The 144179-nt window shown below is 40.5% G+C and overlaps 2 pseudogenes; both read right to left on the reverse strand.

Annotated features, from left to right (window-relative positions):
- Positions 1-31093: 31093 nt before the first annotated feature.
- On the reverse strand, positions 31094-85819 carry LOC110257875 (small ribosomal subunit protein uS5 pseudogene; annotated as a pseudogene).
- Positions 85820-88546: 2727 nt separating this feature from the next.
- On the reverse strand, positions 88547-90178 carry LOC110257926 (heat shock transcription factor, Y-linked pseudogene; annotated as a pseudogene).
- Between the last annotated feature and the right edge of the window lie 54001 nt (positions 90179-144179).

Here is a 144179-nt window from a genome sequence, read left to right on the forward strand (position 1 = left end):
AGCCCAGGATATGATCAATCTTAGAGAATGTTCCATGTGCACTTGAGAAGAACGTGTATTCCGTTGCTTTTGGATGGAATGTCCTACAAATAACTATGAAGTCCCTCTGGTCTAATGCTTCATTCAGGGCCTGTGTTTCCTTATTGGCTTTCCACCTGGTTGATCTGTCCATTGCTGTGAGTGGGGTGTTAAAAATCCCCCACTATTATTGTGTTATCATTGATCCATCATTTTAAGGTTGTTAGCAGTTTCCTTATATAACGTGGTGAACCTATGTTGGGTGCGTAGGTATTTAAAATTGTTATAGCTTCTTCTTGGATTGATCCTTTGATCATTATGTAATGACCTTCTTTGTCCCTTAAAATATTCTTCATTTTAAAGTCTGTTTTGTCTGATATGAGTATTGCTACTCCAGCCTTCTTTTGATCCCCATTTGCATGAAAAATTTTCTTCCATCCTCTCACTTTCCATTTGTGTGTGTCCCTAGAAGTGAAGTGGGTCTCTTGAAGACAGCATATATATGGGACTTGTTTTTGTATCCATCCAGCCAGTCTATGCCTTTTGGCTGGGGTGTTTAGTCCATTGACATTGAAGGTAATTATTGACATGTATGCTCGTGTTTCCATTTTATTAATTGCTTTGGATTTGTTTTTATTGCTCTTTTTTATTTCACTCACTCTCCTCTTGTTCTCTCCTCTTGTGGTTTGATGACTCTCTTTAGTGTTGTACTTATGTTGATGTTTCTTTGTGTGTCAATTGTAGATTTTTGGTTTGCAGTTATTCTGAGGTTTTGATATGAGTCTATATGTATATAAGGTTGTTTTAAGTTGTTGTTCTCTTCATTGCAAGTTCATCTCCAGAGTCCCTCGTTTGTACCCTGCTCATCTCATGATTTCTGATTTTGGTGGTATCATTGTGCATGGACGATTTTGTATGTATCTTTCCTGTATACATACCTTCCCTAGTGAGCCTTGTCATTTGTGGGATTTCTGTTTCCTGTTGCCATCCATTCTTTTCTGCCTAGAGAAGTTCCTTTAGTATTGGTTGTAAGGCTGGTTTAGTGGTGCTGAATTGCCTTAGCTTTTGCTTATCTACAAAACTTTTGATTTCTCCTTCAAATGTGAATGAGAGCCCTGCTGGTTAGATGAATCTTGGTTGGAGGTTTTCTCCTTTCATCACATTAGGGAAATCATGCCACTCCCTTCTGGCCTGAAGAGTTTCTGCTGAAAAATCTGCCGATAACCTTATTGGGATTCCCTTGAATGTTATATGTTTCTTTTCCCTAGCTGCTTTCAAGATTATCTCTTTGTCTTTAATTTTGGTCAGTTTGATTAATATGCACCTCGGGGTATTCCTCCCTGGGTTTATTTTATAAGGTGTACTCGTTGTGCTTCCTGGATTTGAGTGAGTGGTTCATTTCCCATGTTAGGGAAGTTTTCAGCTATTATCTCTTGGAATATTTTTTCTGTCCCCTTCTCTCTCTCTTCTCCTTCTGGCACCCCTCTAATACGGATGTTGGTGTGTTGAACATTGTCCCAGGGTTCTCTGAGACCCTCTTCATTTCTTTTCAACCTTTGGCTCTCTTTTCTGTTCTGCAATCTTACTTTCTACTAATCTGTCCTCCACCTCCCTTATTTGACCTTCTGCCTCCTGTATTCTGCTGTTAGCTGCTTCTAGTGAATTTCTTATTTCAGTTATGCATTTTGCATCTCCTCTGGTTTATGTTGATGTCTTGTATCTCTTTTCTCCGTGTGTCCTGTAAGTTATCCATCTTGGCCTCCAGTTTATTTCCAATGTCTTGCATCATCTTCCACATCAACACTCTATAAAGACTTTCTCCTGGAGGCTGAGAATCTCCTCATCACTGAGGTGATTTTCTGAGGTTGCCCTGTCTCCCTCATCAGAGATATTGTTCTCTGTCTTTTCATTTTTATAGGTTTTTGGTGTGGTGACTTTTTACAGACAATAGAGTTGCAGCTGCTCTAGCTTCTGGTGTCTGCCCCCCTTTTGGCTGAAGTCAGTATGAGAGCTTGCTGTAGGCTTCCTGATGGGAGGGGCTGATGCCTTCCCACTGGTAGGTGGAGCCAATTCTAATCCCTCTGATTTAGTCTCTGGGTGGGATTAGAGGCAGCTGTGTGCCTGAGGGGTCTTTAGGTAGGCTGTTTACTGAGGGGCAGGGCTATGATCCCACCTGGATTGGTGTTTGCCCTGGGGCTTCTCAGCACTGACTGATGGGTGGGGCCAGGTTTTCCCAAATGGCCACCTCCAGAGAAAGGCATGGCTGATGAATATTCCCCAGAGATTTGCTTTCAATGTCCTTCCCTCACACAATCCATATTCACAACTATTTTCCCAGGATATCCTCCAAGAACTGCAGTCAGGAGACTTTGCTTTGCCCTGAGACCCAGTGCACATGGAAGACTGTGTGCACCTTTGAAGAATGGGGTCTCCATTTCCCCCAGTCCTGTGGAGCTCCTGTGCACAATCTCCACTGGCCGTCAATGCCAGATGCTCCAGGGGCTCTTTCTCCCTGTGCCAGATCCCCACGTGGAAGAGTTTGAAGTGGGGCCCAGAACTCTCACCCCTGGAGGTGAGTCTCTGTGGACCAGTTAGTTTCCAGTCTGTGGGGCTTCCCACCCAGGAGGTGTGGGGTTTTTTTATATCACAAAATCACCACTCCTACCTCAATGTGTCCTCCTCTTTTTCCTCCGGAGTAGGTTATCTTCTTTAAGGTTTCTGGTCCATTCGGGTGAAGAATGCTCAGCCTTTACTTATGAATTTTGGTGCTTTAGGATGGAGGTTGAGCTCCAGTCCTTCCCTTCCACCATCTTAATCCCATCTCCTCTACTGGTTCTTAGTCCTCACTCTCATCATTTTTATTCCACATAGATTTGGAAGTTCGAGCCACAGAAATCCATCCAACAAAAGAAATAACTATAATAATTTGGAAGGAAAAATGTAAAAATATGTCACTTCATGCAGAATATGACAATATTTAGAAAAGAGGTGAAATTGTCTCCATGCAGGTATATGGTACACTATACAGCAAACCCTAAGGAGGCCACACAAATACTCTTCAAATTAATCAATGAATTCAGCAAAATATCAGGATATACGATTAACATTCCAAAAGAGGTTGCCTTTCTGTACACTCTTTCTTCTTTATTCCATCTTGGTGTGTTCTAATTCTCCAGAAAGTTGTCCATTTCTTCTAGGTTGTCAGATTTATTGGCATGCAACTGGTCATGGTATACTCTTTTTTTTTTTTTCCTATTTTATTTCTGCAATTTTCCATTGGTATTTCTTCTTTTTCATTTATTTTGTTTCTTTGGGTTTTACCTCTCCTGTCCTTTGTGGGTCTGGACAGAGGTTGGTCAGTTCATTTTGTTTTTAAATGTATTGAGAGAACCAGCTTTCTTTTTAATGAGTTTTTCTTGTTTTTGGAATCTCTATTTAATTGATTTCCTCTCTGTTTGTGATTTACCTCCTTGTGCTGACTTCAGATTTTCTTTTTTCTGCTTCATTTAGGTGAGGGGCCAAGCTGATTAGTTGAGATTTTTCTTCTTCTTGGGGAAGCCCTCTATCGCTATGACTTTCGCTCTAAGCACTCCTTTTGAAGCATCCTGTAGATTTGAAATGTTGTGCCTTCACTAGCATTTGTGTTGAGGTATTTTTTCATTTGCTTTGTGATTTCCTCACTGATCATTGTTTTTGTTTGTTTGTTTGTTTGTTCTTTGTACCGTGTTGATTACTTTTCATGCAGTCAGGGGTTTTTTTTTGCCATTTTTTTTTCCTGGGTTGATTTCCTGTTCCATGCCACTGTGGTCAGAGAAGATAGTTGAAATAGTTTCTATACTCTTCATCTTGCTGAGTTAGTTTTGTGCCCCAGCATTGGGTCAATCCTTGCCACTGTTATATTTGCACATGTAAAGAATATCTATTCTGATATTCAGTGGGATGTAATGTGCTGAAAATGTCAGTGAAGTCTAAGATTTCTATTGCATCCTTTAGGATCTCTATTGCCTTGTTGATTTTCTGTTAGGGAATCTGTCCTTTGATTTGGGTCAGGTGTGAAAGTCCCCTACTATTATTGTGGTCCTGTCAACTTCTCCTTTTATGTCTGTTGTAATTTTGTATGTATCTGTGTGTTCCTACATTAGGGGTACATAGGTTGACAACTGAAATATCCTCTTCTTGGAAGGATTCCTTTGTCATTGAATACTGTCCTTCTTTGTCCTTGTTTATAGCTTTCATTTAAAGTGCATATGGTCTTATGGGAGGACCTGTCATGGCTCAGTGGTTAATGAATCTGACCAGGAACAATGAGGTTGCATATTTGATCCCTGGCCTTGCTCAGGGGCTTAAGGATCTGGCTTTGTTGTGAGCCGTGGTGTATGTCACAGACAGGGCTAGGATACTGTGTTGCTGATGGTCTGTGATAGCTTGGCACCTGCATCTCTGATTAGACCCCTAGACTGGGAACCTCCATATGCTGAAGGAATGGCCCTAGAAATGCAAAAAGACAAAAAAAAGTGGATTTGGTCTGGTTTGAGTATTGCAACTCCTGCTTTTCTGTCTTTTCCATTGGCATGAAATGTCATTTCCCATTCGCACTCTTTCTTCATTTACTAATTGTTATTTCCCCAATGTAATTTTGTTTTCTACTGTACATCATGGTGAGCCAGTTACATCTACATGTACACATTGTATTTTCTCACATTGTCATGCCACATCATAAGTGACTAGACATAGTCCCAGTGCTATACAGCAGGATCTCATTTCTAATCCATTCCAAAACCAAGAACTTGCATCGATTAACCCCAAGCTCCAAATCTATCCCACTCTCTCCACTCCCCCTTGGCAACCACAACTCTATTCTCCAGTCCATGATTTTCTTTTGTTTAGAAAGGTTCATTTGCACCGTATATTAGATTCCAGATATAAGTAATGTCATATAGAATGTGTCTTTCTCTTTTTGACTTTACTTCACTCAGAAGGAGAGTCTCTCGTTCCATCTCTGTTGCTGCAAATGGCATTCTTTTGTTCTTTTTTGTGGCTGAGTAGTATTCCATTGTCTGTATATACCAAATAATCCTAATCCAGTCATCCATTAGTGGTCATTTGTGATGTTTCCATGTCTTGCCTATTGTGAACGGAGCTGCAGTGTACATGCATATGTATATTTTAAGGAACGTTTTGTCTTGATATATGCCCAAGAGTGGGATTGCTGGGTCATATGGTAGTTCTACGTACAGAGCTCTAAAGTCCCTCCATACTGTTTTCCATGATGGTTGTACCATCCTACATTCCCACCAAGAGAGCAGGAAGGTTGCCTTTTTCTCCACATCCTCGCCAGCATTTGCTGTATTTCGGCTTACTCATGATGGCCATTCTTATTGGCATGAGGTGGTATCTTGTGGTAGTTTTGATTTGCATTTCTCTACTAATCATGGATGTTGAGCATTGTTTCAAGTGCTTGTAGGTCATCTGAACATCTTTCTTGGAGAAATGGATATCCATTTCTTCTGCCAAGTTTTCCCTTGGGTTCTTGGTTTTTGACACTTGAGTTGTATATGTTGCTTGTATATTCCGGAGATTAAGCCCTTGTCAGTTGCATCCTTTGAAACTACTTTCTTCCATTCTGTAAGTTATCTTTTTGGTTTCTTTTTGGTTTCCTTTGCTGTCAGTATGATTATTTATCCCATGGTCTAATCCCTGGACACTCTGACTATGGTATTTTACACAGCAACATAGACTTTTCAGGTAGGATTAAGGTAAAGCTCTTGAAATGGGGAAGACTGTCTTAGATAACCCAGAGGGCTCAGGGGAGTCACAAAGTGTCCTTATACAGGGACATGGTAAGGGAGTTAGAGTTGATGAGGAAATGTGATGACAGAAACAGAGCCCACTTAGGCCTTTGCAGGCACCTGGATGCCTTCAAAGTTGGAGGAAATGGCCATGACCCAAGGAACATGAATGGCTTCTAACCACTGCAAAGAGAGAATCTATTCTCTCCTGAAGTCTTGAAAAGTGTTCACTTGTACCCACAGCTTGATGTTAGCACAGTGAGATCCATTTCAGGCCCCGGATGGTCATTAATATATGATAATATTATATGATAATAAACTGGTATTTTGCCTTATTAATTTTTATAAATCTAAATATGTGTATTTTTTTTTTTTGCATAATGACCTAATTTTTGAATCATAGTTTTAGGTTCACCGTAAAAGTAAGAAGCACATAGATGTTTCCCTTTTGTGTCTCCCTTGACCTGTTGCTTAGCCCCTCGGATTGTAATGTCTCCCACCAGAGAGCTACCTTTCCTACAGTTGACTCACCTACACTGACACATCCTTATCACCTATAGTCCAGTTGGCTCTGGGTATTGTACATTCTTTTGGGGTTGGCCATATGTTTCGTGACAGGTGTAATCACTATGGTAAAGTATGGTATTGTAAACATTCCCTACCATGAAAACCTTCTGGGCTTCATTCATTTCCATGCCCTCTCTCCTTAGGCCTCCTCCCTCTACCCTCCCACCCTTAGCTCATCCTGTCACTGTCTCCTTAGGTTTCCTCTTACCAGAATATGCTTAGTAGGAATCACAGAGTTTATGCAATCTTCTCTGAGGGGCTTTTTTTTCACTTAGTAGCATGATTTGTTTCCTCCATATCCTTTCTTGCATTGGTAACCCATCTCTTTTTAGCACCAACCATTATGCCATTGTCTGGATGTGACAAAATTGAGTTACCCATTAACCTGCTGAAAGACTCTTGCTTGCTTTCAGGGTTTGTCCATTAGAGGCAAAGCTGCTCTAAATATCATGTGCCATGTTTGGGTGTGTGTCTGTGTATGTATCTTCTACTCTTGGGTAAATTCCAAGAGCATGGATGTTGGACCATATGGTCAGAATGGGTTTATCTTTGCAGCAAAGTAGCAAACTGCAAACTTACAATGTGACTGGGCTGTTTTGCCTCCCCACCTGCCATGCAGGAGTGTTTCTTTTGCTTCAAATCGTCAGCACCCCTTGGTGTTAGTTTCCAATATTTTGGTCATTCTGACAGCCCCTAGTTGCTTAAGGTTGCATTTCTCTGACTACATATGATGTGGAGAATCTCTTCATACGCTTTCTATCATCTGTTTATCTTCTTTGCTGAGGTGTCTGTTATTTAGTTTTGTTTGTCTTTAATAGGTTATTTTTTTCATATTGTTGAGATTTAAGGGTATTTTTGGGGTATATTATTGATAAGTTTCTTTTTAGATATGTCTTTTGCAAGTATTTTCTCCAAGTATAAGAAGCTTGCCTTCTTAGTCTGTTGATGTTGTGTGTCATGGAGGAGAATTTTTTTCCATTGTTTTTTTTCATAAATGAAATCAAACCTGCCCATGAATTTTTCATAGATCATGCCTGTGGTGCTTAATGTAAAAAAAAATCGCTACAAAAAATCACTTAGCATTTTTTACTGTTACCTTATATTATATGGTTTTACCTCTTAAAATTGACGTCTGTGGTCCACTTTATTTTTTTTGTAGAAAATGTAAAATTTTGCCTAAAATTTTTATTGTTCCATCACCACATCTTGAAGTGACTGCATTTTCACCTCTGGGTAACTTCTGTTCCTGTGTCAAAGAGCAGTTGACTGGGTTTGAGGAGGGCTTTTTCTGGGCTCCGTGGTGTTTTATCAACAAATGTATCTTTTCTTTCATAAGTGCCACAATGTCGTGCGACGTCCAATACATCAACCTCCAGCTTTGCCCCTTTTCAACACTGCGTTAGCGACTCTGGGTCTTTTACCACACTGTCTAACATTTTGAGTAATAAGGATGTTAATGTTCATAAACTAACTTGCTGCCACCTTGATTTGAATTGTATGGAATCTGGAGGTCGCTTTGGGAAGAAGTGACTTCTTGGTCAGATTTGGTCTTTCTAATAAAGCCTACTCATGCACTTATTTTAATTTCCTTTAATTTCTTTTACTTTCCACTCATTTCTTTCATCAGATGTTCATCGTTTCCTCATATAGATTTGAGGCTATTTTGTTACACTTATACATATTTTCAGTATTTAGAGGGTTGAGCATGTAAATATACTTTGACTGCACGTTCAACTTCCTCTTCTCCATGGCTGGAAACTAATTAACCTATAAGAACCTTGAATCCTGCCAGTTTATTATAATTACAGATTACTTCCAGAAGTATTTACTGATCAATCTTTGGCATTTCCTACCAAGACAGTTAGGACATCTGCAGAAAAAGAATGTTTTGTGTGTTCTGCCTCATATTTTAATTTCATTTTCTTGTACTCTTGCCTTAGCTGGGATTTCTGGTGCAGTGTTCAGTGGAAATAGTGAGGGGGGTGATTTGCTTCATGGGCAAATTTTAAGCTTGTCATTCTTGAATATGGTAGCTATGGGTGTTTTGTGCTAGACATTTATGACATTATGAATTTAAGTTTATTCCTAGTTCAGATAGTCTTTTATAATCACTAGGTGTTGGGTTGGTGACATGTCTTTTCTACACTGATCTGATCATATGAAATTTCCTTTCAATCTGTTGAAGTGGTATTATTTCACCTCAGAAATTTGAAGAGGCGTACCTAGGATGATTGCTAATTTGTCACAGAGGATTTTTCATCTGGGTTTATGAGAGGCATTTTTGTGTTGTTTTCATTTCCAAGGATCTTTTCAGCTTTCTGTAGCAGGACAGTGCTGGACTAATAGGAAAACACAGCAGTTACACTCTGTGATTTATATTCTGATAGATGTAGTGGAAAGTTTATCATTTCTACTTTAAATGTTTGGTGGAATTTTCTGGTAATCTCTTGAAGCCTTGGGGATGTCTTCATTTTGATCATGATTAATTATTAATTTAATTTGTTTAATAGATATAGGCTTAGGCAGCATATCTATTTCTTCTTGTGTGACAGATTTTTTTCTATCAAGGAACTGATCAGTCTCTTATAGGATGTTAAATATGTGAGCATAAAGTTGTTCACGTATTACTTTATTGTTCTTTTCATGTCCATGCAATCTGTAGCTGAGTTTCCTATTACAATTGTGATATTAATATTTAGGGTCTCATCATGTTTTTTCATATCCAAGTTACAGTCTTAAATATTTTATTAATCTTTCAAAGAAATATCATTTGTTTGGCTGATTATTCTCTAGAAACCTCCTAATTTCCCTTTATTGATAACTGCTCGAATGTTCTTTCCTTTTCTCTCTGTATATTTTTCCTCTGTTTTTAGTTTCCTAATAGGGACACTATGAGTGATTTTAGATCATTCTCTGCTTTCCTTTTTACATCTGCACCTCTGGCATATGGAAGTTCAAGTCTTAGGGGTTGTATCAGTGCTTCAGCTACAAGCTCACACCACAGCCGTGGCAGCTCTGGGTCTGAATTTGATTATGCAACCTCTCTCATAACTTATGTCAATGCTGGGTCATTAACCAGCTAAGCAAGGCTGGAAATCAAGCCTGCATCCTCAAAGACACCACGGGGGCCTTAATGAGAACCTAACCACAATAGGAACTCCCAGATTTTTCTTTTCTTATACCTGCATTCAATGCTGTAAAAGTCTCTTGAAGTATTGATTTCACCACATATAGCAAGTAAAAATATAAATGTAGGTTTTTTACAATATTTCTTCAGTTTCTACTGTAGAGCAAAGAGGCCAGCCACACAACACACCCATTTTATTTTTGCCCTTATTGTCATGATTTTAGGTGGTGGGTAAAACAAGACCTTGCTGTGATTGACGTCAATGATCATTTTGCCTATGCTTTCCTCTAGGAGTTTTATGGTATCTGGCCTTATATTTAGGTCTCTAATCAAACCTGAGTTTACATTTATGTGTGGTTTTCGAAGATGTTGTAATCTCGTTCTCTCAAATTGTTGCCCAGATTTCCTAGCACCATTTACTGAAGTGACTGCCTTTCCTCCAATCTATGTTTTGACTCCTTTGTGACAGATTAGTGGATCATAGATTCTTGGGTTTCTTTCTGTGTTTCCAAACCTAGTCCATTGATCTATATTTCTGTTTGTGGGTTGTGCCATACTGGTTTGTTTATTGTGTCTCAGAAGCATGCTCTGATATCAGGAAGCCTGATTCTGCTAGTTCCATTTTTTTTTTTCTTTTCAATGCTACTTTGGCTATTTGATATCTTGTGTGGTTCCATGCAAATTTTGTAATTTTTTTTCTAGATCTCTGAAGAATGTAACTTGCAATTAGATAGGGATTGCATTGAAGCTTACTCTAGGTAGTAGTCTCATTTTGACTGTATTGATTCTTCCCATCTAAGAGCAGGGTATATGTTGGAGACTACTGGACTGCAGAACTCTGTAGAAAGCAATCTTGGGGAAGTTCCCCTCATGGCTCAGCAGAAATGAATCTGACTGGAAAACGAGGGTGGGTTTTGATCCCTGGCCTCACTCAGTGGGTTAAGGCTCTGGCCTTGCTGTGATCTGTGGTGTATGTCACAGATGCAGCTCAGATCTGGTATTGCTGTGGCTCTGGCATAGGCTGGCAGCCATAGCTCTGATTAGACCCCTAGACTGGGAACCTCCATATGGCATGGGTGTGGCCCTAAACAGAAAAAAGACCCAAAAAAAAAAGAAAGAAAGCAAACATGGTATATGAAAAGCATGAGAAGCCAAGGAATGCTTGAGGTTGCACATCCATAGACGCATCCTCGCCAACACAAAGTTCTAAAGTGAAGGGTCTCCTCTCAAAATAAAATAAGGATTTCATGTGTTAACTTTTTTATTAGGCAACTGACCTATATCCTAGATGTATACACCTGTGAGTTTTATCGCTTGTAGTCTCCTTAAATGTCACTAAGGAAAAGCCTTGACACTCTCTGCCTGCTTTTACTCACAAACCTAAACACATCATTTTCCCTAATAAAAGGTCTTGTAGGCTAAAGCATAGGGGCCTTTGGTCAGAGAAACAGAGTGCCTCCTGGTTCCCCACTTTTAGAATGCAAAAGAATCTCCTGTGTTTTAAATGCCTTGCAGTCCCTCTTGAATGATCTCCACTTGACCTGCAGTGCAGGACAAAGCAGAATGGTGCCAAATATGGGTCTGGAAGAAAAGGCCTCTTATGAACTGTAACAAGAGTAAAAAGTTCTTCCATGAGCAGAGGAAAAGCAAAGGTCTCCCAAGGGCAGGAGGAATTAAATTTCAGACAGCAAAGTGGGTAGCCTTGCACTGGATGGAGTTGCGACCATGAGTTGACAAGTAGAAACTATGCACCAGGATAACAATGGGACAGACTCAATCACAAGGACCTCAACATTATATTGAGTTGCTTAAATGCATGTTTAAAAATTCTGGGGCTTCAGTAACAGAGTCAAAGCTAGAGGAATTGTTAGAAAGTGTGATAAATTATAACCCTTGGTCTCCAGGTGAGGGAACTATAGACACAGAATGTCGGGAGTTTTGGGGGGAAATTTAAAGCAAGCCCATCAGTCTTGGCCTTCTCTTTCTATATCTTTTTTTCCCCACATGGGGACTTATAAGGCATGTTTTGGAACCCTTAATGGAACATAAATAGATCCCGTATCTTCTGCTTCATCTTCCCCTCAAACGAATCCCTTTCTTGATGAGAGTTTAAATAAACCCTTAGCTGTCAAAGCAGCACTAACTCCTCTTCAATCAACTCTAACATCTGCCAGTCTAGAAGATCATGCATATTTAGCAGGCCCTATAAATATTATCCCTGATGCTAAAGTCCCTGGGAAGAGATATTGATTCACACTCTTTTGGATTTTAAGGTTCATAAGGCTTTATTTGTTAGTGTAATACAGAATGGACAGCTGCCTTTCGTATGAGCATGGTAGAAAGCATGTGGATTCCCCCATTACTCTGGTTGGGGCATAGGCCGGAATTACAACTCTTATTTCACCCCATGATTGGGAATTTCCATATGTTATGGGTGTGACCCTGAAGACCAACAAACAAATGAACAAATGAACAAACAAAAACAGAGCTGATAATATGCTGTCTGGAAGAGACTCCCCTTAGGACAAAAGACTCATAAAGATTGGAAGTTAGGGGATTTTAAAAGATATTTCATATGAATGGAAAAGACAGAAAAGCGGGACTTGCAACACTCAGATCAGACAAAATAGACTGCAAAACAAAGGCCATAAAGAAAGACAAAGAAGGACATGGTCTAAGGACAAAAGGATGCTTTCAAGAAGAGATATTATATGCATCAGTTCGTATGCCCCTGATATCAGTGCACCCAAGTACAGAAAACAAATACTAAAAAACATACAAGGAGAAATTGATTGGAATGCAATAAGAGTATGAGGCTCACCTCAATGGACAGATACTGTAGAGAGGAAATCAATAAAGAGAATACTCAATGACACAATAGAAAAAATAGACTTGGAGTTCCAGTTGTAGGTCAGTGGAAAGGAATCAAACTAGTATCCATGAGGATGCAGGGTCCATCCTGGCTTTGCTCAGTGGGTTCCGAATCTGGCATTACCATTAGCTGTGATTGCACTGTAGGGCAGCAGTACCAGGCTGACTGGACCCCTAGCATGGGAACCTCCATACACAGCAAGTGTGGCCCTAAAAATACAAGAAGAAAAAAACAAGAAGAAACATAAGTTTTGTTGACCTTTACAGGGCATTACATACACAAAAAATCAGAATAAATATTCTTTCCATGTGGTGATGGAACATTCTCAAGGATTGATCACATACTGGGGCACAAAACTAACCTCAACAAATGCAAGAGTCTAGAAATGATTCCAAGTATCTGCTCTGAGCAAAATGGCATGGAACTAAAAATCAACCAGAGGAAAACAAATGAGAAAAAAACGGACTACATGAAGGCTTAACAACATGCTACTAAGAAACCAATGGGTCAATGAGGAAGTCAAAATGGAAATTCAGCAATACCTTGAGAAAAATGATAATGAAAACACGGCCATTTCCCATCTAATGAATGCCACAAAAGAAGACCTCAGAGAGAAGTAAATAATAATAGACGCCCTGCTGAAACAAAGAAGAATATGAAATCATCATGTAACTGACCATCTAAAAGATTTAGAAAAAGAGGAATGTAGAGTTCCCATCATGGCTTACTGGAAAGGAAGCTGACTGGCAACAATGAGGTCACCCGTTTGAAACCTGGCCTCGCTCAGTGGGATAATGTATTGTGTTTTTGCCAAGAGCTGTGGTGAAGGTTGCAGATGTGGCTCAGAGCTGGCTTTGCTGTGGCATAGGCTGGGGGGCACAGCTCTGGTTTGACCCCCAGCTGGGAACCTCCATATGAAGAGAGGGTGGCCCTCAAACAACACATACAGGCAAAAGAGGAATAAACCAAATCTAAAGTCAGCAGGAAGTAGGAAATCACACTGATCAGACTGGAAATCAATAAAACTGAGATGCAAAAAATAAATAAATAAATAAATAAATAAATAAATAAAAGGAAAAATCAATGAATCCAAGTCCTGGCTTTTTGAAAGACTAAAGAAAATTAACAAACCTCTGGGAAGACTCACAAAGAAGAGGAGAAAAACAACTGAAGTAAACAAAATGAAAAAATGAAATAGGCAGAATCCCAGTGGATACTGCAGAAATACAAAAAAAGAGAGGGAGAGAATACTAGGAATGTTTCTGTGCCAAAAAATTTGAAAAACAAGAAGAAATAGACAACTTTCTGGAGACATGCAACCCACCAAAACTGAATCAAGAGAAATTAATTGAACAGACAGATCAATAGAAACGGAATTGAATGTGGTAAAAAATAAAACAAACAAAACCAGAAAATGAACAGTCCCTACAAACAGAAGCCCAGGACCAGATGGCTTCACAGGTAAATTCTACCGACATGCAAAGAAAAACTTGGACGCATCCACCTTAATTTTTTTCCAAAAGATTGAAGAAGGAACACTCCCAAAGACATTGTGTGAAGCCACCATCCCCCTCACACAAAATCCTAGAAAAAGATACCACCAAAGAAGAAAATTATAGGCCAATGCATTTGATGAATATAGACACAAAAATTCTCAACAAAATTTTAGCCAACCAAATCCAGCAACATACAAACAAAGACCATACAGCATGACCAAATGGAATTCTCATCCCAAGTCCACAAGTATGGTGCAGAATACACAAATCAAAAAGCATCATACACCACATTAAGGAAAGAAAAACCAAAAACCATATGATCACCTCTGTAGATGCAGAAAAACCATTTGACAAAGTCCAACATCCATTCACGATAAAAAACTTTTACCAAAGCAGGTATAGAGAGAACATATCTTCACATAATAAAACCAAGTTATGACAAAACCACAGCCAATGTAATGCCAAACACAGAAAAGCTGAAGGCCTTCACACTAAAATCTGGAACCCGATGAGCCTGCCCACTCACCACTTTCAGTCAGTATGATAGGGGAAGTCCTAGCCACAGCAATGAGACAAACAAAAGAAAGAAAATGTATTCAACCTGGAAGAGAAGAATTCCAATTGTCACTGTTTGCAGATGACATGATACAATATGTCGAATATCCTAAGGACTCCACTCAAACACTCACTCAGACTGATCAATGAATTCGGCAAAGTAGCACAATACCAGGTTAACATTCAGAAATTGGTTACATTCTGTATACGAAAAGTGAAATACTAGCACAGGAATATAAAAACAAAATATCATTTAAAATCACCTAGTAATATTTAAATTTAAACCCCTAACAATAAACATGACCGAGGTGGGGAAAGCCTTGTATGCTGAGAACCATAAAACATTCACCCAGGAATTTACAGAGATTTCAGAGAAAGGTAAAGATACTTTCTACTACTTGACTGGGAAAATTAACATCATTAATACTACCCCATGTAGTCTACAGAATCGTTGCAATCCCTATCCCATTTCCCATGACATTTGTCCCAGAACTAGACAAACAATCCAAAAATAGATATGGAGCCATTGAAGGCCCAGAATTACCAAAGAAATTCTGAGGAACCATAACCAAGCCAGAGGCAGAGCTCTCCCAGACTTCAGGCACTATTACACAGCCACAGTCCTCAAGACAGAGTGGTACTTGTACCAAAACAGACAGACAGACAATTGGCATGGAAGGGACCCATGGAAATAAAGCCAGACACGTATGGTCAGTTCGTCTTTAACAAAGAAAGCAAGAATCTGGCAAAAAGACAGGGTCTTCAGCAAGTGGTGCTGGGGAAACAGGACAGCTGCATGTAAACCAATGAAACTAGAACACACCCTCACACCAAGCACAAAAATAAACTCAACATGGCTTAAAGACTTAAACATAGCTGAAGTCACCATAAAACTCCTAAGCGACAACAGAGGCAAAACATCAACCATGCAAATGTTTCCTTAAGTCAGTCTCCCAAAGCAATGGAAGTCAAAACAAAAATAAATCTGTGGCATTTAAAAATAAAAATAAAAAAAATTTATAAGCTTTTTGCCCAGAAAAGGAAATCATTAAAAAAAAAGAAAGGAAAAAAAAAGACAAGCTACACAGTGGGAGCAGATGATGTAACCAAGCAGGGCTTAATCTCCAAAATACACAAACATGGAAAACTCAATAGAAAAAAAATTACAGTGGCAGAAGTGTTGAATAGATATTTCTCCAAAGATAGACAGATGGTCAACAGGAACATAAAAATATTTTTGACATCATTTATTATTTGGGAAATGCAAATCAAACTATGAGGTCCCATTTCACCCTGGTCAGAATGACATCAGTAACACGTCAACAAATAACAAAGGCTGGAGAGGGTGTGGAGAAAAGGGTACACTCCTTCACTGTTTGTAGGAATGTTAATTGGTACAACCCCTATGGAAACCAGAATGGAGGTACCTCAGAAAACTTAATAGAGAACTACCTACCACATGATCCATCTATCCCACTCTGGGGCAAATATTCAGACAACCAAACATGCCTTCAAAACCATGCATACACCCCCATGTTCACTGAAGCACTATTGACAATAGCCAAGACTAGGACACCAAATAAAAGTCCATCAACAGATGAATGGATAGAGAGGATGTGGTACATGGAGTTCCCAACATGGCTCAGTGGTTAACAACCCTGCCTAGGATCCATGGGAATGTGGGTTCAATCACTGGCCTTGCTCAGTGGGTTAAGGATCCAGCATTGCCATGAGCTGTGGTGTATGTCACAGACAAGGCTCGGGTGCTGAGTAGCTGTGGCTGGGGCATAGGCTGGCAGCTACAACTCTGATTTGACCCCCTAGCCTGAAACCTCCCTATGTCTCAGGTGCTGGCCTAAAAAAGACAAAAGACATCAATAACTGCTGCAGGTCAACAAGAGATCCTGAAAGAGGGGCTGTGCAGCATATCAAACACAAGAGACTCTTTCACACATCAAACACAGGGGACCAGGAGGCACTCTGTTCCACTGAAGAAAGGTCCCTAGGCTTTAGCCCACAAGACTTTTATTAGGGAAAGTGACCTGATTAGCTTCGTGAGCAAAAGCAGTCATGGGGAGGGTCAAAGCTATCTCTTAGTGAGATTTAGGGAGATGACTAGTAATAAAAGTCACAGGTGTATACCTCTAGGATACAGTGCAGCTGCCTAAAGGAGAGCATAGTTAATGTATAAGCCCCTTATTTTATTTTGACAGGAGACCCTGCACTTTAGATCTCTGGCTTGGCAGACATGCTTATTGGGCTTTTACCATCACAGGCCTTCCTGGGCTTATCCTGCTTTTGTAAGTAGCAAGTTTGCTTCCTGCAGAGTTCAGCAGTTCAGTGGTCTCCAACATCTTCCCCCTTTTTATTTAGTCTTTGCCTAAGAATAGGCATAGCTACCTTTTGATTGCAGAGTGTCCATTTGGTTTCTATGGATCAATCTGATTCTGCAAACTGCACAAACAAGAAAAAAATATAAAGATGGTGACAGACCAATAATAAAGGAAATATTTGGATTTTCCAAACAGTTGCAAGGATCTAAAGCCTGGAACTGTGATATGATAATTTTAATAACCTGATCCTTAGCAGTTTCCAATTGCATAGAACTGAATCATTGCAGGTGTTTTTGTAAAGCCAAAAAATCTAGGGCAGCATGATGTTCACCACAGGCTCCCAGAACATGATCCTTAATTTTTCCCAATTGGAAAATTTGTTATTACATTAAAGAGCTATGGTAAAGGAAGTAGTTATAGTATAATGACAGGGAAATATATTCGTATGTGTGTACATTCCAATTACTTACCATCCAAAAAAATTGCATCTTCTAAATGATCCAATTCATCTCAGAAGGCCAGACCTACGGGATGTTGCTCGTGCCATGATTGTGATGAGTTTTGAACAAGATTATTTACAAAAGTATGGGTTTTGAACCTCCTGAGACAGGGCTGTAGCGGCCTTAGCTACTGAAGCATTATTCCAATAATAGTATATACAGCCCCCAAAATCAAACGAAGCACTCTTTTTCCTCTATAGAGGATCTTTTGAAATATATTATGTAAAATAGGTAATGCGGTGTTTTGTTCTCAGGATTCAGGGAAATTTACAGGTAGCCAGATTGCAATAGGTTGATACATAGTCATAATAGATGGATGCCTTTTATATTGTTAACACAATGATGTAAATAGCAATTTGTGCATTGAATATGACATATTGGAGGACTGGAATTAAAAGAGACCTGTATCTCGTTTCCTCCCATAAGCACAACAAGCAGCAAAAGCCCATGTCTGAACCAAGCTAGAAAGAATAAGGGAGGTATCCAATGATATCCAAATGATCACCTTTGTTTATCACAAGTGTAATTTGCAGTGCACAGGGAAACCCTTTGTAAGGCTGTGGCTAATTTCCATTGAGAATTTTGCAGGGGCCCTTTCCAAATTTTAGCTCTGGGCCAGCCAATCCCAAAGCATGCCGATGTGTTTGCAAGCTAGAATTTGTCTGAAAGCCTCCTTTCCATTTTCTCTGCCGAAGAATTTTACTATCAGTGGATCCAAATTCTCTGTTAGGTCTCCAATTTATAAGCCTGATGTTTTGAAGAGAAAAAACTTGAGGTATATGAGTTATGCAATCATCCCATTCTTTTTCTCCATGTATCCTGGAAAGGGCTTGTTTTCAAAGCTTTTGGGGGGCCTTAGTATATTTGTGGTCAGGACACATGCTTCTACAATATTTTCTTGGACTCTTTGCTTCTATTTTCTATGCTGTAAACTCCATCTAGTCCTGCTTTACTTTACCCCATGTTCCTGCTTGAAAATCAGTTGCCATGCTGCCAAATAACTTAGGTGTAAGGACAAAGACCAAAAGGCATAAATTTGTCATGTGGCCAGCTGAAAGGGGACACAATGCATTGGCCTAGGCATGCCAGACTTGTGCAGGTTGGCATGCCATTTGCACAGCATGATAAGTCCCGTCAACATAAGAGAAAGAGGAAGCTCATGGCCCCGGGGGTTACTAGCTGTCAGTCATTAGCAGAAAATTCATCAGCAAGGCGAAGGAAGTGAAAACCCAGGCAAGCTGGGGTGCCCCAGAGAGGCATGCCCTCTGCAGAACCACCATGATGATTCTCTAGAAGCTATGTATAGACAGCTAATGCCAAGATTCCTCAAATGCTAATGATTGCTAATTGCCTAAAGCTCAAGGTAATAGCTTAACCAGCTACCAGCTGTGTGATTTTTAAATAATAAAAAACTTCAAAATAATAAAAAAAGAACATATCCTGAACCTACAACCCCCACCTCACTTGATGTACTCCCAAAGAGCACAGTAAAAGCAGTGCGGTTTCTTGAGGTGGTGCTCTTGGTCTCTGAGACCTCGAGTCATCCAGGGTTTCCTCCGTTAACTAAGGTAAATGTCTCTGTGCCTTGCTTTATATTAATTTTTTCTTAAGTTTCACAGTGCCCATTCTTCAGCCCTCACCTGCTGAGCTGGTCTCATCAAGCGCTGCCCAACTTGCGGCTTGAAGAATGAAGGGCCATGACAGCAGTGGAGTTTCATTCCATGGAAGTGCTCTGGAGCCCTGAGAGGAAGGGAAGAATTTTGCATGGAAAAGCTAAAGAAATCCTGAGGGTAAGTCCCCTTGCTCAGGTATTATTGGGGTAACATGGGAACTAATGTAATTGCAGGGAAGTGTTGTCCTTACATTTGTCTGTTAGGACAACTCCTTAAAGGAGGGGGTGCAAAAACAAGTGAAAGTAGGCTTTTGGGACTTTTTCAGACTAGTAAGAAACATTGTGTTTGATTTCCTGTTAGGAATATTAGATTTAAAAATATGGGCAAAGGTAGGAATGGAACTTAAGATATGGCTTGATAAGAGTGCTCTGATCCCAGGGTCCATTTGGAGTACTTGGAGCTTAATGAAATCAGGGTTAGAACCTCTACAGACTACAGAGAACTTAGAGGAGGAAGAAGAAAGGGAGGTTACGCCTGTGTTGAGGAACCTAAATATGCCATCCCTGAGCAAATTTGTGATAGAGAATCTTTGGATCCTGAGCCTTTGGCTCCAATTTTTTTATGTTGATATTCTCCAGGTGCCTCCTATAAGGAGTGAGGTGAGGAGGACTCATCAAGCCTCTCCTTCTTGTCAGGTTGTAAGGAAAATGAGCATTATCCCTGAGCACCATCTATCAGCCATTCAACAGGGAATTTTACAAGATTGAAGGGAAGGCGATTTGGAGGCTACACATCTAGCCCTTCCAGTAACTGTCAGGGAGGCAATGGTTCCAGAGGCTGATCCCACCAATGCTGATGGCGTTTATGAGTTCATTCATGAGCCCTTCCTTTTAAAACACGTAAAGTATTAAAACAGGCCATGCAAAACTATGGTGTTAATTCTCTCTTTACAAAAGGAATCATGTAGGGAGTAGCTGAAGGAAATCATGTGATTCCTTCTGATTGGCATCATTTAACCCATGCTATGCTGCCACATAGTGAATATTTGAAGTTTGAGTCTGGGTGACAAGATCATGCCCAGATTCCTGCTAGTCATAATCAGGCTTGAAATGTTCCAATTACAACGGAACAATTGTTAGGGGTTGGTCCTTGGAGTAATCTTCAGGCTCAAGTGAGAATGAAGGATTTGGCTATTGAACAGATTAGACAATGTTGCTTAACAGCATGGGGTAGAATTGAATCTAAGGGTCAAAGAAATTCTTCTTTTCAAAACATCCTACATGGCCCTAAGGAACCTTATACTGAATTTCTAGCTCATGTTCAAGAAGCATGAAAATGACAAATTACTCACTCTGAGGTGTATGATACTATTTCGCAAATGTGAGCATATGAAAATGCAAACACTGACCTCAAAATGGCCATAGGATTTTTAAAAGGAAAAGCTAACCTTGCCCAATATATTAAAGCCTGTCAGGGAGTGCGGATGCAGTCCTTTAAGGCCCCAATGCTAGCCCAAGCAGTGGCTAATTTAAAAGTTGATAAACATTTTTTCAGAAAAATGTTTTAATTGTGGCAAGACAGGACATACTGAAAAAACAATGTCAGGAGCCCGACCTTCCTTTCACAGAGTTTTGTCAGCTTCTAGTAACAATAATAAGCAGCCCGGACTATGTCCAAGATGTAAGGAAGGAAATTATTGGGTGAATCAATGCCAGTGCATCTTTCATATGGATGGAACACCCTTGTCAAGAAACTCCTCTTGGGCAAGCTTCCAGCCCCATCAATCAAGGAAGCTTCCCCTAATCAGAACCAGAGCCAAACTCTCAACCAAGGAGGCAGGATTCCCTGGGACTATGCTCAGCAGGAATGTTCAACATCACAATAGGTCTCCATAGTTTCTCCTTTCTAGGGAAAGTCCTACTTCTATTACAACTGAATTGGAAAAACTATTATCAGCAGATACTGTAGGCTTTATAGCAGGAAGGCCAGGGCTAACAGAACAAGGGGGTTGTGTTCCCACTAGGCTATTGGGTAATATAGGGGATGATAGAGAACAGGTGATGGTTTCCACGATGGTTCCATGGAAAATTCAAAAAGGGGATTGGATTGCTCCCATTCTAATTCTAACTAAAGTACAAAAGGGGAAAGAGAGGAATAGTTTTAGACAAAAGGGTTTCAATACCACAGGAGGGCCAGGAGTGTTTTTTATCAGAACAGGTCTTAGTGGAAGGACACACTTGTCAAATTATCATAAAGTAGAAGTCTCTTAAAGGGATTTTTGACACGATGCTATATATAGACAAGCCCAAAAGGCTCAAAGCAAGGTTACCAACAAATTCAGGAAAGTAGCAGGATATAAGCTTCACATTCAGAAATCAATCGCATTTCTGTATACTCAAAATGAACGTTTTGAAAAGGAATACAAAAGCACACTTCGTTTTAAAACTGCACCTCCAAAAATCAAAAATCAAATAGGAATACACCTGCCCGAGGAGGCTAAGGACCTATGTCCTGAGTGGTATAAAACATTAATCAAGGAAACTAAAGACGATGAAAAGAAATGGAAAGGTACTCCATGCTCCTGGGTTGGAAAAATTAGCATTGTAAAAACGGCCATACTACCCAAAGCGATCTACAGATTCAATGCAATCTCTATCAAATTATCAATGCCAATTTTCATAAAACAAGAACAAACAATCCGCGAATTTGTATGCAACCACAAATGACCCAGAATTGCCAAAGCAAAACAGGAGGTGTAACTCTCCCAGAACTCAAGCCATTTTACAAAGCCACAGTCATCAAGACAGTGTGTTCCTGGTACCATTATGGACAGACAGACCAATGGATCAGAATAGGTAACCCAGAAATAAACCCTGACACCTCTGGTCAATTAATTTTTGACAAAGGAGGCAAGAACATAAAATGAGAAAGAGACAGTCTATTCAGCAAGAATTCCTGGGAATCATAGAAGCTACAAGGGAATCAGTGCAACTAGAACACGCCCTCACACCATGGACCAAAATAAACTCAAAATGGCTGAAAGACCTGGATGTAAAACAAGACACCATAAAACTCCTGGAAGAGAATATAGGCAAAAGAGTCTCCGTCCTCAACCTTATGAGTGTTTTCTCAGGTAAGTCTCCCAAAGCAACAGAAATAAAAGAAAAAATAAAGCAGTGGGACCTATTCAAGCTTTTGCACAGTAAAGGACACCACAACAAAAACAAAAATACAACTGGCTGAATTGGAGAATATAGTTTCAGGTGATGCAGCTGACAAGGGCTTAGTCTCTAAAATATACAAACAACTCATCCAATTCAACCGGAAAAAGCCCACAACCCAATGGACAAATGGGCAAGAGACCTGAATAGACATCTCTCCAAGCAAGATATGCACATGGCCAACAAGCACTTGAACGAATGCTCAACATCCCTGACTGGTAGAGAAACGCAAATCAAAAACTACCATGAGATACCACCTCACAACAGTCAGAATGGGCATCATCACTAAGTCCATAAGTAACAAGTGCTGGAAGGGGTGTGGAGAAAAGGGAACCCTCCTGCACTATCGGTGGGAATGCAAGCTGGGTCACCCACTATGGAGAACACTATGGAGGTACCTCAGGAAACTATACATAGAACTACCATATGACCTAGCAATCCCACTCTTGGGCACACATCCAGACACAACTTTCCTTAAAAAAAGACACCTGCACCCGCATGATCAATGCAGCTCTATTCACAATAGCCAAGGCATGGAAACGACCCAAATGTCCATTAACAGATGGTTGGATTAGGAAGATGTGGTATATATATACACAATGAAATACTACTTGGCCATAAAAGAACAAAGCAACTCCATACGCAGCCACTTGGATGGAACTAGAGACTCTCATCCTGGGTGAAGGCAGTCAGAAAAAGACAGACAAATACCATATGATACCACTCATATCTGATCTCTAATATACAGCAAAAAGGAACCTTTCCACAGAAAAGAAAATCATGCACTTGGAGAATAGCCTTGTTGCCCAGGGGGAGGGGGAGCAAGTGGGATGGATTTGGAGCATGGGGTTACCAGGTGCAAACTATCGCTTTGGGAATGGATTAGCAATGAGATCCTGCTCTGTAGCACTGAGAACTATGTCTAGACACTTATGATGGAGCATGATAATGGGAGAAATATTTATGTATCCATGTATATGCAGCTGGGTCCGCAGGCTATACAGTGGGAAAAACATATTGTTTTGGGGACATAACAATAAAAAACTAACAATGCAATTTCATGGTAAAAGTATCCATTCAAGGAGAAGTTATTGCCATCATTCATATACATGCCCCTAATATAGGAGCACCCAGATACATACCACAAATGCTAACAGACATAAAAGGAGAAATTGATGAGAATACAGTCATAATAGGAGACCTTACACATTAATGGGCAGAACATCTAGACAGAAAGATCAATAAAGCAACAGAGATTCTAAAGAGAACAATAGCAATATCAGACTTAATTGACTTTTTCAGAACACTTCATCCAAATTAATCAGACTATACATTAATCAGAAAGTTCTGATAGAACTTTCTCAAAGATTGATCACACACTGGAGCACAAAACTAACCACAACAAATTTAAGAGTATAGAATTTACTTTGGGTATGTTCTATGACCACAAGGGCAGGAAACTAGAAATCAACCATAGGAAAGGAAATGAGAAAAAAACAGACTGTATGAAGACAAAACAACATGGTACTCAAAAACCAATGGGGCAATGAGGAAATTAAGAAGCAAATTAAAAAATACCTTGAGACAAACGACAATGCAAACACAACCATTCCACCTATGGGATGCTGCAAAAGCAGTGTCTAGGGAGAAATTCATAGCTATACAGGCCGTCCTCAAAAAAGAAGACAAATCACAAATCAAAAACTTATCCCGACATCTAAATGAATTAGAAAAAGAACAAACAAAACCTAAAGTCAGCTGAAGGAAGGAAATCAAAGATCATCAGGGGACACAATAAAAACATTCAGAAATAATAGGATAAAGCAATAAAACCAAGAGCTGGTTCTTTGAAAAGGCAAACAAAATTGACAAACCCCTGGCCAGGCTCACAAAGAAGAGGGGAGACAAAAGCCAAAATAAATAACATGAGAAATGAAAGAGGATAAATTACAACACACACTGCAGAAATACACAAAGCCATAAGAGAATACTATGAGCAATTATATGCTAACCAATTGGACAACCTAGAAGAAATGCACAGCTTCCTAGAGCCGCGCAGCCAGCCAAACTGAATCATGGAAAAAAAAGAGATCAAATGAACACACCAATCACTAGAAATTAAATGGAATAAGTCATCAAAATACGTCCTACAAATAAAAGCCCAGGACCAAATGAAGTTATTATCATTCCAATAATAGCAAATATAGCTCCAAGAATCAAAGCAATCATTTTTTTTTCCCCTCTGTAGAAGATCTTCTGAAATACATTGTGTAAATTAGGTAACGTGGGGTTTTGTTCCCAAGGTTCAGCAGGAGGTACATTTAGCCAGATTGCAGTAGGTGGATACATCACCATAATAGATGCTTGCCTGTTTTATTTGTTAACACATGATGTAAATAACAATTCATGCATTGTCTATGGTATATCTGAGAACTAGAAGTAAAAGAGACCTATAACTCTTTTCCTACCATAAGCACATAAGAAGCAAAGACATCAGTCTGAATCCAGATAGAATGAATAAGGGAGGTATCCAAAGGTATTCAGATGATTACGTTTGTTTATCATAGTATAATTTACATCCCATAAGGAAACTCTTTGTGAGGCTGCAGCTAATTTCCATTGAGTATTTTGCAGTGGTCCCTTTTCAATTTTTAGTTTTGAGCCAGCAAATCCCAATGTGGGCCAATGTATTTGCAAGTTAGAATTGTCTGCAAGTTAGAATTGGTTCCCCTTTCTCTTTTCTCAGCCTAAGAATTTTATTATTAGCAGATCCAAATTCTCTGTTAGGTCCCCAATTTATTGCCCTATTGTTTTGAATAGGAAAAACAGACAACAAAAACTCAAGGTGTATTCACCATGCAACCATCCCATTCTGTTTCTCCCTGTATCCAGGAAAGAGCTTGTTTAGCAATTGTTTCAGACAGCTTAGCATATTTATCATCTTGTGACTATGTTCCTTTGCAAATACTTAGTATTGATAGCAACAACCTAGGGACTTTTCGCCTTGTTCCTTTTGGAGTTTCTATCAACCAGACCTGATTATGTGTAGGCAAACTCCAAGGCATGGCTAAGACAAAAAGGCATGGGTACCATGTGTCCTGTGTAATTACACGGGGCACCCTCTAAACGCATATCTGGTAAAGTAGACATTTTTGGACATGAGAGGATCTGTGTATCATTACGTATACTAACGGAGGTTTATCCTCCCCTCTCATAGCTCTCAATAATGGAGGTCTAGGAAAGACTGTATTGTTCCCCATTAGCCCCAGTTACTGCAAGGGTGATGACAGTAACGGTGGCAGTGTGTCGATTTTCAGGATTCATAGGTAGCTTTCCCTGACACAGGGATTCTTCTGCCATGTTAAGTGTCTCCTTCACTTGGACCCAGGTTATTGGCTTGGTATCTTGGGTTCTTGTTGTCATCCTCAGATGGTTGCTGGTATCATCCTTATTTGGTTAGATCCTAGTGTCATAAGTCAGAAGTCATGTGACAGGTGGCCTTCCTTCATGTCACTTTTTATACACCTTACAGGAATCTGGAAAGCTGCAGCCAAAATTTATGGGAAACCACAAGCATAACCTCTACCCCAAGTTATTAAAGCATCAGGACCTTCCCATATGTTTTCTTCAGGTGATTTCCAGTATACTAATGGGGAGGTACCAGGAATATGCTGGCCATAATGCTGTTCTATGGGCATTACTCCTTGATCACTGCACATGAAAAATTTTAAAGTAAGCAAACTTCTCTCAATAATCTTGTGAGGGTGGAGGAGACTTCTTCTTCCCCCCTTTTGCTTTTTTAAGTTGGAGTTTCAATTTATGATGTGCATTTTCTACTATTACTTGTCTTTGGGGATTATAAGGGATGTCAGTGACATGTAAAATTCCCCAGACGTGACAAAATTCAGCAAAAGCCTTACTAGCACAAACAGGTCGTTATAGCAACGAGGGCTGTGATAAAGGGCTTCTTTTTTTAAGTACCCTCATTTAGTTACCCATTATAGCCTTATTAGGACTGTAGAACGTATGTCCCAAATGGAAAACACATTTTTCAACCATTTTTTTCATTGGTTTCATCAGGGAGCTGGCAAGAAGCAAGCAGCCCTCTTGGACTTCCCATAGCCCTGACTGTGGTATTTACAGCTATTGCATAGTTATCTTAACTTCTGTGATTTAGGAGCAGACTCTTACCATGTTACAAGGGCATTAGGGTGGCAGAATTCTGGCAAGGAGGGAATAATTTTTCCATCCCATTTTTTATTTGACATGGTTTCTCCTGTAATTTGTGTTTAGCAAGTTTGTAAACAAACTATTTGTTTCTTTGTTTGTTTACAAACTTGCTAAACACAAATATATACACATATGTATATATATGATGATATATATATTATATATATGGAATACTATAAAAATGCATGGTCAAAATCATAGATTATTCTTTAACATTTGTTATTTGTCTAATGAATGAGACAAAGGATTTTCAAAGCACATACACATTAAAGGCAGGGAAATTCATATAATCTCTTACTAAAAGCAATATTTTAAGAAAACCTTATTTTAAGAGAGACTACATTAAAATTCAGGTTTTACATTAGTTTACTGAAAGTTTAAACTTAGTCATTCCTGACAATGTATAAGTTTTATTTCTCATTGTTCACTTCCCACAAACCTTCCATTATTTTCTGTATCCACTTTACTTTGTCCACTATTTTCCCTTTAGAGTAACAAGCTATAAGAGAGACTTACTTTCTTTTCCCTTAATAAACATGTAATTCCATTATTCCTTCATTTTTTTTTCTACTGAAAACACACATCCTACTTTTTTTTACAGGACACCTCAGGATGTCACCAAACATCACAATTAAGTCTTAAATGAGTTTAGTTTTTATTCAGTAACTGAAGCCTCAATATCTCATTTGAGTTGTATTAAATCTAGGTACAATACTTTATCATGCATACTAAATGTTGATGGCTCTAAAGACATGTATATATTCATTTGATCAACAAACTTTGATAGTAATGAATATCAACTACTGAATATCTTCCAGGTCACATGAACCCAAAATGGATTTACTTTATGTATATTGAGAATTTATGTAGGTGCTTAATTTCCTTTATGCCAGTTAAGTAGAGCTCGTTTATGAATTAATTTTGGCAATGCCATACACATACAAACAAGCAAAATGGAGACCTCCTATTTCTAAGTTTGAAGTTTAGCCATAAAAAAAGATCCTCCTGTGTAAAACCTGTCAGTACAAAAGAGACCTGATTCAAAGTGTGTTCGTATTAATGCTGTAACAAGCACTCTTTGAGTATGACCTGTACTCCCTTCATCTTGACACACCTTCACAAATTCAGAGATGCCCCCTGAATTTGTACAGAGGCCATTGCCCTTTTACAGCCATGATTGGCATTTTTATATGCCAATTGATTCATTGACATCTCAGCTGCTTGAGAGTGTACCACCTGGCACCATCCCATTCAGTTAGGTGGTCCACAAATTGTGGATAAAGTTCTGTAGGGCCTTGAAGATATTGTACAATCGATGCTTGGGTGTTTCTAATCAGGAAGTGTCATCCAGGCCCATTGGACTCCTACACACAGCTGTTCATATGCCCAAGGATTGATTTTCCAGGTCAAGAATGGGCCCTGTCCCTACCAACATTTCAAAAGAATTGTGAACATTATTTCTTTGACTTAAACCAGCTTGTTCCTGACAGAAGGCCAACAGAATAGACCTCCAAATGAAATAATCTCCACCATCTAGGGTGGCTTTGGCTCTCATATGCCAATACCATGGGGGAAGATGGAGTGTCCCCATGCTTTCTACCATGCTCATAGTAAAGGCAGCTGCAACTCCATTCTGAATCATACCATCATGAAGAGGCTTAAGAGCTTCAAAGTCAAAAGGGATGTGTGTATGCATATTTTGCCCTGTGACTTAAGGGTCAGGGAAAATAGTTACAGGGCATGCAGATTTTAGGGCTGATGGAAGGTAAGTCAGTGCTGCTTCCACAGCTAACGGTTTATTTAAATTCACATCAAGAAAGGCATTATCCTGAGGTTGAGGGGAATAGAAGATATGATCTTTTCTTTATGTTCCCACAAGGGATCCAAAATGTCCTTGTTAGTCCCCATGTAGAAAAAACAGAAACAGAAAGAGAGGACCCAAAAGGATGGGTGTGCTTTAAATTTTCTCCCACATGATCCCAACATTCTGGGTCCATACTTCCTTCACCTGGAGACCAAGGGTTATGTTTAGAACAGTGTCAAACAATGCCTCTACCTTAGACTCTATTATCAAATCCCTGGACTCTTTCAACATGTCTTTAAGCAATTGAATATATTAAGTAATTTATTGTGATTGACTCATCTCCATTGTTATCCTGGTTTACAGTTTCTACTTGCCAGCTCACAGTTGAGACTCCATGGAGTGCCAGACTAGCCACTTTGCCTTCTGTACTTTCACTTCCTCCCACTCCTGGCAGAACTTTTTTTTTTCTTTTCCAACTCATAGCTGACCTTCTCTTCCAGCCCCAGGTTGGACACCACTCTTCTCTTGTCCTGTGCTGCAGGTCAATGGGTGTCCTAAAAGAGGTATAACACAGAATATAAAACATCAGACACTTTTTACATTTTAAAAGCACATACCTTATGGACTACTACTCAGCCATAAAACAGAAGAAAAATAATGCCATTTGCAGCAGCATGAATGGAACTAGAGACACATGTACTAAGAGAAGTAACTCAGGAGGAGAAAGAAAAATACCGTGTGATATCACCATATCTGGAATACAGGACATAGATGAACCTGTCAACAGAAGAGAAACAAACTCATGACTTGAAGAGCACAGTTGTGGTTGCCAATGGAGGGGATGAGGGAGTAGAATAGATGAAGAAGTCAGGGTTGGTGAAAGCAAACTCTTAGATTTTAGTGGATAAGCAATGAGATCCTGCCATATAGCACAGGAAGGCATATCTAATCACATGTGATGGAACACAGTGGAGGATAACATGAGAAAATGAATGCATGTGAATAACTGGTAACTATGCTGTACCACAGAAATTGACAGAATACTGTAAATCAACTAGAGGTAAAGTAAAATTGTACAAAGGATAGCCAGTATCCCTGTATGTGTTTTGCTCAGCTCGATGCCAATCACAACAACCACCAGCAACTTTTGGAAAGATTTGGTGATAGCTTGGACAGACCTCAGTGGGCTGCTCCCCTGGAGTAGCATGATGCCAGCCCAGACCCTCAGCAGCTATTGCTTCTGCTGTTCTTCCCTGATTGCTGCACTCCCAGAGGACTCTTGCCTGTGATCATGTTTGTCCAGAAGGTTCTGATGCTCCTTCCTGGTGAAGCTGGGTTCTTTATATGCCACCGCAGCCCTGGGTCATGGGTGTCTGGGAGGGGGACTGGAGACATCTTGGAGTATTTTGATAAATACTTGGGATATTTACATGGGTGGTTTTTCCCTCAGCACTTAAATGTATATAGAAACATATGTAGCTTTAATTTTTCATTAGTATATGTTAATTTTGGTATAATTTAATGCTTTGGCAAAGAGAGTAGTGTAGCATAGTACAAAAGAAAACTATGGTAAGCTATGGTTTCGTTACAACATTTGCAGTTTTTTCTCAGTGTGACCATGATAGTGAAAAGTGATGTTTTTGAAAAGTACTTTGGGGTATGAGAACAAATATCAATCAACATTTTTGTGTATACGCTGATGAAGTGAAGTAGAGGGAAAATACTTTTCTAATAAGTCAAATGTGCCATTAATTATGCTATATCTACTCACCAGGTAGTGTTTCCATGGAGACAATCACAAATAGTAAAGGACTTGATGCATTTAGTAGCATTTGTCTTTTAAAAACCAGTATGTAAAAGGCGTAGACTTGTTCTTATTACATAAACCTATCTACATGTATTTTGATATAAAAGGCAAGTCCTAGAATTCATAGACACAGATTCAGAAAATAGAAAATGAGTTTCAGGTACAAAGTCTTCATGCAAATGTGTTACCTACTAGTCATGGGAGATTTACTGAGAATGGCCACAAAACAAAAAATGATGGTATGGTGCTGGACATGAAGCAGATGCAGAAAACACGTGCTTCTTAACAGATTTACTGCTAAGGCTTATTTCTGTTTCAGTGTGCCTATCATGGAAGTAATGGTTGTTTTCAATGCCAACTGCTTTTATTCTCCTTGCTGCAAAAGGGCAAAATGAGAGAAGTCTTAAAGTTTTATACACAATGTAAAATAGTAAAAATCATTTATTTTAAAGTCAAATGAAAGGAGACCACATTTTATATGCATGTTATTGACTTATGTATAAAGATTAAAAAAAAACCCACATACACTACAGAAAGCAACAACAGCTTTCTTCATAGGTACCTTTATTGTGCATGTATTTGTTCTTTTTGGGTTGCAAGTGCAGCATAGGGAAATTCCCAGGCTTGGTGCACACATGAAGCTGCAACTGTTGTGGCAATGATGTGGCATATGCAGGATCTGAGCTGTATCTGTGGCCTACAATCCTCAGTTTGCCTCAAAAGCCTAATCCTTAACCACTGGGCAGGCAAGGGATGGGACCCATATCCTTGCACACATGTTGGGCTATTAACCTGCTGAGAGAGAGCAGGAACTCTGATATAGGTATCCTTAATATTGTGCTACTTTACTCTCTGTGGCAAAGGATCATATTTAAGTTGCTTTGGGAAGAAAAAACAAGTAATGGAGAATTTTATTAAGTAAAAAAAACCTCACCTGATTATTAATTAAGCCTAGTGATCTGGATTAGTTTGTGTTTGTTGTTTGCTTGTTTTGGGTGATTTTAAAGTTTGGAATTGTTTTTTCTTTTTTCTCCTGGAGAAATGCAACAAACAAGGACATGCAATAAACTCTCAGATAGCCTTCAATATTAATCATTGACTAGGTATTTCATTGAGTTGGATTTTTTCCAGTTTCATTCATTTTATTCCTCTAATATAAAATTATGTGGTGGACACAGTTGAAGCCTAGGCCCTCTGCACAGAGGTTCTCATGTGCGTACTCACAAGGTGCTTAGTGAATTCCTGAGAAGCAGACTTGGAGAACACCATCTCTCCAGAGACTAGGAGTGAGATAGGTGTACTCTTGGAAATGGCATCAAAGGTGGCCTCAGGAGAGTTGCCCAGCTTGGCAGTGCAGCCCCTGGTAGAAGTGTAGCAGTCATCAATTCCACATCAGCAGTAGCTTCTTAGGACAGGGGCTGAGACAATGCCAGTGGCCCTGGGGGCAGGGAAGAGGCACACCAGCATGGAGACACAGTGGAAAGGCACTTTGCAAAGGATGATATGTGGCTTGCCAATCTTGTCCCCCGGGAGCCTTCACACTGCACCTGGATGATGGAGAGCTTGGCCAGAATGATGGCCCCATGGGTGGCAGTGGATACCAGCTTAGAGCATTTGGCACCAAAACCAACGTGTCCTTGGTAATCCCTAGTGGTGACAAATGTCTTGAACATGGTCCTCCGACCAGCAAGTTCTGCTTCTGCACAGGCATCATCTTCATAGACTGGTCCTTGAAGGATGCCCCCAGGAAAAGTCGATGATCTCAGATTCTTTGATGGGCAGAGCAAAGAGAGAGATCTCTTTCTTCCAGGGACTTGATCTTCATGTCTTTGACTCGGTGGGCCACCTTGGTGATTGGGAGCTTTGTCTTCCTTGTCCTCAGCTCTGCCCCCACAAGCTCCCCATCCTTGTCCTCATCTGCCTGGGCCATGACCCTGGCCTCCCTGCAGCTCTGGAAGCCTTTGTGGAAGAGCCTTGGTCTCCAGCTGTAGGTGCCCAGAGCCTCCAGCCTTCCTGGAGCCTCTGGCCCCTCCCACAACACCAGCATCATCTGCCTTTTAGTGTTTTCATGAAGAAGGAAGTTCTAGATTTTTGAGGTTCAACTGGTTTTATAGAAATTGATCTGTATTGGAAAACTGAGTGTGGTTTGTAGGTATTTCCTTCTAGGGTTTAGCTTTTCTTGTCATCCTTTTAACAGAGACTTCCAAGGAACACAATTTAAAAAATATTTAGACTCAGTTTGTACTCACTTGTTAATATTTTCTTTTATGGACAATGCATTTGGTATCAAATCTGGCAGTTTGCCTAATCCTAAATTTGAAAAAATCTTACTTTCATTTTTTCTCCAAAGATTTGTATAGGTTTTACATTTTGTGTGGAATCTTGCTCCAATTTACGTAATTGTTCACTGTGGTGATACCTAAATTTTTGTTGTTGTAGTTTGTGTGTGATGTTCATCTATTTCAATACTTTGATGTTTGTTGTTTTTTGCCTATGATAGTCACCTGCTCAAAAGATTACCATATCTCCATTAAATTGTGTTTGCACTTTTGTGTAGAAACACATAAATGTAAGAGCATGGTTATGTTTTTGAGTTCTTTATTCTGTCTGACAAAACAGGGAAGGTTTTATTTCTTGTTTCTGTCCAATTTATATCTGTCTCTGCCAGTTAAATGCAGTCTTCTAGCCACCATTGCTTTGCTGGGATTTTTATATTAGTTGGATTAAATCTGAAACTCAAGAAGCCATTTGACTAGAATCCATTATTTTCAAAATATCTTGAATCTTCCAATCCATTGATATTCTTCCAATCCAGAGTGTAGCTCCATATTTTCTTCATTTTTTTTAATACCCAGCCCCAGAATTTGGTATATTTATACTTCTTTTTCAACAATTCTTAACAGTACTGCATTTTTAATATCCATGTCCCTTTGTTAGAAGTACATGTTTGTGTATATTGATCTAGTATCCTGTGTCTATGCTGAACTCTCTGATTCTGTGAGTTTCTTAGTATGCTCTGGGATATTTATAGGTGTGCAATCATATCTCAAAACAGGGAAGGTTTTATTTCTTTTTCTTTCTTTCTTTCTTTCTTTCTTTCTTTCTTTCTTTCTTTCTTTCTTTCTTTCTTTCTTTCTTTCTCTATCTCTCTCTCTCTTTCTTTCCTCTCTAACTCTCTCTCTCTTTCTTTCTCTCTCTCTCTCTTTCTCTCTCTCTCTCTTTCTTTCTCTCTCTCTCTTTCTTTCTTTCTTTCTTTCTTTCTTTCTTTCTTTCTTTCTTTCTTTCTTTTTTCTTTCTCTCTCTCTCCCTCTCTCTCTTCCTTTCTCTCTCCCTCTCTCTCTTCCTTTCTCTCTCCCTCTCTCCCTCTCTCTCTTTCTTTCTTTCTTTCTTTCTTTCTTGCTTGCTTGCTTGCTTGCTTTCTTTCTTGCTTTCTTTCTTTCTTGCTTTCTTTCTTCCTGACCTACCTACTTTTTACATCTTGTCGTAGTATGTTACCTAGATCTTCCTGGCCATTACTAAGTGGTGATGGCAGACACTTTACTCCATTTCTGGATTTAGAGGGAAATTGTTCAGTCTTTCATTATAAAATATATCATTATAGAGTTTTCATAGGTGTTTTAAGTGGAGGAAGTTCACTTCCATTCACAGTTCAAACTTTACATGTTCAAATCAAGACTGAGTGTAGAATTTTGTCAATTTTTTCTTCACTGGCTGTTGTATCAAGTGTTTTTTCCTCTTCCATCAATTTAACATGGCAGAGTGTTTGAATCCATCCACAATGATTTTAGAGTTATCAACCAGTCTTGCATGATTGAAACAAATGGCAGTGATCATGATCTCTGTGCGTGTCTCTCTTGTGTATATATATATCTCCAAGTAAATACTTCGCCTGGGATTCTTTGCATCTCTGGCCATGATGGGATTTGGACTTTTTTATATTGCTTTTTTCTAATTTTGGAGTAAGGCTAATACTGCCTTCATTAAATGAATGAACATGTGTCCCCCACCCTTTAATGTTTTCGAGGTGATCATAGAGAACTGATGTTAATTCTTACACTGTTTGGTGAAATTTTACAATTTCTATCTCATTATGTAGAATCGGTGTTAATTCTACAAATGATTGGCAAAATACTCCAGTATTGACCATCTAGGTCTGCAGACTTCTCTTAAACATTTAGTCATAAGATGTAAGTAACTTCTTTGGCAACCCTGTGGTATGCAGAATTTCAAAAGCCAGGGACAAAACCCTCACCATAGCAGTGGCCTGAGCCACTGCAATGACAATGCCAGATCCTTACCCTTCTGAGCCACCAGGGAACTCCTGAGAATTGAGTATCATTTATAGTGGAGAATTATCTCAACTGTGTCAGTGTATGCTTTCTGAAGAATTTGTTCATATCACCTAGGTGTTAATCTTATATGTTCATAGTATTCACATTTATATTTTTGTTACTATTATTATTACTGCAGGGATGTAGTGAAAGCCCACTTCCTTCTTGATTCTATAAAATGTCTTTCACTTCTTTTTGTTGGGTAGTTTAGATTTTATCACTTTTATTGATCTCTTGAAAGAATCAGTTCCTTGATTCATCAAAATTTCTTCTTTTTTTGGACTTTTTCCCAATTCTTTGGCTGTTCCTGTGGCATATGGAGGTTCCCAGGCTAGGGTTCAAATCAGAGCTGTATCTGCTGGCCTATGCCAGAGCTACAGCAACTCAGGTTCCACGCCATATCTGCAACCCCACCACAGCAAAATGCAATGCCGGATCCTTAACCCACTGAGCAAGGCCAGGGACTCAACCCACAAACTCCTCTTTCCTAGCCAGATTCATTAACTACTGAGCCACAATGGGACTCCTCATTAAAATGTCTTGTTTCTCTTTCATTGAACTTAATTTTTTAAACTTTTAAATTGATTTCCTTTTATCCTTTAGGCCCTTTTTTTCTTTATGTAGTTCCTTGAAGAGGATGTTTAGATTAGTAACAGACCCATTTTATCTTTTCTAAAGTTTGCATTTTGTGTCATGAATTTTCCTCTCAGCAATGCTTTGCTGCATTTATATCTCAATTGATAGGCTGTAGTTTCTTTTTTCTTTCATTGAGGGTAGGATTTTGTTTTTCTTGACAGCTCTTTGACTCTGGGCTTGGGAAAAGATTCTTGCTTGAACTGTGGACTAGCTTCCAAGTGTGTGGTGCTTTTCCTATTCTGCTTATCTTACTTTTGTACACTATGGCAGGACAGCCCATTGCATGGTTTTGAATCTTTCAGTTTGTTGAGGTGTAGTTTTTGGCTTAGGTGTAGGATTCATGGGCCCTTGGACATAGTGTGTATTCTGAGTTAGGTAGAATGTACTGTACTATAAAGTTAGACTGTCTTGGTTAGTGATGTTTATTTTTCCTTTTTTTAATAGCTGCACTCATGACATATGGAAGTTCCCAGGCTAGGCATCAAGTTGTAGCTGCAGTTGCCAGCCTATGCCACTGCCATAGCAATGTTGGGACTGAGCTGCGTCTGTGACCTGTGGCAATACTGGTAGCTTTAACCTGCTGAAGGAAGCCAGGGATCAAATCCTCCTGGAGACTCTGTAAGGGTCTTACCCTGCTGAGCGACAATGGGAACTCCTGGTATTGTTGAGTTCTGTATCTTTGTTAGTTTTCTGCCAAGTTCTATGAACTGAGAATAATATTGAAGTGTCCTGTTGTAATTTTATTTATTTATTTATTTTTATTTTTATTTTCCCACTGTACAGCAAGGGGGTCAGGTTATCCTTACATGTATACATTACAATTACAGTTTTTCCCCCACCATTTCTTCTGTTGCAACATGAGTATCTAGACATAGTTCTCAATGCTATTCAGCAGGATCTCCTTGTAAATCTATTCTAAGTTGTGTTTGATAATCCCAAGCTCCTGATCCCTCCCACTCCAGATTTGTCTATTTCTTCCACTCGTTTAGGTTTACTGCACATGTTCAGGTACAAAGACATCCCAGATTGTGGTGTTGTTTTCTTTAGGGTTTTGTTCATTTATCATTATACAGTATCTTTCCATGATATTATCTTTTCTCTGATCTGATTTTTCTAATATTAATAGGTTTAAGTATTCTTGGTTTTCTTTCATTAATTTTTCATTCTATCTTGGTTCCATTTTTCCCTTTCAGTCTGTCTCAATTGTTTCATTGAAATGAATTTCTTCTGAACAGGCTGTAAGTGGATCATGTTTTCCGATTTCTGCTGATCTCTTTATGTTGTTGTATGTAAAGTGTTTAGATTTAATGACAACTATGTCATGGCTTTCTAAAAATCATTGTTATGATTATGGGCTACTTGAAGAGAATTTCAAAATTTGCTTTGATATACCTACATTAAAAAAACAAGGTTGTCCCTGGGCATGTGGAAGTTCCCAGGCCAGGTATTGAATCTGAGCTCCAGGTGCAATCCTATGCCACAGGGAGAATGCTGGTTCCTTGAACACTCTTTGCCAGGCAAGCCATGGAACATGCCCCTCTGCAAGGATGCAAGATGCTGCAGTTGGATTTTTAACAGACTGCATCACAGCCAGAATACCTACTTGTAGTGTTTTTCAATGTATGTCTGTATATCATTTGTGGTGGTTGTTCTAGGTATTATATTGTACATTTACAATTTATTATGGTCTACTGCTGCTCCGTTTTTTTACAAATTTGACTAAAACATAGAAACCTTACCTCCTTTTCAATCCCTTAGCACGCCCCTGTATGTAATTGTCTACTCTCTCTGCATACATTTAGCCTATTTGGTATGACATACTTTCTTTGTCTTTTCGTGGGGGGCACACACATGGCAAATGGAAAATCTAGAAGTAGGGGTCAGATGGAATCCATAGCCACAGGCCTATGCCACAGCAATGCCAGATCCTTAACCCACTGAATGAGGACAGGGATGGAACCCACATCCTCATGGACACTAGCAGGGTTCTAAAGTCACTGAAGCACAGGGAAACTCCATGTAGCATGTATTTTTAATTGTGTTACATTTAGTTCCATATTTACCTTTGATTCTTGCATATGGAGTTTTGATGATATTAAGGAAACATATGCTTCATAAGTTTCTCTTGAGCATCAAGCCTGTTCATGATTGCTTATTTTAAGCACTTTTATGGTAACATTGGCATTTGTCCATCATCTTTTTTCTTTCACATTGAGGGCTTCATTATTGTGTCCTGAACTGCAGGTCAAAAACTGATCCTAAAAGAGAGACTGCATGGCATAAAAAACACACAAGGTAAGTTTATCTTTTAAAAGGGGGGGACAAGGAGGCACTCTGTTCTGCTAACAAAGGCCTCTAGGCTTTATCCCACAAGACTTTTATTAGGGAAGGTGACTTGTTGAGGTAAGTGAGCAAAAGCAGGCATTGGGAGTATCAAAGCTATCACTTAGTGAGATTTAGGGAGACTAATAGCAATGAAAATCACAGGTGTATGCATCTAGGATATAGCGTAGCTGCTTAAAGAACAATGTAGTTAACATATAAGCCCCTTATCTTATTTTGACAGGAGACCCTGCACTTTGGAACTCTGTGTTGGCAGACAGGCTTATCTGGCCTTTGCCATCACCAGCATTCTGTGGCTTCCTGTGCTTTTGCACATACCAATAAGTTTGCTTTCTTCAGAGGTCATCGGTACAGTGGTCTCCAACATCTTCCCCTTTATTATTTACATGTTGCCTAAGAACCACCATAGTAAATTTTGGTTGCAGAGTGTTCATTTGGCTTCTAAGGATCAATCTGATTCTGCAGACTGCACAACAAAGGAAAAAATGTAAATATAGTGACAGAACAGCAATAAAGGAAATCTTTGGATTTTCAAGCCAGGTGTGAGGATCAAAATCCTGGAATTATGATAAAATACTTTGAATAACCTGACCATGGAGCTAAATTCTTGAATGTCTTTGTGTAAGGTAAAACTATCTAGCATAGAATAATATTGACCATAGCATTATGTTGGTAGCATTCAGACACCCAAAACTTAAGCCTTAATTTTTCCAAATTGCAGATGCTGTTAATAGAGTGATCTCAAGTAGTTATATTACAATGACAAGGAAGTTCCATTTGTGTGTGCATATACTCCCCAGTTCTGAACCCATTCAAAAATTACATCTTTTAAACTATCCAATTCATCTCAGAAGGCCAGGTCTAAGGATTGTTGCCCACAACACAATTGTGACAAGATTAGAACAAGATCATTTAAAAATGCATGGGTTTGAACTGTCTGAGACAGGGCTGTAGCAGCCATAGCTACTGAAGTTATGATTCTAATAATAGTAAATACAGCTCCAAGAATCAAACCAATCATTTTTTTCCTCTATAGAGGGCCATTTGAAATATATTATGTAAATTATGTAAAGTGGGGTTTTGTTCCCAAGGTTCCACAAGATTTACAGATAGCCAGAGAGCAGTAGGTTGAGAAGTAATCATAATAGATGGATGCCTGTTGTATTTGTTAATGCATGATGGAAATAACAATTCCTGCATTGACTATGCTATATCTGATGACATGAATTGAAAGAGAGCTGTATCTCCTGTCCTACCATAAGCACATAAGGAGCAAAGACACAAGTCTGAACCCAGCTAGAATGAAGTAGGGAGATGTCCAAAGGCATCTAGATGATTACATTTGGTTACCATAAGTATAATTTGCATCTCATAAGGAAACTCTTTGTAAGGCTTCACCTAATTTCCATTGAGTATTCTGCAGTGGCCTTTCCAAATTTTAGCTATGGGCCAGCCAATCCCAAAGCATGCTAATGTATTTGAAAGCTAGAATTTCTCTGAAGGTCCCTCTCCATTTTCTCAGCCTATGAAAATTATAATTAGCAGATCCAAATGCCCCGTTAGGTCCCCAAATTATTGCCCTATTGTTTTGAATAGAAAAAAACACAGGGTATATTTGTCATGCAATCATGCCATTCTGTATCTCCCTGTAACCAGGAAAGGGCTGGTCTACAAACCTTTTTTGGGGGATTTAGTATATTCATTGTCGGGACACATGATTCTACAGTCTTTTCTTAGCCTCTTTGCTTGCATTGTCTATGCTGAAATATTTCAAAATATGACAAGACACCATCGAAATCCAGGAGGAGAACATAGGCAAAATATTCTCTGACCTTAACCATAACAAATATTTACACAGGTCTGTCTCCCAAAGCAACAGATAAAAAAGCAAAAATAAACCAATGGGACCTAATCAAACTGACAAGATTTGGCACAGCAAAGGAAATCAAAACAAAACCTAAAAGACAACTTACAGAATAGGAGAAAATAGTTTCAGGTGATGCAACTGACAAGGGCTTAATCACTAATATATACTAGTGATTGTAACATCTTTTACAATTCAACCGCAAAAAACGAACCACCCAATGGAAAAATGGGCAAAAGACCTGAACAGACATTTCTCCAAGGCAGATATACAGATGGCAACAAGCACTTGAAACAATGATCAACATCCCTGAATACTAGAGAAATACAAATCAAAACTGCCATTAGATACCACCTCACACCAGTCAGAACGGCCATCATTTATAAGGTCTGCAAGTAACCAGTGCTGGAGGGGTGTGGAGAAAGTGTACTCTCCTGCACTCTTGGTGGGAATGTACGCTGATACCACCATTATGGAGGGACCTTAGAAAACTATACACAGAACTACCATATGACACAGCAATCCCACTACCACATGACAAAGCAATCCCACTACCATATGACACAGCAATCTCACTACTACATGACACAACAATCCCACTCTTGGGCATATATGTGGACAAAACTTTCTGTAAAAAAACACATGCACTGACATGTTCATTGCAGCACTATTCACATTAGCCGAGGCATGGAAACAACCCAAATATCCATGACAGATGATTGGATTAGGAAGAGGTGGTATAAAAGTGCAATGGAATACTATGCAGCCATAAAAAAGTACAAAATAATGCTATTTGCTGCACCATGGATGGAACTAGGGACTCTCATCCTGAGTGAAGTAGGTCAGAAAGAGAAAGACAAATACCACATTATGTCACATATATGGAACCTAAAGTAGAGCACAAAGGAACATTTCCACAGAAATGAAACTCACATTTTGGAGGACAGACTCATGGTGGCCAAGGAAGAGGGGGAGGGAGGGAAGAATGGGAGCTTGGGTTTAGTAGATGTGGTCTCTTGCCCTTGGAATGGACAGGCAATGAGCTCCTGTGTGTAGCACTGGGAACTATGTGTAGGGACTTATGATGGGGCATGATAATAGGAGAAAGTAGAGCATATACATGTATGAGTAACAGGGTCACCATGCTGTCCAGTAAAAAAAGAAAATGTATTTGGGGGAAAAAACACTCTCCATGAAATAACCTCAACTTAATAAATGTCATATATGGTATACCCTCAGCTATCAAAATGCCCAATGTTGAAAAACTGATAGCTACTCTTTTAAGAGAAAACAGTGTCCATTCTCACCATTTTAATTCAGCTTGGCACTGGAAGTTATAGCCAGATCACTAAGACAAGAAAATAAAAATTAAAGAAATCCAGGCATCCCCACTGTGGCACAGTGGAAACCAATCCAACTAGTATCCATGTGGATCCAGGTTCCATCCCAGGCCTCACTCAGTGGGTCTGGGATCTGGGGTTGTGGTGAGCTCTGATGTAGTTTTCAGACGTGGCTCAGATCTGGTGTTGCTGTGGCCGTGGTGAATGCTGGCAGCTGTAGCTGGGATTTGACCCCCAGCCTGGGCTCTTTCACATGCCACAGGTGAAGGCATAAAAAGCAAGACAAAAGGAAGAAAGAAAAAATCAAGAAAGAAATCCAAACAAAACTTGTCAGGTTTGCGGATGACATAATGCTGAACATACACTATCCTAATGATGTCTCCCAAACCTATGAATAAATCAGTGAATTCACTCAAGTTTTGCAACATCGATAGTAATCAAGAGAAATCAGTTGAACCACCATAAATTCATTGAAAATACGTGCTCATAAAGAGAAATAAGAAAATATTCCTTAAAAGGATGGGAATGCTACAAAATTGTATTGTGATGATTGCTGAAAAAATATAAATGGAAAAAAATTCATTGCCTAAATAAAAAATGAAGGCTTTGGACATTTGAGGTCTTTCCGTGTTTCCATACCATAACATTATTTTAATTATTTTTCTTTGATGGTGCTTTTGTTAGGAATTACATTGAATCCATACATGGATTTGGGAAGTATGGCCTTTATAACATTCATTCTTGTAAGCTGTGAGCATGGTGTCACTTTTCATTTATTTATGTCTTCAGTTGCTTTGACAGTACCTTATATTTTGTAAGGCATGGAACTTCATTTCCTTGGTTGAATTTATTGTTAAGTGATTGTGACGAATGCTATTGCAAATAGGACTGAAAAAACTTTTTCAGGTATTTATTTTTTGGGTATACGACACAACAGATTTTTCTGTGTCTGTTTTGTATCCTGCCATGTTTGCCAAAATCATTTATTTATTGTTTGTTGCTGTATTGGTGCTGTTGTTGTGGTGGTATTATTTTCCACACATAAATTATAATGTCTACATACAGAGACAGGTCACTTCTTTTTTCCTGACTAGGATGGCTTTATTTCTGTTTCTTGCCTAATCATTCTGGAAGGACTTTTCAAACTGTGGTGGTGAGAGGAGACACTCTTATTCCTTGTCTTAGAGGAAAAGCTTTCACTTTTCATCACTAAGTATGTTCGGGGTCATGTTATGACTAAGGCCTTGGTCTTAACCCAGTTTATCCACAATTTTGGGGACCCTCCTCACACCCTAGATCATATTTTTTTATCATAAAAGAATGGTAGAATTTTTAAATACTTTCCTGCAGATTGTGATCTTTATCCATTGTCTCTTTAATGCGTGCTCATTGATTTTCTTTTTTTTTTTTTTTTTGCATCATGTGTACGTTACTTACAATGCTATGTAGGCATCACATGAACATTTATATGTAATAATTTTTCATATATTACACTCCATTTAAAGCTATTATAAAATTTTTGGCTCTATCACTGTGCTATACAATATACCCTTGTAGCTCATATATGTCATATGTCATAGGCTCTGCAACTTAATCTACCATATCTGCTTTGCCCCTCCTCACTTTCCTCTCCCTATTGGTTTGTAACTTCTAATTGTGTCTTTGTATCAGTGTGCCTGTTTCTACCTGGTTATATTGTCCTCTTGTTCTGTTTTTGATTTCACCTGTAAATGGTAACATGCAGCCTCTGTCTTCCTCTGTGATGTATTTCCCTGAGCATAATAGCCTTCATATGGATCCTCTTGTTGCAAATGACAGAATTTCATTCCTTTTCATGACTAATATTCCTTTGTGTGTGTATATACATATATATATATACCAGATCTTCTTTATCCATCCATTTGCAGATGGACACTGAGGATAGGCCATATCTTGGCGATGGTAAAAAATGCTGCTGTGAATATTGGGTTACATATATTTATTCTTATAAGCTGGTTTGGGGGGAGGTGTGTTATATACCCAGAGTGATAGATGCCCAGGAGAGGGATTGCTGGATCAAAGGGTAATTCTACTTTCAGTTTGCTGAGGAATCCCCATATGGTTCTCCACAGTGATTGAACCAATTTACATTCACACCAACAGCGTAATAGGGTTCCCTTTCCTCCACACCTTCTCCAGAATTTATGGTTTGTAGACTTTTGGATGATGGCCATTCTGGCTGGTGTCAGGTGGTGCCTCCTAGTGGTTTTGATTTGCATTTCTCTACTAATGAGTGATGTTGAACACCGTTGCATGTGTTTTTGGACCTTCTGTATGTCTTGTTTTGGAGAATTGTTTGTTTAGATCACCTGCCCAATTTTTGCTGGGGTTGTTTTTCTTTTTTTTCTTTTTCCTTTTTTCTATTGAGCGGTAGAAGCTGTTTATAAATTTTGGAGATTAATGCCTTTTCAGTCTCTTCACTGGCAGATAGTATCTCATATTCTGTGGTTTGCCTTTTCTTATTGCTCAGGGCTTCCTTTGCCATGCAGAAACTTTTAAGCTTAATTAAGTCTCATTTTTTTAATTTTTGGTTTTATTGTCATTACTCTAGGAGGTGGATCTGAAAAGACATTACTGTGGTTTATAACAAAGCATGTTAGGCCTATAGTTTCCTCTAAGTGTTCTATAGTGGATCTGGTCTTATAGTTAGTTCCTTCATCCATTTTGAGGGTTTTCATTTGTTTGTTTGTTTACAGTGTTAGGAAGTGTTCTAAATTCATGCCTTTATATGTGACTGTGCTGTTTCTTCAGCACCACTTAGTGAACGGTCTGTCTTTCCTCCACTGTATATTCTTGCCTCCTTTGTCATGGATTAGCTGATTGTAGGTGTGTGGGTTTAATTCTGGGTTTTATATGCTGTTTCACTGATCTAAAATTCTGTATTTGTGCTAGCCCCATAAGGCTTTGATGACCATAGCTGCATGGTATAGTCTGAAGTCAGGGAGCCTCATTCCTCAAGCTCTATTTTTCTTTCTCAGGATGGTTTTGTCTACTCAGGGTCTTTTGCACTTCCAAACAAACGTTCAGATATTGTGTTCCATCTCTGTGAAAGTGCACTTGGTACTTTGATGGGGATTGCATTGAATCTGTAGATTTCCTTGGGTAGTATTGCCATTTTGATAATATTTATTCTTCTAATCCAAGAGCATGGTATATCTTTCCATCTGGTTTTGTCATTGTTGATTTCTTTTATCAGTGCCTTAAGTCTTCATAGTTCAGGATTTTTGTCTCTTTAGGTATGATTCTTCCTAAGTACTGTTTGTTTGTTTGTTGTTTTTGCTTTGCGCCTTTCCTAGGGCCTCTCCAGTGGCATGTGGAGGTTCCCAGTCTGGGGGCTCTAACTGGAGCTGTAGCCACCACCTACACCAGAGCCACAGTAATGCCTGATCCAAGATGTGTCTGTGAACTATGCCAAGGCTCAAAGTAACAACAAAATCCCTAGGCCACTGAGCAAAGCCAGTGATCAAACTTACAACCTCATGGTTCCTAGTCAGATTCATTAACCACTGAGCCACAACCGGAACTCCTCTTCCAAAGTATTTTATTCTTTTTGATGCAATGGTAAATGGGAATGTTTCCCTCATTTCTTTTTCTGATTTTTCATTGTTAGCATACAGAAATGCAGTTGATTTCTGTGTATTAATTTTGTATCCTGCAATGGTGCCAAAGTCCTTGATGAGCTTGAACAGTTTTCTGATAGCATCTTTAGGATGGTCTAGGTATAGCATCATGTCATCTGTATACCGGGACCGTTTTACTTCTTCCTTTCCAGTTTGGATTCCCTTTGTTTCTTTTTTTCTCTGATTGCCCATGCCTTGGACTTCCAAGAGTGTTGAATCATAGTGGTGAGAGTGGACATCCTCATCTTATTCATGATCTCTGTTGAAATTCATTTGGCTTTTCACCATTAAGAATGGAGTTAGGGGAGTTCCCATCGTGGCACAGTGTTTATCGAATCCGACTAGGAACCATAGGGTTGCGGGTTTGATCCCTGCCCTTGCTCAGTGGGTTAATGATCCGGTGTTGCCGTGAGCTGTGGTGTAGGTTGCAGATGCGGCTCGGAACCCACGTTGCTGTGGCTCAGGCATAGGCCAGCGGCTACATCTCCGATTCAACCCCTAGCCTGGGAACCTCCATATGCCTCGGGAGCGGCCCAAAGAAATAGCAAAAGGACAAAAAAGAAAAAAAAAAAAAGAAAAAAGAATGGTGTTAGATCTGGGTTTGCCATCTGTGGCCTTATAATGTTGAGGCAGGTTCCCTTTAAGTCCACTCTGTGAAGTGTTCCTCTCAGTAATAGGTGTTGGATTTTATCAAAGGCTTTTTCTGCTTCTATTGAGAGGATTGCATGGTTTTTCTTTTTCAGTTTGCTAATGCGGTGTATCACACTGCTTGTTTGGTTTGTATGGAAGACTCCTTGCATTCTTGGGATAAGACCCTCTTGGTCATGATGTACAATCCTTGTAATGTATTGTTGGATGCAGTTTGCTAGTATTTTGTGAGGATTTTTTCTTTGACGTTCATCAGTGAAATTAGCCAGTGATGTTCTTATTTTTACGATATCTTCATCTGGTTTTGGTATCAGGGTGATGGTGGCCTCATAGAATGACTTTGGGCATATCCCCTCCTCTGCAAATTTTAGGAAGAATTTCAGAACATGGGTGTTAGCTCTTCTCTCACTGTTTGATAGAATTTGCCCGTGAAGCCATGTGTTCCTGGACTTTTGTTTGCTGGAAGTTTTTAAGTCATGGTTTGGAATTCAGTACTTGTGACCAGTCTGTTCATCTTCTCTCTTTTGTCTTCATTTAGTCTTGGAAGGTTATACTTTTCTAAGAAATTGTCCACTTCTTCTAGGTTTTCCATTTTATTGGCACATAGTTACAGGTAGTAATCTCCTCTGATCCTTTGTACTTCTGTGAGGTCCATTTTATCTTCTCCTTTTTCATTTCTAATATTACTGATTTGAGTCCTTTCTCTCTTTTTTTTCATGATAAGTCTGGCTAAGGGATTTTAAAGTTTGTGGAATGTTTCAAAGAACCAGTTCTTAGTTTCATTGATCTTTTCTATGGTTTCCTTCGTTTCTATTGCCTCAATTTCTCTTCTGCTCTTTATGCTTTCTTTCCTTCTCCTACCTTTAGGTCTTGTCTCTTCTTCTTGCTCTAGCTGCTTCAGATGTAATGTTAGCTGCTTTATTTGAGATTTTCCTTGTTTCCTGAGGTAGGCTTGTATTGTTATACACTTTCCCCTTAGCACGGCTTTTGCTGCATCTCATAGGTTTGGAGTGTCATATCTTTGTTGTCATTTGCTTCTGGGAACTTTGCAATTTCCTCTTTGATGTCTTAAGTGACCCATTAGTTGTTTAGTAGCATGCTGTGTTGTCTCCACATGTTTGAGTTTTTGCATGCTTGTCTTGTTGATTCCCCGTGGTATCGCACTGTGGTCAGAAAAGATGCTTAACGTGATTTCAATTTTCTTAAAATTACCAAGGCTTGAATTGTGGCACAGAGTGTGCCAATCCTGGAAAATGTTCCCTATGTGAACTTGAGAAGAATGTGTATTCTGTTGCTTATGGATGGAATGTCCTATCACTATCTATTACGTCCTGGTGGTCTAAAGCTTCATTTAGGGCCTGTGTTTCCTTGTGGGTTTCCTCCCTGGGTGACCTGTCCATTGCTGTAAGTGGGGTGTTGAAGTCCCCTGCTATTATTGGGTCCTTTTCAATTTCTCCTGTAAAGGTTGTTAGCAGCTGCCTTCCATATTGAGGTGATCCTATATTGGCTGCATATATATTTACAATGGTTATATTTTCTTCTTGGCTTGATCTGTGGTAGTTACCCTTCTTTGTCTTTTACAATATATTTTATTTTAAGGTCTACTTCATCTGATATGGGTATTGCTACTCCAGCTTTTTTTTCTGATTCCTGTTTGCATAGAATACTTCCTTCTAGCTTCTCACTTTCAATTTGTATGTGTTCCCAGATGTGAAGTGGGTCTCCTGCAGAGAGCATGTGTATGGATCTTGCTTTTGTATCCATTCAGCCAGGCTATGTCTTTTGGTTGGGACATTCATTCCACTTACATTTAAGGAGGTCATGGATATGTGTGGTCTCACTGCCATTTTATTAGCTCTTTTGGATTTGGTTTTGTCACTCTTTTTCTCTTCCCTGTTTCTTTGGTTCTCTCCTCTTGTGGCTGGATGACTGTCTTTAGTGTTGTATCTGAGTTGTGTTTTTTTATTTGTGAGTGTTTCCCATTGCTCTGAAGCTTTGATATAGGTTTCTATATACTTTCATGATTGTTTAAGGTGTTGGTCTCTTAACTGCAAGTGCATCTTCATTGTCCTGCATTTGTGCCCTCCTCTTCTCCTGATTTCTGCTTTTGGCAGCAAATTTGTGTGTGAATGCTTTCCCACCTCTACTGTGTATATGCCTTTACTGGTGAGCCTTGCCATTTTTGGTATTTTGTTTCTAGATGTGACCTTTCTTTTCTGCCTAGAGAAGTTCCTTTAGTATTTGTCATAAAGCTGTCTCAGTGTTGTTGAAGCCTCTTAGATTTGCTTGTGTAAACCGTTTTACTTCTGCTTCAAATCTGAATGAAAATGTTGCTGGGCAAAATAATCAGTGTTGACGGTTTTCCTCCTTTCATCACTTTGAGTGTATCATGCCACTCCCTTCTGGCCTGCAGGGTTTTATGCTGCAAATTCCCCTGATTATCATATTGGGGTTCCTTTGTGTGATTATTTGTTTCTTTTCCCTCTGCTTTCAATACTATCTCTGTCTTTAATTTGGGTCAGTTTGCCTAATGGGTGTCTTGGGGTATTCCCCCTTGGGTTTAGTTTATATGGTACTCATGGTGCTTCCAGGATTTGAGTGAGTGGTGCAAATCCCATGTTAGGGAAGTTCTGGGCTATTATCTCTTCGAACACATTTCCTGTCCCTTTCTCTCTCTCGTCCCCTTCAGGCACCCATACACTATGGGTGTTGGTGTGTTTAATGATGTCCCTGAGACCATTCTTTATTTATTTCCACTGGTCTGAACCATTCTTCATCATTCTTCTGTCGTGATGGTGTCGTTGGTTGCCGCTATTGAATTTAATCTTTCAGTTATTGCATTTTGCCTCTCTGCTTGCTTAAGTGTCAAGTGGTGTATTGCTTTGCTCCAAGTGTGCTGTAAATGACCAGTTTTTGCCTCCAGTTTATTCCCAATGTCTCCCATCATCTTCAGCATCACCAGTCTAAAGGCCTTTTTCCTGGAGGCTGAGAATCTCCAGATCAATTTGCTTTTTCTTCTGGGAGGGGTTTCTTGCTCCCGTATCAGATTTCTAGTTCACTGCAATTTTATAGGTTTTTGGTGTGATGTCCTATTTGCTGGCAATAGAGTTGTAGCCTCTCTTGTTTCTGATGTCTTCTCCCCTTGTGGTTGAAGTTGGCATTGGGGCTTGATCTAGGCTTCCTGATGGAAGGCACAGGTGTCTGCCGACTGGTAGATGGGGCTGATTGCTATCCTTCAGGAGGGTGGGGGTGTGTCTCTGCATGAGATTGGAGGTGGCTGTTTGCTGGGGGGGCTTTTAAGGCAGCCTGTTTACTGATGGGTGGGGCTGCAATCCAAGCTGGATTTTCTTTCACCTGGGGCCAGATTTTTCTTTCACCTGGGGCCATCTCAGTGACGATGGGTGGGGCCAGATTTTCCCAAACCAGTCACCTCTAGAGGAACACATACTGATGATGACTATTCCTGAGATATTTGCCTCCAATGTCATTCCCCACAATGAGCCACAACCACTTCTAGTTTTCCCAGAAGGTCCTCCAGGAACTGCTGTCAGGTCCAACTCACATTCCTATGGAGCAACTGCTTTGCCCTGGGACACAGTGTGCCCATGAGAGACTGTGTGGGCCACTCAAGAATGTGGTCTATATTTCCCCTAGACTTATAGAGGTCCAGTGCACTTGCCCCACTTATCTTCAATGTCAGATGCTCCAGGGGCTCTTTCTCCCATTGTCGCATGCCTAGGCATGGGTACCTGATGCTGTACTCACATCTCTAACACTTGTGGGTGAGTCTCTATAATATAGTTACTTTCCAGTCTGTGGGTTAACCTCCAGTGTGTATGGGGTGGCTTATATCATGTACTTGCCCCCCCTACCATCTTGATGCGGCCTCTTATATGTCATCAGGAGTAGGACATATTTTTGAATGTTTCCAGTCCATGGGTTTGAAGGTTGTACAGCATTTGTTTATCATGTTTTTCTTTTCTTCTTTTTTTTGGCACCCAAATCATTCTCTATGCCAAAGCTAGAGCATGACACCTAAGGCTTTTAAACTATAATTCAAAGCTAATCAAAATGATATGGATCATGTAGAGAGGATTACTCATATACCAATCAAATAAAAAAAGCCATAAACATGGCTTAGAAATAAACATATGCTTACATGGTTAAAAAATTTTTGATAAGGGAGCCAAAAATACTCTTGAGGAAATGGCTACTTCAAATGTTTTGTGAACCTATGAATGTTTCAAAGAATGAAAAATCTAGCAATTGTAGCAGATTATGTATGCTTATGAATATGAATTTTGTATAAGCTTTGCATATTCCAACATAAGGGGAATCAACATCCAGAATGGTAGCTGAAATAACCTCAATGTTTGTGGACTTATAATCACAAGTTGTACATGTAACACCTGCCAGAGAAGTAATCTTAAAAAAGAGTAATGCGTTTAAATGAGTGAAAGTGAAAACAAGGACCTTTATTTTAAAAAGTAAAAGGTCATAGGCAATGATGAGGAAGGATTTATTTCAGGGATACAGAGATTTGTCAATATCCACAAATCATTGGTATGGTAATCCACAGCAACAAACAAAAAAAAAAAAAACGATGTGATCATCTCAATAGGAGCAGCAAAACTTTTTGACAAAATTCAACATCAATTCCTGATCTAAAAAAAAAATCAACATGCCAGAGAGTGTGTATAGAGCAGAACTAACTCAATATAATAAATCGTGTTGTGGGAACCCCACAGCTAACATGATTCTCAATGGGGGAAAAGTGAAAGCATTTACACTAAAGTCAAGAACAAGAAAATGATGTCCATTTTCACCAACTCTATGCAACATAGCTCTGGGAGTCATAGCTGTGGCATTCAGAGAGGAAAAGCAATAAAAGAAATCCCAGTTGGAAAATAGGTACAATTATTGCTGTTTGCAGATGCCATGATTCTACACATGAAAAACCCTAAAGACATTACCAGAAAACAGTTAGAACTCAACAATGAACTTGGTACAGTTGCAGGGTAGAAAATCAATACAGAGAAATCTACCACATGTCTATCTAAGGACAATGAAAGATTAGAAAGGGAAATCAGGGAAACTATGCCATTTACTATCACATCAAAAGATCAACCACCTGGGAATTAAGCTACCTAAAGACACAAAGACCTGTACTCTGAAAACTCTAACATAACGTTGAAAGAAACCAAAGATGACACCAATATATGGGAAGATATACCTATACCATTGTCTTAGATTGGAAGCATCAGAAAGGGTCAAAATGAGAACACTACCTAAGGCAAGCTTCAATTCAATCCCTAGCAAATTGCACGTGACATTCTTTACAGAACTGGAACAAAATATCACAAAAGTTGCCTGGAAACACACAAGATCCTGACTAGCCAAAGCGGTATGGAAAAACAAACGAATGAACAAACAAACAAACAAACAAACAAAACACCAGAACTGGCTGAATCAGGCTCCCTCACTTCAGAGTATACTGCAAAGCTACAGTAATCACAACAGTATGGTACCAGCACACAAACAGAAACATAGATCAATGAGCTAGCCTAGAAAACCCAGAAAGAAACCCAAGCAGCTGTGGTCCACTAATCTATCCCAAAGGAGGCAAGAACACACAGTGGAGGGAGGACAGTCTCTTCAATAAATGGTGCAGGGAAGACTGGACAACCACATTTCAGAGAATGAAATTAGAACGTCTTCTAACACCACACACAAAACTAACCTCAGGATTGACTGAAGACCTACTTGTAAGGCCAGAGACTTTAAAACTCCTAGAGGACAGCATAGGCACAATGCCCTTTGACATCAATCACGGCAAGATCTTGTTCCATCCCCCACATCGGATCATTACAACAAAGACCAAAACACACCAATGGGACTGAATTAGGCTCAAAAGCTTTTGGACTGCAAGGGAAATCATTTTTAAAAATGTGATGAGTACCATGTGACACAGCCCTCCCTCTCCTGGGCGTATCTCTGGACACAACTCCAATTCAAACAGGCAAATGCTCCCATATGTTCCCCACAGTATTATTCATGATAGCCAAGACATGGAAAAAAACTAAACGCCCATCGACCCAAGATTGGATGAAGATTTGTGGTAAATACACACAAGGGAATACCACTCAGCCATAAAAAGGACAGAATAATGCCATCTGTGGTGACATGGATGGAACTAGATACTCTCATACTAAGGGATATAAGTCAGAACAAGGAAGACCAACATTGTATATTGTCACTAAAATGTGGGCTCTTAACTATGACAGAAATGATCTCTCTGGAAAGCAGAAACAGATCATGTGTTTGTGGGGCGAGTGTACTGACAGGAATTTGGAGTTGGTGGATGCAGAGTGCTTCATTTAGAATGGAGGGGTGATGGGGTCCTACTGATGGCAAAGGGAATTTCATCTGGTATCTTGGGAGAGAACCTGATGGAAAATGAAAAAAAAATGTGTGTTTGTGTGGCTGTGTCTCCTTGCTGTAGAGTAGGAATTGAAGAAAAGTTGTAAATCTCCTACAATTTATTTTTTTCCAATTTGCCAAATGCAGTGAAAGCAATGTTTAAAGAGACATTTGTAGCAGAGAAGGCAGGTGCAAGAAAAGAAAGATCTGGGAGTTCCTATTGTGGCTAGGTTCCCATTAAGGACCCTCCTCATGTCTTTGAGGATACAGCTGTGATTCCTGGCCTTGCTTGGTTGGCTAAGGACCCAGCATTGCCACAAGTTATGACACAGGTGGCAGATACATCTCAGAACCAGAACTGCCATGGCTGTGGTGTAAGCTTGAACCTGAAGAACTAATATCTACATGCCAGAGGTGCAGATGTAAAAAGGAAAAATGAGAAAGATATAAAATTAATCATTTGAATACCTAATAGGAAAGTAAAGTAGAGCAAAAAAAATACAGAGAGAAAAGGAAAGAACATTAATTCAGTAATCAATAAAGTGAAATCAGGAGCATTACAGAGAATAATCCACAAAACAAATGATATTTCTCTCAAAGATAAATAAAGTCTTTAGGCCCATAGATTGGCCATGAATCAAACAAACAAATAAAAAAACAAATGAGAATCCAAATACTAATATCACCATTGTAATAGGAGACACATCTGCAGATTGCATAGGTATGAAAAAATAGTAAATAAATATATGAACAACTTTATGCTCACAAGCTTAACAGCTGATAAGGGACTGGTCAATTTCTTGACAGCCAAAATCTGTCACACAAGGAGAAATAGACATGATGTGTAAGTCTATTTCAATTAAACAAATTAAATCAATAATTAAAAATAATCCAAAGATGTCCCCAAGGCTGCATGAGATTACCAGTAAATTCCACCAAACATTTGAAGTAGAAATGATACAAGTTTTGTACAATCTCAATCAGAATATAAAGCACAGAGTGTAACTGCTGTGTTTTTCTATCAGTCCAGCACTGTCCTGCCACCAAAAGCCAAAAATTAGATTCTTGGAAAGGAAAATGAGAGAAAAATAACGCTCATAAACCCAGATGAAAAATCCTCTGTGACAAATTAGCAATCATCCTAGGTACGCCTCTTCAAATTTTTGAGGTGAAGTAATATAAGCACTTCAACAGATTGAAAAGGAAACTTCATATGATCAGATCAGTGTAGAAAAGACATGTCACCAACCCAACACCTATTGATTAGACAAGTCGTGCTGAACTAGGAATAAAGGCAAGTTCCTTAAAACACCTCTAGCTAACATATTTAATAAGGAGAAGCTGAAAAGCTTCCCATGAAGCAAATCACCCCCCTCACCATTTCCATTGAACACTGCACCAGAAATCCCAGCTAAGGCAAGAGTACAAGAAAATGAAATTAAAATATGAGGCAGAACACACAAAACACTCTTTTTCTGCAGATGTCCTAACTATCTTGGTAGGAAAAGCCAAAGATTGATCAGTAAATACTTCTGGAATTAATCTGTAATTATAATAAACTGGCAGGATTCAAGGTTCTTATAGGTTAATTAGTTTCCAGCCATGGAGAAGAGGAAGTTGAACGTGCAGCCAAAGTTTATTTACATGCTCAACCCTCTATATACTGAAAGTAAGTATAAGTGTAACAAAATAGCCACAAATCTAAATGAGGAAACGATGAACATCTGATGAAAGAAATGAGTGGAAAGTAAAAGAAATTAAAGGAAATTAAAATAAGTGCATGAGTAGGCTTTATTAGAAAGACCAAAGCTGACCGAGAAGTCACTTTTTCCCAAAGCGACCTCCAGTTCCATACAATTCAAATCAAGGTGGCAGCAAGTTAGTTTATGAACATTAACATCCTTATTACTCAAAATGTTAGACAGTGTGGTAAAAGATCCAGAGTAGCGAACACAGTGCTGTAAAGGGGCAAAGCTGGAGGACTGATGTATTAGACGTCACACAACAGTGTGGCACCTGTGAAAGAAGAGACACATTTGTTGGAAAAACACCACAGAGCCCAGAAGAAGCCCTCCTAAAACCCAGTCAACTGCTATTTGACACAGGAACAGAAATTACCCAGAGGTGAAAAGGCAGTCTCTTCAGGATGTGGTGATAGAACAACAAAAACTTCTAGACAAAAATTTTATATTGTCCACAAAATAAAAACTAAAGTGGACCACAGACCTCAATTTTAAGAGGTGAAACCTTATAACTTCCATGAGAGAACAAATAAGAAATGCTAAATGACTGTGTTTGTACTGATAGTTTTTCACATCAAGCACCACAGGCATGATCCATGAAAGAAATTCATGGGCAAGTATGATTTCATTTATGAAAAAAAGAAACAAAACAAACAAATTTAACACTTCTCCTCTGTGACATATGATGTCAAAAGTCTAAGAAGACTTGCTTCCTATACCTGGAGAAATTATTTACAAAAGATGTATATAAAAAGAACCTTTTCAAAAACATAGGGAAAAAAAACCCCTTAAAAACAACAATAAGAAGAAAAAGAAACTGATTAAAAGTGAAGACAAAGACCTTAACCCACACCAAGGAAATGAAGACACACAATAGTATAAAAGCATATGAAGAGAGGCCCCACATGATATGTTGTCAGAGAAATGCAAACTTTATCAACTAGGAGCTTCAGAGGGACCAAAATGTGGGACACTAACACCAAAGGGTGGTGAGGATGAGTAGCAAAGGAAACATTCCTGCATGGCAGGTGGGGATGCAAAACAGCCCAGCCACATTGTAAGGCAGTTTGCTACTGTGCTGCAAAGATAAACCCATTCTGACCATATGGTCCAACATCCATGCTCTTGGAGTTTACCCAAGAGTAGAAGATACATACACTTACACACACCCAAACATGGCACATGATATTTAGAGCAGCTTTGCTCCTAATGGACAAACCCTGAAAGCAAGCAAGAGTCTTTCAGCAGGTTAATGGGTAACTCAATTTTGTCACATCCAGACAATGGCATAATGGTTGGTGCTAAAAAGAGATGGGTTACCAATGCAAGAAAGGATATGGAGGAAACGTAAATCATGTTACTAAGTGAACAAAGCCCCTCAGAGAAGACTGCATAAACTCTGTGATTCCTACTAAGCACATTCTGGTAAGAGGAAACCCAAGGAGACGGTGACAGGATGAGCTAAGCATGGGAGGGTAGAGGGAGGAGGGCTAAGGAGAGAGGGCATGGAAATGAATGAAGCCCAGAAGGTTTTCATGGTAGTGAATGTTTACAATACCATACTTTACCATAGTGATTACACCTGTCACGAAACATATGGCCAACCCCAAAAGAATGTACAATACCCAGAGCCAACTGGACTATAGGTGATAAGGATGTGTCAGTGTAGGTGAATCAACCATAATAAAGGTAGCTCTCTGGTGGGAGACATTACAATCCGAGGGGCTAAGCAACAGGTCAAGGGAGACACAAAAGGGAAACATCTATGTGCTACTTACTTTTATGCTGAACCTAAAACTATGATTCAAAAATTACGTCATTAAGCAAAAAAAAAAAAATGCAACAAGAAAAAAATACATTATCCCAAAGAAATCCATGGTTTTAGATTTAAAAAACAAATGTAATAAAATACAAAGTTTTTATCTTATAATAATGGGGATTGGGTGCTTGAAATGGATCTCACTATGCTAACATGAACATATGGGTAGGAGTGAACACTTTTCAAGACTTCAGGAGAGAATAAATTCTCTCTTTGCAGTGGTTCGAAGCCATTCATATTCCTTGGGTCATAGCTGTTTCCTTCCTCTTCAAAATCATGCAGGTGTATTCAACAGCCTAAGTGAAGTTATCAACTAGAACTCTGCTTCTGTCATTATATTTCCTTATTGACTCTAACTCTCTTACCACCTCCTTTTGTTGAAGGAAAGGGAACCTTCCTGCACTCTTGCTGGGAAGGTAAGCTGTTACAACTACTATGGAGAGCAATAAGGAGGTACCTTCAAAATCCATACGTAGAACTGCCATGTGACCCAGCAATCCCATGCTTGGCCATATATCCAGACAAAACCTTCCTTGAAAGAGACACACGCACCCACATGGTCATGGCAGCCTTATTCACAGTAGCCGAGACGTGAAGTCCACACTAATGTCCACTGATAGATGATTGGATTAGGAACATGTGGTATAGATACACAATGGCATATGACTTAGCCATTAAAAAAATGAAATAATGCAATTGGCAGCATCATTAGTGGAACTAGAGACTCTCATCCTGAGTGAAGTAAGTCAGAAAGAGAAAGACAAATACCATGTGATATTTCCTATGTCTGGGATATAACATATGGCACAAAGGTACCTTTCGACAGAACAGGAAATCATGGACTTGGAGAATAGGTTGTGGTTGTCAAGGGGGAAGGGGAGGGGCTGGGAGCTTGGAGGTAAAAAGATGCCAAATGTTGCCTTCGGGACAGATTAGCAATGGGATCCTGCTGTGTAGCACTGGGAATTCTGTCTAGTCACTTACAATGTAACCTGTAATGTGAGAAAAAAAGAATGTGTACATGTCTGTGTAACTGGGTCACCAAGAGGTACAGTAGAATAAATAAATAAATAAATAATTAATTAAACAATAGAAAAGGACTTCAAAATCCTAGAATGTGGGGAAGGAAAGTAAGGATATTGGACTCCATTTTCTTTAACGAGTTTGGCTATCAAGCTACCACAAGCAGATATAGGAAGGGCTTAAAATACTTGAAAAACAGGGCACCCACAAATCATCACAAAACATTACCTGCACAAATGTTGGGGGAGGGGAAGGACACAGGCATATACTAAAAGCAAAACATCAAACCAGAAAAAATAATTGAACGAAAGAGAGACATAAAGTCAACTGGAAAACAAGGTTGACAATGGCAATCAGTATATACATATCAATAATCCCCTTAAGTGTCCATACACTGGATGTGCCAATCAAAAGAACTAGAGTGGCAACTTGGCTAAAAAAGCAAGCACCTAAGATATGCTGTCCAAAGGAAACTCACCTTAGGGCAATGGACACACATAAAGTGAAAGTGTGGAATATCTTTCCATTTCTTTACAACGTTTTCTTTTAATTTCCTTGATTAATGCTCTATACTTCCTGGCATTTAAGTCACTTTCCTCCTTGGTCAGGTATATGACAAAGGTATTAGATATTGGGGGGTACAATTATAAAACGTATTGCATTTTGTATTCTTTTTCTAATAGTTCATTTTGAGGATACAGATACGTGACTGATTTCTGAATGTGAATCTCCGCTCCTGCTCCGTTGCTGAATTTGTTGATCAGTTCAAGTAGTTTTGGGGTTGAGTCTTTTGGAATGTCTATATACAGTGACATGTCATCTGCCTACACTGACAGTTTTACCTCTTCCTTTCCTATTTGGAAGGTTTTATTTTTTGTCTGTCTGATTGCTGTGGCTAAGAGCCAGGTAGTCTGTTGAATAACAGGGATCAGTGTGGGCATCCCTGTCTTGCTCCAGATTTTAGGGGGAAGACGTTCAGCTTTTCTCCATGGAGTGTTATATGTGCCAAGGGTTTGTCATACATGGCTTTGAGTATGTTAAGGAATGTTCCCTCTATAGGCGCTTTGGGACGAGTATAGATCATGAATGGATGTGGGACTGTGTCAAATGCTTTCTCTGCATCTACTGACATGATCATGTGTTTTTTGACATTTCTGTTGTTAATGTGGCGTATGACATGGTTTTATTTACTTATGTGGAACCGCCCTAGGGCTCCTGAGATGAATCCCACCTGATCATGTAGTATGAACTTTTTAAATATATTTTTCAATGCAGATGGCTGAAATTTGGGGTGACACAAATTAATATTGCAAAACTGGCCATACTACCCAAAGCAATCTGCAGAGTCAATGCACTCCCTATCAAACTACCCATGACATTTTCCACAAAACTACAAAAAAAAAAAAAAAATCAAAAACTTATGTGGAACCACAGAAGACTGAGAATTGCCAAAGCAATTCTGAGGAACCAAAACCAAGGAATAACGTTCCCAGACATCAGGCAACTTTGCAAAGCCAACATCGTCAAAACAGTGTGGGTGTGGTACCAAAACAGAAACACAGAACAATGGAACACAGTAGAAAACCCAGAAATCAACCCAGACACCTAGGGTCAATTAATCTCTCACAAAGGGGGCAAAAACATAAAATGGGCAAAACACAGTCTTTTCCGCAAGTATTGCTGCCAAGCCTGGACAGCCGCATGGAAATCAATGATCCAAGAACACACCCTCACACCATGCTCCACAATCTAATCAAAATGCCTGAAATACTTAGCTCTAAGACAAGACACCAACAAACTCCTGCAAGAGAACACAGGCAAAACATTCTCCGACATCAACCTTATGAACATTTTCTCAAGTCAGTCTCCCAAAGCCACAGAAATTAAAGCAAACATAAACCAATGGGACCTAAAACAATAACAGGTTTTGCACAGCAAAGAAAAGCAAAAGGAAACCAAGAAGACAACTTCACTGAGAGGGAGAAAATAGACTCAGATGATACAAATGACAAGGGCATAATGTCTAGAATATACAAACAACTTATACCACTCACCAGCAAGAAACACCAACAACCCAATGGGAAAATGGGCAAAAGATCTGGACAGACATTATTCCAAGGAAGATGTAGAGATGGCCAATGAGCACCTGTAACAATGGTTGACATCCCTGTTTAGTAGAGAAAGGCTAATCAAAACTACCATGAGTTACCACCTCACACCCGTCCAAATGGCCGTCACTCATAAGTCCACAAATGACCATTTTTGGAGGGAGTGTAGAGAAAAGGGGACTTTCCTGCACTCTTGGTGGGAATGTAAGCTGCTCCAACCATTATGGAAAACAGCCTGGACATAACTTAAAAATCTACACACAGAACTACCACATGACCCTGCAATCCCACTCATGGGTGTATATCCAGACAAAAGTTTCCTTAAAAAGGACGCATGCACCCACATGTTCACTTCAGCCCTATTCACAATGCATAAGACATGGGAACAACCCAAATGTGCATCAAGAGGTGACTGGATTAGGAAGATGTGGTAAAGATACACAACGGAATTCTCCTCAGCCATAACAAAGACTGACATAAGGCCATTTGCAGCAACATGGATGGAACCAGACACTCTCATCCTGAGTGAAGTAAGTCAGAAAGAGAAAGACAAATACCATGTGATTATCATTTAATGTGGAATCTAATATAAGTCACAAATGAACCTTTCCACAGAAAAGAAAATCATGGACATATAGAATAGACTTATGGTTGCCAAGTGGGAGGAGGAGGAAAACGGTTGTTTGGGGAGCTTAGGATTAATAGATGCAAATTCCTACCTTTGGAATGGAAGAGCAATGAGATCCTTCTCTGTATCACTGGGACAGAGTCTAGTCCCTTATGATGAATTATGATAATGTGAGAAAATATAATATGTACATATATGTGTTACTGGGTCAATATGCTGTGCAGTAGAAAAAAGTGTCTTGGGCAAATAACAATTAAGTAGACTTCAGGAATGGGAAAGACATTCTTGCCAATGGACAAGACATGAAAGCAAGAGTCGCAATACTCAAATCAGACCAAATCAGACTAGATATATAAATATATTTGGTCTTTTTGCCTTTTCTTGGGCTGCTCCCACTGCATTGGAGGTTCCCAGGCTAGAGGTCTATTTGGAGTGGTAGCTGCAGCCTCTGCCAGAGCCACATCATGTGGGATCCGAGCCATGTCTGTGAACTACACCAGAGCTCACTGCAACTCTGGATGCTTAACCCTGTAAGCAAGGCCACAGACCAAACCCACCACCTCATGGCATGCTTCCTCTTCAGATCCATTAGCCTCTGAGCCATGATGGGAACTCCCATAAGACCACATGCACTTTAAATGAAAGCCATAAAGAAAGGCAAAGAAGGACATTACTCAATGATAAAGGAATCCTTCCAAGAAGGGGCTATTTCAGTTGTCAACATATACACCCCTAATGTGGGAGCACAGAGGTACACACAATACTACAACAGACATAAAAGGAGAAATCCATAGGACTGCAATGATAGTGGGAAACGTTCACACCCAACTCAAATCAAAGGACAGGTCCTGTAACAGAAAATCAGCAAGGCAATAGAGATCCTAAAGGATGCAATAGAAAACTTAGACTTCACTGATATTTTCAGCACATTGCATCCTGCCAAATATCAGAATAGACATTCTTTACATGTGCAAATATAATACTGGCAAAGATGGACCCTGTGCTGGGGCATGAAACTAACCTCAGCTAAAAGAAAAGTATAGAAACTATTTCAGCTATCTTCTCTGACCACAGAAATCAACAAAGGAAAAAAAAATGGCAAAAAACAGACTACGTGAAAACTGAACAACATGGCAATAGAAAAAAAAAAAGCCAGTGGGTCAATGAGGAAATCACAAAGCAAATGGAACAATACCTGAAGACAAATGATAGTGAAGACACAACTTTTCAAATTTATGGGATGCTTCAACAGGAGTGCTTAGAGGGAAATTTGCAGTGATAGAGGGCTTCCTCAAAAAGGAAGAAAAATCTCACCTAATCAAATTGGGCCCCACCTAAATGAATTAGAAAAAGAAGAACAAACAATAGGTAAAGTCAGCATGAGGAGGGAAATCACAAATATCGAGTGGAAATCAATAAAATAGAGATTCAAATATAATAAAAAGTCAGTGAATGGGAAAGGTGGTTCTTTCCATAGATATTAAAAACTAAATGAATTGTTCAAGCTCCATACAGGCTCACCAAGAAGTGGAGAGGTAAAACCCATATAACCAAAATAACAATATGAAGAAGAAGAAATACCAATGGAAAAAAGCATAAACAACAAAAATAAGAGAATACCATGAACAATTACATGCCAATAAATCTGACAACCTAGAAGAAATGGACAACTCTCTAGAGATTAGAACCCTTCCAAATGGAAATGAGAAGTAGCACTATGCAGAAACGGAACCAATTTTGGAAATGTTAATCTCATATCCTGGTATTTTGCTGAATTCATTGATCAGTTCGAGGACTTTTGTGTCGCCTCCTTAGGGTTTTCTAGATATTGTACCATGTATTTGCATGCAGTGACAATTTTACCTTTTTCTTCCAATTTAGTGCTATTTATTTCTTTTGTTTGTTGAATGGATGTAGCTAGTAATTCCAAGAGTATGTTGAATAAAAACTATGAGAGTGGGCATCCTTGTCTTACTCCAGATTCTAGAAGGAAGGCTTTCATCTTTAATCCATTGAGTATTTCACTGGCTGGGGGTTTGTTATAAATGCCTTTTTTAATGCTGAGATATGTTCCCTCTATACCCTGGTCGATACGCAATTTTTGTTTGTTTTTTGGTTTTTTGTTTGTTGTTGTCTCTTCACCTTTTCTATTGCTGAACCTGAGGCATATGGAGGTTCCCAGGCCAGGGGTCTAATGGGAGCTGTTGCTGCCAGACTATTGCAGAGCCACAGCAACATGGGATCCCAGCCACATCTGTGTCCTACACCACAGCTCAGCACAATGCCTGATCCCCAACCCACTGAGCAAGGCCAGGGATCAAAGCCACAACCACGTGGATGCTAGTCAGATTTGTCAACCTTTGCACCATGGCAGGAACTTCACGTGTGTTTTTTGTCAAGAATGGATGTTGCATTTTGTCGAAGGGTTTTTCTGAATCTCTTGAGGTAATCATGTGTTTTTTGATGTATCTTGGGTGCACTTTCTCCCCTCTGTTCTCTCCAGAGTTCCTATAGCTGGCATGACCTAGGCTGGGACATCATGTTGGCAGCAGCTGTGGAGGTAGCTGGGTAGAAAAAAGGAGCCAGTGGCTGAGAGGTGGCCTTAGTACCCACAAAGGCTATATTAGGACAAGGTGTGTGAAAGATGATGACCACACAGCACTTGTTGTTGCCAAGTGAAAACTGACCCAGGAAGGTAATAGAGGGAGCAATCCAGGCAGAGAAAATGGTACACCTATCGATTGATTTTCATTCAGGATTGCTGATTTATTGTTTAAACCCGTTAGCTTTTCTGCTTCCAACTCCTGAACATGAATGTGAGTTATCTTTACATTTATTGAGGTGTTCTCTAGTTTGTGCCAGCTATGTTTCATAGGTTTTCTGCTGTGGACCTGCATTTTGCTAATTATGAAACAGGGTTCTACACTTAAATATTATTTTAAATATATTTGAAACTTTCATTTTGCAAATGTTTGACACTAGTGTGTAAACTACAATTTATTTTTGCAAGTGTAATTTATGTGTTGCAATGTTGATAAATCATTTATTAGTTCTACAGATTCTTTGTGATTTCTTGAAGATTTTATGCTAAGTTATACTGTTTTCTGCAAACAGATGTGTTCACTTCTTCTGTTCTGGTGGCTCTAGCTTTTTTGTTGTTGCCTCATTGCATTTTTACAATTGTAGTGCGTGTGAATGTGGGTGTGTGTGTTTAAATTTTTCAATCCTGCTACGTATACTGCATTGTATCTGATGCTTTGTTTAGGAATTATTGCACCTACCTGAATAAGTGAAATATTTCTTTAATAGATATATTAACTGGAATTGAAATCAAGGTAATCACTTGACCAGACTGGAAAGCTATTGTTCTCCTCCACAATAAATTTTCTTGGAAGAATTAAGTATTTCTTAAGTGTTTCCTAGAACTCATTTATGAGAACACTTGGTCCAGCTTATTTTATTTTTAAGTAGTTTTTATTTCAAACTTAATCCAGAAGGCAAATGAGACTTACGATATAGGCTTTTTTTTAATTTTTAAATTTTATTTGTATTGGACTATAATTGATTCACTGTGTTGTGTTAATTTCTTCTCTGCAGCATAGTGACCCACTCATATATCTATATACATCCTTTTTCTCATACCCTCTTCCATCATGTTCCAGGCGAGAGACTGGATATAGTGTCCTGTGCTCCACAGTAGGACCTCATTGCTTGTCCATTCTAAATGTAAGAGTTTGCTTCTACTATGCCCCCAACGCCCCATCCATCCCACTCCCTCCCCATTGGCAACCACAAGTCTGTTCCCTATAGGCATAACCTGTTTCTATTTAGTAGATAAGTTCATTTGGGCCATATTTTATATTCCACATGTAAATGGTATCTAATGGCATTTGTCTGCCTCTTTCAGACTTATTGCACTTACTATGAGGGTCTCTATTTGCATCCATATAGTGCTGGAATGGCATTAGTTTATTCTTTTTCTGTTTTTCTTTTCATTTTTTTTTTGGCGGAATAGTATTCCATTATATATAGGTGCCACATATTCTTAATCCATTTATCTGTTGATGGATATTTGGTTATTCTGTGACGTGGTTATTGTACATAGTGTTGTTTTGAACACAGGTGTGCTTGTATCTTTTTGAATTATAGTTTTGTCCAGATATACGACCAGGAGAGGGAATGCAGGATCCTATGGTAGTTCTATGTTTAGGTTTCTGAGGAGTTTCTATATAGTTTTCCCTTGTGATTGAACCAATCTACATTCCCAGCAAAGGTATAGAAAGGTTCCCCTTTCTCCACACCCTCTCCAGCCTTTGTTATGTGTTGACTTGTCAATGATGGCCATTCTGCCCAGAGAATATACCTCATTCTGGACCTCATCATAGTTTAGATTTCCACTTGTCTAACGATTAATGATGTTGAAAGTCTTTTCATGTGCCTGCTGGCCATCCCTACATCTTCTTTGGAGTAATGTCTATTTAGGTCTTCTGCCTATTTTTGAGTGGTTTGTTCATTTCGTCGTTATCATTGAGTTGTACAGGTTGTTCACATATTTTGGTTATTAGGCCCTTGTTAGTTACATCTTCTGCATAGAAGTTTCTCCCTATTTGTTGGTTGTCTTTTCATTTTTTTTAAGTTTTCCTTTGCTGTGAAAAATTGTTGAATTAATTAGGTCTCATTGGTCTATTTTTGTTTTTATTTTTGTTACCGTAGGAGGTGCCTCGAACAAAATGTTGCTGTGATTTATGTCAAAGAAAGTTCTGCCAATGTTTCCCTCTCAACTAGATTTTTCTAGCATCTGGCTTTACATTAATGTCTTTAACTGATTTTAATTATTCTTGTGGATAGGGTTAGAGAATCTTCTGATTTCAGGTTTTCGTTTGTGTGTTTCTTAGGGTTGCACCTGTGACATATGGAAGTTCCCAGGCTAGGGGTCCGATCAGAACTGCAGCTGCCAGTGTATAGCCCGGACACAGCACCAGGGGATTCGAGCTGAGTCTGAAACCTTCACCACAGTTCATGGCTGTGCTAGATCCTTAAACTTCTGAGTGGGGCCAGTGATGAACTCACATCCTCAGGGATCCAAGTTGGTTCCTTAGCACTGAGGCCCAGCAGGAATGCCTATTTTCACTCTTTTGCATGTACCCATTACCCAGTTTTGCCAGCACCATTTGTGAGGAGACCATCTTTCCTCCACGGTATGATTTTTCCCACCATGTCATGGGTTAGTTGACCAGAGGTGCATGTGTTTATTTCTGGGATATCTATCCCATTGCACCGATCAATGTTACATTCTTTGTGCCATTACAATCCTGTTTTGATTAGTGTAGCTTTGTAGGAGGGTTTGGATTCAAGGAGCCTGATTCTACCATCCCCCCACCCCTTTTTTTCCCCCCAAATTCCTTAGGCTCTTTGGGGTCTTTTGAGTTTCCATACAGATTTTAACATATGTGGTTATAGTTCAGTGAAGGCTGCTGTTGGTAATTTGATAGGGAATTCACTGGATCTGTGGATTGCCATGGGGAGCATAGTCATTTTGACAATACGGAGTCATCCACATTGCTTCAGGAGAGTGGTGTATCTTTCTAATTGTTATTGCCATTACTGATTTCAGCCACTGACATCTTGTAGTTTCCAGATGTCAAGATTTTTTCTCTTTAGGAAGGTGTATTCCCAGGTGATTTTTTCTTGCTATGAAGGTAAAGGAAATGTTTTCCCTATACTACATGTCTGATCTTTTCTTAGGATGTAAAAAAGCAACCAATTTCTTTCTATTAATTTTTAACCTGCAAGATTGCCAAGATGGTTGTTGAAATCTATGAGTTTCCTGAAACTGCCCTTGTGATTTTCTACGTATAGAATCATGTCAGTTTCACACAGTGGTAGGTTTACTTCTTCCTTCTCAATTTGGGTGGTTTTCCTCATTTTTCTTCCCTGATTTCCATGGCTAGGATCCAAAACTATGATTGACTGTAAGTGGCAGAGTGGACACCCTTGTGTTGTTCCTTATTTTACTGGAAGTGCTTTCCGCATTTCACCTTTGAGAATGATACTAGCTGTGGGTTTCTCATATACCTGTTTCACTAGGTTGAGGAATGTTGCCTCTATGACAACTTTCTGGACAGTTTCTGTCAGGAATTGGTATGAAATTCTGTCAAAAGCTTTCTCTGCATCTACTGAGATGATCATATATGTTTTTTTTTATTTTTCTGTTTGTTGATATGGTGTATCATACTGATTGATCTGGAGATATTGAAGAATCCTTGCACCTGTGGGATAAATCCCACTTGATCATGGTGTCTGATCCTTTACATATACGGTTGGATTCGATTGTGAACACTTAGTAAAGGAATCTTATATCTATGTTCATCAGGGATTTGGGGCCTGTGATTATTTTGCTGTTGTTGTTGTTGTTGTGCATTTTCCTGGTTTGGTATGAGTGCTGGTGGCCTCATGGCATGAGTTTGGGTATATCTGTTTCTCTGCAGTTTTTCTGGAAGTGCACCAGAAGAATGGGTGTCAAGTCTTCTCTGAGTTTGACAGAATTTTCCTGTGAAGACCTTAGGCCCTGAACACTTTGGGGGAGGAAGGTTGTCAAACACAATTTAAATGTGAGTACTTATGTTTGATTTATTCACACATTCTCTTCCTTCCTGGTTCAGTGTTTGGAGTCTGTACCTTGGTAGATTATGATAAAAGCATCTGTATGTGTAAGAATAATTGTTGATTGCTGGCCTCATTTTCAAATGCACTTTCAAGTGTCCAAGTTATCCTCTCCTTTCTCAAGATTTCTAGTTTTGATTTCACACTTGTCAACAGGTGCCTTCCTATGTTTATTGTTCTGTTGCCTTTCCTGGTTCACTTCTTTCCTGGTTCACTTCTTTTCTTCTTTCTAATTGTGGCTTTTTATTTTTGGCCTAGAGAAATTCCCTTAGAATTTGCTGTAGATATGGTTTGGAGGGGCTGAATTCCCTTAGCTCAGGTCTAGAAATCTTTTGACCTTTCAAATCTGAGTGAGAGCCTTGCTAGGTGGAGTCTATTGGTTCAGCAATCCCTCTTTTCATCATTTTAAATATGTCATGCTGCTCCCTTCTGGCTTGTAGAGTTTCTGCTGGAAAATGAGCTGTTGTCTTTACGGGGCGGGGGGGTTCCTTTGTATGTTAATTGTTGGTTTGTCCTTGTGGTTCTTTATAATTTTCTTCTTTTTATTTAATTATTGTCCTGCAGTGGTTCATGGTTCAGGAAAAGCTTTTGCTGCAGTGGATCCTACAACACCTTCTGCTACCAGGTAGCTCTCAAGACCACTTCCTGCAGCTGGCAATGTCAGCAGCTACTCCTGCAGTCCCTGTCTTTGTTGCAGATGCTCTTGGGACTGCCCTCCATAGCTCCATGGCAGGCACTCTTCCACTGTTACTCCTTTTGTTGAGCATCATATGGATCATTTGATGCAGCCCCATGGGTGGGCCTTGCTCACAGATGTGGCTAGTCAGAAACTGCGCACAAATGGCTACTGGAGCCTGAAAGAGGACAGTCACAGGAAACCAGAATACAGGGATGTATGCCATTCCTTCCCTCCAGCACCCCAAACAACGGCACCTGGACTTCTAGCCCAGGTGGTTTTCCTCAGCTTACACCCTCAAATGTCATCTCCCTAGACTTTATCTGCTTCAGACTGTTTCCAGGAAGCCCTCCCAGCTTTCCCCCACATAGCTGGCCCCTGCTATTTCATTGAGTGTGGTCTCCAGAGCTGAGTTTTCAGGTCCCTACTCCTGCTTCCACCAGCACTGGGTTGCAACGTGCCAGGAGGTAGAACTGACACTTTCTCAAGGAGTGTTACCATCTTGATTACTGCACCCCAATTCCTGCCATGTTCTCCTTGTCCCGGCTGTCCTTCTCTCTTGGACAGAGAACACTATGCTCCAGGAGATTTGCATCTTTCCAGCTCCATCCTTGCAGTGTGGGTCCCATCCTGAGTCCTTTCCCATGTCCTCTCGTTTTCTGCTTCCTTTTATTCCATCCTCTTGTCGAATGTCTCTTGTGCTCTCAGAGTGCTGGAGCCTTAGGTAAGCATTCAGCCAATTTTCTGTGTTAATAACTCCACCTGTCAGTGGCTTCTCAGTGTATGTGTGGAAGTGGGTGTCCCTCCCCTAAGGCTACCCCTCAATCTTCTCTCCAGTCTTGGTTCATTTTGTTCCTGCTTTATTTGTAATATTGATACTTCCTCTCATTCAAAGTGCATCCTGATTATACCCTCTGAAAATATCTGTGGCTGGAAGTTGTGTAACTGAAGTGCAGCAGAATTTCTGCTGTACAAAGCAGCATGTGGACCAGGGAGATAGAAAGTGTTGGAAAGAAAAGGGTTGGAGTTGACAGAGATGAGAGAGTCAGCATTGTCCACATGTAGGCAAGATTAATGCCTATCTGGTGTGGTGGAATTGAGGGTTCAAGGGGGACAAAGTGGATTGGGGTGTCATTGTTATCTCTTTCACCACCTCTTAGAAAGCACAACCATCGTTAATCTTTGCTCCCCCCACCCCAGTCCTTCTTCTGGCAGATGCAGATATGGTTCTAAAAGGGCAATTGTGGGGAGAATCACAGCTGGTGCACAAGGGTCAGAATAGGGATTATCATTTGTGTCCTCCTGAGAATGGCTTCAAGGAGGGCAAGCAAGGTCATGATCATCTGTCTCAGGGGGTGTTGTTCCAGGTAGCCCTCCCTTCTCATGCTTTCATATTGTGCCAGCCTCACTGTATCGGGAATATCTGTCCTCACTCCTCTCTCTAAGGACTCCTCTTTTGACTTGGGTCCCACTGACTTACATATGTTGGGCCCTATAGTTCTGGGGTCACTGGCCGTGATCGAGTTCCATTCCTTCTTATTCATTTCAGATCCATATTTCACCATAAGCCCTGACTGTCTGATTATTGTGGGTGTTTGAAGAGCCTCTCATGTGGAATGTGCATCTAAGCCTTGCAGGGCAGCGGGGAAGCTGACTTGTACCTGTGGGAGACAACCCTGGGAATTCCCAGTGGGGACAGAGCTCCTAAACAAATGAGAAACTCTCTTTTAGGCCTACCCTGGGGGTAAGGCGGGATTCTCAGGATCAGGGATTTCTTCATCTAAAAGAACTGAACATTCTTACTTTAGCAAAAGCTCTATTTGAGTGGGGACTCAGGCACCTGGTCCAAAAAGTAAATGGTGCTCCACTCCAGCAGGAATGGCCTTGCCAACCCTCACCCTGATGGGCAGAAAGTAATCTGCCTGGTACCCTCTGAATGGTCTCCTGCAAAGACTTCTGTGATTGACCACCAGCTTTACTAATGTGTGAGGAAATGAGGGCTGCCAGTGGAAAGGGTTCAGCTATTCCTGTGTGTCTCTAGGGGGGATGCTGGCCAGGAAAGGGACTGAAGAACTGTGGAGGGACGTATGCCCAGGCCTGACCCCTTTGTTCTGGAATGGGTAAGATGGGCAACCAGAATTTAGGCATTGTGCCGTTATTGAAGGAGAGTTGTGATAGTGGTTTGTGCAGGCTTTGGGATCAGCAAGGGACCGTGTCTGAGACAGTCATTCTCTCACCATTTCCTACTGACTGGCTCTGGTAGGGATCTAAAGATTTATGCATGTCTACAGTTTGGTGTCAGAACTCAGGCTTTATTGAGAAAGAGTTACAAGTGTATATTTTTGAGAGTTTCATGGAACAATTGTGGAAATAGCAGTTGGGCTACTGAGGGGGAAGGGAGGAAAGAACTTATGTTCTTTTTATAAAGTGCAGTCTGATATACAGATCCCATCAGTTTTCATAAAGTTTGAACTTTGTCAGTTGGCCTTTTCATTAATTGCATCATATGTATTTATTTATTTAGTTAGTTATTCATTTTTGTCTTTTTAGGACTGCTCCCACAGCATATGTAGGTTCCCAGGCTAGGGTTAGAACTGTAGTTGTAGCTGCTGGCCCAGTCACAGCAGTGTGAGATACAATCATCTCAGATCTACACAACTCAGGGCAAATGTAGATCCTTTAGCCTTTGATCGAGTCCAGGGACTGAACCTGTATCCTCAGGGTTTCCAGTCAGATTCACTAATGCTGAGCTACAATAGGAACTTGATGTGGCCTGCTTTTCTTGTTCCACAATGGCCCGCCACCTCTTCTACTTCCACCCATTCCACCAATACCACCACCAACCTCTCCCTACCCAGATCCTCAAAACACTTCCCCAGAGTTCCTCTTTGCAGATTTTCCAGCCCCCAACCCTCTAGACACTCCCATAGGGAAAAAAGGGGATTTCATTTCTCTCTTTATCCTCTCTATTTTTTTTGAGAGTTGTATCAGCTCTCTCACCAACCCAGCAATGGAACCCTTTCTTTACTGTGCTCAAGCACTTGCTACCCTATTTTTCCTTCCCATGATTCAATTCTCTCTCGTCCATTTTTCTGCTTTTTTCTCCTGTTTCCTTATCATAAGCCTTCTCATACTCTATATGTGGAAGTTCCCAAAGACAATTGCCATAGCCTCCTTAGCAGCATCCCTGATATGCATCCATCTTACTGTGGAGTCTCTACTTACCCCTCCTCATAAATCTCTTGACTTCCCATTTTGCAATGCAGACAACTCTCTTCTGTATATTTAAGATCCGTTCTAGGCTGGCATGCCTGTTGTGTTCAGACACCAGCAGAAAATGACTGCATATATTTCTTGAGGGTTTACCTCATAGCAGGTCTGGTTTAATCTGTTTTACAGCAGCGCTGCAAGGAAGTAATTCTTTCTGCCCCCATCCTACACGTAAGGAAACACACTCTACAGCTGTCAAGTGACTTTCCCCAGGTCCCACACTCACTGAAGAGCTGCATCTGGTCAGAGTCATAGTCAATATCTGCGCTGCTCTCACAATCTAGGCAGACCCTATGCCCACATACATATTGATTTCTGACATCCAGGGAATCAACATCATCACTCGCTGGCTGAACCAGTCTGGAGTCTTCACGGTTGTGTTCAATATTCAGTCAACTTCTTCCACCTGGTGAAGGTTCCTGTGTCTCCAAACAACTCAAGAAGAGGGCTCAGGATATCCTCTGTAGCCCCTGAGAAGGAACTGGAAATCTTTCCCTTTGCTTTTTTTTTCCTGCTAAACTATTATGTGAAGAGTTAGACTGCTTTCTTGAGTTTCTGCATTGTCTGAGTTTTCTCATGAGATCACATTTGGGAAAACACAGAAGGCCTAGAAGGCTAATGTTTTTTCTCCAAATTATACATGGTGTAGAGAGTGGTTGGGTTGTCTCCCCAGGAAGGTCCTGTAACCTTCTTCTTGGTTTCAATACCTGGCTGTATATTTCCCACCATAATATGACTTTCTCTGCACATAAAACACAACTCTCTGTTGTAGTCATAGGACAGCTGGAGATGGCCTAACTAGAAGTGGATCATCTTCACTGTAACTTATTTAGAGAAGGTCTGTCAGTGTGACAGTTCTTCAAGGGAAACCACATTAAAATGGAGTCCAAAGGCCAGGTGTTCTCAAGCAGTGACAGTCTCCAGAATTACTGGAAGAACATCTATTACATACACCAACAGAAAGACAATCGATGAGGAAGACTCTTCTACTGTACGTGGTAATAAGAAACAACATGCCTTGCACCCTTTTCACTTCTTTATTGATATAACAAGATGAAGTTTGACTTCCTGCTTGCTGCATAGGTGACAATTTGGCTTACTTTTTGTTGCAACTGTTGCCATATGTTCCCCATGTGTTCTGCAGCATGCTCTGTCCTGTAGAGCTGCAGCGTGTCTCCCTGAGATGGTTAGGCTTTGTAGGATGGCTGCTGGAGAGAGGGTATCTAGACTGATAGTTCTGGGTACTTCAGGTAGGTGGTTATGCTTCCTGGCTTGAACAGTGTGTGGGTGGCCATTAGGGATTCTGGTTAGATGTCACAGAGTGTGCAGCAGGTATTGTAGAAGCCATGGTTTGATTATCTGACTGGCTGCAGCAGAGGTGTGGTTTAAGCATCCCTGGCCAGTTAATGCAGCAGTTGTGGTTTCTACGCCTGTTCCCATAATGGAGGTCATGATCAGAACTCTTTCCCAGAAATTTGCATGTTTTGTGCTTTGGCTTCTTCTCTGTGGCTGCTCAGTTATGGCGTTGGGGCCTGGCAGTTACTGCAGAAGTTCTGCTTTTGTTTCCTAGGCTGGTGTTTGCAGATATGGTGAGATAAACTGTCTTGTTAGTTGAAATGAGTACAGTTAATTTTTCATTCCAAATTCTGCAGAGGTTGCTTGGTGAATATCTACGGGGCTGGGACAGAGTTTGTGGTTAGTTTACATGGCTGGTGGCTGTGGAAATTATGCTCAGAAGTCTTCTCTGGTTTCTGCAGAGACTGTGGCTTGGCTGGCTGAATGGTTATAGTAGAAGTTCTGGTTTGACTTCCTGATCAAGCTAGTGGAAGTTATGATCAGGCCAGCTGGCTGGTTACTATAGAGACTGAGGTCCAACCTCCCAGTCCAAATACTACCAAAATATGGTCAGCCTTCATCATGTGATGACTACAGAGGTTTTGGTTTTGGTGCTTACCCTGGTGGCTGCACAGGTGGTGATTAATCTTGCTGGTCCAGTGTCTATAAAGAGATTGTGTTGGGATTTCCTGAAAGAATATGGCAGAAGTAATTGTTACACTGTAATCTTGTGAAGAATTTGCAGTTTGGCTTTATGCATGGTTGCTGCGTTGAGTGTGGTTGTCTCTCTGCATAGTTGCTGAGGAGGTGGTTGTTTCTAAGCTAGCTACCACAAAGGTCTGAGGATTACTGAACTGCTTTCATCAAGGTTTCACTTAGGGACACTCGACTGGGTCTTGAAAATGTGAAATATAGGCTTCATAGCTCTCTGCTGCAGAAGTAGAGTTGGCCTTTCTGGGCTGAGTGTTGAACTTATTTACTTGATGATTCACAGCTCTTGGCCTGGCCTCAAGGGCTGATTTCTTCAAAGGCAGAAATTAGGCTTCCTAGGATGATGGGTGGGGGTGTTTGGATGTGCCAACCTGGATAGTTGCAGAAATTCACAATTAGGTTTTGGGGTGGCTGCCTAGATTTTGATATGTTGTTCTAGCACGGCTATCACTCATTTGGAGAGAGCATCCTGAGGCAAGTGCTCAGTGGTGTTGTCTCGCTTCCTGGCAGGTTCCTTCCAAGACTGCAGTATTCTTTACTTACTGGATGCTATGATGTTTGTGTTCAGGCTTCCTGAGGGGATAATCCAGATACTGTGGTGGTTCAGAATGCTTTTTTTTTTTTTTTTTGGAAATAGAGGTTCTAGTTGGGATCCCAAGACTGTTTCATAGAGGTGTTGAAGGCAGGTTTCCACCACAGGGAAATACCGTAAATTCAGGATCTGTGGTATTTCTGCCTGATCTAATTATGGTAAAGTTTTTGGTTTGCATTCATTGTTTCCAAAGAGTATAGATTGTTTTCTGGATTGGCTACACAGAAATGCAGATTATATTAGACCGAAGAAATTTTCACATACGGACAACTGGGGAAATCATTCTGGCTTGTATGTGATTCAGTTTAACCATGATGGAGACTAGGAGAGCCACTCGTATAGCCCACTAAACATGTACTTCACACCGACCAGGGTTCTTGGCTCCCTGGTAAATAGAAGTTGATGAGAAGTGAGGCAACAGACATTCAGGGAAGGCTTTATTGAGCCCTTCAGGAGAAATAGGAAACTACCAATGTAACAAGTTCTTTTTGCTGCTCCTTGGTGTGGGGCAAGCTTGTTTCTTCTCTGGTGGGATAAGGGTAAATTTGGTGTAAGGTTTGGGTCAGTGGGGTGGTTTAGATTTTCTGTGCACTTCCTCAGTGGTATTGTCCACTATGTATGCCACATAAACTGTTTTTGCACCTGACACCCCGATTTTGCTGGAGGGTTACTTTTTTATTTTATTTTATTTTAATTTAATTTAATTTTATTTTATTTTATTTTATTTTATTTTATTTTATTTTATTTATTTTATTTTATTTTATTATGTTTTTTATTTTAATTTTTATTTCATTTTATTTTATTTGTCTTTATGAATCTTCTCATTCGTCTTTTTCCCAAGTGCCCATGCATGCAGTTATCTGTAGTCCCTTATTGTTTCTTTTTATTTCTTTGTTCAAGGAGACATTGTTCAAGAGGCAAGCAGCACAACAAAGATCCCAGGTCCTAGCCTGCCTCTCCCCCCCGCCAGGTCATTGTATACCCCTTATTCTTATCTTTGTCCTTAAAGTTTGGACCTGTGGAGTAGGTGTGTCTTATGGTCTCTATACACTGATGGGATAAGTCCCCAATTTTGACTGCCGGAAACAGGCTTAGGCCACCAGTAGGGTAAAGTGGGGAGTGTATTTCAATAGGCCCTCATATCTTGTTAAATTTTCTCCAAAGGATCCAGTGATGTCCTTTGACTCTAGCAAAGCCTGTGGCTGATGAGGGGTGACTGCATCTCTGTGTTGTGCAGGTGGAGCTTGCAAGCATCCCACAGGCAGCAGGACATGCCAGGTTCCCTGAGTCTAGTTATGGTGAAAGGTTAGCCCCTGGTCTCTAATCTGGTCCCAGCTTTGGCTCAGGACTCCTGGTGCCTTCCCTGACCTCTGTGATTGCAGGGAGTTAAGAATTTATCCACACTGGGAAGTCCCCATGCTGTCACTCTCTTCAGCTCGGCCTTTAGAGTCTGAACATCCCACTGGAGGTCCCTATTCCTTTGAAGGGGGTCACTTTGCCTTCCCTTTGGAGCCCTATGTATGGCTTGGCTCTCAGGGCATAATTTGGAACCATAAATGGCAGGGCCAGCCACCCTAAGCAAGCCACAGTTTTGCCTCTCTCTGGTTGGAGACAGTAATGCACTAACTGCTGTATTCCATCTATGGCCAGGGCCCATGCGCTTTGGTTAACACAATGCCTATATTGAACCCACTGCTGTGAGACCTGAGACTTGTTTGCAGAGATTTTGCTTTACTTTAATTTTTCATGATTGTTATTATTCCCATTATCATTGGTTTCCAGTGTTCTGCCAGTTTTCTCCTGTAGAGCAAAGCGACCCAGTCTGTCCCTCTTTATTTCTTCTTCTCTCACTCTCTCTCTCACACACACACACACACACACAGACACACACACACACAATAACGCACAATCACACACCCTCAAACTCTTTTTCTCACATTACCTCCACCATGTTCCATCACCCCTGACTAAAATTCCCCGTGCTAAACAGCAGGATCTCATTACTTATCCATTCCAAATGCAAAAGTTTGCATCTCTCAACCCCAGACTTCAAGTCTGTCCCACTCCTCGCCCCTCCCCCTTGACTGTCTTATTCTCCGAGTGCATGCATTTCTTTCCTCTAGAATGTTTCATTGGTGCCATTTATTCATTTCCAGATCTGTGCTGTCTTATGGCATTTGTCTCTTCCTTTCTGATGTACTTCACTTAGTATATGCATCACTAGTTCCATCCATGTAGTTGCAAATGGCATTATTTTCTTCTCATGAACTCTAGATTTCCACTGTGAATATGTACCACATCTTTTTAATGTACCCTTCTGTCAATGGAAATTTAGGTTGTTTCTATGTCTTGCATATTGTGAATAGTGCTAAAATGAATTTTGCAGTCCATGTATATCTTTCAAGGAAAGATTTATCTGGATATATGCCCAAGAGTGGTATTGTTAGGCCATAGGGTTGTTCTATACTTCGTCTTCTAATGTACAACCATACTGATCTGCATAGTGGTTGTAGTGGTTGTCCCAATTTACTTTCCAACTAACAGTGCAGCTGGGTTCACTTTTCTCCACACCCTTTCTAGAACTTTGTATTTCTTGACTTGCTAATGATGGCCATTCTGACAGGTGTGAGGTGGTACTTCATAGTAATTTTGAGTTGCATTTCTCTAAAAATTAGTGAGGTTGAGCATTTTTTCATGTGCCTGTCGGCCATCTGCAGGTATCCTCTGGATAAATATCTTTTCAGGTTTTTTGCTCATTCTTCAACTGGCTGGTAGGTTTTTTGCTGTTGAGTTTTATAAGTCATTTATTTTAGAGATTAAGCCCCTTCAGTGGCATCATTTGAAAATATATTTTCTCTCATTGCAATGGTTGTCTTTTTTCATTGTTCCCTTTGCTGTGCAAACCTGTCAATTTGATTGAGTCCTTTGTTTATTTTTGCTTTTATTTCTGTTGCTTTTGGAGACTGATGTTGAGAAAAAATCATTTTTATTGTTGATGTAAGAGTATGTTTTGCCTCTCTTCTCTTCTAGTCATTTGAGGTGACCTATCTTATGTTTACATTTTTAAGTGATTTTGAGTTTACTTTTGTACATGGTGTGAGGGTGTATTTCAGTTTCATTGATTTACCAGGAGCTGTCCTGTTTTATCAGCACCACTTTTTGAAAAGACTGTCTTATTCCCATTTTATATTCTTGCCTCCTTTGTCAAGGATTAATTGAATGCAGGGTTGTGAGTTTATTCCTGGGTTCTCTACATCTGTATGTCTGTTTTGGTACCAGTACCACATTGTCTTGATTACTGTGGCTCAGAAAAATTGCCTGATGTCTGAGAGAGTTATTCCTCGTACTTTATTTTCTCCCTTAGTGTTCCATTGCATATCTGGGTCTTTTATGGTTCCATATAAATTTTTGGATTGTTTGTCCTCGTTCGGTCAAAATAACAGGGGTCTTCTGTTAGCGATGTCATTGAATCTCTAGATTTTATTGCATACTATTGCTTTTCTAATAATATTAATTCTTCCAAACATGGATCATGGGATATCTGTTCCTTTATTTGAATCCTTTTAAATTTCCTTATGTTTTATGTTTCAGCTTATAATCTTTCAGCTCCTTGGTCAAGCTTATTTCTAGGTCTTTAAATTTGGGGGGTGCAATTTTCAAAATATTCTATTTTTTTAATTTTTTTATTTATTGTGAGTACACTCAAGTGCAACCAAAATCTGAGTGTCAATTTTGTATCCTGCTACTTTGCCAAATTTGTGGGTCAGTTTGAGTAGTTTTGGTGTGGCCTCCTTAGGATTTTCTATACATTGTGTCATGTCATCTGCATGTAGGGAATATTTTACCTCTTCTCTTCCAATTTGGATGCCTTTGACTTTTTTTGTTTGTCGAATTGCTGTGCCTAGTGTTTTCAATACTATGATGCATAAAATTGGCAAGAATGGGCCTTCTTGTCTTGTATCAGAGTTTAGTGGAAAGGCTTTCAGCTCTTTTCCTTTGAGTATTAAGTTTGCTGTGGGTTTGTCCTAAATGGCTTTTGTTGTGTTAAGGTATATTTCTCAGATCCCCACTTTGGTAAGAGGTTTGATCGTGAGTGGATGTTGGACTTTGTGGAATGCTGTTGCTGCATCTATTGAGAGGATCATGAGGTGTTTTAGTTTTCATATGTTCGTGTACTGTGTGATGTTTTCTGCTGTGAGTATTTTCAACCCTCCTTGCAAACCTGAGACAAAATCCACCTGGTCATTGTGTATGAGTCTTTTCTGGTCAATGATTATTTGACCAAAGGTGTCTGGGTTTCTTTCTGTGTTCTCCATTCTGTTCCATTGTTCTGTCTCACTGTTTTGTTACCATTACCACACTTTCTTGATGACTGCATCTTTGTAAGATGGCTTGAGGTCTCGGAGCATTTCTCCGTTTTGCCTCTTGCTTGTTTGTTTGTGTTGTTGTTGTTGTTTTCTTTTTCTCTCAGGATTGCTTTGGGAAAGCTGGATCTATTTTGTTCCATGTACATTTTTGGATTGTTTGCTTTCTTTCTGTGAAAAAATGTCATGGGTAATTTGATTTGGATTGCATTGAATCTATAGATTGCTTTGTGTAGTATGGCCATATTTACAGCATTAATTTTTCCCATTCAGGAGTGTGGAATATCTTTCCATTTCTCTACGTCTTCTTTAATTTCCTTGATTAATGTTTCATAGTTGTCAGTCTATAAGTCCTTTACCTCCTAGGTCAGGTTTATTCCCAGGTATTTGATTTTTTACCATCCCATTTTTAAAGGTGTAGTATTTTTTATGCCATTCCTAAGTTTCTTCTTTAGTATACAGAAATGCAACTGATTTCTGAAGGTGAGTCTTATATCCTCCTACTTTTCTGACTTTGTGGATCCATTCAAACAGTTTTGAGGTTGAATATTTGGAATTTTCAAAATGTAGTATCATGACATCTGCATAGCATGACCGTTTTACACCTCCTCCCTTCTTATTTGTAGGCCCTTAATTACTATTGTTTGTCTGATTGCTGTGGCTGGGACCTTCAATAATATGTTGAAGATCTGTGGCGATATTGGGCATCCCTGTCTTGTTCCAGATTTTAGTGGGAAGGATTTCAGCTTTTCTCCACTGGGTACAATATTTGCTGAGGGTGTCTTATATATGGCTTTGAATGTGTTCAGGAATGGTCCCTCTATCCAGTTTGGTGAGAGTTTTCAATTGTGAATGGGTTTTAGACTCTGTCACATGCATTTTCTGCATCTTTTGAGACCATCATATGGTTTTTGATGTTTCTATTTTTAATGTGGTGTATGATGTTGATTGATGTACGCATGTTGAACCATCTTTGTGAACCTGGGATGACACCTACCTGGTCGTGGTGTATGAACTTTTTGATATGTTGTTGGTTTGGGTTGGCTGAAATTTTGTTGAGAGTTTTTGCAACTATATTCATCAATGATATTGGCCTATAGTTTTCTTCTTTGGTGGTATGTTTGTCTGGTTTTGGAATTAGGGGAATGCTAGCATCCGCGAATGTCTTTGGGATGGTTCCTTCTTACTCCACATTTTGATAAAAACTTAAGGAGGGTGGGCATCCTTTCCCGTGTGTATGTTTGTTAGATTTTGCCTGTGAAGCCGTCTGGTCCTTGACTTTTATTTGTAGGTAGTTTTTTTTTTTTTTTTTGATACAGTTAACTTCATTTCTAGGGATCTGTATACTCAGTTGATCTATTTCTTCTTGATTCTGACTGTTCAGGCTGAAAGACTCCAGAACATTTTCCATTTCTTCTACATTGTCAGATTTGTTGGCATATAATTGTTGCTAGCTTTCTCATATGGTTTTTTGTTTTTCTGTAGTATCCACTGTGATTTCTCTTTATTCATTTCTTATTTTGTTTATTTGGGCTGTTCCTCTCTCCTCTTCCTGGTGAGCCTAACCAGAGGTGTGTCAATGTTGTTTACCTTTTCAAAGAAGCAGCTCTTGGTTTGATTGATTTTGTGTATTGTTTCTTTGATTTATTGATTACTCTTTCATCTTTATGATTTCCTTCCTTCTGCTGACTTGATTTTTTGTTGATTCTTCTTTTTCTGATTCACTTAGGTGGTGGGTTAAGTTGTCGATTTGAGACTTTTCCTTTTTGTAAAAGGAAGTCCTGTGTAACGATGAACTTTCTTCTGAGCACTGCTTTGGTGGCATCAAATAGAATTTGAGTGGTTGTGTCTTCATTTTCATTTGTCTCCAGGTAACTTTTACTTTTCTCCTTGATTTCCTCATTGGCCCAAGGGTTTTTTCATAGCATGTAGTAGGTTTTCACCATGTAGTAGGTTTTTTTTTTTTCTCATTTCCTTCGCTGTGGTTGATTTCTAGTTTCATGCATTGTGGTCAGTGAAGATACTTGCAATAACTTCTATACTCTTCTATTTGTTGGGCTTAGCTTCGTGCCCCAATATGTGATCAATTCTTGAGATTATTACTTACACACTTGAGAAGAACGTGTATTCTGATTTTTTTGGGTGTAATGTCCTGAAAATATCGATTAAGTCTATGTTTTCCATTGTGTCCTTTAGGATCTCTGTTGCCTTATGGATTTTCTGTCTAGAAGCTTGGTCCATTGATGTGAGTGGGGTGTTAAAGTCTCCTACTGAGATTGTAGTCCCATCAGTTTTTCCTTTTACATCTGTTAATGTTTCTTTCAGCTATCTGGGTGCTTCTATATTTGGGGCATACATGTTGCTGTTTATAACACCCTCTTCTCGAACAGAGCCTTTAACTATTAAATAGTGTCCTCCTTTGTCTTTCTTTACGGCCTTTGTTTAAACGTCTCTTTTATCTGTTGTGAGTATTGCAACTCCTGCTTTCCTCTCTGGTCCACTGGCATGAAATATCTTTTGCGCTCCCCTCACTTTCAATCTATATGTGTCCTCTTTCCTAATGTGAGTTTCCTGTATGTGGCATATTGAGGGGTTTTGCTCTTTTATCCCATCAGCCACTCTGTGTCCTTTCATTGGAGTGCTCTGTCCATTGGCATTTTATCTGATGATCGATAGATGTTTAGTTATTGCCACTTTAAAACTCTTAGTCCAGATGATTCTATTATTCTTCATTCTTTCTTTCTCCTTTTTTTTTTTTTTTGTGTTGGATGGTCTCCATTTGTTTTATGCCTGAGTACTTCTCTTTTCATTTTTGTTGAATGTACTTTTCCATTTTTATTTGTGGTTGCCCTGTTTTTTAAGTATGTTTACCCCATCCTATCACTGTGTGCTTTAGCCTGATAGTTTGATTGCTCTCTAATTGCAGTTTCCTTCATCCTCATTTCCCCCCGTGTTTTTTTTTTTTTTTTAATTTACAGACGTGATTTTTGTATTGCTGTAGTCTTTCAGCTTTTGTTCATTGGAGAAATACTTTATTTCCCCTTCTATGTTAAATGGTATTCTTGCTGGATAGAGTATTCCATGTTGCATATTGTTTTTCCTTTCAGTTCTTTAAATATCTCTTGCCATTCTCTCCTGGCCTGTACAGTTTCTGTGAAGAAATCAGCTGATAGCCTTATGGGGGTTTGCTTTTAATTGACATTTTGCTTTTCTCTCGCTGCCTTTAGAATCCTCTCTTTATCTTTAATTTTTGCCTTGTTATTATATGTCTTGGCGTGGTTCTATTTGGGTTCAAGTTGTTGGGACCGTCTGTGCTTCTTGTATCTTGAAGTCAGAATCCTTTAGATTTGGAAAGCTTCCAGTGGTAATTACTTAAACTATGTTTTCAACCCCCTCTTCTTTTTCTTCTCCTTCTGGAATTCCTACTATGCAAAGATTGGCCCACTTTCTATTATACCGTAAGTCTCATATGGCTTTCATCTTTTTCCATTTGGTTTTCCTTCTGCTCTCCTGTTTGGCTGATTGTCATTGTTCTACCTTCCACATCCCTAATTCATTCCTCTGTGTTAGTCATTCTGGTCCTTACTGCCCTTAGCTCTGTTCGTATCTCTGCAAATGAATTTTTTGGATTTGCTTGGCTCCTCATGTTTTCTTGTTCCTTTCTGAGGGTGTCTGCATTCCTGTTCATATCTTGTCTTCATTCCTTCAGTCTCTTCACTGTCTCCCTTTCGAACTCCAGGTCTGTCAGACTGCTTCAGTGTTGAAGGTTTTAGGTGAATCTTCCCATTGTGTAAACTGGGCATGTTTTCTGAGCTTCTTCATCTTGCTTGTGTTTTCCATTTTCTGTGAATTTGGGGAAGCCAAAGTATAGTTTGGCACAGTCCAGGATGCACCGCGGTGGTGCGGCACTTCAGCAGGGCATGCATGGCTTGCTGGGTCACACTGCTGAGCCTAGGTTCTTTCCATGGCCAGGCATGGTTGGGCATTGTGCACCATTGTGGTCATTCACTTCCTGCAGCCAGCATGGGCTTGCTGAGGTGCTCTGCAGTGGTGGGGCCCTTCCTGAGGTCAGGTGGGGCTGGATGGTATGGGAAGTGGTGGAGGCACACCCCTGCAGTTGGGCAGGGCTTTCCCAGGTGCTCTGTGGCAGCAGAGTGCCTCCTGTGGGCATGCGGTGCTTCTCAGTGTGCTCAGCTCATCAGTTGCCAAGGATGGGTGGGGCTGGCCTCCTTGCTCTGTGGCACAAAGTTGCTTCGTGGGGGTGGGCAGGACTAGCCAGTTCACTCCATGGCAGAGGGCCCTTCCTGAGGGTGGATGGGCCTGGCAGGTGTGCACCATGGTGGAGGTGAACTTCCCACATGTGCCTGGGGATTGCTGGGGCATGCCATTCAGCAGAGCACTTCCCAAAGGGGGCAGTCCTGGCCTGGTTGCCCCATGGCAGGTGGGTTCTTCCCAAAGGCTGGTGGGCCTGGCCAGGGCTTGCCACATTGGAGTTGCCCTCCCTGCACATGGGCGGGGCTTGCCCTGGTGCTCCATGGCAGTGGGGTCCTTCCTGAGTGTGGGCAGTGCTGGCCAGCTCTCTCTGTAGTGGAGAGAGCTTCCCAAGTGTGGGTGGGGCTGGCAGCTGCCCACGGAGGTGGAGGTGCATTTCCCATGGCTAGCTGGGGCTTTCTGGGGCAACCTGTAGCAGTGGAGCACTTCCCAAGGGTAGGCAGGGCTGGCCAGTTTCCACTGTGGTCGTGGTGCATTTCCCAATGTGGTGAGGAGTTTCCCAGGGCATGTCAGGGCAGTGGGGCACTTCGCATGGCTGGGCATAATTCCAGACATAAGTTCTTCCAATACGTTTTCAAAAATCTTTTCTTTTACTTCTCCTTCTGGAATTCCTACTATGCACAGATTGGCCCACTTTATGTTATCCCATAGGTCTCTTACATTGCTTTCAGGGTTTTTTTTTCATTTGGTGTTCTGTCTGCTGTCCTATTTGGGTGATTTGCATTTTCTATCTTCCACATCACTAATACATTCCCCTGCATTATTCATTCCAGCCCTTACTGCCCTTAGCTCACATTGTAGGTCTGCAAATGAATTTTCTAGATTTTCTTGGCTCCTCCTTATGTTTTCTATTTCTTTTCTGAGGGAGTCTGTGTTACAGTGCTTATCTTCTCTGAATCTCTTTCGTATGGTCACTCTGTGCCTTTTGAACTCACAGTCCGTCAGACTGTTTGAGTGTTGAAGGTTTTAGGTGAATTCTCCTGTTGCATAAACTGGGAATGTTTGCTGAGCTTCTTCATCTTGCTTGTGTTTTCCTTTTTGTGTGAATTTTGGGAAGCCAAAGTGTAGTTTGGCACAGTCCAGGGCACATGGTGGTGGTTGGGCTCTTCCTGAGGTCAAGCAAGGGTGGCCGGGTCACACCACCATGGCTAGGTGCTTCCTGTGGGCAGTCAGTGTGGCTGGGTTGTGCTGCTCTGGTGGGGAGTTTCCGTAGGCTGGGTGGGGCTGGCCATTGTGTTCTGCCTTGGCAGTGCACTTCTTGAAGCCAGGTAGGGCTTGATGGGTTGTGCCACAAGATTGGAGGGCTTCCTGAGGGCATGCAGGGCTGGCCAGTGCCTGTCATGGTGGAAGTGCACTACTCCTAGCCTGATGGGTCTGGTTGGTGTACGTCCCATTGTTGGTGCCCTTCCTGCAGCCAGGGGCAGCTGCCTGTGGTTCTCTCCAGCAGTGGAGGGCTTCCCAAGGGTGGGGAGGGCTGGCCGGTGCATGCCTTGGAGGACGTTCACTCCCCATGGCCGGGAGCATCTTGCCCTAGTGGTCAATAGCAGTAGGGGCTTCCCGAGGGTGGCGGTGCTGGCTCTCTCACGCTGTGTCAGCAGAGCCCTTCCCAAGGGTGGGCAGGGCTGGCCTGTTCCTGCTGCTGTGGTGGTGAACTTCCTGACTTGGGGAGGAGGTTGCTGGGGTGCACCAGGGCAGTGGGGCACTTCCTGTGGGTGGAACACCAAGGAGGTGGTTGCCTTCCCATGGGTAGTGGGCCCAGTCCACTGCAGAAGGAATGTGGCTTCTCCCCGGGCATGCCCGTGGTGGAAGAGGGGGATGTGCTGGGAATGCCGTCTGTGCTCTACTAGCTGTTGTTCAAGTGAAAATGCTGTGGAGCAAGGAGTATTCTCTGGTGGCCCACACATCCTGCTCTCCCCTCCCAACAATGGTGCAACGTCTCTCCTGCAGGCCCAGACCTTCTCCTGGGTTCCCTCTCTTGTGGCTTTCCAGTCCCCAGCCCTTAGCACTTTGCAACCCTTCACCCCTGGGGCACCACTTCCTCATCTCTTATGCTGTCTCCACACCACCAATCCCAGCCTGCTCCCAGAGACTCACCTCCGAAGCTTAGGGATTGGCACCCAGTCCCCACCAAAGCGTCTCAGTCTTTGGGACCTGTGCCAGCGGTCCTGATGATCTGTGTGGCTCTCACACTGCCTCTCAGTCCTCTGACCTGCTGATGCACTTTTCGTGGCATCTTGGAGATCCCTTGGACTCAGCTGATCTTTCCGCAGGTTCAGTGAGTTTCCAGGGTGTGGGTTCCCTTTCTCCTTCACCGTTCCCTCTCAGGAGTCCAGTCCTGATGCCCCTTCTCTCTCTCTCCTCTTTTCTGTTGTTTTATCCATTGCGTCAAGAGATTCTTCCCATTATTAAAGGTTTCAGTTCTTCTGCCAGCGTTCAGTTGCTGTTCTGAGTCATTTTACATGTAGATGTGTATTTTTTGTTGCATCTGTGGGAGAGGTGAACAAATCCCCCTACTCTTTCACCATCTGGGCTCTCTAAAATTGGGTCCTTCTTTATCTTTCTCTATGGCCTTTGTTTGTTTCAAAGTCTATTTTGTCTACTATGCGTATCACAGCTCTTGCTTTCCTGTCTTGACCATTGAAATATCATGTCCCGTTCTCTCACTTTCAGTCTATATGTATTCTTTGCTCTAAAGGGAGTCTCTTGCAGACAGCAGGTTGTGTTTTTGCTTTTTGATCCAATCTGCCGCTCTGTGTGTATTGATCAGAGTACTCAGTCCCTTGACCCTTAAGGTAACTATTGAGAAACATGTATTTATTCCCATGTTAAACCTTGCTTTTCAGTTGATTCGGTGTATTACCTTGGTTCTTTTTTTTCTTTTTCTTTTTTCTTTTTTTAATGATTTCCATTTATTTTATGCTTGGATACATTTTGTTTTAGTTTTCATGAATGGAATGTTTGCTTTTGATTTGTGGTTTCCCTGTTTTTCAAGTATGTTAACCACTTCCTACCTCTGCTTGCTTTAGCCTGGTAGTCATATAGGCTCAAACACATTATTTAAAATTAGGTGTCTATATTTTCATACTTACTTAGCTACATTCTATGCTTTTGAATTTCTTCAAGAACTTTGTGTTTGTCCTTTTGGTGTTCCTTGTGTTTCTCATCACTTTTAGAGTAGATTTTTGTTTGTTTGTTTGTTTGTTTGGGTGATGTATGCTGGCTTACTTAAGTGACTGCTTTCCAATCTGTATATCTTCTGTTGTATTTCTCCTTCTCCTTCTTCTTCTTCTTCTTCTTCGTCTTCTTCTCCTTCTCTTTCTCCTCCTCTTCCTCCTCTTTCTCCTTCTTCTTCTTCTCCTTCTCCTTCCCCCTCCCCCACCCTCTCTCCCTCCTCCACCCCTCCCTCTCCCACTCCCCATCCTTCTCCTTCTCCTTCTTTTTCTTCTTCTTCTTCTTCTTCTTCTTTTTCTAGCCATTTCAGTATTTGTTTAGAATGGGTTTAGTATTCGTGTACTTTTTTACCTTGTGATTGTTGGAGAAATTCTCTGTTTCCCTTTCCAGTTCAAATGATACTCAATAAATAAATAAAAACATACATAAATGAATAAATAAATAAATGAATAAATAAATAAATAAATGATAGTCTTTCTGGGAGGAGTATTCTAGGCTTCAGTGTTTTTCCTTTTGGAACTTTGATTATAGCTTGCCAATTTCCTCAGGCCTGTAGTGTTTCTATAGGGAAATTAGGTGATTTGGGGGTTCTCTTATAGTTAATGCGTTGTATTTCTCTTGCTGCCTTTAGAATCCTCTCTTTATCTTTATCTTTGGCCATTTCCATTATAGTAGGTCTAGGTGTGGGCATATTTGTGTTCAGCCTGTTTTGTGCCTTCTGTGATTACTGTATTTTGATGCCTGTTTCCTTTAGTTTGGGAAAATTTTGAGACATAATTTCTTCCAATATATTTCCAATCCACTTTTCTTTTTCTTCTGCCTCTTGAATTGCTATTATGCATAGATGGACCCCTGTTATGCTACCCCATAGATCTCTTATGTTGCTTTCATGTGTTTTCATGTGGTTTTCTGCCTGCTGTCCTGATTGGGTGATTTCCATTATGCTATCTTCCATGTCACTAATTAATTCCTCTGCACTCTTCACTCTGCCTTTTAGTGCCTTTAGCCCAGTTTGGCTATCTGCAAAAGACTTTTCTAATTTTTCCCTATTTTCCCCTAAATTTCCTCATTCCTCTCTAAAGTAATTGACATGACTGTTTGTAATGTGCTCGTAAATCCCTGATATTCAGCCTTCATTCCTTCAGTATATATTCACTCTACCCCTTTTGAACTCAGTGTCTTTTGGCCTACAGAGGTCTGTTGCATTGTTTCTGCTTCACATGAAATCTCCTGTACCTTAAATGGGAATTGTTCCTGAGATTCTTCATCGTGTCTATGATTTTCTTTTTCTGTGAGTTTGGGGAAGCCAAACTCTAGTCTTGGAGGGTTACTTCTAGGCAAGAGCAACCCTTTGTATTTTGTGGGGTGTTACCATTTATTTGGGGCATGGAGGATTCCATTCTTGCTGGCTCAATCTTGGGAGTGAGCAGGCCATTATCCCGAGGGTGCAGAGTGTATTTCCAGGGAGAGGGAGGCAGTGGGTAGGGCTGGTAGACAGTGCCTTCTTACTGAGGTCTTAGCAGCAGCAAGTACATGCAGGGAGGTGGCACAGGCTACTCCTTGTTTCAAAGCCTTGGGCATGATAATGAGCTTTTTGCAGAATCATGAGGTGCCCAGAGCATTTGGTAGCGGCAGTTGCAGTGGCAGTGGCAGTGGCAGTGGCAGTGGCATGGTTTGTGAATTCCCAGAGAAATTGGAGCAGAAACAGGTAATGTTTTGTCACAATGACCTCTTCTGAGGTGCCCTCTGAGGTGATTAGGGCCACAAGCGGTGCTTGTTTCTGGACCCCTAGTGGTAGCAGGCCATGCACACCTCTGGAGTGGGAGATAACCATGGGGGTTTGCCCCCCCAGCTGAGGACCCTTATAAGAAGCAGCCTGTCCCTCTTAGCCCACACAGGAGGTGGTGCACCACTGCTCCTAGTTACACGGTCTTGGCAAAGGACAGTGTTCAACCTTCTGGGTGCTTCTTCCCTGAAACTGTCAGAGCATTTGGCACTGACAGTTGCAGGGCAGTTATATGGCCAGGGTGTTGACAGCAATACTGGGTGGTGATCAGTTGTAGTGCCCGCTCTGATTTCTGACCTCTGAGGTGACTTGGTCACAGATTGGACCTGATCTCACACCCCTACTGGTGGCAGGCCTTGAGTCCCTGTGGTTTCTGAGATGACTGCTTTGGTTTGTCCCTGCTGCCTATAGATTACTCAAGAGGCACCACATCTCACTTACCCACCTGATGCCCATAGCCCCCACCAGAAGGATCTGGACACCCATAGCCAGCACAAGAAGTGCCCAGGCTGCTGTAGCACAAGCAAGTGGCTTCTTGCCACCTGTAGCCTGCACCAGGGGCACCCTGCCCTCTGAAAGTCTGTGGACGTGTGAGCAGGGAGATTCCATTAGCATCTGCCCCTCCTCCTTTTGCCCTCTGCAGCAATGGCACATTGCTTTTTAAGACAAAGTGGGGTCCTTTCTACTCCAAGGATGGCTCTGAGGTGACTCTTGGTTTGATTGAAAATAATTCTTCTGAATGTACTCCAGAAAGACAGTAAAAGAGAAACATAAGAAGCTGCTAAGTCAAACAGATTCTATATCTTCAAGGGACCTGTTCACCTGGCTGAGGTTTGGTGTTAAAGGCCAGCCTTTGTATTTAAGCCTAAGCCTGTCTTTGTGTAAAACAAGAAAGCAACCTCTAAGTGTGAATCGGGACATATAAAGGGGTGGAGATAAAGGCAAAAATAACCTAGAACAGTTTGAGGATTTTAGAGAGAAAATGACACCCCCATTTTTCTTCTTCTTCTTCTTCTTTTCTTTTTATGTAAATGGTTCACTGATAAACTACCACCCTGTGGTGACCATGATGCAATCTCTGATGATGTCATGTGGATATTGTTGTTGCAGTTATGGTGTAAATTATGGTCATGCTTCCTGGGGAAGCTAAAATATGCTATTGCTTTGACTGTGAAATGTACTTTTTAAGTAATTGTTTACCTTTTTTTTTTGTCTTTTTAGGGCCACCCCTGTGGCATATGGGTGATCCCAGTCAGCGTCAAAGCAGAGCTCTGTCTGCTGGCCTACATCCACCATAGCAATGCTGGGACTGAGCCACATCTTTAACTCACATCACAGCTCATAGCAAGGCTGGGGCTTTAAACCACAGAGTGAGGGCAGAGGGTGAAGCTGCTTCCTCATGGACACTAGTTAGGTTTGTTAACCTCTTTGCCATCATGGGAACTCAATGGAATTTATTGATTTATTTTTTCTTTGCAATGAAGACAATCGTGTCAACTAATATCCAAGTTCCATTTGAAGTAACAGATAGACTATAATGCAGCTGAGAAAACACTAAGTAAATACTATGTATTTTCCCTTTCCAAATTGACTTTTATTTGCCCCTTTCTCCAAACCATCATAATTGAGACCCCCATTCAATACAACCTGTACTATTTCAGAAATCTCTTGACAGCTATTCTCTATTTCCTTAGTTCCATTTTCCTTTTTGAAACAGTTACAGCTAGGAGACATGTCAAATGCTCCTCTCTAATTATCAAGCATTTCAAATATTAAAAAACGGCAAAATAATCTGCCATTGAAAACAATTAAAATGACAAAAGGACAACCTGCAATGGGAGACAATTATTTCAGATGATGCAGCTAATAAGGTCGCAATCTCTAAAATCTAAAAACAACCTATACACCTCAACAACAAAACAGCCAATAATCCAGTGGCAACATGGGAAAGAGACCTGCATAGACATTTCTCCAAAGAGAATATACAGATGGCCAACAAGCACATAAAGAAATTCTCAACATCACTGTTTATTAGAGAAATGCAAATCTACACTACTATGAGGTATCACTTCACACCGGCCAGAATGGTCATCATTAACAAGTCCACACATGAGAAAAGGCTAGAGAGGGTATGGAGAAAAGAAAACTCTCTTACGCTGTGGGAGGAATGTAAATTGTTACAACCACTATGGAAAACACTATGGAAACACTTCAGAAAACTAAATATAGAAGTAGCATGTGACCCAGAAATCCCACTCTTGGGCATACACCTGGGGAGAAAAAAAAAAAAAAAAACTTTCCATGAAAAAGTTACATGCGCATGTATGTCCATTGCAGCACTATTCCCAAGAGCCAAGACATGGAAATAACCTAAATGACCGTTGGAAAGAATGGATTAAGGGATGTTGTATATATACACAATGCAACACCACTCAGCCATAAGAAAAGAACAGAATAATGCCATTTGCAGCAACACGGCTGGAACTGGAGACTCTCCTACTAAGTGAAGTAAGCCAGAAGGAGGAAGGCAAGCACAATATGACATCACTTATGTGTGGAATGTGACATATGGCACAACTGAAACTTTCCACAGGAAAGAAACCCATGCATTTGGACAACAGGGTTTTGGTTGCCAAGGGGGAGGGTGCAGGATTGTGATGGACTGGGATTCGGGGGTTGAAAATGCAAACTATTGCATGTGGAGTGGGTATGCAATGAGGTCATGCTGTATAGCAATGGGAACTATCTCTAGTCACTTTTGATGCAGCTTAATGTGAAACAAAGGATATGTATGTGTGTGGGTGTGGGTCTTGGGTGGGTGGGTGTGTGACTGGGCCACTTTGTGGCACAGTGTGAAATTGATAGAACACAGTTAACAAGCTATGATGGAAAAATCATTTTAGAAAAAGAAATGCAGCATCCCTTTACTCTTAACTGTGTCCAAAACAAAAAAATGTAATTGTAATATATACATGTAAGGATAACCTGACCCACTTGCTGTAGAGTTGGAAAATAAAAAAAAAAGGAAAGAAAAAAAGAATTTGAAAAATTAAAGAAAGAGATGCATTTGAATAAAAAAAAAAAGAAGATGAAGCTATGAAGATGAACATACAAGTTTATTGCTGAAATAACAGAATTGCAGGAATTTGGTGACATTTGCCAGCATAAATTTTCATCTTCACTCTCCTGCATAACCTATAGTCCTTTGATAGGTCAGTGGTAATTAGGTTGATGTTCAGATACGGAAGAGGACTGAGGGTATGGCCTTGAAAGCGAGGCAGCAGATGTGTCGATGGCCATTGGCATTGGGAACCATGGATGGGCTGCTGGTTGGTGATTAGACAGAGCCCCCTCAGTTGGTGATATATTCTGGAATCTGGTTGGCAAAGGAGAAGGCTCCACCCTCAGTCCAAAATAACCACTTGGGAAGTTAGAAATGCGGTGGTACTGAGAAATGGAAGTGGTAGTTGTAATGAAATTCACGATGTGGCCACTTGCTGGAGAGTAGCTGCTTTGTGAGTGCATGTGAAACGTGGTCAACTGACTAAAAATAGCATGTTGAGCCATGGCAATTTGTCCTGGTGGCCTGAATGATGGTGATGACGGAGAAGAAAGACCACTTCTAGTTGGGGTAGTTGTATTAGAAATTCTCTGGCTCATAGAAGGCCATCTTATTAAAGGCACATTTAGGTTTGTAGAGGTTGAAAATGCATCTTCTCCACGAGTTTGTGCAGCCACATCAGAATTATAGTTATCCACATCACCCCCTGTTCTAGAGCGCTTCTTGCTGCAACCTTGAAGTAGAGAAGCCGATACTGGAGAAGCATTTTTCACCCTGACTCTTCTTTTCATCCTCACCAACAGATGGGGACAGCCTCGTTTAAAATTTGGATTATGGTAGAACTGCAGCTAAAACCAAAAGAGAAAGGTATTTAGTGACCTTTTAAACAAAGATACGAGGACAAAGAATCCATACAAATCTGACTTGTTTCATCACACAGAGTTAATGTCAGGAAATAATACTCATCTATTATTAACATTATCAAAAATTTATGTAGTGGGAACAGGCAATTATGGTCCTTAAATAAAAATGCCTGGTGCATTTACAGTAACAGTATGAGGTTCAGGGGCTTGTATTGGGTGAGGTTCATCGAGAAGGCTCCAGGTGGCTAGGAAATTTCTCTATCACCCCAAATATTTTATGACCAAGTGGCCTTCAGTTGAAAAGCATAGCAGTACTTCATCCCACTTTCAAGGTCTACTATGACCCTATATGTATGAACATATTTGCAGATGTCCCTCTGTAAATAGTAACTGGACATTTCATAATACCTTGTTCCAAGCAGAGACTTCATTATCTTCTGCCAGAATGTTGGCTAGTGAGGCAGGTCTTTGAAAATTCCTTTGCAACTTAGTAAATCCATAAAGGTTAAGCTGTCGAACTAAGCTTTTCATACTCTCAGTTTCAAATATTCTGAAGGGAGCCTTTCTCTCCAGAACTTCTTTCTTGAAGCGTTCTTCATTAATCACGATCGAGGTTCCATTTTCATCCCACCAAATGGACTTAAATCGATCACTTTCAACAATTTCCCAAAGTTTTCTGGGAAAGGGCAGAGGAGGAAAATCATTATCTCCATCTGGTTCAGAGGCACACAATGTGTGGCATGGCTCTTTCGTCAGGGAGCCCTCAGTCAAAGCCTGGAAAGCTTTTTCTTCACTCTGAGACCTCAAGTCCAAGTCCCCAGTGATTGAGTTATCACACCATGGAGATGTAATGGAGGATTCTGAACCAGTTGGTGCATCTTTAGGAGACACACCTTGAATTTCTGAAGGAGCATGTGCCATCTCAGATAAATTTTTCTTCAGCTACTTTCCTCACCTGCATGGCTTTTGAACTCTGCAGTTTTAAATGCTGCTTCGGTAAGCCTACACAGATAAACTATCCAATCCATCACAGTGGTTGCCAGCCTGAGTAGCTGTGACATCACAAGACACAAGTCTCCTAGCAATCTGAGCATAACCTTCAGTCAGGGTTTACTTCTCTATGAAATTAGCCCAGTTAACATAAAATACGAGCTCCGTACTTAAACAGTAACCCAAAGAGAGAAAAAAAAAAGGAGATCAGCAAATGAGACCCCATTCCAATGGAATCTTTTTAATAAAAAAATCACATAAATAAATAAATCCATTTCATCCCTGAAGTAAACGCAAGTTCTCTCTTGTGCACATACGCACTTGTGCCTCTTAGGTAAGGCCTTGTAAATGGAAGAAAAAAAAATGGCAAAGTGAAACGAAAGTTATGCAGCTCTTGAGAGTGTATAACTAGAATCTGTGCAGTATTTATATTCAGAAAAACATAGCCAGTGTTCTCTGTTGGCTAGCTTGTTACAAAAGTGTTCTGATCTCTGCTGTGCTATGGGTTCAATCCCTGGCCTGGGAACTTCTGCATGCCCCAGGTACAGTCCACAAAATAAAAAGACAAAAAGAAAAGAAAAAAAGAAACAAATACACAATCAAAAACAAAACAAAACAAAACAAAAACACGACCTTTATCACTAACCAAGACATAGAAGGGCCCTGGGCACCAAGCAAAATATCTATAGCCATAGAGACAAAAAAGGTTGAGGGTTGCCTGTGTAGGAGAGGAAATTTGGGGAAGAACCATCCATAGGGTTTGAGATTTCCTTGTGGATTGATGACCATGAGAACTGGGGAATTGATGGGCGTACCACATTCTGAAGATTATGTATGCCATTGAACTGAATACTCTAAACCTTCCCATTGCTAAAAACTGACAGTGATCTGGTATCACTGATTTTATTATATAGAGTTTTCTGTGTATTCTACGTAAGTAGTCTGTGTGTTAAACAATATTCCAAACATTTTCCGTTAGGTTGCTGAGGGAGGAATGCACAAGACCAAATAGTGCACAAGAGGGATTTATTAGGGTCTCTGAGGGGGCTGGGTGGAGCTCAAGATGGCATCAGCCTTGACTGCAAGGAGGTGTTAGGCTTATAAAGCATCTGTGGTGGGAGTCTGTGGTTGGAGTCCACGGTGGGACCTTGCGGCAGGGAAAATGGAGAAGAAAGGGAAGGTCAAGGGAGGTGTAGGGACTCAAGACCCATGACAGAGCACAGCTAATCCTTGTAGGCAGTTAGTCTGTGCAGGCAGTTGCTTCCCTCAGGTCCTCGTTTCTTGCTGCCCAACTTGCACATCCACATTCTGGGAAGGGTGTCCACAGCAAGTCTCTCAGGTGAGCAGCAATAGTTGGGGTGTATGGCGGTCTGTCTCCATCCTCCAGGGCTCCTCTCATTCAAGCCTTCCATTATATGGGATAGGGATGAATGTCTACTCTTCTCTATCTGCTTCCTGCTGGCCTGGGGTGAGGAGTACTTGTGGATGGACATGGTACATGCTACCATAGAGGATGGGAAGAAAGGAAAAATAAGATTAAATAGGGGTGTGGGATGTAAGTTGATACTGGTATTGTTGGAGGAGTGTAGTTTTATCTGAGTAGGTTTTAACACGTGATGTGGTATTTACACGTAAATCACAGGAACTATTGGTCATAATACATGTTGTCTCCTTTCTGTTGCTATAAGAGAAGACCTTGTAAATATAAGGTTGCTGCTGCCAGCTGATGCTGCTTTGAGAACAACTGGTGTCATCAAGTCTGACAGGGCACATAAACCCTACGTTCTTGGCAATGCAAAGGCTTGCCTAAAATTACTTCCATAAGATTTCCTAGTCTTCCTTGGATGTCTGACCCACAGCTACTCCATTCTGCCTTTTCTCCCTTTTGGCCCATGCAGATGCCATGGTCAGTGATCTCTGTATTTCTAGATGAGAGAAGATGCAAGAATTTGGGCCCATAGAGATCCTCACCTGAAATCAGTCTGAAGGCCTGTGCCTCACTCCTGGTCGCCTCCCTGAGCTCTGCTCAGCAGGTGCTGCAGGTCAACAGCTGCTGTGCCTCAAGTTTTCCTGCACAGAGAGCCTCTAGGCAAGTGCTAACTTGAGGTCACAGTTGGCCATACTCCCCCATGGTCGGACATTTGGCCATAGTTTGGGGAGGCATTTCATGACCATTTCATCTCACAGTGCCAGCAATGAACATTGCTAGGTCTGGCAATGATGTCACAGATAGGCCATTAAATGTGCTAGTCCTGGACAAGGCCATACTAGGAGTAGCCAAAGGTCTCTGGACCACCCATCTTCCTCGTCTATTATGGTCCTGGAAAACATTCCCTCTTGTTGCATGTTCCCATATCGAGAGATCAATGCTCTCATATGGAACCACATATCATTTTCAGTGACTCAGTTACACTTCTGGAAATGCAAGAAATAGCAATTTTGTGAAGACAGTGAATAAAACATAAACCTAGAAACTCTCATGCTGAGAGAAGGAAGTCAGAAAGAGAAAGACAAACACCACATGATAACACTTATATCTGGTGTCTATTTTAGAGCACAAGTGAAGCTTTCCACAGAAGAGAAAAACATGGAATTTGAGAATAGACTTGTGGTTTCCAGGGGGAGGGGGACTGGGACAGAGTGGGATTGAGTGGGAGCTTGGGGTTGATTGATGCAGTCTCCTGCCTTCGGAATGGATAAGCAGTGAGATCCTGCTGTGTAGCCCTGGGAACTATGTCTCCTCACTTGTGATGGAGCATGATAATGTGAGAAAATAATGTAAACATGTCTGTGTACCTGGCTCACCATGCTGTGCAGTAGGAAATATAACAATATATTTGTGTCAATAAAAACAAATTAACCGATTCTGGTAAGGAGTGGAAAAACATAAGAAAATATTTGTGGCCTCTTAAAAAAATGTGGAAAGCAGTATTCATAAAGTCATAAATGAAAATTGAAAAGCTTCACACAAAACAGCCCTGTTTTATCGCTGTTCAGCTGGATTAGTCTGTTCCTTCTCTTTAAAGGAAATTTTATTCTGGCTTGTCCACTCAGCTGTATTCCCCAGTGTTCTTAGGCTGGTTATCCCTAGATAGTTTAAACATTCCCAACACAAGGGAGCCTTTAAATTTCGATTAATGTAGCCCAGAAGAGTTATGTCACTTGGCTGAAGTCTTACTTGCTGATTGAGCTTGAGTAACAGTTGAAGGAAACATAATTGTGCCCTTGTGAGAGCAGGTATTAGTTGAACAGGTGAGGGGATCCCACCTAGGAACATCACTGAGAAGAGCCTTGGAGGGGAGAAACCCACCAAGGTAGATGAGAAGGTCAACAAATGACCATGTGGTCGGGGGGGGGGGGACTCTTGGCATAGTGGTCTCCTTCTGATGGTGACTTCTTTTTGTCCAGGCATTGGTGTTTTTGTTATTAGGGCCTTGTTTTAGGGTGAGTTTGATGTCAGTAGTTCTCTCTGTAGACCAGTGCAATGTGGATGTCCTTCTTAAGAGGGAACTAGAGATTTTCAGAGTTATTTTATTCACTTTGCTTGTGCATATGGTACTTAAGTATTCCCGATAAGAGACCTTCCATCTAGGCTGGAGACAACCCTTTAAATGATACTTTCCCAGAATGTATAACCCCCTGGTTATCGTGGGGCATCAGATATTCTCGCAGAGACAGATTGCAGCACTCAGCTTCCCATGCTGAGACTATGTTCTTAGTAACCCCCTTAAACATTGAAATATTGTAACACAGCCTCAAAGAACTATTTGGGAAGTGAGTTTTAGAAAGTGAACCCTAACCTCAAAACACAGAACTAGAGTGTGAGTCACAAGATTGTCTCTAAAATGATCCTCATTTTCACCAGATATTGTCAACCTAGACCTGTAGAAGGAATACCCCAAATGGAGAACATATTTTCAAAGCATTTCTTTTCATTAATGGGTTTTCTGGGGAGCCAGGAAGAACCAAGCTGCCTCTTGGATTTCCCACAGTCATGGCTCTTGAATTCACAGCTGTTGCTTACCTATCTTCCCTCCTCTGATTTAGGGGCACACTTTTCCCATGCTGCAAGGTCATCAGGTTGGCAAATGTCTGAGAAGGAGGGAGTAAGTTGTGAGCTATATCTTTATAGATTGGGTTCATACCTTCCATCCGACAATTTCTCCCCTGTAACACGGTAATTTACACTTAGGAAATTTGCAAATACACACACACACACACACACAGAGAGAGAGAGAATGCAAATTTTAAACACCTGGCCAAGTAGAATCTCACTTTATTGTAAAACATTACCTAGTCACTCAACCAACGTAACAAAGGATTTCAAAAGCAAATACAAATTAAAGGCCAATCGATTCATGTAACCTGTTATCAAGAGTATGAACAAGGTAAGGTTAAGAAGGTTCAGAAACCTTTCTTTTAGCAGAGAGGCAGAAACCTAATTCAAGTTTTACACGAGCTTACCTTTAAAGTCAGTTTATTTTTTAACTTTAAAAAATAAAGTAGTCCCGACCAAGCTTGAAAATCCTGTCTAGTGTCCACTTCGCAGAAATCTTCCATCACTTTGTGTGTCTGTATTTTTCTATCTGCTACCTTTCCATTCAAAATAACAAGCTACACGACAGACTTACTTTCTGTTCCCTTAATAAAATGCAATTCCATTCCTCCTTCCTTCTTTACTGAAAACACAACGTCTACTTCTCTGGATGGACTTTTTATCATTTCTAAAAAAGTATGTGTTTCCTGGTACAGAACATCACAGCAAAGCACCAAAACACCGATAAAAGTCTTAGGTGATGTTGCTGTCCCTTCTTAGTAACTGAAGCCTCAGCATCCGATTTGACTTTTATCAAACCTAGGTGCAATAAGAAAAGCTTCTGCCAATGACTCTGAAGACATGCCCATATAAGTTAGATCAACATACTTAACTTTAATATCAGATGTTAATTTAACACGGAATATTTTCCAGTTCATGTGAATCTAAAATTACCTTACCTTATGTACTTTGGGAGTTTGTATAAGAGCTTAATTTCCTTCAAGCCAATTAAGTAGAGCTTTTTGATGAAGTAATTTTGGCAAGGCCATACATGCACAACACAAACAATGATACATACAAAACAGGAAGCTCAGATTTCCCATTCCAAAGTCTCAGCCATGAATAAGGTACACCTGTGTGAAACCCATCAGCTACAAGAGACACTGGCTTCAAATTGGGTTCCTGAAAGATGGAACAAATCAAGGTCACTTGTCTAGGTGGCTAAACATCTTTTAATAATGTTTACAGAAAAAGACATACGATTTCTCCTTGACCCTAAGAATTCAACTTGCAAAATGTACCCCTATTCCTGAAATTTCTATTTCAGAAAGATGGTGGAGCTAAGGCTTCCAGATGTCCAGGCAGAACACCTGCATCTCAAGGACACAGGCAAATTTCTCTTGGGATGACTTTGTCTCCTTAAGGGCAGAAAACATTTCCCTCAGAACTTAGGAGCCTCTTCCCTGAGTCTTAAAGGCCCTGTCAATTAGTCCAGGCCTGGAGTTTGTGGGCCCTGTCCTGATATTTGTAGATGTGTCTGTCAGGGGAAGCCTGGCTGATAAAAGGGACTGCACGAATGGCATGCCCTTCACTGGTCCCCGGGTCTGGATTAGTTTAGTGTTCGGGTCAGACATGGGAAGGGGACATGGACCCTGGTTATGCCTACGATTCCATTAGTGACTTCGGTCAGGGGCCTGTATTGAGGTTGGCAGAGGTTTGCAGACTGGTCTTTTAACTCAGTTTGAATGGGAGCAAGCTGCTGAGCTATGGAATGGGTGGAGGTATCCCACACCCAGGGCAAAAGAACGGAGGCTGGGAGAGGTAGCTTATCATGTTCTAGATGAGCAAGGGGGAGGAGAGAGGGCTCGGAAAGAGAGACAGGAGTGAGAAGTCTGAGGGAGGCTCTGAAATTAGATAAAATATCTCTGCCAAGAGTTGGGGCTGGGCACTTGGTTAATATCAGGAAAGAACAGCTAAAGGGTGTCCCTGCTGAGGTGCAGGTTAGAAGGGGCTTTGGTAAGGGTTTGGAGATGAGACCACCAACATGCACAATAGAGACTTGAGAGGGGTGTTTGTGACCTGTTAATTCAGGTTGTGCTGAGTAAGTGGCCCCTGTGTTGATAAGAAAGGATACCAGCTTACCTACAACTAGCAGAGTTACCTGGTGCTTCACCCAAGGAGTAGTTGTGGGTCCGGGATCCAGGGGTTTCCAGGGCACCCTCAGTCTTCTGTGATCCTGCCAAGGTGGCTTGGCCTGTTGAGGTCCAAGGATTCTGGTCTCTCTGCAGGGAGGGGTGTGGCCCTCCCCTGAGAGGTTTCCTGTGGCCTCTCTTATCACACCTGCAGCAGGGGCCTGGAGTGCCTTAGAGCCATTGTCCAGGGGAGAGAGCTGATATTTGGGGGAGCCCTGAATGGCAGTTGCCTGCATTTTGTATTTAGCCCGATCTCTTTTTAAGTGTTGGCTTTCAGCCTCTTTATGCTGATTATTAAAGACCTTGAAGGTGAGGGTGAGGACATCCTGCTGAGGGGTTTGAGGCCCATCCTCCCACTTTTGTAATCTGTGCCTTATGTCAGGGACAGACTGAGAGATGAAGGGAGTGTGGAAGGAAAGATTCCCTCCAAATGGGAAAGGTCTAACTATGTATCTTTTTGAAGTGCCTCTGTTAATCAGGAAGGAGAGCAGGTTTTTCATGTGGGCTTTGATGAATTTCTTCTTCTTTTTTTAGTTAAGACCTGCTTCACATAGTCCTCCTATGAGACAAGTTACCATGTGACTCTGGTGTCTGAAGGCCTGGGAATCGACTGGAGAGTCCCAGTTTGGATCCTGTCTTGGGACTGCTACCGCCCGCACTCTTTGGTTCTTGTTTTGCCAGCAGAGGTCATCTGTGTGGGCCTGAGTGGCTAAGCAGACCCTTTCCCTTTCCGCAAGGTCGAGGAGGAAGGATAAGGCGACATCAACACCATGGCAGGTAAGGTCACAGTACTGAGTGATTTGTTCAAATTCCTTAAATGTAGATGGAGGGATCAGAAGAGAAGGAGTCTCATCTTTTTGTTTTTCAATTTAAGTGGGAGGGGTTGGACATGGAAATAGGGACATGGACCTGGACAATCCCTCCAGTGCTGGCAACTCCCCCTCAAGGGACCAAAGGAGCTGGTTGGGAGGTGTTTGGAGAAGGAGGAAGCTGGGTACAGAACTGTGAATGAGGAGGAGAGAGAGAGAGGGGTTAGGATGGGGAGAAGCTGAGGACAACTTGGGTAGGGGAGTGGAGGATTTTGTGTTGGGGGGGAGCTGGAGGCATGGAGAGATTTGTATTGTGGAGAAGATTGGTCTGCAGGATCAAAGCAGGAGCTGTCAGAATGAGAGGGAATATGACATGAATGATGGAGAAGAATTTGAAATGTGAAACAGGGAGAACAGAGGGAGGCCTGTGGGCTGACAGCGCCTTTCATTCCACTCGTCATTACAGTGACAAATGTTATTGAGGTCACTCAAGCTATTTACATTGAATGTGGACTTGTGGTTGCCAAGGGGGAGAGGGAGAGGGAGGGAGTGGGATGGATGGGGTGCTTGGGGTTAATAGATGCCTTCTAGTGCCTTTGGATTGGATTAGCAAAGGGATCTTGCTGTGTAGCCCTAGGAAATCTGTCTGGTCCCTCAGGGTGGAGCATGATAAAGGGAGAAAAAAGAATGCATACATGCATGTGGAAGGGGCTCACCACTCTGTACAGTGATGAAGCAGAACATGAACAGAACACGGTGGACCAGCTATAATGGAAAAACAAATACAACATCACTATAGAAAAAAATTGAAAGTGGCATTTTGGGAGCATTGAGAGCCATTAGCTAATGTTTATCCTGTGCACACGGAGTTACAGAAGAAGTAAAGATGCTTGGACGTAACATTTCCTCTTAGGAATACCTAAATTCCGTAAGAGGCAACCAAGAGGTGTGTTCTGTGGAGGAGTGGAGGGCTTCTTCACCATGATGAGGACTAAGAGGGGACGTGGGCTAAGGAAGGGGCCACCTTAGGGAGTGCCACTTCTTAGGCTGAGTGTCTCTAAAGTCTGGATAGTGGATGCTGAGGGACAGAGAGAGAGGTTTTGCACTGATGTGGGTGTCCCCAGATGAGAGGGATGGGGCCAAGTGTCTATGCATTCTACAAACCTAGGGTGATGCTTTGTTGCAGAAGGTTGTACTCTGATGTGCCAGAGGAACTGGGGCCCAAGAGCCATGCTGACAGGAGACCCAGAAAAGTGATATTTTCTCATCCAAGTATAAGAAGGTAAGTGCTGGATGCAGAATCAGTCATGGAAAGGTGGAATTCCCCGTTAGGGGTTCCTGCCTGGCTGAGCAGGAGAGGACTGGTGCAGAGGTGCCTGGATCAGGGACCCAAACCTGGGTGGGTTCCAGAGGTTAAGCCAGGAAGAGCTGCCCCTGCCTGCTGCTCTCTGGCTTTCAAACCCAGGAGTTTGGGGCCCCACTGATCTGATTCCCATTCTCGTATCATGCCCGCTTGGGGTTTAGCACCATATGTGAAGTTTGCTGAGGGAGGAGTGGGCAAGGGCATTTGATAAACAGGAGAGATTTATTAATGGCTCAGGCGGGCACCAGCCTTGACTGTGAGGAGGGGCTAGGCTTATAAAGGATCTGTGGCAGGAATCTGCGGTGGGAGTTCACGCCAGGATCTTTGATGGGAACAATGAAGAAAGAGGAGGGGAAGGTCAAGGGAGGAGTAGGGGGTCAAGTCCCATGACAGAGAGCAGTTCATCACTATAGAAGTTAACGTATGCCTCCAGGTGTTTTCCTCAGTCCGTTGGTTCTTGCTGCTCAAACGGAGCATCCAATTCTGGGAGAGGTTGTCCATAGCAGGTCTCCAAGTTGAACAGCCATATATGGGATCAATGGGGGTCTGTCTCCACGCTGCTGGGAACCTCACATTTTCATAGTCATATTAGCACAGCAAATACGATTCTTGTTGGTATGTCTATCAATATATGCTAAGCATTCATGAAGTAGAGATTTTGTGTTTATGTAAGGCCCATACCATTAAGGAAATACAACAAGTAGGAGATAAGTCATAACAAGAGAGTTTATAAGAAAAACGACTTGTATGTGTGTAAGAGGAAACTTGCCATTCTTGAAAGAGCCAAAGGATATAATCCAAGATTACATGGAATCATAGTCTTTTTTTTTTCTTTTGTTAGAACAGGAAATAGGCGGCGGGGTTTTGGTGAGGAAGTAACAAGGGCATAGAGTCAGGAGCATTGAGGTTTCCCATAGGTTTTGTGACCAGGAAATGGCCAGGGGATGTGTGAGAAGGCTAGGCCTTCCTGGCATTATGGGGTTGCAGGTTTCCTAGGGGCTTGTGGCTGAGGTAACCAGTGTCAGGCTTAGCCTCAGGCTATAAAAGATGCATATGAGGAAAGGGTGAGAATGTTCCAAGATAGGGTCATGGAGGGGTAGGTGGAGAGGGTGAGAATTTGCCAAGGTATGGTGTGGGGTGAAACCAACAAAGCCAAAAGATAATCAGGGCCATCATTGTTCCAGAGAGTTGGTTCTTATTTGGAAAATATAAGGGTCTCAGCAGTTTGGGTGCATTGATCTGGTTTTCTGAACATTACTGTGTAGGAGTCCAGAAATATAGGAGTATCAACATAAAATAGGACCTAGATTTTATGAAGTGGTCTTAATATGGGATAACAAGCTGCTCCTTTGCACAATGAGACCTCATGTTTGGTAAGAATTTCTGTGGCTTCATGGCTGAAAGAAGTATTACAAAAATGTTGTGAGTGGTTTCCCATTCCAGCTTTGGTAAATATTTAATATGTGTCAAAAATACATGATGCTTTCCATATTTATCACATTTAAGGACGGAATATTTTCACAACTAGAAAGAGTGTCTAGTTTGGCACTATGTCTTAGTGTAATGCAGTTCTTAAGTCAGAATGCTTTGTATTAACAAATGGTCGTGAATTTTCCTTTCATTAAACATTTCGTGAAGACAGACTCCACGAAATAAAGTTTCATGAAATTTGACAGTGATTACTTCTGATTTTTTTTTTTTTTTTTTGGAGAATGTTAGTGTCTATTTTCTTTACAGGACATCCCCTTAGATTTACACATGCAGATTTTGTGGGGGATTGGCTGATAATATATTATGTATATGTGAAAAAAATAGGAGTTCATGTTAAGAATTTAAAATGCGTCATTAAACCGTGGCTGAGAATTTTGGGGTGCTAGAATGGCTGGATCATATATGAAAGAAGTCACCTTTGTGGCTATCAGGGGAAGAGAGCCTAATTCAGGTGTCTCTGAGCTCCAAATTGCAAACTCTACCTTGAATCACAACCATAGGAGAGAGTGAAAAGTTTTACCTTGAAAAGATGCCTTTAATATGTTGTATGAACTTACCTGTATAACGAATGAGATTTAGTTTGGGCTTTGCATCTCTTTACTATTTAGCATTGATGCACAGTGGTTTCCTTTCTCTTAGTCATGTGAAGCTTTCCTAAATTGGATGGTAATATTGTCTTTAATCATATATATGTGTGTACACATACACACACACATATATTTCTCAAAGGAATTTATCACATCTGTAGTTGTATAATGATCATAACAATCTGAATCCACAGGATTTCCATCCCAAAGCCCAAGCACATCCCACCACCCACCAAACTGTCTCCTCCAGAGACCACAATTTTTTTCAATGTCTGTGAGTCAGCATCTCTTCTGCAGAGAAGTTCAGTCTATCCTTTTTTCAGATTCCACAGATCAGTGAAAGCATTTGTTGTTGGTGTCTCATTGTATGGCTGACTTCACTTAGCATGATCGTTTCTAGGTCCATCCATGTTGCAAAAAAATGCCAGTGTTTTGCTCCTTTTAAAGGCTGAGTAATATTCCATTGTGTATATGTACCACATCTTCTTGATCCACTTCTCTGTTGATGGACATTTAGGTTGTTTCCATGTCTTGGCTATTGAAAATAGTGCTGCAATGAACATTGGAGTGCATATGTCTTTGTGAGTCATGGCTTTTTTGGGTAGATGCCCAGGAGTGGGATTGCTGGATCCAATGGGAGTTCTGTGTTTACTTTTCTGAGCACTCTCCATACTGCTTCCCACAGTGGTTGCACCAACTGACAATCCCACCAACAGTGTACTAGGGTTCCTTTTTCTCCACACCCTCTCCAGCACTGATTGTTTGTAGATTTTGGATGATGGCCATTCTGGCTGGTGTAAGGTGGTACCTCAGAGAGGTTTCGATTTGCATCTCTCTAATAATGAGTGATGTTGAACATCCTTTCATGTGTTTCTTGGCCATCTGTATGTCTTCTTTGGAGAACTGTCTGTTTAGATCTTCTTCCCGTTTTTCGATGGGGTTGTTTGTTTTGTGGGTGTGGAGCTGCAGAAGGTGTTTATAAATTTTGGGCATGAATGCCTTGTCAGTCCCTTCACTTGCAAAGATTTTCTCCCATTCTGTGGGTTGTCTTTTTTGTTTTGTTTAGGGTTTCCTTTGCTGTGCAGAAGCGTTGAAGTTTGATTAGGTCCCATTTGTACCTTTTTGTTTGTGTTGTCAATACTGTGAGAGGTGGATCCGAGAAGATGTTGCTACCGTTTATATCAGAGTGTTTGGCCTATGTTTTCCTCCAGGAGTCTGATAGTGTCTGGTCTTATATCTGCATCTTTCATCCATGTGGAGTTCATTTTTGTGTATGGTGTTAGGGAGTGTTCTCTTTTCATCCTTTTCCATGTGGCTGTCCTGTTTTCCCAGCACCACTTACGGAACCAGCTGTCCTTTCTCCATTGTATATTCTTGCCTCCTTTGTCATAGATGAGTTGGCTGTAGGTGTGTGGGTTTACCTCTGGGCTTTCTCCCCTGTTCCAGTGATCTCTATTTCTGTCTTTGTGACAGTACTATGCGGTTTTGATGATTGTTGCTTTGTAGTAGAGTCTGAAGTCCGGGAGGCTGATTCTTCCAGCTCCATTGTTCTTTTTCAGGATGTCTTTGGCTAGTGTGGGTCTTTTGTGCTTCCAAAGAAACTTTAAAACATTTTGGTCGAGTTCCGTGAAAACTGTCCTTGGTGATTTGATAGGGATTGCATTGAATCTGTAGATTGCCTTAGGTAGTATGGTGATTTTGATAATATTAACTCTTCCAATCCACGAGCATGGTATATCTTTCCATCTATTGGTGTCATCTTTGATTTCTTTCATCCATGGCTTATACAGGTCTTTTGCCTCTTTAGGTAGGTTTACTCCTAGGTATTATTTTTCTTTTGGATGCGATGGTAAATGGGATTGCTTCCCTAATTTCTCTTTCTTCTCTTTCATTGTTAGTGTATAGAAAGGTCATCAATTTCTGTGTATTGATTTTGTATCCTGCGACTTTGCCAATTTGGTGGATGAGCTCTAACAGTTTTCTGGTAGAGTCTTGAGGATTCTCTAGGTATAGTATCATGTCATCTGCAAATAGGGATAGTTTCACTTCTTCCTTTCCAATTTGGATTCCTTTTATTTCTTTTATTTCTCTGATGGCTGTGGCTAGGCCTTCCCGAACAATGTTGAAGAGTAGTGGTGAGAGCGGACATCCTTGTCTTGTTCCTGATCTCAACGGGAATTCTTTCAGCTTTTCGCCATTGAGAATGATGTTTGCTGTGGGTTTGTCATATATGGCCTTTATCATGTTGAGGTAGGTTCCTGTTATGCCCACTTTCTGAAGGGTTTTTTTTTTATCAGAAATGGGTGTTGGATTTTGTCAAAGGCTTTATTTCCACATCTGTTGGGAGGATCGTATGGTTTTTCTTCTTCAGTTTGTGAATGTGGTGTATCACCTGATGGATTTGAGGATATTGAGGAGCCCTTGCATCCCTGGGATAAATCCCACTTGATCATGATGTCCAATCCTTTGAATGTATTGTTGGATGCGGTTTGCTAGTATGTTGTGGAGGATTTTTGCATTGATGTTCATCAGTGAAATTGGCGTGTAGTTGTCTTTTTTTGTGGTGTCTTTGTCTGGTTGTGGTATCAGGGTGATAGTGGCCTGATAGAATGAGTTTGGGAGTATCCCTTCTTCTGGAATTTTTGGAAATAGATTCAGAAGGAGAGGTGTTAGCTCTTCTCTAAATGTTTGATAGAATTCGTCTGTGAAGCCATCTGGCCCTGGACTTTTGTTGGTTGGAAGTTTTTAAATCACCGTTTCAATTTCAGTTCTTGCGATTGGTCCATTTGTCTTTTCTACTTCATCTTGGTTTAGTCTTGGAAGATCGTTCTTTTCTAAGAATTTTCCCATTTCTTCTAGTTTTTCCATTTTATTGGCATATAGTTGCATATAGTAGTCTCTTAGGATCTTTTGTATTTCTGTGATGCCCGTGTTACATGTCCTTTTTCATTTCTAATTTGATTGATTTGAATCCTCTCTCTTTTTTGCTTGATAAGTCTGGCTAGGGGGTTGTCAATTTTGTTGATCTTTTCAAAGAACCAGCTTTTCGTTTCATTCATCTTTTCGATGGGTTTCTTTGTTTCTATTTCATTGATTTCTGCTCTGCTCATTATGATTTCCTTCCTTCTACTAACTTTAGGTCTTGTCTGTTCTTCTTGCTCTAGCTGCTTCAGATGTAAAGCTGTCTTGTTTATTTGAGCTTTTTCTTGTTTCCTGAGGTGGGCTTGTTTTGATATAAACTTTCCTCTTAGATCAGCTTTTGCTGCATCCCAAGGGTTTTGGAGTGTTGTATCTTGTTGTCATTTGCTGCCGGTAACTTTCAATTTTCTCTTTGATTGCTTCAGTGATCCATTGCTTGTTGAGTAGCATGTTGTTTCGCCTCCATGTGTTTTCGTTTTTTGCAGTTTTTTGCTTGTTGTTGATTTCCGGCCGTATAGCGTTGTTGTCAGATAAGATGCTTGATGTGATTTCGATTTTCTTGAAGTTACCGAGGTTGGATTTGTAGCCCAGGATGTGATCCATGTTAGAGACTGTTCCATGTGCACTTGAGAAGAATGTGTATTCCATTGCTTTTGGATAAAATGTCCTATAAATGTCTCTTAAGTCCATCTTGTTTAATGCATCATTCAGGACCTGTGTTTCCTTATTGATTTTCTGTCTGGTTGATCTGTGCATTGCTGTAAGTGGGGTGTTCAAGTCCCCCACGATGATTGTGTTATTGACCGTTTGTCCTTTTAAGGTTGTTAGCAGTTGCCTTATATATAGTGGTGAACCTGCGTTGGGTGCATAGATATTTAAAATTGTTATATCATCTTCATGGATTGATCCTTTGGTCATTATGTAATTGGCCTTCTTTGTCCCTGAAAGTATTCTTCATTTTAAAGTCTGATATCAGTCTTGCTCCTCCAGCTTTCTGTTGATCCCTGTTTGCATGAAATAGTTTCTTCCATCCTCTCCCTTTCAATTTGTGTGTGTCCCTATGGGTCTCTTGATGACAGCATATATACGGGTCTTGTTTTTGTATCCATTCAGCCCATCTACGTCTTTTGGCTGGGGGATTTAGTCCATTCACATTACAGGTGATTATTGATATGTATGTTCTTATTGCCATTTTATTAATTACTTTGGATTTGTTTTTGCTGCTCTTTTTTCTTCCCGTCTTCTCTTGTTCTTTTCCGCCTATAGAATTTCCTCTAGTGTTTGTTGTAAGGCTGGTTTCGTGTCGCTGAATTCTCTCAGCTTTGGCTTATCTGTGAAGGTTTTGCTTTCTCCTTCAAATCTGAACGAGAGCCTTGATGGGTAGAGGAATCTTGGTTGGAGGTTTTTTCCTTTCATCATGTTAAGTACATCGTGCCACTCCCTTCTGGGCCTGCAGAGTTTCTGTTGAAAAATCTGCCGATACCCTTGTTGGGTTTCCCTGTATGCTATGTGTTTCATTTCCCTAGCTGCTGTCAAGATTTTCTCTTTGTCTTTAATTTGGGTCAGTTTGATTGATATGTGTCTTGGGGTGTGTCTCCTTGGGTTTATTTTATATGGTACTCGTTGTGCTTCCTGGATTTGAGTGAGCGATTCCTTCCCCATGTTAGCGGAGGTTTTGGCTATTATCTCTTGGAATATTTTTTTCTGTCGCCTTCTCTCTCTCTTCTCCTCTGGCACCCCTCTAATAGGGATGTTGGTGCCTCTAATGTTGTCCCAGAGTTCTCTGAGACTCTCTTCGTTTGTTTTCAATCTTTTTTCTCTTTTCTGTTCTACATCCGTAATTTCCAATGATCTGTCCTCCACCTTTCTTATTCATTCTTCGGCCTCCAGGATTCTGCTGTTAGCTGCTTCGAGTGAATTTTTTATTTCAGGTGTTGTATTTTGCATCTCTTCTTGTTTAAGATTTATATCTTGCATCTCTTTGGACAGTGTTTCCTGTAAGTTATCCAACTTGGCCTCCAGTTTATTTCCAATGTCTGGCATTATCTTCCGCATCAACTCTCTATAAAGTCTTTCTCCTGGAGGCTGAGAATCTCCTCATGGCCTAGCTGTTTTTCTGGGGTTTTCCCTTTCTCCCTCATCTGAGTTATAGTTCTCTGTCTTTTCATGTTTATAGGTTCTTGGTGTGGCGACCTTCTTATAGATAACAGAGTTGTAACCTCTCTTACTTCTGATGTATGCCCCCCCTGTGGCTGGAATCAGTTTGGGAGCTTGCTGTAGGCTTTCTGATGGAAGGGGCTGATGCCTGTCCCCTGGTAGGTGGAGCCGATTCTAATCCCTCTGGTGGGTGGGGCTTAGTGTCTAGATGGGATTAGAGGCAGCTGTGTGCCTGAGGGGTCTTTAGGTAGGCTGTATACTGAGGGGCAGGGTTGTGATCCCACCTGGGTTGTTGTTTGTCCTGGGGCCCCTCAGCAGCTGACTGACTGGTGGGGCCTGTAATTTTCCCAAAATGGCCACCTCCAGAGAAACGTGTGGCTGCTGAATATTCCCAAGAATGTTGCTTTCAATGTCCTTCCCTCACAACAAGCCACGTTCACCCCTGTTTTCCCAGGATGTCCTCCAAGTACTGTGGTCAAGGTTGACCCAGACTCCCATGGACACTGTGCTTTGCTCTGGGACCCAGTGCATGTGGAAGTTTGTGTGCGCCTTTGAAGAATGGGGTCTCCGTTTCCTGCAGTTCTGTGGAGCTCCTGCACACAAGCCCCACTGGCCTTCAATGCCAGATACTCCAGGGACTCTTTCTCCCCGTGCCAGATCCCCACATGGGAGAGTTTGATGTGGGGCTCAGAACTCTCCCTCCTGTAGGTGAGTCTCTGTGGGCCGGTTAGTTTCCAGTCTGAGGAGCTTCCCCCCCCCGGAGGTATGGGGTTGTTTATATCATGAAATTACCCCTCCTACCTCTTGATGTGGACTCCTCTTTTTCTTCTGGAGTAGGATGTCTTTTTTATTGTTTCCAGCCCATTTGGGTGAAGAATGCTCAGTCTTTAGTTGTGAACTTTGTTGTTTTTAGGAGATAAGTTGAACTCCAGTCCTTCTATTCCGCCGTCTTCCATATAGGTTCTGTCTTTAGTTATATTTATCCAGATGTGTACAGTTTAACTTGCAGAGAGAATGTGCATGGGAAGGGGATTCTACAAACGAAGAGGTAACTTAGCAAGGTGAAAAGAGGAGGCCAGGAGAGTGATGACACAGTGACAGGTGTAAAGATCCTCGTTTCAGTACCAGGCTCAGGAAGTTTCAGGGTGAAGGTAAAATCACTTTTCCTGTACTCTATACCATGGAGCAGCCAATAAAGAAGTAAACAAAGAGTTTGGTTAGGTCCCTTTGGGTTAATTCTGCTCTTATTTCTGTTGCCTTGGGAGAATGAGCTGAGAAAATATTCATGAGGTTGATGTCAGAGAGTGTTTTGCCTATATTCTCTTCTAGGAGTTTGATGGTGTCCTGTCTTCTATTTCAGTCTGTCAGCCACTTGGAGTTTATTTTGGTGCATGGTGTGAGGGTGTGTTCTCGTTTCATTGATTTGCATGCAGCTGTCCATGTTTCCCAGCAATGCTTGCTGAATAGACTTTCTTTTTCCCATTTTATGTTCTTGCCTCCCTTGTCAAAGATGAATTGCCCATAGGTGTCAGGGTTTATTTCCAGGTTCTCTATTCTGTTCCATTTGTCTGTGTGTCTGTTTTGATACCAGTACCACACTGTTTTGATGACTGTGGCTTTGCAATATTGCTTGAAGCCTTTGAGCGTTAGGCCCCCCCCCTTGTATGTAACATTCTGCTTTTCTCTTGCTGCCTTTAGGATCCTCTCTTTATCACTAATTTTTGCCATTTTTCTTAAAATGTGTTTTGGTGTGTGTCTATTTGGGTTCAACTAGTTTTCAGATCTCTGTGCTTTCTGTATCTTGAATTCAGTGTCCTTTATGATTGGGAAGTTTCCAGCGATAATTTCTTCAAATATATATTCCATCCCCTTATCTTTTTCTACTCCTTGTGTAATTCCTATGATGTGTAGATTGGTCCACTTTATATTATCCCATAAGTCTCTTGTATTGGCTTTCCTCTTTTTTGATTTGGTTTTCTGTCTGCTGACCTGATTGTGTGATTTCCATTATTCTATCTTCCCCATCACTAATTTGTCCTTCTGTATTGTTCATACTGGTTTTCACTGCCTTTTGTTCAGTTCGTATCTCTGCCAATGAATTTTGTAGTTTTCTAGACTCTTCCTTATATTTTTTTGTTCCATTCTGAGGACATCTGCATGACTGGTTCATATCTTGTCTTCATTCCTTCAGTATTTTCACTATTTCTCTTTTGAAATACAAGTCTGTCAGACTGCAGAAGTTTGTTTCCTTGTTGATTGCTTTAGGTGAGTTCTCCTGTTGGTTTAACTGCAGGTGGTTTCTCTGCTTCTTCATCTTGCTTCCTGTTTTCTTTTTCTTGGTACAGCTTGACTCCCCATTGCTGGAAAGGGTTTGCCTTGGCACTGCTTTGGAATGCTTCCCAAAGGCTGGCATGGTTGGTTGGTCTTTGAGGCAGCATGGCTTTTCCTCAGGGTGGGCAGGGCTGACAGTGTCTCTCTGAAGCAAAGGAGGACTTTCTGATGGCAGACCTGACTTGGAGCTCTTCACCACAATGCAAGAAGGTTTCACATGGCTGGGTAGGTCTCTCTCTGATGTTCTAGGGCTGTGGGCTCTTCCAGGCAGCTGGTGGTGCTGAGCGGCTGTTCCACAATGGTGCTGCACCCATGAGAGTGGGAGCAGTATTCTGGGCCCCTAAGAACCCAAGGGGCTCTTTCCCAGGTCTGCTGAATTGGAAGGACCACCTCAGAATAGAGGCAGATTTTTCACATCCAAGACGAGCTTGGTCTAGATTTTCTGGGCTATAGGGTCTCTTGCAGGTGGCTGGCAGTGCTGGGTAGCAGTTCCACAGGAGTGCAGAACCCCCAAGGATGAGATCAGCTAGCTGGGCTGCTGAGAAACCAAGGGGCTCTTCCCCAGGTCAGCTGAATTAGCAGGACCTCCTCGGAATGGAGGAAGATTTTGCATGGCTGGGCTGAGCTTTTCTAGATTTTCTGAGCTGTGGGTGTTCTTGCAGGGGGCTGCCAGTGTGGGCCAGTTCTTCCTCAGGAGTGCAGCACCCCCTGAATGTGGGCGTGGCTTGCTGGGCCACTGAGAAACTAAGGGGCACTTCCCCAGGGCTGCTGAATTGGGAGGACCATCTCAGAATGGAGGCAGATTTTGCACAGCCAGGTCAAGGTTGTTCTAGCTTTCTGGATGGTGGGGGCTCTTGCAGGGGGCTGACACTACTGGGAAGCTATAGCACAGGAGTGCAGAACCCCCCAAGGGTGGGAGCGGCTAGCTGGGATGCTGAGAACCCACTGGGCTCTTCCCCAGGGCAGCTGGGATTGGCAGGACCACCTTAGAATGCAGGCAGATTTTGCATGGCTGGGCGAACTTGTTCTAGCTTTTCTGGGCTGAGGTCCTTTTCCAGAGGGCTGGCAGTCCTGGCAGCTGCTCCACAGGAATGTAGTACCTCCAGAGTTTAGGCAGGCCAGGGCAGGGTCAGCTTGCCACAAATGCTGAGGACATCCCTCTCGGATGGCCGGCAGTCTCAGGTCTGGCACTCTAGCATGGCATAGGGGGAGAGGGGATGCAGTGGGAAGCACGGATTTCTGATAGCTGGCAGGCAAGTGACCTCGCTGTGGTGTGGGGTGTATTCTATGTCAGCCCACACCTCCTCCTCTACCCTTCCCAAATCTGGTGCCTTGTCTCTCCTGCAGATCCAGCTCTTCTCCCAGGTTCCCTTTGATGTGGCTTTCCACTCTCCAGCCCTTAACATATTGCTCCCTCCACCCGCAATGCTCCACTTTCTAGACTCCCAGGCAGTCTCTGACCCGCCGATATGACAGACCACTTCCTGGACTCCCAGGTTGGTCTCTTCCCTGCCAACCTGACCAATTGGTTCCTAATTCCTCAAACAGTTTCTGCTTCCAAACCAACAGACTGCTTCCTAGTCCCCTGGAGTGGTCTCTGCCCTACCCACCCTACGGAATGGTTCCCAGTCCCCAAAGCACCATGGCTGCACCACCCATCCCAGCCTGTTCCCAGGGAATAACCTCTGGAGCCGAGGTCTTGCTGCCCAGCCCCCACCCCAGCATCCCCATGTTTGGTGACTCTGCCAGTAGTTTGGATGATCTGTTCAGTTTTCACACTGATCTTCAGATCTCAGACTTATTGCTGCACTCGTCTCTGCATTTGGAGATCCCTCTGATTTGGTTGATCTTTCTATGGATTAGGTGTGGAAAGGACATTTTTTAATCACAACTTTGGGGGTTTAATTACATCATCTGAAAATTTTTACTGTATCTACTTATTTACATTATATTTAGGTTATATATGCTTTATTTTTATCTCTTTTGTTCTCTACGGGATACCTTCCATATATGTTTTTATCTCTTCCTTTTGAGATATTCATTGTTTCTACTTTCTGACATTATAATTGATTCATTTAGATGTTATCTCTATGACCCACCAATTGTGAAGCTGTCTTCCATTCATAGTTCTTGCAGATCAGATCTGTCTGTAGTATATTCCCCCCCCCTTTTTTGGTTTGTTTATTTACTTTTGCATGCTAATCTATCTGATCACCTGCACCATTGTAGAATTCCCAGAAATCACCTCAGAGGACACCAGAGAAGGATGTAAAACAGCTTTGTTAACACATTCGTGTCCACAGGGAATTACATCCTAATCCTGGTTCATTGCCATTTAAAAACCTTGTTTTCCAGTTTATTCTATTTTTCTCCATAATTCCTCCTTTTTTTGGGGTGGGGCTGTATGATTTTCATTTGTTTTATGCTTGGGTACTTTCTTTTTAGATTTGTAAATATAATACTCGGGTTTGATTTGCGTTTACCCTGTTTTTCAAGTATGTTAAGCATTTCCTATATATGCTGACTTTTGTCAGATAGTCATATAATATTTTTAAAAAATAGCATCTAGAGTTTCTTACTTTCCTTCCTCACATTCTATGATTTTATTTTTTTATTAATCATCATGTTTGTCATTTTGCTCTTCTTCGGTGTTTTGTCAGTTTAAAATACAACTTTTTTCCTTTTAAAACTGTATATCTGCTCATTTAAGCGATTGCTATCCAATTGTGACTTCCTCCAGCCTATTTCTTATCTCTTCTTTTTTATTTAGAGAAGACCTTTCAGTATTTCCTTTAGAATGGTTTACTACTGCTGTCCTATTTTCTCTTTTGTTTGTGGAAGGAATTCTTCATTTCTCCTTCCCTTTTAAAGGATATTCTTGCTGGGTAGATTATTCTAGGCTGCAGAATTTTCCTTTTTAGAACTTTGAGTGTAAATTGCCACTCTCTTCTGACCTGCGGTGTTTCTAAGGAGAGATCAGATGAGAGCCTTTGTGATTTACTATAATGAAATCTTCCTTATTGTCTCTTTCTCTTGCTGCCTTTAGTACCCTTTCTCTATTTTAAAATTTTTCCCATTTTCAACATAGTTTGTCTTAGTGTGGACTTGTTTGGTTTCAACATGTTTGGGATCCTCTGTGCTTCCTGCATCTTGGTATGTGTTTGCTTTAAATTTGGAAAGATTTTAGCCATTATTTCTTCAAATATATTTCGAGTCCACTTCTCTTGGTCTTCCTCTTCTGGAATCTGTGGTAGACATAGATTGGTCTGCTTGGTATTATGCCACAGATTTTTGCTTTTATTTTATGCTTTATGGCTTTATGCTTGGTCTCCTGACTAGTGACTTCTATTTTTCTATTGTCCAAGACCCTATTTTGTTTCTCTGCATTATTCATTCGGTTCTTTTTGTTTTTCACTCACTTGCAACTCTGACGTTGAATTTTCTAATGATTCTTTTATTCTCCATATATTTTCTAGTTGGTTTGTAAAATAATCTGTGTTACCCTATAGATCCACTCTCAGTTCCTTCATATTCAACATTAATTCCCTCAATATTTTCACTACCTCCCTTTTGAACTCAGTGACTCTTAGACTGCAGACTTCTGTTTTATTCTCCAAGTGAATTATCCTGTTTCTTTAACTGGGAACTGTTCCTGAGCGTCTTCACTTTGCTTACATTTTCCTTTTTCTGTGAGTTTAGGGAAATCAAACTCTTGTCTAGGAGGGCTCTGCCTATGCAAGAGCTTCCCTTGATAATTTGTTAGGTGTTGCTATCTATTATTCACAAGAGTGTTTAGACATTTGGTGACTCTTCAGTGTGAGCAGGCTGTTATCCCCAGTGTGCAGAGGATGTTTCCAGGGAGAAGGAGGCAATGAGGAGGGATAGTGGTCAGCGCCTGGTTGCTAGGCTCTTGACAATAGCAAGCACCTGCAGCAGGATGGCATCAACAACTTCCAGTTGCAGGGCCCTGGGAAGTGGTCTTGAGTCTCAGGCAGATTTAGGCGGTGCCCAGAGCTTTTGGCATTTACAGTGTCAGGGTGTGTGAGTTCCCATTAGAGTGATGGCAAAAATGGTTGCTTTCTAATCACAGTACCCTCTATGAGGCACCCTCTGTGGTGATTGTGGCTGCACGTGGTGGCTGTTCATGAGGCCCAAGTGGAGTCAGGTCACACCTACATGTGATCAGAGGTAATCGTGGTGGTTGACCATGGCAGCTTTAGTTCATGCAAGCAGCAACCCATATGGCTTAGCCCAGGTAAGAGGTGCCACACAGGCTGCTCCTAGTTGCAAGAACCTGGGCAGTGACACTGATTGAGCATGTGTGAGCACTGACTGGAGCATTTAGCAGTGGCAGCAGCAGGGCATGCTTGTTCCCAGGGGAGTGAGAGCAACGAAGTGTGGTGCCCGGTTGCAGTTCGCCCTTTTTGCCAACCTCTGAGGTGACTGTAGCCGCAGGTGGAGCCTGCTCAGTGATGCTAAGAAGCAACGAGCCATGCCTCTATGGCTTCTGAAATGATGACTGTTGTTTGTCACCACCACCTATAGCTCATGTAAGAGCCACCACATTGTGCTTAGCTCCCACACCACCCTTTCGTCAACTCAAGAAACATCTTGTGTCCCCTAACCCGTGTAAGTGTTCTCTTGCCAACCATAGCCTGCCCCAGAGGCACCAAACCCTCTGGGATTCCATATGTGTGCTAGGAAAGCATTTTCTATGGTGATTCACCCCTCCTCCTTTTGCCATCCCAAACAGAGGGGCCTTGATTCTTCTTAGGGTCCAGACTTCCTCCCAGGCTCCCTCAGCTGTGGTGTTTGACTCACCTGCCCATGGTGCACTGCTCTCTGACACCTCCAGGTGTCTCCACACAACCAACCTTGTCCTCTCTCTGGAACTGACCTTCAGAGGCTGAGTCTCAGAACACACACACCCCACCTGACCATCTCAAGCTGTGGTGTTTGGGGTGGTGGTGCAGAGGATCTGTGTGGATCTCACTCTGTTTGCCCTCCTCAGTACAGCTGTGGTGCTTTCCTCTGGCACCATGAGGTCCCTATATTTTGGTTGACTTCCCAGTTGGTTAGGTGACTTGCAGGTGTGGGTTCCTTCTGTGATTCTCAACTCCCTCTCAGGAATCCTTTTTCCGTCCTCATTCCCTTTCTCTATTTTTTTTTTCCTAAATTTGTTCTCCCCAATTTTCAAGAGGTTCTTGCCTTTGTGGAGGTTTAATATCTTCTGTCAGGGTTCACTAGATGATCTGTGTGAATTGTTCTACATGTAGATGTGTTTATATTTAGTGGTTGTGGGAGAATGTGAGTGCAACATCTGACTCTTGCACCATCTTCATCCTCCTCCCTCAACACACAATGTACCAGAACAGAATTAGGAAGAAATAACCATATTTGAACATAACCAAAAATTATTTAGGACATGGAAGCCATATCCAACACTCTCCGAAGAAAGAGAAGCACTTTGATGAATCCAAAAAAGTATTTAATGGAGAATCACTAGCAGTCCTTCTCCAACTCTTCCAAATAACTAAAAATGAGGAAACACTCTCAGTCTCATCTTGTAAAAGCAGCATTACTTTCATACCAAAACCGGAAAAGAATAGAAGAAGAACTAAAACCTACAGGCCAATATCCTAGTAAACATAGATTCAAAAATTGTCAACAATTCTAGCCAAGGAAATTCAATAGGACATTAAAGAATCACCATGATAAACTAGAATAACTCCCTGGGATCGACAAAACAGTGGAATATTGCGAACCTAAAATTTCAATAACCTAGATAAATATAACCCAGAAAATTTTCACAGGATTCTTAAAATGTTCTGCTGTGGCCAGCACTGCATGGCAATGGGGAAACCTGGAAGAGGGTTGCCTCTTCAAAACACACAAGACTACTTTACATTTAGAAAGTGGGAGATGAGGTGACACTCTGTTCCACAGAACCAGTGGGGCCTAGGATTTAGCCCATAGGACTTTTATTAAGGAAGGCAAGGAGATTAGTTGTAGAGGGATATAGGAAGATTACTAGATTATTGGTCAGGAATGGCCATAGGCAAAGATACGATTTTCTTCTTAGTGATATCCAAGGGGGTAGTCTTTGGACATAGTGCAGTTGTTTACAGAATAACATGAATATCCTGTCCTTGAAGGAGACCCTCTACTTTAAACCTCTGCATCCCACAGATATCTGCCTTCTGCACAGTTCAGCTGTTCAGTGGTCTCCAACACATTTTGATCAAAGCTCTAATTGTTTAGAGAAGAAACATCTCAGGCAAAATGAACATCATGTATTTTACTTTCTCTGTGTATGGTCTTCTTTATATGTTGTTGGATTAGGATGGCCATAATTTTATGGACAATTTATGCCTCTATGTTCATCAAAGACATTGGCCTATAGTTTTCTTTTTCGTGGAAACTTTTTCTGGTTTTGGTATTTAGGGTGATGGTGGAATCAGAGAATGTCCACACAATCATCTCAATAGATGGAGAGAAAGCATTTGACAAAGGCCAACATCCATTTGTGATCAAAATGGGTATAGAGGGAACATACCTTACCAACGTGGGTATAGAGGGAACATACCTTAACATAATTAAACACACAGTGAGGTACTACTCAGTAGAGGAAAGCTAAAAGACTTTCCACTAAAATCTGGAAAAAGACAGGGATGCTCACTCTCACCACTGTTATTCAACATAGGGCTGGAAGTCCTAGCCACAGCAACCAGATAAAAAAAGAAATAAAAGGCATCCATATAGGAAGAGAAGAGGTAAAACTGCCACTTATGCAGATGCCATGATACTGTATATAGAAAACCCTAAGGACTCAACACAAAAAATGCTTGAACTGATCAACAAATTCAGCAACGTACGAGGATATCAGGTGACCATTCAGATATAAGTCATGTTTCTCTCTACTAAAAATGGAATTTTAGAAAAGGAATACACAAAAAGCAGCACCTTTTAAAATGGCAGGACAAAAAATCAAATACCTGGGAATACATGGGACCAAGGAGGTAAAAGACTTATATTCTAAGAAATATTAAATATTAATCATGGAAATTAAAGAAGATGCAAAGAAATAGAAATATACTCCATGTGCCTGGTTTGGAAATATTGATATTGTAAAGATGGGCATACTACCCAAAGCAATCTAAAGATTCAATGAAATTTCTATCAAATTACTCATGACATCTTTCACAGAACTAGAACAAGCAATCCAAAAATTCACATGGAACCACCAGAGACCCAGAATTGCCAAAACAATGCTGAGGAACAAAAACCAAGCAGGAGACATCTGTCTCCCAGACCTCTGGCACTATTACAAAGCCACAAACATCCAGACAGTGTGGTACTGGTACCAAAACAGACAGGCAGACCAAAGGACCAGAATAGAGAACACCGAAATAAACTCAGACACGCATGTGTAAATTAATCATTTACAAAGGAGGCAAGACCATAAAATGGGAAAAAGAAAGTCTATTCAGCAAGCATTGCTGGGAAAACTGGAGAGCTACATGCAAGTCAATGAAACTAGAACACACCCTCACACCATGCACCAAAATAAACTCAAAATGCTGAAAGACTTAAATATAAGTCAGCACACCATCCAACTCCTAGACGAGAACATCAGCAAAAGATTCTCTGACATCAACCTTATGAATATTTTCTCAGGTCAGTCTCCCAAATCCACAGAAATAAAAGCAAAGATAAACCAGTAGCATCAAATCATACTGATAAGCTTTTGCACAGCAAAGGAAACCTAATAGAGACCAAAAAGACAGCTTATAGAATGGAAGAAAACAGTTGCAAATGATGCAATGGATAAGGGCTTAGTCTCTAGAATATATAAGCAACTTATACAACTCAACAGCAAAAAAGCTAACAACCCAACAGAAAAATGGGCAAAGCCCTGAAGACACATTTCTCCAGGGAAGACATACATATGGACAACAAGCTCATTAAAAAGTGGTCAGCATTCCTGTTTATTAGAGAAATGCAAATGAAAAGAACTGTGAGATACCACCTCACACCAGACAGAATAGCCATCATTTATAAGTCCACAAAGAACAAGTGCTGGAGGTGTTGTGGGGAAAAGTGAACCCTCCTGCACTCTTCATGGGAATGTATGCTGGTACAACCACTATGGAGAACAGTATGGAGGTACTTTAGGCAATATGTAGAAGCAGCATATGAGCCAGCAATCTTACAGATTCTGTGCAGATATCTGGACAGAACTTTCCTTAAAAAAACACATGTACCCACATGTTCATTGCAGATCTATTCCCATGGAAATGATACAAATATCTATCAACAGATGATTGGATTAGGAAGAGGTGGTATATACACGCAATGGAGTACTACTCAGCCATAAAAAGAATGCAATAATGCTTTTTGTGACAATGTGGATGGAACTAGAGACTCTCATTCTGAGTGAAGTAAGTCAGAAAGAGAAAGACAAATACCATATAATATCACTTAAATATGGCATCTAATATATGGCACAAATGAAACTTTCCACAGATAAGAAAATCATGGACTTGGAGAATAGATTTTGGTTGTCAGGGCTTGTGGTGGGAGTGGATGGATGTGGAGCTTGGGGTTAATAGATGCAAACTCTTGCATTTGTATTGGATTAGCAATGAAATCCTCCTGTGTAGCACTGGGAACTATATCCAGTCCCTTGTTACAGAGCATGATAACATGAGAAAATAGAATGTGTACATGTATGTGTTACTGGGTCATCATGCTGTAACGTAGAAAAATTCAACTGGGAAATAATTAAAAAGGAAATTAAAAATTTCACTTCAAAAAATCATGCTTAGGTATAATAGATGGGTAATTGAAATATGGCACAGAAAATGCAGTGAAATATTCACTCATAAAAATAATGAAATGCTGTCTTTTGAATCAAAACGGATGGACCTTGCAGATATTATGCTGTGTGAAATAAGTTGGAGATACACGAATAAAAGTGAGTATGATCTCACTTATATCTTTGAGAAGAAAATCCTAACATATAGAAACAGTGAAGTGGAATGTGTGAAGTTTAGTAGAAATGGAAAGATATTCATCAAAGCTATTGGACAAGTTATAAGATGAATATGTTCTAGAGACCTAATAATCAGCATCATGACAATAGTTAGCTATAGGGTAATATCTTCAGGCATAGCTTGGAGATATTTTGGTTTTTTCCCGAACCAGTCTAATAAAACAAATATCAAAATAGAATCACTTAATTTATTTGGCTTCCCAGTGCATATAAAATTTGCTGAAATGTACAGTGATCTGTTAAGTTTTATGCAATTGTACTATGTCTAAAAATGTACCTCCCTTAATTGTAAAATACATTATTTTTGTAATGTGAAGTAGCATTTGAACATTTAGCTGGTCATTGCATTTTGCTGGTGGAGGGTCTTGCCTTTTTTTTTTGGCTTGAGCCACATGTCTCAAGAGCAGGTTTAAAAAAATTCAAATCGGTAGTGTAAACAGTTGTGCTGTCATCCAGGATTTGGTGTCACATATAACAGAGCACAGGAAGTGTGAAGTTAGCCTAATTCTTTAGAGCTCGAGGATGTCCCAAATGGTGAATGAACGTTGGCTTTGACTCAAAGCCACACACTGCCTTTGCCCCTAACAAGAGTGTCAGTTTGTCTTTTGAGGCCAAGCATTGACTCTTCCTCTCTAGCTTGAAAGATCTCTCTGCAATCTTTTCCCACTAGAAGGCTGCTTTGTCCACACTGAAAATCTCTTGTTCAGATTATGTGTTTCCTTCATGAATTATCCTAGGTAGTTATTCAGGATAACATGCTGTAGATTCTGGGTTATCCTCACCTCTCTTTCTCTGGATTGGGCTTTACCTAAAGGAATTTTTTTTTCTTATGTGATCTATCAAGATCATGGAAACATTCTCCACATCAGCAATAGGTCAATTTCACTTTCTTAAAAGCTGTATGTTTACTGGAGTAGCACATTTAATTTCCTTTCAGGAGGTTTCCTTTAAACTTTAACCCACTGTGATTGTACCCACATCCTCACAGACCCTACATTGGGTCCTTAGCCTCTGAGCCACAATTGGAACTCCTAGTTTATAACTTTAAGAGCACCAGAACCCAACAGAAGATCAACAGGGTACATCCAATATCATTTATGTATGTTAAATACAACTTACCTAAATACAATATTGAGGTGAATATTTAATTCTAGGAAAGGTATATACAATATTGATTTTCAGGTGAGTTGTCTCAGCCAAAAAAATGTAAAAGGAGATTAAATAGAACATTCTCAATATTCACTTTATCATTTGGAGAAATTACACCAAGCTAGAGTGGACCTTCATAGGTCATCTAATTTATGAACATAATAAAAATAAGTCAATATGTCTATATACAAATCTACATGAAGTGCTTCCATGGACTTGACAAAGTTTTAAGTACCTGAAATGTATTATCTCATGTAATTTTCACAATTCTATCAATGGGTGTCTACATTTTCTTTCTTAGATGCAAGAACACAGGAATTAAGAAACTTGCCAAAAGGTTTTCACTTGCACAGTATCAGACAGACTGCCTACACATTCCTTTAGTACAATTGCTCTCCTTCTATGCTATAAAGCTTCTATACTCCTAAGCACAATGACTAAGTATAATTAAAAGGGAAAGTTGCAGATTAAGCGCTACCTATTAAATTCCCAAATACAAATTTACCTTGATATCTTTACTTTACATATGCTACAGTTTCCTGAAAATGCTTTCTCACAGGAGTACCCATATGAGATTAGTCTACTCCAAAACATAACTACTTATCTCACCCTTTTCTCATGGTTCCCTAGTGTTGGGTTTGCTTAGAACCCTAAGTTTATCACTAAATGTTTAATAAACTTAAATGATAGAGGATATGTGAAAACGGGTACCTAATTGGTTTTGTTTTAATTTATGGCCTCGTATGATCTATTTCTTTGAGAAAGTCCCTCTTTGGCCCTAAAATGGGTATAGTTTATCCTAAATATACTGAAATCATCTGTGACGTTTCCTAACTAACATTTCTGTGTTCCAAAAAAAAAGTGAATTATAATGATTGATATTGTAACAGTTTTTACAAATCATTTCAGATACCACGTAATGTCAAACAGGATTGTGACAATTTACTACAACTTCTCTCTTTATATCATTGAATGAAGTGTTACTCAATATGTTTCAGTTAACTTTGAAAATAAGCAATGACGCTTCCTTAAAAAACTGTTTATTGAGCCCTTCTTTCTTAATGCTAAATGAAAGTCTGATGTGTTTTATCTGTAGAGCTAATTACTGTCTATCATTATTCTATCCTTCACTTGTTTAATTTTTTTTCTTTTTAAGTAGTAAAACTTAAAAGAACATGTGCACATATCTGTTAATTTTTTCTTAGTCTTTCTATTTTGAAATGGCAGAATTCTAGGAAATTGGAAAGGCATTGAAAAGGTGGCCTGTGTGTACTTTACACATGTCCCCTAATTGAGTGCTCTCATGTAATCTGATGTAAATATAGCACACTTTAACTGACCAGAATTTGACACTGGTCAATTTATATGTGTATAGTTCTATTCCAGTCCATCCACATGTAGATACATGTAACGGCCATTATATTCAATAGAGAAAAAATGGTACATTTAATAAAAATTTAGTCTTAGGCTATTTTGAATGTTTCAATCTTTCATACTTTCTAGTTTATTACCGGAAGAACTCTTAATCAAAAAATCATACCATACTAAAAATATTTGAGATGGAATATTACTTTTTTCTGCTGGATAGTTAAAATATTATATCATTTGATTTCTCCTTTAAGAATTGATCAAATAAATTATTTCCAATGTTTAGTATTAATTTTCTCTTAATTCCAGCTTCATATATTTATACTCTGAACTCCCCCCCCAAAAAAAAATCAAAAAAATCAACCACATAAAATTTTAGTGCACTCATGGTAGGAATAAATATTTCAACTTCTGAATTTCTACTATCGTGTTTTTATACCCAGTCTATCACTTCCAGCACTAGTTTAAAATAACCAAATTTACCTCTCCCCAAAGGATACTCTCTTACAGTAAGTGTTATATACAACTAAGAAACTAATTGTGGACTAGAACCAGTAAGGCCATGGATTGCTGATGCAACTGAAAGCCTGGCAATGCATAAAACACCATGGCTTGACATTGCAATGTCCCTTTTCAGCATCATCTTTCCTCTTCTGATGCTAACTTCAACGCTCTTTCTTCTCCTGTTTAAGTTTTGTGAACAATTTATAGTAAGTTTTAATGGTCTGTACACACCTGTTGGAATGAAGTAATATCCAGGGTTAATATTTCTTGATAACAGAGATGTAAAAACATTTGAAAGATCTTTATTTCATGCATCTCTACTTTGAAAATTATATTTTAATTTAGTCAATAAACACCAAATTATTTGCCTATCATGTAATTTCGGATTTAATCATATTTTCATTTATTTTGTCCTGCTTCTTTAATTCTAAAAAATAATACATAAACTCATTTGAAAGGTACAAAAAATAGTGATCACCCTTGAACAAACTAACAGCCTCCTCAAATTTACTTACTATTTTTATCATTTTATACTTTTTTCTTTTCTTTTTTGTTCTAATGTTTCTTATTTCCCCAATACAATTTTTCCCTACTGTACAGCATGGTGACCAAGTTACACATACATGTATACATTCATTTTTCTCCTGTTATTATGCTCCATCATAAGTGACTAGACTGAGTTCTCAGTGCCTCATAGCAGGATCTCATTGCTGATCCATTCCAAAAACAATAGTTTGCATCTATTAACCCCAAGCTCCCAATCCATCCCATTCACCACCCATGGCAACCACAAGGCTATTCTCCAAGTCTGTGATTTTCCTGTCAGTAGAAAGTTTCACTTCTGCTGTATATTAGATTGTAGATATCAGTGGTATCATATGGTATTTGTCTTTCTCTTTCTGACATTTCACTCAGTATGGGAGACTCTAGTTCCATCTGTGGTGCTGCAAATGGCATTATTTTGTTCCCTTTTTATGGATGGGTAGTATTCCATCATGTATCTATACCACTGCTTCCTAATCCAGTCATCCATTGATGGACATTTGTGATGTTTCCATGTCTTGGCTATTGTGACTAGTTCATTGTCCTTGCAGTACTTACTATTTTTAGTTTGCTTATAACCATCCAGCTTTTTCCTTGTCTCTGTTATTCTTTAAATATATATTTCAATTACTTTTCTAAAAATGATTTGTTTTTATGCGATTTCAATGATTAATTGTTTTCTTATAAAAGTTTGTATATATTTTCCCATGATGTGAACTGATATGAGTTTAGTATTTCAAAGATTAAAAATGTTTTTGATTTATTGTTCTTCAATTAATGAACTTTACTTCATTTTAATATCTATGCTTAAATGTGGTTCTTCAAAACTCAATAAGACATAAAGAAATCCAGTAAGTGATAAAAGCAAATACAAACACTCTCTGGAGGAATTTACCTTCAAGGTGACCTCAGAGAAGTTCCAAATTTCTATGGACATACCCTATTACTTACAAAAAGAAGATACCACTAGTGAAAGAAATTTTCTCCAAACATTTTATTTGAGGCAAAACACAAAATAAAGTTAGTGCTTCTAAAAGATAAAAGGGTTTACAAAATGAAAAGGTAATTTCCTCAGTACTAATGAACAAATCCTTAAACGAAAAAAGAGAAACGCTAGAAAAAATACACAATTAATGATTTTGAATACATTGAAAATAATCAGAAAACTGGAAGTATGTCCCATAAAGTTGGCAAAACTATAGTTCATGGCTAAACATTAGAGATTTTACAACCCTCAAGAATGAAAAATGAGGAAGTCTACAATTCTACAGATTTAGGAGATGAAACGTCCAGTCATTTCTCAAAAATACAGTGTTTTTTAAATGACGAAACAATTTTAAAGTATTTAAACCATGAATTCTCAGACTAAAGACTGTATGTCAGGCATGTACATCTGTGTGTGTGTGTGTGTGTGTGTGTGTGTGTGTGTGTGTGTAAACATCAAAACAAAGAAAAGATGAAGTGCACACTTTTGGGTAATTAAGTTACTGGAAACAGGCTAAAATCACCAGTTTTATCAGTCACACACCACTTACTAGAAATACAAAGAAAGAGCAAGGCATAGAAAAAAATAAGACCTAAAAAATTCATAGTAAAAACAAAACTTGAATTAAAAATGGCTAGAAGCAGGGAGAGAGGACAAGATGGCGGAGGAGTAGGAAGACACGCTCGCCCTCTCCCACAAACACAACAAAAAAAGCACATCTACAGAATAAATGACTCGCACAGAACAGCAATGAATCGCTGGCAGAGGAACCTAAACTCCAATAATGGCAAGAAATTCGTGACATTATTGGGCAGAACAGGAGAAAAGAGGTGAGTGAGAGAAGGCGAATCCGAGTGAGACGGGGGCTCCCGAAAGGGAACTGCGGAGGAGAAAGGGATCCCGCACCCTGGAAAGTCACCTACCGGTCGAAAGATCAAACGAACCGGAGGAATCTCCAGATGTAGAGAAGAGTGTAGCAGTAAGTTGGAGTACGGAAAAGCCGATCAAGAACCCAACGGACCATCTGAACTACGGGCAGAGTCACCAAAAATTGAGACGCCTGGGTGGGGGCTGAACACCGAGACCTCGCCTCTGAAGGTTAGTCCCCGAGAGGGGGCCGGGGGACGCCTGGGTGGGGGCTGGGCACTGAGACCTCGCCTCGAAGGTTAATCCCTGAGAAAGGGCCGGGGGATACCTGGGTGGGGGCTGGGCACCAAGACCTCGGCTCCAGAGATTAGTCCCCAGGCTAGGGGGGCGGGGCAGAGCGGAAACTGCTTGGGAGGTCTAGAAACCAGTAGACGGGGCAGAGACTGCCTGGGAGACTAGAAAACAGAGCTGTCGCAGAGGAAGGGAGCAATACTCCAGGAGTGGGGAAGGGAAAAGCCACATCAGAGGGAACCTGGGAGAAGAGCCAGGTCTGCGCCCATGCTGGGGAGGGGAGAGAAGAAGGGGTGGGTCCCCATAGAATACCCCCACACCACAGCATGCTTACAGGCCCGCTAGCTAGCTAAAAACTCTTCTTCCCAGTGCATCCCATCCCCCCACCCCCGCCACGCCCTATGCTCTCACGGACCTGGGGCTGCCTGCCATCCAGGAGGGCTGGCCTCAACAATTGCCTGAAGCCTACCACCGCAGGGGCTGTCCCTGCACAGCCTGCTTGCCCTTTGGAGGGGCTACCCTTCCGCAGAGCAGCACCAAACACCACCAGCCCCCGAGAAAAGGCCTGCAGCCTAGAAAAGCTAGAAAAATCTTAGCCAGGCTGTGAATAGATCGGCCTAATTCTCAGACAGTTTTTCTGAGTTGGGTTGCCCCGGGGAGGAGCCTCTTCGGTTTCCAACGGCCCTGCTACCCGCCCAAGCCCCCAGGGGATGCCCTAGTGGACCAGCTGCATAGGACTGCCAGCTCCAGGCAGGATCCCCTGCAGCCCAGAAAAGCTGCAACAAGCTCAGCCAGACTGTGAAGATCCGCCTACATTCTCAGGCTGTCCTTCTGAGTTGGGCTGCCCTAGGGAAGTGCCTCTCAGGTTCTCAGTGCCCCAGATAGCTGCTCCAGCCCCCAGGGGGTGATGCACCCCTAAAAAGCAGCTGCCCAACACCGCCAAACCCCTGCAAGAACCCCACAGCCTAAAAACACCAGAGCAAGCTCTGCATGGCCAAGTGAAATCTGCTACCATCACGGTGTGGACCTCTCAGTCCTGTCTGCCCTCAGGAAGTCCTCCTTTGCTTCAAAGAAACACTGTTAGCCCCATCAACACTCCAGAAAAGCCACACTGCCTCAAAAAAGATTGACCAACAACACCAGCCCTCAGGAAATATTCCACGGCAGTGACAAGGCAAACACTGCCCAATAACGGAGAGTAGAACTCCCTCAGGAGAAAGAAAACAACAAGCAAGATGAAGAAGCTGAGAAACCACTCCCAGTCAAACCAACAGGAGAACTCACCTAAAACAGTCAACAATGAAACAGATCTCGGCAGTCTGACAGACCTGGAGTTCAAAAGAGAAATAGTGAAAATACTGAAGGAATTAAGAGAAGATATGAACAGTAATGCAGATACCCTCAGAAAGGAGCTAGAAAATATAAGGAGGAGCCAAGAAAAACTAGAACATTCATTTGCAGAGATGCAAACTGAACTAGGGGCAGTAAAAACCAGAATGAATAATGCAGAAGAACGACTCAGTGATATGGAAGATAGAATAATGGAAATCACTCAATCTGGTCAACAGACAGAAAACCGAATCAAAAAACTGGAAAGCAATATAAGACACCTATGGGATAATATAAAGCGGGCCAATCTACGCATAATAGGAACTCCAGAAGGAGTAGAAAAAGATAAGGGGATGGAAAATATATTTGAAGAAATTATCTCTGGAAACTTCCCAAATCTAAAGGATACTGGATTCAAGATACAGGAAGCACAGAGTGCCCCAAACAAACTGAACTAAAACAGACCCACACCAAGACACATCATAATAAAAATGGCAAAAGTTAGTGATAAAGAGAGGATCCTAAAGGCAGCAAGAGAAAAACAGAATGTTACCTACAAGGGAACCCTCTAAGAATATCAGCTGATTTCTCTACAGAAACACTACAGGCCAGGAGGGAATGGCAAGAGATATTTAAAGTGCTCAAAGGAAAAAATATGCAACCTAGAATACTCTATCCAGCAAGAATATCATTTAAAATAGAACGGGAAATAAAAATTTTTCCCAACAAACAAAAACTTAAAGAATACAGCAACACAAAACCCAGGTTAAAGGAAATATTGAAAGGGCTTCTCTAAACCAAAAAGAAAGGAAGGAAAGGGAAGAAAAAAGAAAAGAAAAAAAAAAGAAGAAGAAGAAGAGGAAGAACTAGGACTGAGGAAACTGCAATCAGAGAGAAGTCACTCAAATAAGCCAGCATACAGATTTAATCATGAACATGCTTCAAACAAAATAAAATTAAAAAGAAAAAAATAAAAAAGAGTCATCAAAACCATAAAATGTGGGCAAGGGATGTCAGGAGGTAAATAAACCTTTTTGTTTATATGTATGTCTCTCTTCTTAATTTTAATATAGTAATGAAGTGTTTGAACTTACAGGACCATCAGGCTAAAACACACATTTATGGGAAGGGGTTAGCATACTTAAAAAACAGGGCAATCACAAGCCAAAACCAAATATTGCATTTGCAAAAAATGAAAAAAAAAAACCACTCAAGCAGATAATAACAGGAGACCATCCAACCAGAAAAAAAAAAAAAATGGAGAACCATAGAATCAACTGGAACACGAGGTTCAAATGGCAATAAATAATCATCTATCAATTATCACCTTAAATGTCAATGGACTGAATGCCCCAATCAAAAGACACAGAGTGGCTGAGTGGATAAAAAGGCAAAAACCTTCAATATGCTGCCTACAAGAAACTCACCTTAGGACAAAAGATACATATAGATTGAAAGTGAAAGGGTGGGGAAAAATATTTCACGCCAATAGACATGACAGAAAAGCAGGAGTCGCAACGCTCATATCAGACAAAATAGACTTTAAAACAAAAGGCATAAAGAAAGACAAAGAAGGACACTAGTTAATGATTAAGGGATCCATCCAAGGAGAGGATGTTACTATTGTCAACATATATGCCCCAAATACAGGAGCACCCAGATACATACAACAAATATTAACAGACATAAAGGGAGATATTGATGAGAATACAATCATAATAGGAGACCTAAATACCCCCCTCACATCAATGGACAGATCCTCTAGATAGAAAACCAATAAAGCAACAGAGATCCTAAAGGAAATAAGAGAAACGTTAGACTTAATTGATATCTTCAGGACACTACATCCAAAAAAAGCAGAATACACATTCTTCTCAAATGCTCATGGAACATTCTCAAGAATCGACCACATATTGGGACACAAAGCGAATCTCAATAAATTTAGGAGCGTAGAAATTATCTCAAGTATCTTCTCTGACCACAATGCCATGAAATTAGAAATCAACCATGGGAAAAGCAAAGAGAAAAAACCTACTCCATGGAGACTCAACAACATGCTACTAAAAAACCAATGGGTCAATGAGGAAATCAAGAAGGAAATTAAAAATTACCTTGAAACAAATGATAATGAAGACACCACCTCTCCAAATCGATGGGATGCTGCGAAAGCAGTGCTCAGAGGGAAATGTATAACAATACAGGCCTTTCTCAAAAAAGAAGAAAGATCCCAAATTGACAACTTAACCCTCCACCTAAACGAATGAGAAAAAGAAGAACAAAAAAGTCCTAAAGTCAGCAGAAGGAAGGAAATTATACAGATCAAAGAAGAAATCAATAAAATAGAGACTCAAAAAACAATAGAGAAAATTAATAAAACCAAGAGCTGGTTCTTTGAAAAGGTGAACAAAATTGACAAACCCCTGGCCAGACTCACTAAAAAGAGGAGAGAAAGAACCCAAATAACCAAAATTATAAATGAAAAGGGAGAAATCACAACGGATACAGCAGAAATACCAAAAACCATAAGAGAATACTATGAACAACTGTATGGCAACAAGTTTGACAATCTGGAAGAAATGGACAATTTTCTAGAATCTTATAGCTTGCCAAAACTGAATCAAGCAGAAACAGACCAACTGAACAGACCGATCACTAGAATTGAAATTGAAGAGGTCATAAAATCACTCCCTACAAATAAAAGTCCAGGACCAGATGGCTTCACAGGTGAATTTTATCAAACATATAAAGAGGAATTGGTGCCCATCCTCCTTAAACTCTTTCAAAAGGTTGAAGAAGAAGGAATACTCCTAAAGACATTCTATGAGGCCACCATCACCCTCATTCCAAAACCAGACAGAGATACCACCAAAAAAGAAAACTATCGGCCAATATCATTGATGAATATAGATGCAAAAATTCTCAACAAAATCTTAGCCAACCGAATCCAACAACATATCAAAAAAATTATACACCATGACCAGGTTGGGTTCATCCCAGCTTCACAAGGATGGTTCAACATACACAAATCAATCAGCATCATACACCACTTTAACAAAAAAAAAGTCAAAAATCATATGATCATCTCAATAGACGCAGAAAAAGCATTTGACAAAGTTCAACATCCATTCATGATCAAGACCCTCGCCGAAGTGGGTATAGAGGGAACATTCCTGAATATAATCAAAGCCATTTATGATAAACCCACAGCAAATATCATCCTCAATGGAGAAAAACTGAAAGCCTTCTCACTCCAATCTGGAACAAGACAGGGATGCCCACTCTCACCACTGCTCTTCAACATCGTTTTGGAAGTCTTAGCCACAGCAATCAGACAAACAAAAGAAATCAAGGGCATCCATATAGGAAGAGAAGAGATCAAACTGTCACTGTATGCAGATGATATGATACTATACCTAGAAAACCCTAAGGACTCAACCCCAAAACTCCTTGAATTGATTAATAAATTCAGCAAAGTGGCAGGATATAAGATTAACATTCAGAAGTCAGTTGCATTTCTGTATACCAGCAATGAAACATTAGAAAAGGAATACAAAAAAATGATACCTTTTATAATTGTACCTCACAAAATCAAATACCTCGGAATACACCTGACCAAAGAGGTAAAGGACCTATATGCCGAGAACTATAAAACTTTAATCAAAGAAATCAAAGAAGATGTAAAGAAATGGAAAGATATTCCATGTTCCTGGATTGGAAAAATCAATATTGTGAAAATAGCCATCCTACCCAAAGCAATCTACAGATTCAATGCAATCCCTATCAAATTACCCAGGACATTTTTCACAGAACTAGAACAAAAAATCCAAACGTTTATATGGAACCACAAAAGACCCAGAATCGCCAAAGCAATCCTGAGAAACAAAAACCAAGCAGGAGGCATAACGCTCCCAGACTTCAAGAAATACTACAAAGCCACAGTCATCAAAATAGTGTGGTACTGGTATCAAAACAGACAGACAGACCAATGGAACAGAAGAGAGAATCCAGAAATAAACCCTGACACCTATGGTCAATTAATCTTTGACAAGGGAGGCAGGAACATCAAATGGGAAAAGGAAAGTCTATTCAGCAAGCATTGCTGGGAAACCTGGACAGCTGTATGCAAAGCAATGAAACTAGAACACACCCTGACACCATGCACAAAAATAAATTCCAAATGGCTGAAAGACTTAAATATACGACAGGACACCATCAAACTCCTAGAAGAAAACATAGGCAAAACACTCTCTGACATCAACATCATGAATATTTTCTCAGGTCAGTCTCCCAAAGCAATAGAAATTAGACCAAAAATAAACCCATGGGACCTCATCAAACTGAAAAGCTTTTGCACAGCAAAGAAAACCAAAAGGACAACAAAAAGACAACTTACAGAATGGGAGAAACTAGTTTCAAATGATGCAACAGACAAGGGCTTAATCTCTAGAATATACAAGCAACTTATACAACTCAACAGCAAAAAAACCAATCAATCAATGGAAAAATGGGCAAAAGACCTGAATAGACATTTCTCCAAGGAAGATATACAGATGGCCAACAAACACATGAAAAAATGCTCAACATCGCTGATTATAAGAGAAATGCAAATCAAAACTACCATGAGATACCACCTCACACCAGTCAGAATGGCCATCATTCATAAATCCACAAATAACAAGTGCTGGAGGGGCTGTGGAGAAAAGGGAACCCTCCTGCACTGTTGGTGGGAATGTAAACTGGTACAGCCACTATGGAGAACAGTTTGGAGCTACCTTAGAAATCTATACATAGAACTTCCATATGACCCTGCAATCCCACTCTTGGGCATCTATCCAGACAAAGCTCTACTTAAAAGAGACACATGCACCCGCATGTTCACTGCAGCACTATTCACAATAGCCAGGACATGGAAACAACCCAAATGTCCATCGACAGAGGATTGGATTCGGAAGAGGTGGTATATATACACAATGGAATGCTACTCAGCCATAAAAAAGGATGACATAATGCCATTTGCAGCTACATGGATGGAACTAGAGAATCTCATCCTGAGTGAAATGAGCCAGAAAGACAAAGACAAATACCATATGATATCACTTATAACTGGAATCTAATATCCAGCACAAATGAACATCTCCTCAGAAGAGAAAATCATGGACTTGGAGAAGAGACTTGTGGTTGCCTGATGGGAGGGGGAGGGAGTGGGAGGGATCGGGAGCTTGGGCTTATCAGACACAACCTAGAATAGATATACAAGGAGATCCTGCTGAATAGCATTGAGAACTATGTCTAGATACTCATGTCGCAACAGAAGAAAGGGTGGGGGAAAAAACTGTAACTGCAATGTATACATCTAAGGATAACCTGACCCCCTTGCTGTACAGTGGGAAAATAATAAAAAAAAAAAAGGCTAGAAAATCCACCCCACTTCCCTGCTTCCCCTTGGCAGCTGCTGTGTAGCACAGGGAACTAGGTCTAGTCACTTATGTCGGAGCAGGATAATGTGAGAAAAAAGAATGTATACCTAGATGTGTAACTGGGTCACCATGCTGTACAGTGGAAAACTGACAGATCACTGCGAGCCAGCTATAATGGAAAAAAATTAAAATCATTATATAAAGAAATGCTATAAACACTTGTGAAAATTTTAAAAATATTATATCAGAAAACATGACTTCTAAATTTCTATACACTGAGTAACAGAAAAATGACAAGATAATATAAATTGGAAGACAAAAATATCTCAACTGATTTCCAACTCAAATCAGTTGAGCTCTTTTCCTGACATAAATACAATTTCAGTTACTGATAAAGGAATATATATCAATGGTATAAAGTAAAAATAATAGTAAGTGTAAACACCATCTATCTGTAAAAGGAAAATATTTCCATATCATTGAGCCTTCTGGTATCTTTCTACATTTGTCTAACACTCTCTTACCAGATAACCCAACATTTCTACGTGCATAATTGAGTTTGTCCTGTCACCTATGTTTTATGTGGAATTAAATATATGCTAAATTAAATGAGAGGACATATAGCTGTATAATTAGAACAATTTTGTCCTTAAATACATATTATGCTATGTTATCCCCACATCATTTTTGCTTCCACCATAAAATGATCTCTTTCACCTGCTCTATATCTTCTATTATATAATCAAAAACCTTTTATTAAAGAAAATTTTAGAGACATCCTCATCTTTGGAAAAATGGAAGGTTCTGAGTGTGCATTTGTGTCTAGAGGGTATAAAGATGAAACACATATATAAATGTAAGAAATGTATTAGATTGTTTTTTCTTAATTTCCAAGGGGAATAATGAAGATAAGGTGCAAGAAAGGAGATATCTGAGAACTTTGAAGAGCCAGGATGTTTAACATTGATCCTAATGGATAATTTCTGTTAACACCATATTTCAAAACATTTATAATTTTATAACATGTCATTATAAACTATTTTTGAGGAATTTCCTCTTTCTTTTACATTAAGAAAAAAACCCTCAAGAAGACATTTTCCCAGAAATGAAATAGTCATACTACTTTAAAATGTGACTTTGAAAATATCAATTTCTAGGCATTCCTGTTGTGACTCAGCAGTAGGAAACCTGACTAGTGTCCATGGGGATGCAAATTTGATCCAGGCCATGCTCATTTGGTTAAGGAGCTATTGTGTAGGCTGCAGACACAAGTTGGAATGGAATTGCTGTAGATACGGTGGAGGCTGGCAGTTGTAGCTCAGATTTGACCCCTATCCTGGAAAATTCCATAGGCTTCACATGCAGCCCCATATATACGTATATACATACACACATATATACATATATATAATGCACATACTTAGATTACAAACATGTATGTATGCGTGTGTGTATATATATATATTTTAGAAATATATATATATAATTTATGTATATATAATTTTATATACCTCTACAATTTTATGTACATTTCTAAAACCTTGCAGAGTTTTTGGAGAGAAGATTAAGCTGTAAGAATATATTAATTGGAGACTTTAAGTCAATATTAAAGATGGTGGTGTCCTCAACTGGGATCTGAGTTTTCTGAAACACAATTCAGCACTCTTAATTCTAACACACGAGTTTAAAAAAAAAAGCCAAGCATTCACAAATTTATTTTGAATTTGTACACATTTTATAGCTAAATACCATAAGCCGTGAATTAAATCCATTTATGATGCTATGGTATGATTGAGGCAGAAACAAACTATAAGAAAATACACTATAGGGCCCAAAAGCAGAATGTGCCCAAAAAGTAATGCAGTCATATTTCTATTCTAGTCTTTGTGGAAAAACATATGGGTAACTTGATCCAATAGTACTGCAACAATAATGAAGCCAATGGTAAATGACACAGAAAATCTGGCATCATTTTTTCAATAAATAGCAAATACAGGGCAAAAGTGGCCTCACTAGTGTGGAGAACAGTTGAGAACAGAATGCTAAATGGAACATTTTTATGAGGTTTGGAGCCAAGAACCACTCCTTCTTCCAGAGATGAAACGCAATCAGCTCTTTCTTCAACAGGCCCTTCAAATGCTGTCATGGCAATCCAAACTCTTCCTCTAAATTAATACAGTACACTTTAGCATCCAATCCAAACAGCTATAAGCAAGATACTCTGCAATTCAATATTCATAGAAAATCCAAAAGGTAAATGTGGATGAATGAGTAGAATAGAATTCTATATCTAGTTAAAGGGGGTTTTGAATTAATTTGACAGAGTATTCTTCAGGAAAGTTTTTTATGAACAACCACACAATCACACTTCGGTAATGCATAAGCCACCTGGGAACATTGAGATGATGGTCCTGAAGTTCTGCCCAGAGCCCAGCTGAAGTGGAAAGTCGTAGTTCTCTCTGCACACTTCTCAGACCATGACTCTGGCCAAAAAACTGAGCACTCGATTTAATCTTGCTGACCACTTTGGGAATTTACATAGTTATTTTATTGAACATAGACATATTTTTCCACGTTTTATGATTGATATTTGGATTTCATAGAACTTAAAATGTCTCTGGGAAAGTTGACTCCCATTTCGGATACAGACGCCCCATTTTTTTGTCTAGCAAATAAAAAAAGCATGATTAACTACCAAAAAAAAACATGAGAAGCTAAGACTAAACGTCACATATTTTGATTCCATTTAAAAGTAATTTCAAAGTCAGAGTTCCTATTGTGGCTCAGCAGATTAAGGACACAACATTGTCTCTGTGAGGATGTGCATTCAATCCCAGCCTGCCTCAGTAGGGTAAGGACACAGTGATGTTAAGCATGTCTCTGTTGTAAGTCACAGAAGCAGCTTGGATCTGGCATTGCAATGGCTGTGGTTTCGGCCAATAGCTGCAGCTCCAATTCAACCCAAAGCCTGGGAACTCCCACAGGCCACGGGTGAAGACTTCAAAGAAAGAAAAACTAATTCTAAGAGAAGGTTTTCTATAAATGGAGAAGAGATAAGTGATCACCAAGAGCATGTGCCTGGGGGAGGGAGCAACAGGGCAGAAGAGGAAGACTTGGTTCTCACCTTCACACACAACCATATCAAAAACAAAACAAAAAATTGACTCATGGAATGATTTGCACAGGACATCTACTGAATTCTGGTAGAAGGCCTTAAGCTTTCAAAACCTCAGGAAACGCTCCACATAACTAGGTAGAACAAAAAGAAAAAAAGAGAGAGAGAAAGAGAAGAATTAGGATGGGACTGGCACTGCCCTGAGAAGGAGTTGTGAAAGAGCAAAGGAACCCACACCCTGCGAAGCCACCTAACCAACAGGGAGATCAGCCAAGCTTCTCAAGGACTCATAGAAAAGTACAATATCTGGACCGAGGAGGGCCACACAATCCTCAGTCTCACCACCCTTAGACACTGCTGCCTGAGATGCTCAGGTGGGGACTTGCCAGGGAGTCTCCAGTTAGGTCTATGAAGAGGATGAAGGTTGGTATTTTGGAGGCAGCCTGAGGGGCTAGAGAGTGGTGTGCTATGGGCAGGTGAGTGGAGTGCCACATCTTAGGGAAACTGGGAGGAGGTCTGAGCCCACAGGAGAAGTAAGCACATTGTTGATTACGTGAGTGGAGGACCACCAGAGGAATATCTTTCCCTGTGCACACCCAGATTCTCAGAGGACATGGCACACCTGGCACAGCCTATGGGTGCCCAGGTACCCCTCACAAGCGCTAAGGGTGATGGGACATCTCTTGTCCAGTCTAAGGTGGCCAAGCCACACTTGTGTAGGCTAACAGCAATGGGGTCCTAAGTGTAATGTGGTGTCTTTTGCATGGTCCACAGGCAGCAGGTGGAAAGCGGAGCAGTCACCTCAGACCCAGAAGTGACCATGGCATGCCACCATTTGGGGTCCATGAACTGAGGCCCCCGCTTCTTCAGAGCATGGCACGTGGGAGGGTACTGCCATTGACCACCCTCAGGTTCCTGAGGATAGACACATCCTGCTGCTGCCGCTGAAAAAGTAGAAGGAGAAATACACAATGTCTCCAGAAAATAAAACAAAAGAGGACAGCATTACAATACCCATTCTAAAAGCAATACTGAAAGCACTCTTCTCAATAGAAACAGGAAGTAAAACGAAATAGGATGAAGGAAAACACAATTGGAAAAGAGTCACTTAATCAAGACTATAAAGAGATTTTAAAAAATCTATTGTAAAAGTATCATAAACTCGAGGGACAGCAAAAGGACAAACATGAAAATATTTTTTTTTAAAAGGATATTGGTATATAGAAATGCAACTGACTTCTGAATATTTTCTCAGGTCAGTCTCCCAAAGCAATAGACATAAGAGCAAAAATAAACCCATGGGACCTTATCAAACTGAAAAGCTTTTGAACAGCAAAGGAAACCCAAAAGAAAACAAAAAGACAACTTTCAGAATGGAAAAAAATAGTTTCAAATGATGCAACCGACAAGGGCTTCATCTCTAGAATATATAAGCAACTTCTACAACTCTACAGCAAAAAAGCCAATCAATGGGAAAATGGGAAAAAGACCTGAATAGACATTTCTCCAAGGAAGATATACAGATGGCCAGCAAACACATGAAAAAATGCTCCACATCACTGATCATAAGAGAAATGCAAATCAAAACTACCATGAGATACCACCTCACACCAGTCAGGAATGGCCATCATTCCTAACTGGAGGGGCTGTGGAGAAAAGGGAACCCTCCTGCACTGTTGGTGGGAATGTAAACTGGTACAGCCACAATGGAGAACAGTTTGGAGATACCTTAGAAATCTATACATAGAACTTCCATATGACCCCGCAATCCCACTCTTGGGCATCTATCCGGACAAAACTCTCCTTAAAAGAGACACATGCATCCGCATGTTCATTGCAGCACTATTCACAATAGCCAAGACATGGAAACAATCCAAAATGTCCATCCACAGATGACTGGATTCGGAAGATGTGGTATATATACACAATGAACTACTACTCAGCCATAAAAAGAATGACATAATGCCATTTGCAGCAACATGGATGGAACTAGAGAATCTCATCCTGAGTGAAATGAGCCAGAAAGACAAAAACAAATACCATATGATATCACTTATAACTGGAATCTAATATTCAGCAAAAATGAACATCTCCTCAGAAAAGAAAATCATGGACTTGGAGAAGAGACTTGTGGCTGCCTGATGGGAAGGGGAGGGAGTGGGAGGGATCGGGAGCTTGGGCTTATCAGACACAACTTAGAATAGATTTACAAGGAGATCCTGCTGTGTAGCACTGAGAACTTTGTCTAAATACTCATGTTGCCACAGAACAAAGAATGGGGAAAAATGTAATTGTAATGTATACATGTAAGGATAACTTGACCCCCTTGCTTACAGTGGGAAAAAAATAAAAGAAAAGAGAAAAAAGAAAAGAAAAGAAAATTTTCTTATACATGAAAAGGAACAAGTGGTTTTGGGAGTCCTAACCCAGATGGTATGGTCCTGCCAGAGACCGGTGGCCTAACTGTCCAGAAGACTGGACCCAATGGACTCAGGATGGCCCCCATGCATCCAGGCCAGAGCTGCCATTAATGGTAAAAGAAGCTTAAAACGTGACCTGGGGGTGGATATTTCATGTTGAAGCCCCATATTCTGTCCTGGCCTTACTCACGGGGCCTGGAGTCAAATGGCTGTCAACATCCCAAGTCCTCCAATTCCAGGGACTATTGTGTGAAAATCCCCATGTTTGGGTGGAATCTATTAACCCAGCCACTTTCCTCCAATTGGGGTCAGGCCTGCCTGACCATGATTGTGAAGAAATTTTGGAGGAAATTTAGGCCAGTCAGCCTGATCTCCAGGACTCTCCACTGACCAATGCAGAGGTAACATATTACAACAAAGCAGGCAGCTTTGTGACTAAAGGAAAAGACAATCTGGTTTGGCTCTCACAACTGAAAGTGAGGTAATTTTAGCTGTAGCATTACCAGTGGGATGGTCAGAGCAATGAGCAGAGTTATGGGCCTTAATCCAAGCTCTAAAACTGCAAAAGGAAAGAAAGTCAACATTTACACAGACTCTAGGTATGCATTTACTACTTTGCATGTTCATGGAGCAATCTATAAAGAAAAATATCTGTTAACTGCTTGGGGCAAAGGAATAAAAATAAGGAGCACATTTTATTGCTCTTGGAAACTGCTTGAGACCCAGAAAAATTGGCACTAATGCACTGCAGAGGACACCAAGAAGGCCAGCCAGCAGAGGCCAAAGGAAACTGGCTAGCTGACAAAGCACCCAAGGAGAGAACTACACAGGAACCACAGGTAACAAAGGTTCTAATGATGCCTTCACTCCCAGCACAGCCTAGGTATACAGTAATGTGACTTCTTGTACCAGCAATATTCTCTAATAGCTAGTTTAAGTGTAATAATCTGATTTTGTTGTCTTGGCATCAGGGTGCTACCTTTGACTCTACCTAGGGACATAATGTTATTTTCAACTGAACAATTGCCAAGGAAACAGTCATCCAGTATTATATGACATATTCTAGAACTGCCAAGAAAACTCAAAGGAACACAACCAATAGGTATTTTGATCAATTTTATCAGATTTGGAATGAGTATGTGTGGATTACCCCAGAAAAGAGATGATGAATAAAATCAACAACTATTTGTTGGGAGCAAAATGAACATAGAATAGGATTTAATGATAGTATGATAAACCCAAAAGATTTAAAACATATGGGTTACTTACCACAGAACACTGCACCCACACTAGTCCAGTGACTTATAACCCAGAGACAATCTCTCTATGACCAGGGACAGACTAGAGAAATAATCCCAGAATCCATTGGATTATCCCCAATGGGACCCACTGGATATATGCGACAAACATGGCTGTGGTTGCCACCAGGATGGGAAAGAAGGTGTACTTCAAGATATGCTTTCACACATGGAAATATTTTATCATATCTAGATCAAACCCCTATTAATCTCCCTTTCCAGCAGGCTCTTTGGTCATGATCTGTCTTTCAATGGTATGATTACTTGGCAGCTCTATTTGTCCCATCTATTTGGCAGCTCTATTTGTCCCATCGCACATATCATGATGAGGGTGGAAGCTTTAACTAACTTTACTGAGCAAGATTTAGTAGATGAAATAAAAGCTATAATGGCATTAAATACTGAATAATTGCTGATGAAAACTGCTGTCATTCAAAACATAATGGCACTAGACATCCTAACAGCTGAACAAGGAGGAACACATTTCATCATAGAAGTAGAATGTTGTGTATGTATATCTGATCTCTCTGGTAATATGACTGCTGTGTTAAAGACATGAGTAATCAAGCTGAGGCATTGTCTAATGGTAATCTTCCTCTTTGTACTTCTTTTTGGTCTTGGATAAAGGGGGACTGGTGGAAAATGTAATACTAACCGTAGTTATTATACTGCTGTTGCCAATCTTTGGACCTTGTATTTTTAACTGTGTCACTCAGCTTGTTGCATCCCATCAAGGATTCATGTTTGAAGTCCACCCCCTGAGGTTCAGTATTTGTCAGTGACTGATGCACATTGAGAAAGATGAGAATCCAGATGGCGGAATGTAGGCTTGTGGGAAAAGGGAATAGGGAGCTTGACAAGAGTGAATACATCTTGCTGCCACCATCCATCCTGGTGAACTTAAGGTGAAGCACATGAGGGCTCCAAGAAAAATAGAGTCATTAGGATTTAAGAAAGTCTGGGCCCAGATTGTCCTCAAGATATTCAAACAATAGCTAGACTCTAATTGAGGTTAATCATCAAAGTAACAATGCAAGACATTCTGCACAGCTATACACCTTTTGTATCCTAGATGTAATTAAAAGGTAATGTAGCATATTAGACACAGAAGCAAGCAATATAAATGTATCTCTCCTTATATGTTTGTGGTCCATGATTGGGAAGCAATTCCCTGTGGATGTGTCAGTGTTGATAAAGCTGTTCTCCATCTTCCTCGAGTGTCCTCTGAGGTGATTTCTGGGAATCCTACAACAATGTGGGTGATTACATCAATTAGCCTGCAAAAATAAACAAGCAAACCAAAAAAAAAAGAAAAAAAAAAACAAGGAGATAAGACACTACAAGCAGCACTGATCTGCAACAAATATGAATGGAATACATCTTTGCAATTAGTGGGTCATAGAGATAACATCTAAACGAATCAATTATAATGTCAGAAAATAGATACAATGAGTATCTGAAAAGGAAGAGATTAAAAAAGGACACTGTAGGCACTCTGTCGAGAAAAGAAGAGTGAATAATAAAGCATATATAGATATCTAAATATCAAGTAATAAAAGGGAGGAAATATAGTGATCATTTGCAGATCATGTAATTACCCTCCCAAGGTTGTAAAAAAAAGTCCTTTCCAAATAATCCATGCTAAGGATGAATGTGAGCAAAAGAAGAATCTTACAACAGTAGGTTCATCAAATTATGATGATAATGATGCTCATGAGAGCATAATGGACCTCAAGCAAATAATTATAGAGAAGACATGTATCCTGGGCTTAAGAGGAGAGATATGAGAAATGAAACCCATTCTTCCCCAAGCCATCTATACATCAAATGCAATATGAATGCAGATTGCATCTTTCTGACCACCACACTCACTCCCTACTCCTCAGAAAATGTAAGCTGTCCTCTCAAGTTTAGGTTTGGAAAGCACTTATGAAATCGTGAACATAGAGAAAAATCTTGGAGTTTAGAAGTGGGCTTTCAATAGTCTAAAATGTAGCATGTCAAGCTAAAGAGAGGCCCAGAGTAAAAGGGCCTTCAGGCAAGTGTACTTGTTTGTCCTCACATAGCCTATGCCCCATATTTCTGAATAACTCAGAAAATGGTCCACTGTTGCCACATAAAATCACTGTATTTATGTGGACTCAACCACTGTTAAATACTTTGGTCTATGCAGAGTGTCATCTAAAAAATTACACAACCTGAAAGTTGAGAGTTATGTTTGATTTGGGGTGAAATTAGGACTTAGACCCAGGAGACAGCATCTCAAGTCACCCTGAGAAACAGCTCTGAGGTGGTGAGGGGGGAGCTAGGATCTATAGGAGTTTTTGGAAGAAAGGGCAGGTAGCAGGAACCAAAGAGCCCTGGGCTCACTGAAGCCATTCCTTTGATATGCACCTCAGCTATCATGATCAGTTTCTTGAGATTTGACAGCTTGCAGGACTCACTGGCTCTCACCTTTGAAGGTGACTGCATTCACAGATGACTGGGACATTCTTTATTCTTACCTGCAGTTGAGCTGAAAGAGGAAACAGGAGGATCAGGATATGAAAAAGGTGAGGGGGGTGGTGCATGCAGCACACACATTTTACAAATTTTGTTGCCGCTCTGCTGAAGGAGACTAGCAAGGAGCAGACATCAGCATGAAGGAGTTTAGTGTTTTCTAGATATGAGGAGATGCAAGAATTGGGCACATAAAATCTCCTAAAAATATCTGATTGTCTGAAAAGCCTGTTCTTCCAGGTTTCCTAGAGCACAGAGTGCCTCACTCCCAGTCTCCACCCCGAGCTCCCTTCAGGGTGTGCTGCAGGGTGGTAGTTGTAGTGGCTCCTGTTTTACTCCATGTAGAGCCTGAAGGCAAGTGCCAAACTTCAGTTCACAAGGGAGAGAATGAGAAAAATTAGAAGTGGCTGATCCTGTTTGTTTACTTGTTTATTTGCTGCTCCATGGGTTTAGAGTACAGTAAAAGTGATTTTGCCCTCACTCTGAAACTTCCCAAGCCTGGTACTGAAATGAGGGTCTCTACACCTGTCACTGTGTCATCACTACCCTGGTCTCCTCTTTTCACCTTGCTAAGTTACTACTTCTCTTGTAGAATCCCCTTCCCATCCACATTCTGTCTGCGAGTTAAATTTTACACGTATTGGATAAATATAACTGAAGACATTTCCACCCAATTTAGGAAAGCTTCCCACAACTAAGATAAAGAAAACCCCTGTACATCAATGCTAACTCTTAAAGAGATGCAGAGACCAAAATAAATTCATTCATCATATGGGTAAGTACATACAACATATTATATGCATCTTTTCAGGATAAAACTCTTCACTCTCCCCTATGATTTTGATTCAAGGTATGATTTGTAATTTGGAGCTAGGAGTCAACTGAATTAGGCCATCTTCCCCTGATGTCCACAAAGGTGCCTTCTTTCATATATGATCCTGCCATTCTAGCACCCCAAAATTCTCAGCCACAATTTAATGAGACTTTTTCCTCTTAACATGAACTACTATTTTTTCACATATACTAAACATTGTACCAACAAATCACCAACATACAGCACAATCTGTATGTCGAAATCTAAGGAAATGTCTTGAAAAGTAAATAGAAATTTTTAAAATTATCCAAAAAATTGGAAAAAAAACAGCTGTCAAATTTCATGAACCTACCTTTCATGGTGTATGTTATATCTTCACAAAATATTTAATGAAAGGAAATTTTATTACCTTTTGTTAATACACAGCATTCTGAATTAAGAACTGCATTACACTAAGACATAATGCCAAATTTGACACTCTTTCTAGTTGTGAAAAAATATGCCTCCTAAGATGTGATAAATATAGAATGCATTATGTATTTCTTCAACACATATTAAATACTGTTTACAAAGGTCATAACAGTAATCCACTCACACCTTTATTTTAACACTTCTTTCAGCCACAAACCAACAAGAGTTCTTACTGAAAATGAAGTCTCATCTTGCAAAGGAGAAACTGGTTACTCAATATTAAGACTGTTTCACAAAATCTAGGTCCTATTTTATAGTTATACTCCTATGTTCATAGATTCCTACACAATGATATTCAGAGAGCCAGGTGAAACCACCCAACTGCCCACTGATAGGAACAGACCGTCCGGAACAATGACGGCCCTGACTGCATTTGACTTTGTTAACCTTCAGCACACAATCTATGTTGCAACATTCTCACCCTCTCCCCCTACCCCTGCATGATGCTATCTAGGAACATACTCACCCTTTCCTCCTATGACTCCTATGTAGCCGGATGCTAAGTCTGACACTGGTTACTTCAGGCACAAGCCCCTAGAAAACCTACCACCCCATAATGATATGAAGGCCTCACTTTCTCTCAGATCCCCTGGCCATTTGCTGGTCAACAAGCATATGTGAAACCTCAGTGCTCCTGACTCTTAGCCTTTGTTATTTCCACTCCAACACCCCACAGTCTCCTTCCTGTTCTAACAAATATAAAAAAGATTATTAATCCTCATTGTTATTTAAGATATTCTGTGGCTCCTTCAATAACAGCAATTTTCCTCTTACCCATATATAAATAAATTTTACATATAAACTCTCTTGTTATGACGTATCTCCTACTTGTTGGATTTCCTTAATGGTAGGGGCCCTACATAAACGCAAAATCTCTACTTCATGAATACTTAGCATATATTGATAGACATACCACAAGAATCATATTTGCTGTGCTAATATGACTATGAAAATGTGAGGTTCCCAGCAGCGTGGAGACAGACCCCCATTGAGCCCATATATGGCTGTTCAACTTGGAGACCTGCTGTGGACAGCCTCTCCCAGAATTGGATGCTCCGTTTGAGCAGCAAGAACCAACGGACTGAGGAAAACACCTGGAGGCATATGTTAACTTCTATAGTGATGAACTGCTCTCTGTCATGGCACTTGACCCCCTACTCCTCCCTTGACCTTCCCCTCCTCTTTCTTCATTGTTCCCATCAAAGATCCTGGCGTGAACTCCCACCGCAGATTCCTGCCACAGATCCTTTATAAGCCTAGCCCCTCCTCACAGTCAAGGCTGGTGCCCGCCTGAGCCATTAATAAATCTCTCCTGTTTATCAAATGCCCTTGCCCACTCCTCCCTCAGCAAAATTCACATCTGGTGCTAAAACCCAAGAGGGAATGATACAAGAATGGGAATCAGATCAGTGGTGCCCCAAACTCCTGGGTTTGAAAGCCAGAGAGAAGCAGGCAGGGGCAGTTCTTCCTGGCTTAACCTCTGGAACTCACCCAGGTTTGGGTCCCTGATCCAGGCACCTCTGCACCAGTCCTCTCCTGCTCAGCCAGGAAGGAGCACCTAACTGGAAATTCCACATTTCTGTGACTGACTCTGCATCCAGCACTTGCCTTCTTATACTTGGGTAATTGCCACTTTTCTGGGACTTCTGTCAGCATGGCTCTTGGGCCCCAATTCCTCTGGCACATCAGAGTACAACCTTCTGCAACAAATCATCGCACTAGGTCTGTAGAATGCATAGACACTTGGCCCCATCCCTCTCATCTGGGGACACCCACATCAGCGAAAAACCTCTCTCTCTGTTCCTCAGCCTCCACTATCCACTCTTTAGAGACAATCAGCCTAATAAGCAGCTTTGGGAGTTGGCCCTTTCCTTACCCCACATCCCCTCTTAGTCTTCATCATGTGGAATATGCCCACCACTCCTCCACAGAACACACCTCTTGGCTGCCTCTTCTGAAATTCAGAATCTCCCCAAGAGGAAATGTTAGGTCCAAGCATTTTTAATTGTTTTTAACTCAACATGCACAAGATTTACATTTGATAATGGCTCTCCGTCGACCCAAAAGATCACTTTCAGGTTTTTATGTAAAGGTATTTTATTCCATTATAGCTGGTTCACTGTGGTCTCTCAATTTTCTTCTTCATCACTGTACAGCATGAAGACCAGTTACACATACTTGTATATATTCTTTTATCTCACATTAACATGCTCTATCATAAGTGACTAGGCATAGTTCCCAGTGCTACACAGCACTTATATGCTGAGAACTATAAAACATTAAACAAGGAAATTGAAGAGGATGCAAATAAATGGAAAGATATTCCATGATTGTAGGTTGGAGAAATTAATTTTGTAAAAATGGATACACTACCCAAAGCAATCTACAGATTCAATGCAATCCGTATCAAATGACCCAGGACATTTTTCACAGAACCGGAACAAACAATCCAAAAGTTTATATGGAAGCACAAAAGAGCCAGAATTGCAAAAGCAGTTCTGAAGAACAAAAACCAAGCAGGAGGCATAACTTTCCCTGAATTCAGGCAATATTACAAAGCCACAGTCATCAAGACGTTGTGGTCCTGGTACCAAAACAGAAATATAGACCAATGGAACAGAACAGAAAACCCAGAAGTTAACCCACACACCAATGGTCCAACTAATATTTGACAAAGGATGCAAGAACAAAAAATGGGAAAAATACAGTCTTTTCAGCAAGCATTGATGGGAAGCCTAAACTGCTGCATGTAAATCAATGAAAGTAGAACATGCCCTCACATGTAAGGCATGTTCTAGTTTATGCCTTAAGAAAATAAACTCAAAAAGCCTTAAGGAAAATAAACTAAAAAAGGATAAAGACTTAAATATAAGAAAATAAACCATCAAAATCCTGGAAGAGAACATAGGCAAATGCTCTCTGACATCAACCTCATGGATATGTTCTCAGGTCAGTGTCCCAAAGCAACGGAATTAAGAGCAAAAATAAATCAATAGGACCAAATCAAACTTACAAGTTTAGCACAGAAAAGAAAACCAAAAAGAAAAGAAAAAGACAACTTGCAGAATGGGAGAAAATAGACTCAAATTATGCAACTGATGAGTCTTAATGCCTAGAATATACAAGAAACTTAAACCACTCAACAGCAGAAACAACAAATCAATGGAAGAATTGGCAAAAGACCTGAATAGACATTTTTTCCAAGGAAGATGTGCAAATGGCCAACAAGCACAGGAAAAAATGCTCAACATCACTGATTATTAGAGACATGAAAATGAGAACTCCCATGAGACACCATCTCTCACCAGTCTGAATGGCCATCACTAATATGTCCACAAATAACAAATGCTGGAGGGGGATGGGGAAAAGGGAGCCCTCCTGCACTGTTGGTGGGAATGTAAGCTATTACAACCACTATGGAGAACAGTATGGAGGTAGCTTAGAAGTCTTACATAGAAAAACCATATGACCCAGCACTCCCATGCTTGCACATATATCCAGACAAACTCTATTTAAAAAAGGCACAGGCACTCGAATGTACAGTGCATCTCTATTCACAATAGCCAAGGCATGGAAACAACCCAAATGTCCATTGACAGATAACTTGTTTAGAAAGATGTGCTATATATACAAAATGGAACACTACTCAGCCATAAAAAAGGACAAAATAATGCCATTTGTGGGAACATGGGTGCAACTAGAGACTCTCATGCAGAGTGAAGTAAGTCAGAAAGAGAAAAGCAAATACCATGTGATATCACTTATATCTGGAATCTAATATAAGGCAGAAATGAACTTCATGAACTTGCAGAATAGTTTTGTTATTGCCATGGGGGAGGGATGGGGTAAGTTGGGAGGTTGGGGTTAATAGATACAAACTATTGCCTTTGGAATTGATGAGTAATGGGATCCGACTCTGTAG

The sequence above is a fragment of the Sus scrofa genome, chromosome Y (genome assembly GCF_054392235.1).
Source record: "Sus scrofa isolate SSC_HxYL_T2T_F1_AM1 chromosome Y, Sscrofa_HxYL_maternal_Yorkshire_Landrace_v2.0, whole genome shotgun sequence".
Classification (NCBI taxonomy): domain Eukaryota; kingdom Metazoa; phylum Chordata; class Mammalia; order Artiodactyla; family Suidae; genus Sus; species Sus scrofa.